A 144,179-nucleotide genomic window follows, 5' to 3' on the forward strand; every position below is an offset into this window, starting at 1 on the left:
GAAGAGCTGTGCTTTGGTTACAGCAGGAACGCAGGCCGACTTTCTCCTGTAAGGATGGGGTCTTATGGTGTGACTTTGTAGGAGGAATGCGAAGCAGTTTGGGTTTCTCAGTGCCGCTCAGCCTAGGGCAATGAGGCAGATTTGCATGCCATGTAGGACGTGAGAGAACACATTTCCTGGAGCTGTTGGAGTGCTGAGGAAATCTAGCTCTCCCAAGGAAGAGTGCAGTGTGTTGCCCTCCACTCAGCATACACAGAGTGACTGGGAAAGGTTTCCGGGCCTGGATGTTTCTTAGCAGCCCAGTGGAGCCTGCCGGTACTCGGTGTTCTTGCAGGGAATAGGGTGCCCACGCGAGGTCCTCGCTGTCTTGAAAAGCTTACTAACCTTAAAAGAAAACAGACCTGAAACTAAGGCCTCAAGGCAACTGCTCCAAGCTTCGCTTCGGCAGGGCTAGTCAAGGCTTTACCTTGAGGAAAGGCCTCACGTCAAGTTTCCTTTTAGCTCTAGAGCGTCTCAGGAGAAGCTCCCACCCAGGCTATGAAAGCACGCTGTTGATGTAGAGAACACTCGTTACCTTCCCAGAGCCCTGCCTACAGTGACTAAAAGCACGTCCTAAAACTGTTTTTTAGGTAGCTTCAGGGCAGCATGAATGGAGCTTTCAAAATGGGAAAGCAAGGCTTGTGCCATAAGGTCCCCGTTTCCAGCGAACACGCAGCCTACCTCCGTGTGATTCCTACCAAGGAAATATACACTCTAGCTACACACTGGTCCCTTCCTTGAATAAAGTTTATTTGGCACGGAGTTCGGCGTGTAGCCAACCGCCTCCCCCAAGGAGCGCTGTAGGTAGGCTATCGGGCTTAGCTTCTTCTAAAACCCTGCAGTGTAAGAGGAAGAGCTGTGCTTTGGTTACAGCAGGAACGCAGGCCGACTTTCTCCTGTAAGGATGGGGTCTTATGGTGTGACTTTGTAGGAGGAATGCGAAGCAGTTTGGCTTTCTCAGTGCCGCTCAGCCTAGGGCAATGAGGCAGATTTGCATGCCATGTAGGACGTGAGAGAACACATTTCCTGGAGCTGTTGGAGTGCTGAGGAAATCTAGCTCTCCCAAGGAAGAGTGCAGTGTGTTGCCCTCCACTCAGCATACACAGAGTGACTGGGAAAGGTTTCCGGGCCTGGATGTTTCTTAGCAGCCCAGTGGAGCCTGCCGGTACTCGGTGTTCTTGCAGGGAATAGGGTGCCCACGCGAGGTCCTCGCTGTCTTGAAAAGCTTACTAACCTTAAAAGAAAACAGACCTGAAACTAAGGCCTCAAGGCAACTGCTCCAAGCTTCGCTTCGGCAGGGCTAGTCAAGGCTTTACCTTGAGGAAAGGCCTCACGTCAAGTTTCCTTTTAGCTCTAGAGCGTCTCAGGAGAAGCTCCCACCCAGGCTATGAAAGCACGCTGTTGATGTAGAGAACACTCGTTCCCTTCCCAGAGCCCTGCCTACAGTGACTAAAAGCACGTCCTAAAACTGTTTTTTAGGTAGCTTCAGGGCAGCATGAATGGAGCTTTCAAAATGGGAAAGCAAGGCTTGTGCCATAAGGTCCCCGTTTCCAGCGAACACGCAGCCTACCTCCGTGTGATTCCTACCAAGGAAATATACACTCTAGCTACACACTGATCCCTTCCTTGAATAAAGTTTATTTGGCACGGAGTTCGGCGTGTAGCCAACCGCCTCCCCCAAGGAGCGCTCTAGGTAGGCTATCGGGCTTAGCTTCTTCTAAAACCCTGCAGTGTAAGAGGAAGAGCTGTGCTTTGGTTACAGCAGGAACGCAGGCCGACTTTCTCCTGTAAGGATGGGGTCTTATGGTGTGACTTTGTAGGAGGAATGCGAAGCAGTTTGGCTTTCTCAGTGCCGCTCAGCCTAGGGCAATGAGGCAGATTTGCATGCCATGTAGGACGTGAGAGAACACATTTCCTGGAGCTGTTGGAGTGCTGAGGAAATCTAGCTCTCCCAAGGAAGAGTGCAGTGTGTTGCCCTCCACTCAGCATACACAGAGTGACTGGGAAAGGTTTCCGGGCCTGGATGTTTCTTAGCAGCCCAGTGGAGCCTGCCGGTACTCGGTGTTCTTGCAGGGAATAGGGTGCCCACGCGAGGTCCTCGCTGTCTTGAAAAGCTTACTAACCTTAAAAGAAAACAGACCTGAAACTAAGGCCTCAAGGCAACTGCTCCAAGCTTCGCTTCGGCAGGGCTAGTCAAGGCTTTACCTTGAGGAAAGGCCTCACGTCAAGTTTCCTTTTAGCTCTAGAGCGTCTCAGGAGAAGCTCCCACCCTGGCTATGAAAGCACGCTGTTGATGTAAGAACACTCGTTCCCTTCCGAGAGCCCTGCCTACAGTGACTAAAAGCACGTCCTAAAACTGTTTTTTAGGTAGCTTCAGGGCAGCATGAATGGAGCTTTCAAAAGGGGAAAGCAAGGCTTGTGCCATAAGGTCCCCGTTTCCAGCGAACACGCAGCCTACCTCCGTGTGATTCCTACCAAGGAAATATACACTCTAGCTACACACTGGTCCCTTCCTTGAATAAAGTTTATTTGGCACGGAGTTCGGCGTGTAGCCAACCGCCTCCCCCAAGGAGCGCTCTAGGTAGGCTATCGGGCTTAGCTTCTTCTAAAACCCTACAGTGTAAGAGGAAGAGCTGTGCTTTGGTTACAGCAGGAACGCAGGCCGACTTTCTCCTGTAAGGATGGGGTCTTATGGTGTGACTTTGTAGGAGGAATGCGAAGCAGTTTGGGTTTCTCAGTGCCGCTCAGCCTAGGGCAATGAGGCAGATTTGCATGCCATGTAGGACGTGAGAGAACACATTTCCTGGAACTGTTGGAGTGCTGAGGAAATCTAGCTCTCCCAAGGAAGAGTGCAGTGTGTTGCCCTCCACTCAGCATACACAGAGTGACTGGGAAAGGTTTCCGGGCCTGGATGTTTCTTAGCAGCCCAGTGGAGCCTGCCGGTACTCGGTGTTCTTGCAGGGAATAGGGTGCCCACGCGAGGTCCTCGCTGTCTTGAAAAGCTTACTAACCTTAAAAGAAAACAGACCTGAAACTAAGGCCTCAAGGCAACTGCTCCAAGCTTCGCTTCAGCAGGGCTAGTCAAGGCTTTACCTTGAGGAAAGGACTCACGTCAAGTTTCCTTTTAGCTCTAGAGCGTCTCAGGAGAAGCTCCCACCCTGGCTATGAAAGCACGCTGTTGATGTAAGAACACTCGTTCCCTTCCCAGAGCCTTGCCTACAGTGACTAAAAGCACGTCCTAAAACTGTCTTTTAGGTAGCTTCAGGGCAGCATGAATGGAACTTTCAAAATGGGAAAGCAAGGCTTGTGCCATAAGGTCCCCGTTTCCAGCGAACACGCAGCCTACCTCCGTGTGATTCCTACCAAGTAAATATACACTCTAGCTACACACTGGTCCCTTCCTTGAATAAAGTTTATTTGGCACGGAGTTCTGCGTGTAGCCAACCGCCTCCCCCAAGGAGCGCTCTAGGTAGGCTATCGGGCTTAGCTTCTTCTAAAACCCTGCAGTGTAAGAGGAAGAGCTGTGCTTTGGTTACAGCAGGAACGCAGGCCGACTTTCTCCTGTAAGGATGGGGTCTTATGGTGTGACTTTGTAGGAGGAATGCGAAGCAGTTTGGCTTTCTCAGTGCCGCTCAGCCTAGGGCAATGAGGCAGATTTGCATGCCATGTAGGACGTGAGAGAACACATTTCCTGGAGCTGTTGGAGTGCTGAGGAAATCTAGCTCTCCCAAGGAAGAGTGCAGTGTGTTGCCCTCCACTCAGCATACACAGAGTGACTGGGAAAGGTTTCCGGGCCTGGATGTTTCTTAGCAGCCCAGTGGAGCCTGCCGGTACTCGGTGTTCTTGCAGGGAATAGGGTGCCCACGCGAGGTCCTCGCTGTCTTGAAAAGCTTACTAACCTTAAAAGAAAACAGACCTGAAACTAAGGCCTCAAGGCAACTGCTCCAAGCTTCGCTTCGGCAGGGCTAGTCAAGGCTTTACCTTGATGAAAGGACTCACGTCATGTTTCCTTTTAGCTCTAGAGCGTCTCAGGAGAAGCTCCCACCCAGGCTATGAAAGCACGCTGTTGATGTAGAGAACACTCGTTCCCTTCCCAGAGCCCTGCCTACAGTGACTAAAAGCACGTCCTAAAACTGTTTTTTAGGTAGCTTCAGGGCAGCATGAATGGAGCTTTCAAAATGGGAAAGCAAGGCTTGTGCCATAAGGTCCCCGTTTCCAGCGAACACGCAGCCTACCTCCGTGTGATTCCTACCAAGGAAATATACACTCTAGCTACACACTGGTCCCTTCCTTGAATAAAGTTTATTTGGCACGGAGTTCTGCGTGTAGCCAACCGCCTCCCCCAAGGAGCGCTCTAGGTAGGCTATCGGGCTTAGCTTCTTCTAAAACCCTGCAGTGTAAGAGGAAGAGCTGTGCTTTGGTTACAGCAGGAACGCAGGCCGACTTTCTCCTGTAAGGATGGGGTCTTATGGTGTGACTTTGTAGGAGGAATGCGAAGCAGTTTGGCTTTCTCAGTGCCGCTCAGCCTAGGGCAATGAGGCAGATTTGCATGCCATGTAGGACGTGAGAGAACACATTTCCTGGAGCTGTTGGAGTGCTGAGGAAATCTAGCTCTCCCAAGGAAGAGTGCAGTGTGTTGCCCTCCACTCAGCATACACAGAGTGACTGGGAAAGGTTTCCGGGCCTGGATGTTTCTTAGCAGCCCAGTGGAGCCTGCCGGTACTCGGTGTTCTTGCAGGGAATAGGGTGCCCACGCGAGGTCCTCGCTGTCTTGAAAAGCTTACTAACCTTAAAAGAAAACAGACCTGAAACTAAGGCCTCAAGGCAACTGCTCCAAGCTTCGTTTCAGCAGGGCTAGTCAAGGCTTTACCTTGAGGAAAGGCCTCACGTCAAGTTTCCTTTTAGCTCTAGAGCGTCTCAGGAGAAGCTCCCACCCTGGCTATGAAAGCACGCTGTTGATGTAAGAACACTCGTTCCCTTCCCAGAGCCTTGCCTACAGTGACTAAAAGCACGTCCTAAAACTGTTTTTTAGGTAGCTTCAGGGCAGCCTGAATGGAACTTTCAAAATGGGAAAGCAAGGCTTGTGCCATAAGGTCCCCGTTTCCAGCGAACACGCAGCGTACCTCCGTGTGATTCCTACCAAGGAAATATACACTCTAGCTACACACTGGTCCCTTCCTTGAATAAAGTTTATTTGGCACGGAGTTCTGCGTGTAGCCAACCGCCTCCCCCAAGGAGCGCTCTAGGTAGGCTATCGGGCTTAGCTTCTTCTAAAACCCTGCAGTGTAAGAGGAAGAGCTGTGCTTTGGTTACAGCAGGAACGCAGGCCGACTTTCTCCTGTAAGGATGGGGTCTTATGGTGTGACTTTGTAGGAGGAATGCGAAGCAGTTTGGGTTTCTCAGTGCCGCTCAGCCTAGGGCAATGAGGCAGATTTGCATGCCATGTAGGACGTGAGAGAACACATTTCCTGGAACTGTTGGAGTGCTGAGGAAATCTAGCTCTCCCAAGGAAGAGTGCAGTGTGTTGCCCTCCACTCAGCATACACAGAGTGACTGGGAAAGGTTTCCGGGCCTGGATGTTTCTTAGCAGCCCAGTGGAGCCTGCCGGTACTCGGTGTTCTTGCAGGGAATAGGGTGCCCACGCGAGGTCCTCGCTGTCTTGAAAAGCTTACTAACCTTAAAAGAAAACAGACCTGAAACTAAGGCCTCAAGGCAACTGCTCCAAGCTTCGCTTCGGCAGGGCTAGTCAAGGCTTTACCTTGAGGAAAGGCCTCACGTCAAGTTTCCTTTTAGCTCTAGAGCGTCTCAGGAGAAGCTCCCACCCAGGCTATGAAAGCACGCTGTTGATGTAGAGAACACTCGTTCCCTTCCGAGAGCCCTGCCTACAGTGACTAAAAGCACGTCCTAAAACTGTTTTTTAGGTAGCTTCAGGGCAGCATGAATGGAGCTTTCAAAATGGGAAAGCAAGGCTTGTGCCATAAGGTCCCCGTTTCCAGCGAACACGCAGCCTACCTCCGTGTGATTCCTACCAAGGAAATATACACTCTAGCTACACACTGGTCCCTTCCTTGAATAAAGTTTATTTGGCACGGAGTTCGGCGTGTAGCCAACCGCCTCTCCCAAGGAGCGCTCTAGGTAGGCTATCGGGCTTAGCTTCTTCTAAAACCCTGCAGTGTAAGAGGAAGAGCTGTGCTTTGGTTACAGCAGGAACGCAGGCCGACTTTCTCCTGTAAGGATGGGGTCTTATGGTGTGACTTTGTAGGAGGAATGCGAAGCAGTTTGGGTTTCTCAGTGCCGCTCAGCCTAGGGCAATGAGGCAGATTTGCATGCCATGTAGGACGTGAGAGAACACATTTCCTGGAGCTGTTGGAGTGCTGAGGAAATCTAGCTCTCCCAAGGAAGAGTGCAGTGTGTTGCCCTCCACTCAGCATACACAGAGTGACTGGGAAAGGTTTCCGGGCCTGGATGTTTCTTAGCAGCCCAGTGGAGCCTGCCGGTACTCGGTGTTCTTGCAGGGAATAGGGTGCCCACGCGAGGTCCTCGCTGTCTTGAAAAGCTTACTAACCTTAAAAGAAAACAGACCTGAAACTAAGGCCTCAAGGCAACTGCTCCAAGCTTAGCTTCGGCAGGGCTAGTCAAGGCTTTACCTTGAGGAAAGGCCTCACGTCAAGTTTCCTTTTAGCTCTAGAGCGTCTCAGGAGAAGCTCCCACCCAGGCTATGAAAGCACGCTGTTGATGTAGAGAACACTCGTTCCCTTCCGAGAGCCCTGCCTACAGTGACTAAAAGCACGTCCTAAAACTGTTTTTTAGGTAGCTTCAGGGCAATATGAATGGAGCTTTCAAAATGGGAAAGCAAGGCTTGTGCCATAAGGTCCCCGTTTCCAGCGAACACGCAGCCTACCTCCGTGTGATTCCTACCAAGGAAATATACACTCTAGCTACACACTGATCCCTTCCTTGAATAAAGTTTATTTGGCACGGAGTTCGGCGTGTAGCCAACCGCCTCCCCCAAGGAGCGCTCTAGGTAGGCTATCGGGCTTAGCTTCTTCTAAAACCCTGCAGTGTAAGAGGAAGAGCTGTGCTTTGGTTACAGCAGGAACGCAGGCCGACTTTCTCCTGTAAGGATGGGGTCTTATGGTGTGACTTTGTAGGAGGAATGCGAAGCAGTTTGGGTTTCTCAGTGCCGCTCAGCCTAGGGCAATGAGGCAGATTTGCATGCCATGTAGGACGTGAGAGAACACATTTCCTGGAGCTGTTGGAGTGCTGAGGAAATCTAGCTCTCCCAAGGAAGAGTGCAGTGTGTTGCCCTCCACTCAGCATACACAGAGTGACTGGGAAAGGTTTCCGGGCCTGGATGTTTCTTAGCAGCCCAGTGGAGCCTGCCGGTACTCGGTGTTCTTGCAGGGAATAGGGTGCCCACGCGAGGTCCTCGCTGTCTTGAAAAGCTTACTAACCTTAAAAGAAAACAGACCTGAAACTAAGGCCTCAAGGCAACTGCTCCAAGCTTCGCTTCGGCAGGGCTAGTCAAGGCTTTACCTTGAGGAAAGGCCTCACGTCAAGTTTCCTTTTAGCTCTAGAGCGTCTCAGGAGAAGCTCCCACCCAGGCTATGAAAGCACGCTGTTGATGTAGAGAACACTCGTTACCTTCCCAGAGCCCTGCCTACAGTGACTAAAAGCACGTCCTAAAACTGTTTTTTAGGTAGCTTCAGGGCAGCATGAATGGAGCTTTCAAAATGGGAAAGCAAGGCTTGTGCCATAAGGTCCCCGTTTCCAGCGAACACGCAGCCTACCTCCGTGTGATTCCTACCAAGGAAATATACACTCTAGCTACACACTGGTCCCTTCCTTGAATAAAGTTTATTTGGCACGGAGTTCGGCGTGTAGCCAACCGCCTCCCCCAAGGAGCGCTGTAGGTAGGCTATCGGGCTTAGCTTCTTCTAAAACCCTGCAGTGTAAGAGGAAGAGCTGTGCTTTGGTTACAGCAGGAACGCAGGCCGACTTTCTCCTGTAAGGATGGGGTCTTATGGTGTGACTTTGTAGGAGGAATGCGAAGCAGTTTGGCTTTCTCAGTGCCGCTCAGCCTAGGGCAATGAGGCAGATTTGCATGCCATGTAGGACGTGAGAGAACACATTTCCTGGAGCTGTTGGAGTGCTGAGGAAATCTAGCTCTCCCAAGGAAGAGTGCAGTGTGTTGCCCTCCACTCAGCATACACAGAGTGACTGGGAAAGGTTTCCGGGCCTGGATGTTTCTTAGCAGCCCAGTGGAGCCTGCCGGTACTCGGTGTTCTTGCAGGGAATAGGGTGCCCACGCGAGGTCCTCGCTGTCTTGAAAAGCTTACTAACCTTAAAAGAAAACAGACCTGAAACTAAGGCCTCAAGGCAACTGCTCCAAGCTTCGCTTCGGCAGGGCTAGTCAAGGCTTTACCTTGAGGAAAGGCCTCACGTCAAGTTTCCTTTTAGCTCTAGAGCGTCTCAGGAGAAGCTCCCACCCAGGCTATGAAAGCACGCTGTTGATGTAGAGAACACTCGTTCCCTTCCCAGAGCCCTGCCTACAGTGACTAAAAGCACGTCCTAAAACTGTTTTTTAGGTAGCTTCAGGGCAGCATGAATGGAGCTTTCAAAATGGGAAAGCAAGGCTTGTGCCATAAGGTCCCCGTTTCCAGCGAACACGCAGCCTACCTCCGTGTGATTCCTACCAAGGAAATATACACTCTAGCTACACACTGATCCCTTCCTTGAATAAAGTTTATTTGGCACGGAGTTCGGCGTGTAGCCAACCGCCTCCCCCAAGGAGCGCTCTAGGTAGGCTATCGGGCTTAGCTTCTTCTAAAACCCTGCAGTGTAAGAGGAAGAGCTGTGCTTTGGTTACAGCAGGAACGCAGGCCGACTTTCTCCTGTAAGGATGGGGTCTTATGGTGTGACTTTGTAGGAGGAATGCGAAGCAGTTTGGGTTTCTCAGTGCCGCTCAGCCTAGGGCAATGAGGCAGATTTGCATGCCATGTAGGACGTGAGAGAACACATTTCCTGGAGCTGTTGGAGTGCTGAGGAAATCTAGCTCTCCCAAGGAAGAGTGCAGTTTGTTGCCCTCCACTCAGCATACACAGAGTGACTGGGAAAGGTTTCCGGGCCTGGATGTTTCTTAGCAGCCCAGTGGAGCCTGCCGGTACTCGGTGTTCTTGCAGGGAATAGGGTGCCCACGCGAGGTCCTCGCTGTCTTGAAAAGCTTACTAACCTTAAAAGAAAACAGACCTGAAACTAAGGCCTCAAGGCAACTGCTCCAAGCTTCGCTTCGGCAGGGCTAGTCAAGGCTTTACCTTGAGGAAAGGCCTCACGTCAAGTTTCCTTTTAGCTCTAGAGCGTCTCAGGAGAAGCTCCCACCCAGGCTATGAAAGCACGCTGTTGATGTAGAGAACACTCGTTACCTTCCCAGAGCCCTGCCTACAGTGACTAAAAGCACGTCCTAAAACTGTTTTTTAGGTAGCTTCAGGGCAGCATGAATGGAGCTTTCAAAATGGGAAAGCAAGGCTTGTGCCATAAGGTCCCCGTTTCCAGCGAACACGCAGCCTACCTCCGTGTGATTCCTACCAAGGAAATATACACTCTAGCTACACACTGGTCCCTTCCTTGAATAAAGTTTATTTGGCACGGAGTTCGGCGTGTAGCCAACCGCCTCCCCCAAGGAGCGCTCTAGGTAGGCTATCGGGCTTAGCTTCTTCTAAAACCCTGCAGTGTAAGAGGAAGAGCTGTGCTTTGGTTACAGCAGGAACGCAGGCCGACTTTCTCCTGTAAGGATGGTGTCTTATGGTGTGACTTTGTAGGAGGAATGCGAAGCAGTTTGGCTTTCTCAGTGCCGCTCAGCCTAGGGCAATGAGGCAGATTTGCATGCCATGTAGGACGTGAGAGAACACATTTCCTGGAGCTGTTGGAGTGCTGAGGAAATCTAGCTCTCCCAAGGAAGAGTGCAGTGTGTTGCCCTCCACTCAGCATACACAGAGTGACTGGGAAAGGTTTCCGGGCCTGGATGTTTCTTAGCAGCCCAGTGGAGCCTGCCGGTACTCGGTGTTCTTGCAGGGAATAGGGTGCCCACGCGAGGTCCTCGCTGTCTTGAAAAGCTTACTAACCTTAAAAGAAAACAGACCTGAAACTAAGGCCTCAAGGCAACTGCTCCAAGCTTCGCTTCGGCAGGGCTAGTCAAGGCTTTACCTTAGGAAAGGACTCACGTCAAGTTTCCTTTTAGCTCTAGAGCGTCGCAGGAGAATCTCCCACCCAGGCTATGAAAGCACGCTGTTGATGTAAGAACACTCGTTCCCTTCCCAGAGCCTTGCCTACAGTGACTAAAAGCACGTCCTAAAACTGTTTTTTAGGTAGCTTCAGGGCAGCATGAATGGAGCTTTCAAAATGGGAAAGCAAGGCTTGTGCCATAAGGTCCCCGTTACCAGCGAACACGCAGCCTACCTCCGTGTGATTCCTACCAAGGAAATATACACTCTAGCTACACACTGGTCCCTTCCTTGAATAAAGTTTATTTGGCACGGAGTTCTGCGTGTAGCCAACCGCCTCCCCCAAGGAGCGCTCTAGGTAGGCTATCGGGCTTAGCTTCTTCTAAAACCCTGCAGTGTAAGAGGAAGAGCTGTGCTTTGGTTACAGCAGGAAGGCAGGCCGACTTTCTCCTGTAAGGATGGGGTCTTATGGTGTGACTTTGTAGGAGGAATGCGAAGCAGTTTGGGTTTCTCAGTGCCACTCAGCCTAGGGCAATGAGGCAGATTTGCATGCCATGTAGGACGTGAGAGAACACATTTCCTGGAACTGTTGGAGTGCTGAGGAAATCTAGCTCTCCCAAGGAAGAGTGCAGTGTGTTGCCCTCCACTCAGCATACACAGAGTGACTGGGAAAGGTTTCCGGGCCTGGATGTTTCTTAGCAGCCCAGTGGAGCCTGCCGGTACTCGGTGTTCTTGCAGGGAATAGGGTGCCCACGCGAGGTCCTCGCTGTCTTGAAAAGCTTACTAACCTTAAAAGAAAACAGACCTGAAACTAAGGCCTCAAGGCAACTGCTCCAAGCTTCGCTTCGGCAGGGCTAGTCAAGGCTTTACCTTGAGGAAAGGCCTCACGTCAAGTTTCCTTTTAGCTCTAGAGCGTCTCAGGAGAAGCTCCCACCCAGGCTATGAAAGCACGCTGTTGATGTAGAGAACACTCGTTCCCTTCCCAGAGCCCTGCCTACAGTGACTAAAAGCACGTCCTAAAACTGTTTTTTAGGTAGCTTCAGGGCAGCATGAATGGAGCTTTCAAAATGGGAAAGCAAGGCTTGTGCCATAAGGTCCCCGTTTCCAGCGAACACGCAGCCTACCTCCGTGTGATTCCTACCAAGGAAATATACACTCTAGCTACACACTGGTCCCTTCCTTGAATAAAGTTTATTTGGCACGGAGTTCGGCGTGTAGCCAACCGCCTCCCCAAAAGAGCGCTCTAGGTAGGCTATCGGGCTTAGCTTCTTCTAAAACCCTGCAGTGTAAGAGGAAGAGCTGTGCTTTGGTTACAGCAGGAACGCAGGCCGACTTTCTCCTGTAAGTATGGGGTCTTATGGTGTGACTTTGTAGGAGGAATGCGAAGCAGTTTGGGTTTCTCAGTGCCGCTCAGCCTAGGGCAATGAGGCAGATTTGCATGCCATGTAGGACGTGAGAGAACACATTTCCTGGAGCTGTTGGAGTGCTGAGGAAATCTAGCTCTCCCAAGGAAGAGTGCAGTTTGTTGCCCTCCACTCAGCATACACAGAGTGACTGGGAAAGGTTTCCGGGCCTGGATGTTTCTTAGCAGCCCAGTGGAGCCTGCCGGTACTCGGTGTTCTTGCAGGGAATAGGGTGCCCACGCGAGGTCCTCGCTGTCTTGAAAAGCTTACTAACCTTAAAAGAAAACAGACCTGAAACTAAGGCCTCAAGGCAACTGCTCCAAGCTTCGCTTCGGCAGGGCTAGTCAAGGCTTTACCTTGAGGAAAGGCCTCACGTCAAGTTTCCTTTTAGCTCTAGAGCGTCTCAGGAGAAGCTCCCACCCAGGCTATGAAAGCACGCTGTTGATGTAGAGAACACTCGTTCCCTTCCGAGAGCCCTGCCTACAGTGACTAAAAGCACGTCCTAAAACTGTTTTTTAGGTAGCTTCAGGGCAATATGAATGGAGCTTTCAAAATGGGAAAGCAAGGCTTGTGCCATAAGGTCCCCATTTCCAGCGAACACGCAGCCTACCTCCGTGTGATTCCTACCAAGGAAATATACACTCTAGCTACACACTGATCCCTTCCTTGAATAAAGTTTATTTGGCACGGAGTTCTGCGTGTAGCCAACCGCCTCCCCCAAGGAGCGCTCTAGGTAGGCTATCGGGCTTAGCTTCTTCTAAAACCCTGCAGTGTAAGAGGAAGAGCTGTGCTTTGGTTACAGCAGGAACGCAGGCCGACTTTCTCCTGTAAGGATGGGGTCTTATGGTGTGACTTTGTAGGAGGAATGCGAAGCAGTTTGGCTTTCTCAGTGCCGCTCAGCCTAGGGCAATGAGGCAGATTTGCATGCCATGTAGGACGTGAGAGAACACATTTCCTGGAGCTGTTGGAGTGCTGAGGAAATCTAGCTCTCCCAAGGAAGAGTGCAGTGTGTTGCCCTCCACTCAGCATACACAGAGTGACTGGGAAAGGTTTCCGGGCCTGGATGTTTCTTAGCAGCCCAGTGGAGCCTGCCGGTACTCGGTGTTCTTGCAGGGAATAGGGTGCCCACGCGAGGTCCTCGCTGTCTTGAAAAGCTTACTAACCTTAAAAGAAAACAGACCTGAAACTAAGGCCTCAAGGCAACTGCTCCAAGCTTCGCTTCGGCAGGGCTAGTCAAGGCTTTACCTTGAGGAAAGGACTCACGTCAAGTTTCCTTTTAGCTCTAGAGCGTCTCAGGAGAAGCTCCCACCCAGGCTATGAAAGCACGCTGTTGATGTAGAGAACACTCTTTGCCTTCCCAGAGCCCTGCCTACAGTGACTAAAAGCACGTCCTAAAACTGTTTTTTAGGTAGCTTCAGGGCAGCATGAATGGAGCTTTCAAAATGGGAAAGCAAGGCTTGTGCCATAAGGTCCCCGTTTCCAGCGAACACGCAGCCTACCTCCGTGTGATTCCTACCAAGGAAATATACACTCTAGCTACACACTGGTCCCTTCCTTGAATAAAGTTTATTTGGCACGGAGTTCTGCGTGTAGCCAACCGCCTCCCCCAAGGAGCGCTCTAGGTAGGCTATCGGGCTTAGCTTCTTCTAAAACCCTGCAGTGTAAGAGGAAGAGCTGTGCTTTGGTTACAGCAGGAAGGCAGGCCGACTTTCTCCTGTAAGGATGGGGTCTTATGGTGTGACTTTGTAGGAGGAATGCGAAGCAGTTTGGGTTTCTCAGTGCCACTCAGCCTAGGGCAATGAGGCAGATTTGCATGCCATGTAGGACGTGAGAGAACACATTTCCTGGAACTGTTGGAGTGCTGAGGAAATCTAGCTCTCCCAAGGAAGAGTGCAGTGTGTTGCCCTCCACTCAGCATACACAGAGTGACTGGGAAAGGTTTCCGGGCCTGGATGTTTCTTAGCAGCCCAGTGGAGCCTGCCGGTACTCGGTGTTCTTGCAGGGAATAGGGTGCCCACGCGAGGTCCTCGCTGTCTTGAAAAGCTTACTAACCTTAAAAGAAAACAGACCTGAAACTAAGGCCTCAAGGCAACTGCTCCAAGCTTCGCTTCGGCAGGGCTAGTCAAGGCTTTACCTTGAGGAAAGGCCTCACGTCAAGTTTCCTTTTAGCTCTAGAGCGTCTCAGGAGAAGCTCCCACCCAGGCTATGAAAGCACGCTGTTGATGTAGAGAACACTCGTTCCCTTCCCAGAGCCCTGCCTACAGTGACTAAAAGCACGTCCTAAAACTGTTTTTTAGGTAGCTTCAGGGCAGCATGAATGGAGCTTTCAAAATGGGAAAGCAAGGCTTGTGCCATAAGGTCCCCGTTTCCAGCGAACACGCAGCCTACCTCCGTGTGATTCCTACCAAGGAAATATACACTCTAGCTACACACTGGTCCCTTCCTTGAATAAAGTTTATTTGGCACGGAGTTCGGCGTGTAGCCAACCGCCTCCCCAAAAGAGCGCTCTAGGTAGGCTATCGGGCTTAGCTTCTTCTAAAACCCTGCAGTGTAAGAGGAAGAGCTGTGCTTTGGTTACAGCAGGAACGCAGGCCGACTTTCTCCTGTAAGGATGGGGTCTTATGGTGTGACTTTGTAGGAGGAATGCGAAGCAGTTTGGGTTTCTCAGTGCCGCTCAGCCTAGGGCAATGAGGCAGATTTGCATGCCATGTAGGACGTGAGAGAACACATTTCCTGGAGCTGTTGGAGTGCTGAGGAAATCTAGCTCTCCCAAGGAAGAGTGCAGTTTGTTGCCCTCCACTCAGCATACACAGAGTGACTGGGAAAGGTTTCCGGGCCTGGATGTTTCTTAGCAGCCCAGTGGAGCCTGCCGGTACTCGGTGTTCTTGCAGGGAATAGGGTGCCCACGCGAGGTCCTCGCTGTCTTGAAAAGCTTACTAACCTTAAAAGAAAACAGACCTGAAACTAAGGCCTCAAGGCAACTGCTCCAAGCTTCGCTTCGGCAGGGCTAGTCAAGGCTTTACCTTGAGGAAAGGCCTCACGTCAAGTTTCCTTTTAGCTCTAGAGCGTCTCAGGAGAAGCTCCCACCCAGGCTATGAAAGCACGCTGTTGATGTAGAGAACACTCGTTCCCTTCCGAGAGCCCTGCCTACAGTGACTAAAAGCACGTCCTAAAACTGTTTTTTAGGTAGCTTCAGGGCAATATGAATGGAGCTTTCAAAATGGGAAAGCAAGGCTTGTGCCATAAGGTCCCCATTTCCAGCGAACACGCAGCCTACCTCCGTGTGATTCCTACCAAGGAAATATACACTCTAGCTACACACTGATCCCTTCCTTGAATAAAGTTTATTTGGCACGGAGTTCTGCGTGTAGCCAACCGCCTCCCCCAAGGAGCGCTCTAGGTAGGCTATCGGGCTTAGCTTCTTCTAAAACCCTGCAGTGTAAGAGGAAGAGCTGTGCTTTGGTTACAGCAGGAACGCAGGCCGACTTTCTCCTGTAAGGATGGGGTCTTATGGTGTGACTTTGTAGGAGGAATGCGAAGCAGTTTGGCTTTCTCAGTGCCGCTCAGCCTAGGGCAATGAGGCAGATTTGCATGCCATGTAGGACGTGAGAGAACACATTTCCTGGAGCTGTTGGAGTGCTGAGGAAATCTAGCTCTCCCAAGGAAGAGTGCAGTGTGTTGCCCTCCACTCAGCATACACAGAGTGACTGGGAAAGGTTTCCGGGCCTGGATGTTTCTTAGCAGCCCAGTGGAGCCTGCCGGTACTCGGTGTTCTTGCAGGGAATAGGGTGCCCACGCGAGGTCCTCGCTGTCTTGAAAAGCTTACTAACCTTAAAAGAAAACAGACCTGAAACTAAGGCCTCAAGGCAACTGCTCCAAGCTTCGCTTCGGCAGGGCTAGTCAAGGCTTTACCTTGAGGAAAGGACTCACGTCAAGTTTCCTTTTAGCTCTAGAGCGTCTCAGGAGAAGCTCCCACCCAGGCTATGAAAGCACGCTGTTGATGTAGAGAACACTCGTTCCCTTCCCAGAGCCCTGCCTACAGTGACTAAAAGCACGTCCTAAAACTGTTTTTTAGGTAGCTTCAGGGCAGCATGAATGGAGCTTTCAAAATGGGAAAGCAAGGCTTGTGCCATAAGGTCCCCGTTTCCAGCGAACACGCAGCCTACCTCCGTGTGATTCCTACCAAGGAAATATACACTCTAGCTACACACTGGTCCCTTCCTTGAATAAAGTTTATTTGGCACGGAGTTCTGCGTGTAGCCAACCGCCTCCCCCAAGGAGCGCTCTAGGTAGGCTATCGGGCTTAGCTTCTTCTAAAACCCTGCAGTGTAAGAGGAAGAGCTGTGCTTTGGTTACAGCAGGAACGCAGGCCGACTTTCTCCTGTAAGGATGGGGTCTTATGGTGTGACTTTGTAGGAGGAATGCGAAGCAGTTTGGGTTTCTCAGTGCCGCTCAGCCTAGGGCAATGAGGCAGATTTGCATGCCATGTAGGACGTGAGAGAACACATTTCCTGGAGCTGTTGGAGTGCTGAGGAAATCTAGCTCGCCCAAGGAAGAGTGCAGTGTGTTGCCCTCCACTCAGCATACACAGAGTGACTGGGAAAGGTTTCCGGGCTTGGATGTTTCTTAGCAGCCCAGTGGAGCCTGCCGGTACTCGGTGTTCTTGCAGGGAATAGGGTGCCCACGCGAGGTCCTCGCTGTCTTGAAAAGCTTACTAACCTTAAAAGAAAACAGACCTGAAACTAAGGCCTCAAGGCAAGTGCTCCAAGCTTAGCTTCGGCAGGGCTAGTCAAGGCTTTACCTTGAGGAAAGGACTCACGTCAAGTTTCATTTTAGCATACCCTTTTGCAGGAATCCGAGAGGGGCTGGATTTCCCATTTAGCAGAGGAAGACAGATCCTGGAAATACTGTTTTATAACAAAATTGTGACCCCATTTTTAACTCTAGGCTGAGGTTCTCTGGGAAAATCTTCGTTGGGCTGATGAAAAAAAATCTGGGTTGATATTTGATCCCATTTTTTTCAGCAAGTACACCTCTCTCTCCCATCTCTTTAACAAAACCCCTCCTCTCCTTGACCCCATTCATCCTGAATGACACCCAAAAAAAATCCAAAAGGAAGCTTAGCTCTTATATAAACTTTAAAGAATGTGCTTAACATCTTGCTTTAGCTTGATAAGCTCCAGCAGAAATAAGAATATCTGAGGTAAAGGGTTCAATTAAAATCATTTGCTTTAGCACTCGAAGTCTTTTTCTCCTTGATTCTTAATTCTCTCTCTCAGAGACTTCTGAAGATTATCCTTCCTTTTCTCTAAGCAATGGTATTATTCGGTGTCCTTCTGGCTTTTCCGATCTCTTGTCCTTAAAACTTTCCATCCGTTCTCTGTGCCTTGTGATTAGTGAAGATTAAAGAGGAGAGTTTCAACAAATATGAACAGCCTGGTGCATTTGGATTTGGGGCCCAGAATCCTGGGAAGAGTTTTCTACTGATTACCATCAGGGATAATGTAGACAAGCACAAATATTTGTGGCTTCTGCCAGTCCCAGAAGATCACAAATATCATCTTTGTAATTTACTATGATAATAAGAAAGGGAGAACACCCAGTACACACAATGGAAGAACAGATGACTGTATTGCAAAGATACACAGATCTCTTCCATATCATATATGAGAATATCTGTAGCATCAGTGCAGTAAATGTGTCAACTTCTCAGATGCTATTATTCCAGGGAAGTCAAGGAGATTAAAAAGTACAGGCCCCCTCTCCACATGAACAACTCATTCCTTCCTTGCAATTTGCTCAGTTCTTTAGGATATGTGTTGTTTTGTGTCTGCCATACACTTAGACGTTTGAGCCTAGAAAAAGGAAGTCGTTTGTCCAAGGTGACACAGCCCTCCAGCACAGAGCCTGGAGGAAAACACACCTTCTGCCAAATGCTCCTGCACCCCCAGCACTGCCCTGAATTGCAAACTTCTTAAGGATGTGTGAGCACCTGCCCTGGGCCAGACACTCGGGGATTCCAGGAACACGGGAAGGAGCGGCACAGACAGAGCCCTGCTCTCACAGAGATGACTTTATAATGGAGGATTTGGACTCCCAAAAATGTATAAAGAATTACTAAGCATGGTGTTATGATGGAAATAATCTAGGTGGTTAGAAGAGAGGAGCAGAGGTGAAAATTAAGCTGAGACTTGCACTCTAAGGAACAACCCATTTGAAGTATTGATGAAAGAGCCTCCCAGAAGGGGGAGAGCATGAGAAAATCTGAGCCGGGAAAGGATTCAAGTATTGTGGTCCCAAGCTGGGAACACAGCCAATGTGGCCAGAGCATAAGAGGCAGCGGCACGGATAACAGGGAGAGTCAGATTAGCATCAGCCCTTGCAGGCTGTGCTCAGGGATTTGAATTTTATCATCATTACAGTGGGAAGCCATTGGAAATTTTTAGCAGAAGAGTGACATGATCATATATACATACTTAAAACTATGTCATTGCTGTGTTAAATATGGACTGTAAGAGAGTAGGAGTGGAAACAAGCTGAGTGGTGGCTTTGCAGGTTCCTCCAAAGAAGTTTTTCCTGGACTAAGGTAGTGGGAGTTGGAAATGGGGCAAAACGAGTGGAATTGAGCCATGTGACAAACTTGGAGGATGGACTGTAATAGGGGAAAAGAGGAATCACAGCACCCCACATGTTTGTGACTCCAATTACTGGGTGGTTGGTAGTGCCATTTTCAGAATTAGGGCATGGGGGCAGGCTTTAAAGAAACCAAGATATAGACATATAAAGTTTGAGATATGAGATATATGAGCGAAAATTCAGATTGTTTGGGATGTGAGTCTGGAGCTCAGAGGAAAGATCTGGCTGGAGATATACTTTTGGGAATCTTCATCTGAAAGATGATATTTAAGTCTAAAAAAAAGATGATGCCACCTAAGAAAAGATTGAAGGGGGAAAGAACAGGAGACCCGGGCCTAACCTCAAATTCCCAAACTCTAGAGGTCGGGTAGAAAAGAGTAAGGGAGATGGAGGAGAAGCAGGCCATGAGGTAGGAAGAAACCAAAATAGTCCAAAGCCAGAACAAAATGTTTCAAAGAGAGTGGGTGGTGAGCCGTGCAGGATGCTGAGGGAGGCCACCCACCATGGGGACGTGGGGATGACTGGAGACTCGGACAGAAGTTTTTTTGGGGAGGTGATGGGTGAAGGCAGAAACCAGAGTGGAGCCGTTGAGGAGCGAAGGCAGGTGAGTAGAGGAGCTTTTCAGGAAGTCTGGTTATGCTGGGAGCAGAGAAATGGGGCACAACTGGAGGAGATGGCATCCAGGGAGGCTATTTTATGCTGGGGAATCCTCAAGCCCATGTGCATATTGGTGAGAAAGATTGTGCAGAGAGAGGTTGATGATGATGGAGGAGAGGAAGGGGCCAACAGAAGAGTGAGGTCCTTGAGAAGGAGAGAGGGGTGGAGACCCAGAGCCCTAGTGGGGGGACTGTCTTTTTGGTAAAAGGAGAGATGCTTCCTTATTGTAACCACCTGCAAGAGCAAAAGGGTTGGTACAAATACGGGTGGGTACCTAGGTGGGCAGTGGACAGAGAGGGCAGTTCACATCTGAGTCTCTGTGTCCTCAGGGACGTACAAGGTAGGCACACGGGGGGAGAATGACAGTGAAGAAGGGAGTGGACAGTCCAAGAAGAGAGTTTACATTCTTCTCGGGACATAGGACAGGCTGTAGAGAGGCCATTTTAAGATTCTGATTGAAGTAAATCCAGGCAATGCTGTCGTGTGACTTCCTCTGGCTGTGCTCAGAAGCTCAGCATGGGGACTCTAAAGGTTACTTTTATATATCAAGCTGGCTGGGGCCCGGTGTCCAGATATTTGGTCAAACATTATTCTGGATGTTTCTGGGAGGGTGTTTTGGGGGATGAGATTAACATTTTTTTTAACATCTCTACTGGAGTATAATTGCTTTACAATGTTGTGTTAGTTTCTGCTGTATCACAAAGTGAATCAGCTATATGTATAAATATATCCCCATATCTCCTCCCTCTTGCGTCTCCCTCCCTCACTCCCTATCCCAACCCTCTAGGTGGTCACAAAGCACCAAGCTGATCTCCCTGTACTATGCGGCTGCTTCCCACTAGCTATCAGTTTTACATTTGGTAGTGTGTATATGTCAGTGCTTCTCTCACTTCATCCCAGCTTACCCAGCTTTTTCTGCATCTATTGAGATTATCATGTGTTTTTTATCTTTCAGTTTGTTAATATGGTTTATCACATTGATTGATTTGCGTATATTGAAGAATCCTTGCATTCCTGGGATAAACCCCACTTGATCATGGTGTATGATCCTTTTAATGTGCCGTTGGATTCTATTTGCTAGTATTTTATTGAGGATTATTGCCTCTATGTTCATCAGTGATATTGGTCTGTATTCTTTTTTTGTGACATCTTTGCCTGGTTTTGGTATCATTGTGATGGTGGCATAATATGATTTTAGGCAGCCTCTCTGCTAATGGATGGGGTTGTGTTCCTGTCTAGCTAGTTGTTTGGCATAGGGTGTCCAGCACTGTAGCTTGCTGGTCGTTGAGTGAAGCTGGGTCTTGATGTTGAGATGGAGATCTCTGGGAGATTTTTGCCGTTTGGTATTACGTGGAGCTGGGAGGTCTCTTGTGGACCAGTGTTCTGAAGTTGGCTCTCCCACCTCAGAGGCACGGCCCTGATGCCTGGCTGGAGCACCAAGAGCCTTTCATCCACACGGCTCAGAGTAAAAGGGAGAAAAAATAGAAAGAAAGAAAGAAAGAGGCTATAATATAGTGAAGTAAAATAAAGCTATTGTAAAGCAAAGCTATACAGACAAAATCTCACCCAGAAGCATATACATATACACTCACAAAAAAAAGGAAAAGGGGAAAAATTAATATCTCCTGCTCCCAGAGTCCACCTCCTGAATTTGGGATGATTCATTGTCTATTCAGGTATTCAACAGTTGCAGGCACTTCAAGTTGTTTGTGGAGTTTTAATCCGCTGCTTCTGAGGCTGCTGGGAGAGATTTCCCCTTCTCTTCCCTGTTCGCACAGCTCCTGGGGTTCAGCTTTGGATTTGGACCCGCCTCTGCGTGTCGGTCGCCTGAGGGCGTCTGTTCCCCGCCCAGACAGGACGGGGTTAAAGGAGCAGCTGCTTCGGGGGCTCTGGCTCACTCAGGCCGCGGGGAGGGAGGGGTACAGAGGAGGCGGGGCGAGCCTGCGGCGGCCGAGGCCGGCGTGACGTTGCACCAGCTCGAGGCGTGCAGTGCGTTCTCCCGGGGATGTTGTCCCCGGATCCCGGGACCCTGGCAGTGGCGGGCTGCACAGGCTCCCGGGAGGGGAGGTGTGGAGAGTGACCTGTGCTCACACACAGGCTTTTTGGAGGCGGCAGCAGCAGCCCCAGCGTCTCACGCCCGTCTCTGGGGTCCGCGCTGATCGCCGTGGCTTGCGCCCTTCTCTGGAGTTCGTTTAGGCGGCGCTCTGAATCCCCTCTCCTTGCGCGCAGCGAAACAAAGAGGCAAGAAAAAGTCTCTTGCCTCTTCGGCAGCTGCAGACTTTTTCCCGGACTCCCTCCGGGCTAGCTGTAGTGCGCTAACCCCTTCAGGCTGTGTTCACGCCGCCAACCCCAGTCCTCTCCCTGCGATCCGACTGAAGCCGAGCCTCAGCTCCCAGCCCCGCCCGCCCCGGCGGGTGAGCAGACAAGCCTCTCGGGCTGCTGAGTGCTACTCTGCGCCGAGCCTCTGTGCGGGAGTCTCTCCGATTTTCCCTCTGCGCCCCTGTTGCTGTGGGATCCGCGCTGATAGCTGCGGCTCGCGCCAGTCTCTGAAGTTCGTTTAGGCGGCGCTCTGAATCCCCTCTCCTTGCGCACCAGGAAACACAGAGGGAAGAAAAAGTCTCTTGCCTCTTCAGCAGCTGCAGACTTTTTCCCCGGACTCCCTCCCAGCTAGCTGTGGTGCGCTAACCCCTTCAGGCTGTGTTCACGCCGCCAGCCCCAGTCCTCTCCCTGCGATCCAACCGAAGCCCGAGCCTCAGCTCCCAGCCCCGCCCGCCCCGGCGGCTAAGCAGACAAGCCTCTCGGGCTGGTGAGTGCTGCTCGGCGCCGAGCCTCTGTGCGGGAACCTCTCCGCTTTGCCCTCCGCACCTCTGTGGCTGCGCTCTCCTCCGTGGCTCTGAAGCTTCCCCCCTCCGCCCCCCGCAGTCTCCGCCCGCGAAGGGGCTTCCTAGTGCGTGGAAACCTTTCCTCCTTCACGGCTCCCTCCCACTGGTGCAGGTGCCGTCCTATTCTTTTGTCTCTGTTATTTCTTTTTTCTTTTGCCCTACCCAAGTACGGGGGGAGTTTCTTGCCTTTTTGGAGGTCAGACATTTTCTGCCAGCGTTCAGTGGGTGTTCTGTAGGAGCAGTTCCACGTGTAGATGTATTTCTACTGTATCTGTGGGAAGGAAGGTGATCTCCGCGTCTTACTCTTCCGCCATCTTCTCCAATCCCCCCCGATGGTGGCATAATAGAAGGAGTTTGGGAGTGTTCCTCCTCTGCTACATTTTGGAAGAGTTTGAGAAGGATAGGTGTTAGCTTTTCTCTAAATGTTTGATAGAATTTGTGTGTGAAGCCATCTGGTCATGGGCTTTTGTTTGTTGGAAGATTTTCAATCACAGTTTCAATTTCAGTGCTTATGATTTGTCTGTTTATATTTTCTATTTCTTCCTGGTTCAGTCTCAGAAGATGGTGCCTTTCTAAGAATTTTTCCATTTCTTCCAGGTTGTCCGTTTTTTTGGCATATAGTTGCTTGTAGTAATCCCTCATGATTCTTTGTATTTCTGCAGTGTCAGTTGTTACTTCTCCTTTTTCATTTCTAAGTCTGTTGATTTGGGTCTTCTCCCTTTTTTCCTTGGTGAGTCTGGGTAGTACTTTATCAATTTTGTTTATCTTCTCAGAGAACAAGCTTTTACTTTTATTCATCTTTGCTATTATTTCCTTCATTTTTTTCCATTTATTTCTGATCTGATCTTTATGATTTCTTTCCTTCTGTTAACTTTGGGGTTTTTTGTTCTTCTTTCTCTAATTGCTTTAGGTGTAAGGTTAGGTTGTTTATTTGAGATATTTCTTGTTTCTTGAGTTAGGATTGTATTACTATAAACTTTCCTCTTAGAACTGCTTTTGCTGCATCCCATAGGTTTTGGGTTGTGTTTTCATTGCCGTTTCCTTCTAGGTATTTTTTGATTTCCTCTTTGATTTCTTCAGTGATCGCTTGCTTATTTAGTAGTGTATTGTTTAGCCTCCATGTGTTTCTATTTTTTACAGTTTTTTTCCCTGTAATTGATATCTAGGTTCATAGCATTGTGGTCAGAAAAGATACTTGATACAATTTCAATTTTCTTAAATTTACCAAGGCTTAATTTGTGACCCAAGATATGATCTATCCTGGAGAATGTTCCATGAACACTTGAGAAGAAAGTGTAATCTGTTTTTTTTTCAATGCAATGTCCTATAAATATCAATTAAGTCCATCTTGTTTAATGTGTCATTTAAAGCTTGTGTTTCCTTATTTATTTTCAGTTTGGATGATCTGTCCATTGGTGAAAGTGGGGTGTTAAAGTCCCCTAGTATGACTGTGTTACTGTCAATTTCCCCTTTTATGGCTGTTAGCATTTGTCTTATGTTTTGAGGTGCTCCTATGTTGTGTGCATAAATATTTACAATTGTTATATCTTCTTCTTGGATTGATCCCTTGATCATTATGTAGAGTTCTTCTTTGTCTCTTGTAATAGTCTTTATTTTAAAGTCTATTTTGTCTTATATGAGAATTGCTACTCCAACTTTCTTTTGATTTCCTTTTCATGAAATATCTTTTTCCATCCCCTCAGTTTCACTCTGTATGTGTCCCTAGGTCTGAAGTGGGTCTCCTGTAGACAGCATATATACGGGTCTTGTTTTTGTATCCATTCAGCCAGTCTATGTCTTTTGGTTGGAGCATTTAATCAAGTTACATTTAAGGTAATTATTGATACGTATGTTCCAATTACCATTTTCTTAATTGTTTTGGGTTTGTTATTGTAGGTCTTTTCCTTCTCTTGTGTTTCTTGCCTAGAGAAGTTCCTTTAGCATTTGTTGTAAAGCTGGTCTGGTGGTGCTGAATTCTCTTAGGTTTGTTTGTCTGTAAAGGTTTTAATTTCTCCGTCGAATCTGAATGACATCCTTGCTGGGTAGAGTAGTCTAGCTTGTAGGTTTTTCCCTTTCATCACTTTAAGTATGTCCTGCCACTCCCTTCTGGTTTGCAGAGTTTCTGCTGAAAGATCAGCTGTTAACCTTATAGGGGTTCCCTTGTATGTTATTTGTTGCTTTTCCCTTGCTGCTTTTAATATTTTTTCTTTGTATTTAATTTTTGATAGTTTGATTAGTATGTGTCTTGGTGTGTTTCTCCTTGGATTTATCCTGTGTGGGACTCTGCACTTCCTGGACTTGATTGACTATTTCCTTTCCCATGTTCGGGAAGTTTTCAACTATAATCTCTTCAAATATTTTCTCAGACCCTTTCTTTTTCTCTTCTTCTTCTGGGACCTCTATAATTCGAATGTTTTTGCATATAATGTTGTCCCAGAGGTCTCTGAGACTGTCCTCAATTCTTCTCATTGTTATTTCTTTATTCTGCTCTGCGATAGTTATTTCCACTATTTTATTCCCCAGGTCACTTGTCTGTTCTTCTGCCTCAGTTATTCTGCTATTGATTCCTTCCAGAGAATTTTTAATTTCAGTTATTGTGCTGTTCATCATTGTCTGTTTGTTCTTTAGTTCTTCTAGGTCCTTGTTAAACATTTCTTGTATTTTCTCCATTCTATTTCCAAAATTTTGGATCATCTTTACTATCATTATTCTGAATTCTTTTTCATGTAGACTGCCTATTTCCTCTTCATTTGTTTGGTCTGGTGGGTTTTTACCTTGCTCCTTCATCTGCAGCATATTTCTCTGTCTTCCCATTTTGCTTAACTTACTGTGTTTGGTGTCTCCTTTTCACAGGCTGCAGGTTCATAGTTCCCATTGTTTTTGGTGTCTGCCCCCAGTGTGTAAGGTTGGTTCAGTGGCTTGTGTAGGCTTCCTGGTGGAGGGGACTGGTGCTTGTGTTCTGGTGGGTGGGGATGGATCTTGTCTTTCTGGTGGGCAGGGCTGCATCCAATGGTGTGTTTTGGGGTGTCTGTGGACTTAGTATGATTTTAGGCAGCCTCTCTGCTAATGGGTGGGGTTGTGTTCCTATCTTGCTAGTTGTTTGGCATAGGGTGTCCAGCACTGGAGCTTGCTGGCCATTGGGTGGAGCTGGGTCTTAGCATTGAGACGGAGTTCTCTGGGAGAGCTCTCGCCAATTGATATTACATGGGGCCAGGTGGTCTCTGGTGGTCCAATATCCTGAACTCCTCTCTCCCACCTCAGAGGCTTAGGCCAGACACCAGGCCAGAGCACCAAGGCCCTGTGCACCACACAGCTCAAAAGAAAAGGGAGGAAAAAAAGAAAGAAAAAAATGAATAAATAAAAATAAAATAAAATAATTAAAATTAAAAAAATAAAAATTATTAAAATAAAAATATTTTTAAGTAATTTTAAAAAAAGAAGAGAGCAACCAAACTAATAAACAAATCCACCAATGATAACAAGAGCTAAAAAGTATACTAAGATAAACATAAAAATCAGAAATAAGTCAGTCGCAGACAGCCAACCCCAAGTCTACAGTTGCTCTGCTGCAGACAGTCTTTGGACTTGAACTGCAACATCAGTCTTCCATGGGTTTCCAGCCTGATGCTCTGCAAATTTTGGACTTGACAGCTTCCCTAATCATGTCAACGAATTCCTTAAAACCAGTCTGTCCATCTGTGTCTCTCCCTCCTTATATGTATATATGTAAGTACCTCCTGTGGATTCTATTTCTCTGGAGAACACTGAATAACTCAGGCACCAGGAGGCTTGTGGAGGCCAATCCAGAGTTGGGAGTGAAGAACAAGGAGTTGAGGAGAGTTTCAAGCAGATGTTTAGAGCAGACACGCCTTTGTTCATGAGGTATACTCTCTAGATTCAGACTTGCTGTAAGGAGATCCGTGGACTGGAAAAAGTAAAGCCAGTTTAGAATCATATCCTGTTATTGAGTAGAGAATGGACCATTTTCTCTCCATTAATGTTGTTCCTTTCACCATGAAGGCCTTTCTTATTTCTCCTCAGGAGAAATCTTCCCAACTTCTGACTAATCCTGGTCTAGAGGTTTCTTGGATCTCTGGAAAGGGCAGGGATACAAAATAAAGACAACCCCTTCTCAGAATCATGTGCATGAGTTCCTATTCATAAGACCACACATTAAGCCTTTTAACCTTATCTGCAAGTGGGGCCCAGCGCAGCCTCACTGAACCATAGTAAAGGATTGAAGAAAGATGCCCAGTGAGGATGTTAACCTTCAAATCCTGTTACCAAACCACAAAATCTACTATGTGCTTGTTTTGATCACCTCCCATTCACCTCATTGGTGAAGGAGGGATCCCCAGTCCTAAATAAATATATTGATTTGGTCAAAAAGTTTGTTCGGGTTTTCCATAAGTTGTTACTAAACGAACTTTTTGGCCAACCCAGTACAACGTCCTACACTGGACCAATGAGATTGGCAGAAGTTTATTAATTACATATACTCACAGCCCAGGGGGCAGAGGACACTGCACCTTGCAGGGCCACATGGGGACGGCACTCAGGAACAGAGTGAACAACCAGGAGCTGTGAGAGGCAGGCTTTGTAGTGACAAGATAGTGATGTGAATGTTGGTTCCAGTGGGAGGATGTGTTGGTTTGTTGAATAACTCCTTGGGTTGGTAGGGAAGTAAGGACCCTGTGGGGCAAAGCTGATGCCGCTGGTAGGGGAATTAGCTGGGTGAGGAACCTTTTCCCGCTGTGTGAGGGGCACATCTGGTGAGGTATTTGGGGCCCTGTGAGGCTCAGAGATGTCAAGGCAATGGCAGCACTTGAAATTTTATGTCTTACAGATTCAGAGCTCTGAATTCATAATGTTTAATCTTGTGATGATCTTATGAACAGTATATTTATAATCAAATGTTTTGGTATGTGTTAAAGGAATTAATATGAGAAACGTAAATATTTGAAATATTCCATAATTTCTTTTTAAAAAAATTCTATCCATATGTCTTTGTCAGCTCGGGCTCCCATAACTAAATTCATAGACTGTGTGGCTTAAAAGATGGAAATTTATTTTCTCACAGTTCAGGAGGCTAGGAGTTTGAGAGCAGGGTGTCAGCATGGTTGGGTCCTGGTGAGAGCTTTCTTCCTGCTTGGCAGATGGCCACCTTCTCACCATGTCCACATGTAGCTGAGACATGGAGAGAGCGAGCTCTCTGGTGTCTCTCCTTATAAGGGCACTAATCCCATCATGAGAGCTCTACCCCCATGGCCTCATGTAAACCTAATCATCTCCCAGTGACTCCATCTCCACCTACTATCATACTGTGGGGCTTAGAGCGTCAACATACGAATTTAGGGAGGACACAGTTCAGTTTCTAGCACCATACAATGCCATATCATTCAGTAATAAAAAGAACAGACTACCCGTACACACAAGCATGTGGGTGAATCTCAAAATCATGATGCTAAATAAAAGAAGCCAGACAGAAGACTATACACCATGTGATTCCATTTATATAACATTCTACAAAAGACAAAAGTGCAGGGACAGAAAGCCGCTCAGTAGTTGCCAAGGGTTGGGTATTGGGGAAGGGGATTTACTGCAAAGGAGCAGGAGGGAATTTTTTTGGAGTGATGGAATGGTTCTATACCTTGACAATGGTCATGGCTACCCCACTGAAGGCATTTATCATAACTTATCTAACTGTACAGTTTAAAAGCATGGATTTTATTGCATGTGAATTATTCCTCAATAAACCCCCCAAAAAGTCACCTTCCACTTGGATAATGCTTTACAGTTAACCATGCCTTTCTCATCCATTACTTTGTTGATTTTCACAACTTGGTAAGGTAGGCAAAGCGATATTATTATCTCCACAGGGTTTGGGGAGGTTGGGGACTTCTGAGCTTGTTCAGCCTGCAGAAGAACTGAATGTTCTGAGTCCTAAACAAGAGTTCTTCCCCCTCTACCCCGAAAATCTGATCAGTCAGTAATGTCAATGACAGGCTCCATCACCTCCTCTGGGTTGTGCTCTGTGATACATGCTTTCCATTCATTCATTTTATTTTCTTCTCACAAATAAGCTCTAAGGAAGTGTCATGATCCCACTTTACAGGTTAGAAGAGAGAAGAGTAAATTAATTGTTCTGAGGCAAGACAGTAACGACGTCATGATTTGAACCCACGTCTGAATGGGTGGGTAAACCTGTGCTTTTCACCACTAAGTCCCACACTTCTCAAAACAAATTTAGTTCCAAATAAGAGCCCAAAACACAAAAATCTAGAACAATCCAGGGAAATAATTATGAGCACCTTCAAATGGGGAAGGCTAGCAAGACAGTGCTAAGCAGTCTTTTAGGTATCTATTTTAGTCCATCAGTCTAAAATTTTTCAAACTCTCCAGACACTTCCTGAAAGACTCTGCATCCAGCAAATTAACCATCTTTCTTAATGCCCCATCCACCTCGCCTAGACTTTCTCTTCTGCTCAGAGCACATTCCTGAGTTGACTGCAAGTTGATCAGCAAAAGGCGAGAATGCAGGGCAGGACCAAGAGGTGCTTAGCATCGGCAGAGTGCCCTGAAAGTGGATGTTGGTGGTCCTTCTGCAACTGCTGCGAATAACCCCAGAGCCCAGGATGCAGCCTCTCACTGCCCCTCCCAACAGGGGCCATCTGTAAGCATCTTTCCAATGGAAGAAGCAGGTCATGATTTGAGAAGAGACCAGATCTTTTCTTTGCTTTTGTCATCTGGGTGACTGTAAACTTTACAGACATCTCCATGGCACCCCAAGACCTGAACATGAAGCAAGAAGATTCTGTTTTGCAGATGGAGGATCTGGGGCAGAAGAGGGAGAACATTCTGCCTGGTTCCTTGCAGCAGGAGGAAAGAAAAACTTTTCCAAGTGCCTTTTGTGTGCCAGGAACTGTGCTATGAATTTCATGCACTATACTATTAATAGTTCACAACTGTGGAACACTTCCTATATGTCAGGAACACTTTCTGTATATCCATATGTCTATGGGACACTTTGTATGTGTCACTTTTATATACATCATCTTATTTAATCCACTCAACAACCTTATTTGATAAGTACCATTACCGCCTCCACAATTGAAGTTTATAACATTTGAGTGACTTGCTGAAGGTCACACAGCTACCACAGGACAGAGAGGGATTTCAAACCCAGGGATGCCAGCCCCAAAGTCCCAATTCTTTGCATCACACCACCTCACCTACCATGCTTGACCCACAGTCCAGTGTTTCTATTTCCTGAGCCCCATCTAACACGAGAGCAGAAGCTGGTATTTTAAAGGAATTCGTATTTTTCACTACTCTTTTCCCTAGAAACAACCCTGTATATCAACTAATATTCCACATTTTCTGAGCTTCAACTTCATCCCAGGCACTGTGCTAGATGCCGCCACATTATGTTACATGAGAGATGATATAGAATTTTGGGAACAGCCAACACATGACCCCACACTTAGCAGACATGCCTAATTAATCAGGACACTCGTTCTGGGTGAGTCTAAATGCAGCCTCAGAGTCTTTCCCAACACAGAGGTGCAAGGAACTGCTGAAATCAACCAGCATCAGCGCACACTAGATGAAGCCTATTGGCCCTTCCTGCTGCAGAATTCCACCGGCAGAAATGACAGTGACATGGCCACAAGGAATAATGGGATGGAATCTTTTGAGCAGAAGTTCTGAGATCAAAGCCTTGTTCTACTCAAAGTCTTGTTCACTAGCTGGGCACCAGCAAGTAAATTAAACTCTCTGAGCCTGATTGTCTTCTTCATCCAAAATGGTGATGATAATCAGATCTCACCTATGTCACAGGATGGTTGGATGCAGAATTGTTGGTGACAGTGAGAAGCAAGAGACCATAAGACCAAAAGCCTGGAGTAAGGGTACTGGCAAGAGACAAGAAAATGAGACAACACAGAATATAGATTTTTGCCTGGGAAATAGCCTAAGATTTTCTACAAAGGGGTTGTGTTGTGGGTGGGTGACTTCAAGGTCTTAATGCCCTGTGTTACACCACAGGGTTTATTATGAGTAATGGTGTTGGCTTCATGAGTAAGTGATGGGGCTAAGCCATGGCCCTAGAGCTACCCAAGCAGGACAGCATGGCGGAAACAGGCAGGCTGGGGAGCTCCTGGCATGATCACACACCAGTTGTGTGATCTTGGGCAAGTCCTTTAACCTCCCTGAGGATCGGTTCCATCCCCTGAGAAATGAAGACAATGATCTGCTTCATGGTAAAGATGAAACAAGATAGTTCCAGACACATAGTGGGCAATTTCCCATCATGGTACAAGGAGGAGCTGACGGCAGGCTCTGCACGTATCTTTTGCACTGAGATCACGAAACATGGCAGCTGGCACAAAGTAGGTGCTCATCAGCATTTATGGGTTAGTTGTTTGGTTGATTGGGTACCACTTAGGAAGTCACTGAAAGGCTTTAAGCAGAGGAAGAACATGATGGGATTTAAAATTTTGAGGACATCACTCTATCTTTGCTTTGGGGAGAAGTGGGTAGGGGGACAGGCATGGGAGCAGGAAGTCCACTTTGTTGCCCTCCTCCATGACAGAGACCATGTGGACAGGAGGTCTGGATTCAGTGGAAGAACAGGGTCCTGAGCAAGTGGAAGGGCTGGAGACTGGGACGTTCAGAACTAAGATTTCTGATGAGGTGCTTTTTCTGGTGGTGACAAGATGCAGGGCGTCAGCAAGGCGGGGGTGGCTAAGATGCCATGTGATAAAAGGCTGGTGATGATTGGAAGCTGGAGAAATTGAGAAGCCGGAATGTGGATGTGTCACTCTTCATGGACAGTGTCTTATTTCCTTCTCGAAGCAAAGCTGCTGTGTCGGCACGATTGCCCTCCTTTAACAGATGATGAAGGAGAGACTTGAAACATTCACAAGCATATACTAAACTGGGGGGATGTGGGAATTCAGGCACTTGTTTATAGACTCAATAACTGCAAAGGATTTATGGTTTGTGAAAAACTTGCACTGTGGAAAAGATAATAAATTGAAGACATTATTGTGTGGGACTGTGCTGATTTTTGTTGATAACACTCCACTAAGAACACTGTATGTTTTCTGGAGAGCTGTGGAAGCTGTCTTCTTGCTTAACTGCAATATAAGAAATAGTGATGTTTTGGAAATAAGTTGTCAACAAATTTCTTTCTATTTTATGTTGTTTGTCATATTTTTATGTAGTTTGAAATGTTTAAATGTTCTAATATCAAGATTAACAAATATAAATTGTTAAGGTTAAGTGACAGGCCAAGGACAGGAAAGTCACAGAGCCGGGCTTCTACCCAGAGAGGTCTGACTTTACAATGACCATGGTCTTTCTCCTGTTTGTCATTGACGTAGCTGTGATCTGCGCCCCGTCAAGCCTCACCACGCCCGGATAACGTCTGTCTTCCTCCGATTTTCTGCTTCAGTGCCTGCGCTAAGGATGCCTCATGGGCTGGAAGGAAAGGAAGGGAAGCTGCAAAAATACCAAGATGCAAATTCACAAGAAAAACAAGTGAGGGCTACAGCCCAGGAGGCTTTTGCCCTTGGCCACCCAGAGAAGAAGGCTATCCTGCCCCTCCCAAATACAAGGGTGTGCCCTCTCTACGTGTCACCAGCTGCTGCAAAGCAAAGCATTGGGTGTCGCTAAAGCATCAATCATTCTCCAAATACAGCATTAAATGGTGTATCTGGGCCATAAATACTGTACAAGCACTTTGCAAAAGGGTCCATTTTTGTCACCGTTTCATTCCTTTTATACATCATTATTTATTCTGACCATTTAGAGCCAACTGTTTGAGAAACAGAAGCACAGCCCACAGCTAGCAGCAGCCCCTCTTGCGTGGTATGTTTCTCAGAAGATTTCACAGGGTGACAGTGGGATGATGGGGGCAGATGTTTATCATCCTCAGATCCGCTCACACTCCTGCCTGGTCAACTTGTGCCCAAGTGGACTTAACAGGCTTCATGTGAGCATCTCTGTGGCCATTGGGCACCTGGCTCTGAACCAGGGATGTAAAGCTTCATGATAGAAGGGAAAGCAATTACTCTCTTAGATGGCCAGCTTTGCCTGGAGACGGCATTGTAACACTCACCCAACTTTGCTGGCTAGAGGCCCCAACACCAGAGAAATTGTGTCCATTGTCTTTCATGTAAACAGAATGCTGGCTGTCCCGAGCTCCACCACGGAACTGCCAGTGTAACCTAGCTGAAAGGTAGAGAGGTTTCAGAGGTACAGCCTAGTTCAGGGAGGAGTCGCTGGGAGGAGGCCAATTTCTCAAATGACTCAATTAGCATCGAAATTCCAGGTTTGGTTTCTCCACATCTTAATGTAGGGGAGTTCTGGTAAAAGTGGATTAGCATGTGGCAGAATGATCTTCCTACTAAAACAACTGGAGGAATAAAAGATATTTAAAATACCTGTTTGAAGGCATCAGAGAGCTGCCAAGGAAGCAGGGACTTGAGGGACCAAGAGCCCACAGTGAAGAGAAGTGCAGGGTGAGCCATCATTTGAGAGCCCTTCTCCCACTGCAGCATTTGCCAACTCCAGGGCAGTGACTGGTAGGGGAAAGGCTGAACAAAATGTAGGCACCTTAAGGGCTTCAAAGGAGTAAAGTTGGAGTTCAGAGCCCACCAAGCAGCACGGGCTTGGAAGAGCAGCCTTTCAGTTGAGAATTCCAAATGGTTCCCTGCAAGGAGTGGGGTGAACAGGATACAGACCAGGGTCCCAGAGACTAAAGGCCACATTCAAATCAGCCCAGCCCCCAAGCACTCCATGCAGCCACTACCAGCCAACTGGAGCTGGCACACGAGGTGGAGGCCTGTGTGCCCTGTGAAGCACTCAGGCTTTGGAATTAGAAAGACCTGGAAGCTCTGTCACAGACCATTGTATTTCTAGGTTCCTTAACCATTCTGCCCTTCAGTACCCTCCTCTTAACACAGAGGCTGATTCATTAAAAAGAATGAAATAATGCCATGTGCAGCAACATGCATGGACCTGGAGATTATCATACTAAGTGAAGTAAGTCAGACGGAGAAAGACAAATATCATATGATATCGCTTATATGTGGAATCTAAAAAAGAATGATACAAATGAATTTATTTACAAACCAGAAACAGACTCACAGACTTAGAGCACCAACTTATGGTTACCAGGGGGGAAGAGTGGGGGGAAGGGAGAGATTGGGAGTGTAAGATTGACATGCACACGCTGCTATATTTAAAATAGATAACCAACAAGGACCTACTGTATAGCACAGGGAACTCTGCTCAGTATTCTGTAATAAGTGAAATGGGAAAAGAATTTGAAAAAGAATAGATACATATAGATGTATAACTGAATCTCTTTGTCGTACACCTGAAACTAACACAACATTGTAGATCAACTATACTCCAATATAAAATTTTTAAAATTTATAAAAATAAAATAACAGAGTCTGGCTGAGGCAACACTGGAGAAGTGCCTAGTACCTCGCCAAGAACATACTCAGAGCTTGGGAAACAGAAGCAGCTGGCGAGGGGGGAGGAGCAGTGCGCTGGGAGGAGACAGGACACCTGGACCAGTCCCAGCCCCGCTAGTGCCTGGCTGTGTGATGTTGGGTAAGTCAATTAGCATCTCTGAGTCTCAGTTTTCTCACTCATTCATAAGAGGTTGGATTACAACTTCAAGGACCACCCGTGACTTTAAATTCTCTGTTTCATCTTGCAAATGGGGGGGCAGTGGAGGGAGAGAGAAAGAAGATAGCTATACAGATAGATATAGAGATAGTTATATGAATGTATATACACACATAAATATATATATGTACACATAGACATGTATACAAATAAATATAAATCTTTATATGAAGGCAGATGTTTACACATTTTTGTGTATACACTATATATATGCATTATTTTAGATTTTTATGTATTCTCAAAAACACTTTCATTAAGGACTTCTCTTATCCGAAGACCTCCAGCAGACGTCACATGGCATGGGGGGTGGGGGCGTGCAGGGAGACATATCTGCCTGCACCTGAGTACCAGGTACAGAGCTCAGGACCCCCCAGATCATCCCACTCCAGGTACAAAATCATCCCTCTACATCAGAGCTGTCTCCTGCCTCAGGCTACTGAGGGCTCAGAGTCAGTGCAAGAGGAGATAAAGTTGATAGAAAAATGCTACGAGTCTCCCCTGACTTTAGCACCAAAAAGCATTACACTTGAACCCGTAGCTTCTCTGTTAGGAAGCTAGAATTCCCAGGGGCTCTTACTGAGACTGGACTTGTGTAGGTGCAGGGGCCACAAGGAAGTGTCTGGAGATTGTGCTGAGTTCCGCAGGCCCCTGAGGTTAGAGTTGGCCGGGGGCCAAGAGGAGGGATGACATCGTCCCCAGCGCAGCCCTTTAGGGAAACATGCTGAGAGAAGGTGGGAGGTGTTGCCTAGCGAAGGGCGAGTCGGGGACTCGGGGAGTAGAGGGCAGCCAGGATGAGCTCACCCAGGATCCCAGCTTCCTTCATGGAGTTCTGGCAGAGAAACTGAACATTTTCCTCCAACAGAACTATGTAATGGCTTCATTGCTACTGGCAGATTCAGCATCAGCGTATTGATTAAAAGTGTAGACTCTTGAGCTAGACTGCCTGGATTTGAATCCCAGCTCTGCCACTTTTACCTGTGTGACCTTGGGCAAGTCACTTGACCTCTCTGTGCTTCAGTTTCTTCATCTGTAAAGTAAAGATGCAAATAGTATAGGCTTCATAGAGTTATTGAGGACTAAACTAGTGATAAGAACACTCGGCCCTTAGTAAGATCTATACAAGTATGAATTATTATTATAAGGGTCCTGTTTAGAGTTGCTACAGTGCCCTTGATGTAGACAAATGTATCTCTTCTGGCTGATGACTTACAGTTTCTCCCTTGACTCCTGGGCATACCATGGTAAAACTTCAGCCTTTTTCTTCTCACTCCTCTGGGTGACTGCCCCTTATCAGTTTTTTCTCTCTCTCCCTGATCCACACAGGAAATGATTCGTATTTGCCCTCAGTCAGTGGGGGTAGAATCACTTCCCAAAGGCAGCCCTCTGTTCACTGAGCCACCTGCTGACAGCTCCAGCCACAGCCTTTCACTCTGTAGATTCCCAAATTTGAGATAGATGTCAGTCCACTGCGGTTTTCAAGAACCAGGGGATGCACGCTGAGATCTTTGAGAATTCCCACTAGCATCCCTCTCAATAGATTTAGGATCAGAAAGTATCCCCTGCTCCTCCACCATCAAGGGTAAAAATCACTGCCCAGCTCTTTCCAAAGAAATGCTCCAATTTCCAATCACCCACCTCTCCACCTTTCCAACTTCTCATGTCCTGACTTTATGCCCCTTTTGATGCTCTCCAGTGGGTATGGGTTTAAGGCTCCAAAACCAGTTTCCAATCACATCCTTTGTCAGTCCACTACCATCTCACTTTGCAATATGGAAATAGTTGGCCTTTATTTTCTTAACTGAACTTCAGCTGAAAAGGAGTCGAGTCCCATTTTAAGATCCTTTTGAGAGAAAGAGTGTTCATGAGCAAAAAGCACTCACTTAGTGTAAATACTTAAAGGAAAATGGCCTGGGAACCTCGCTGGGTGGCCAGAATGACTCCCAGGGTTTAGGGTGGAAGGAAGGCGGATATTTCCTCCTTAGTGTGAGGCCATTTCCTTGCCAGCAGAAGCAGGCTGCAAGGGGCATTGAAGCTAAGGCTAAATCTGCACAGGAATGTTTTCCACCAGCTGCCTGCCTGCTCACTTCCCTTAGAGGCTGAGTTCATTATCCTCTTAAAAGCCTGTTTTCTCATGCAGAGGAGCTTAGCTGACCGGAGAGTCTGGTTCTTTAGTCACGGCCTGTTGCTTTCATAAGAACTTACTTGAACAGACCACTGCTCAAGCCCAAGGCAGCTCCCACCCCTGTGCGCCTGTGCGGGGATGGGGGGTGGGGGGATGGGGGGGCGTGGCCACGTGGCTGTTCGCTGTTCTCAGTTCTTCTGGGTCCAGCTGCCTTTCCAGAGGGGCCTGAGTATCAGGCATCCTAGGTTCAAATTCTGGCCTTCCTACCTGCCAGCACTGAGACCTCCAGCAAGTTATGCAGCTTCCATAGACCTCAGTTTCCCGCCCTGCGCCTTCCTTAGAGGCTCTGGTGTGTATGTGATATGATACTGTACACAAAGCATAGAGCAGAGTGCCTGAGACACAGTCGGGTCTGAGACACTGTGTTCCCTTTCCTCTGCGGTATGCTGTAATCCAAGAGTTCTTATATCGCTGTTCATGCCACAGGTCTTAACACCATGCTTATGCCAGTAACAACAACAAGTAAAAATATTGTCCTACAGCAGAATAATACTCACCAATAACCGTTCTCATCTGCATTTGTAAGGACATGAATTAGGTACTGACAGGGTTACAGAGAGGACTAGACCAACAACCTTTTCATTTCACAAATGAAGACACTCAGGGGACGGAGAGAAAATGCACAGTTTAGTCCACAGAGGCACTTTTTTTTTAAGATTTTTTTTTTTTTTTTTGATGTGAACCATTTTTAAAGTCTTCATTGAATTTGTTACAATAGTGCTCCTGCTTTATGTTTTGGTTTTTTTGGCCGTGAGGCATGTGGGATCTTAGCTCCCCGACCAGGGATCGAACCCTCACCCCCTGCATTGGAAGGCGAAGTCTTAATCACTGAACCACCGGGGAAGTCCCCATAAAGGCACTTAATTGAAGATCTGGCCCAGAAGTTAGGCTTCCTGCCTAACTTGGGACTGGGCATCTGATCACCTTATTTCTGGGAATAGCCAGGCGTAGCCTGATCAACTCCAGCTAGAAGGAAGGGGCAGTGTGGAAGGAACCAGAACCAGATTAACAAGGTAGAAAAGGGCAGCCATGGAAGAGACAGACAGAGCCAGATATGACAATAACAGAAGACTTCTCATCATTACCAAGCATTTCCTTTCTGCCCACTCTAAGCTACGTGTATCATGTATATGATCATTTTTAATGCTAAACAATTCTATAAGATTACTATCGCCATTCTCATCTCAACATGGGAAATTGGAGATTCTTGGAGATGAAGTAACTTGATCTACAACCTACAACGGGAAAATAGTGGAGCCAGGATTTGAACGCAGGTCTATCTCTTTCCCAGTTGTAGGCATCCAGAGTTCAACCTGGCAGCAGCATATCCGAAGCACCCAGAAACCATCTGTCCAGACAAGTTCATGATATTGAGTGTCCAGGATGAAGTCACAAGGATATCTCCATAGGATGGTACACCGCAGAATGTGTTCATTCATTCTTTCACTCTTTGTCTTTCTTCCATTATTGAATAAGCACTAACCCATGTTCCAGCTAATACTGAGAAACTCCATCCAGGATCTTTGCTCTCCTGTCCTTGAGAACATCCCATCCCCACTTCATCCCCTGAAAGTCATGGAAATGTCCAAAACACCCAGGTGAAAGCTTGTGGGGTTTGTTATGGGTTAAATTGTTTCCTCTTTAAAAAATGATGTATCAAAATTATAACCCCCAGTAACTCAGAATATGACCTTATTTGGAAATATGGTCTTTGCAGATTTAACCAAGTTAAGATGAGGTCATTAGGGTGGATCCTAATCCAACATGACCTATGATAAACCATAATGGAAAAGAATATTTTAAAAAAAGAATGTATATATATGTATAACTCAATCACTTTGCTGTACAGCAGAAATTAACACAACATTGTAAATCAACTATACTCCAATTTAAAAAGTTTAAAAAAATAAAAAAAAATTTTTAAAGGGGGAAATTTGGACACAGACACATACAGAGGGAAGATGAAGTGAAGAGACACAAGGAGAATGTCCTGTGAATACGGAGGATTGGAATGATGCATTTACAAGCCAGAGGGCGACAAAACTTGCCAGAAAACCACCAGAAATTAGGAAGAGACAAGGAAGTATTTCCCCACAGGTGTCAGAATGGCCATGACCCTGAGACACCTTGATTTCAGACCTCTACCCTCCAGAACCGTGAAACAATCCATTTCTTTTCCATAAGCCACCCAATTTGTGGTACTTTGTTACAGCAGCCCTAGCAAAATACAGGGATACCCACATACCACATGCTCAGCCCTCAAATCCTCCCCGTCAAGCTCAGAAGCATCTATGCCTATTGCCCTAAGAGCTCCCAAATGCTCTTTGGCAATAAAGCTGGCCTGACCCTCCATGTCTCATTCATTCATTCATTCCTTTACATTTTCCAAGTACCAATTTTATGCCAGGTATTATTCTGGTTGATGGGGTCACAAACACACAATCACAAAAAACCTACCTCTGCCATCAAGGAGTTCATATCTGAGGGAGAGAAACATACTCAGAAATTCAGGCAGGCAGCTCAAAGCATCCTTCACAAAGAGGGTGTCCAGGTGGAGGCTATAGAGAGGGAGGGCTTAGTAGCCAGACTGGCCTGCCTTCTTAGAAAGCTGGGATGTTAGGCACAGTACCCAATTCAAACAGAGGCCCAGCTGGCAGAACAGGAGTGGGTCTAGAACCCAAATGAGAGCCAGTGCTTCAGGAAGACGGGGCTGCTAAAAATCCTCCTACTTAAAGATTGTTCTAGAGGCCAGAGCAGGGCTGACCCTACAGTGGGGAGGCACACGGCATCACCATTACTGTGAGAACCAGACAAAGTGCAACTGACCCCTCGTCCCTTAACACCCCAGGCTGCCTGGAACCCTCACCTGCAGTGGGTACATGGCACTGTCCTCCTGGCTAAAGAAAGGCACAGATTTGGAAGAAACTTGGCAAAGGTATCTCAAATTTGTCAACCATCCTAAAAATTTACCATGTTACCAATAAACAGTTGCAAAGCCGAGAGGAACGTTTCTAAGCTTTCAGTTATAAAAAGCCAACTTGATCAACCACGCTAGAAGGAAGACTGCATCATCTTTACATTTGATTTTTAAAGGCTCTCTATAAATATATTACAAAATCTTTGTCATGTGAAAAGGAAATCAAAGAATCCACAGCCCAAAACCTGTAGGGAAAAAAAGTATGATAAAGAGTGGGCAGGTAATTGAATTAAAAAATATATCATGTTCCCTTTCTAGATTGTGTGATGTCTGAACTATTTGGCAGCTTTTGTTTTTTTAATTAATAGACCTTTTTTTGGGGGGGGGGGGTTTAGGTCCACAGAAAAATTGAACAGAAAGCACAGAGAGCTCCCCCTCACACACTCCCACCTCCAGTTTATCTGGCAGCTTTTTAAAATTTGTAATCTGTTGTGATTTCTCATCCTAAAGAAAAATCTACTCTGTGTCTAATTTCATGTCTGTTGTTTTTGTTCTTTTTCTTTAAGAGTGCCTTCACAGTCTCGCAAGCTTCAAGCCCCACAAAACCCAGACCCCTTCCTGTCCCCTCTTAAGTCTGTTTTATTCTCACTGCAATGCCACAAGGTGGGCATATCAGAGCAAAACTGGGAACTGAGCTACAGGGAGGGTGAACAATGAGCCCTGGAGGCACAGAATGAATCACTGGGACCCAGAACTAGCACCCAGATTCTTCTAGACAGAGCCCTGCCATCAGTCCTCTCCTGCTGAGTGCCGAGCCCAGCTCACCTCTGCAGGCAGGTGGGCAACTTCACCTTCTCATCTGGGAACAGGGACCATAATAGCAACAGGCTTGTGATCCCTTAGCCACACACCTGAAATTCAAGAATCTCAAAAAACCAAAAGTTTTTCCAAACTCAACAGCAGCAGAATCTGACTTGAATGGATCAGAGGTTATGGCTTATCCTCATTGACCCAGTTTTGTGTGAATATTTATACGTTTTGCTGTTTGATTTCAAATGCTGCCCCTGAACCCACAGGGCTGTTATGTCATACACAAGACAAGCACTGTAGTTGCTTTTCTCAAGTCTGCAGAGCTCTGAATTCTGAAATACGTCTGGCCCCAGGGGCTTTGATAAGGGCTTCTAAACCTGAATCTGCTTCACGGGGTGGTGGTAAGGATGGAAATTGGTAAATCATAGAACAGTCTTGCAGAAGTATATGACGTTCATCAGATGTAGGTGGTAGTGGAAATTGTAACTGTGACCATCAGTACCATTACTGCCCTCGGAGCAGACAAGAAAGAAGGGAGAATCCTCAGTTCAATCTGAGTAACGTGTCCTCTTAAAACGTTACTTGAGAGCTGAGCTTGACACCTGGATACTGACACCAACTCTATGCCCGTTTGGAGTACACTCACTCCAGGCCCTCGGAGCTCTTTCACACACCTGGATTCTGATGAAGCCTGGTACCTGCAAGGGTAGCGGAACCTGAGGTCCATTCCCAGGGCCCCACTGGTTAACCAGGCTACCCCAAAGATCTCTGGGGCCCCACTCCCCTTCTCTAAAAGATGGGGGATGATAGCTAATTGTGGTCTGTGTTATAGGCTGAATTGTGTCCCCCCCCAAAAAAATTCATATGTTGACATTATCTCAGAATATGACCCTATTGGGACATAAGATCTTTATGGAGGCCATCTTGTTAAAATGAGGTCATGATGGTTGAAATAAACCTAATATGACTGGTGTCCTTATAACAAGAGGAAATTTGGACACAAAGACACAATGTGAAGAGACACAGGGAGGCCACCTACAGGCCAAGGAGAGACCTGGGACAGATCCCTCCCTCCCAGCTTCCAAAGGAACCAATCCTGAAGACACCTTGGTTTGGACTTCTGGCCTCTAGAACTGTGAGAAATGGGGGAAGGGCAAAGGACAAACATCAGAAAGAGCAGATAAAGTCTAAATCACAGAGAAAAATAGAATGAAGGACACACGCAGATAGGGAACTCATACTGGATCCACGGTCATAGGCTCTTCAGCCAAAGCCCTCTGCTGGGGTGGGCTCACAAAACACATTTTGAAAATACATCCCATATCAGGATCTCCAGGGCTGGCAGGATAAGGCAAATACACTCAGGTGCATCTCTCTGAGCACATCCCACTGTGTTCCTTTTTGAGCATAATTCCACAGGTCTTAAAAACACCATGCCAAACACCCAAGTCCTAACCTCCTTGCTCACCAGGGAAAGGAAAGGTCAATTTATCACACACACACACACACACACACACACACTTTTTTAGAGTAGATCTGACTTACTGGATCTTGGGGGATTGGAATGTCTTTTGTTGGTGGAGAGACAGGCTTGCTCAGAAGCAGCAAAGGGTCTACAAGGCCAGGAGCTGTAAAACCCTTAAGCCAGGTCATCTTTGACTTCACAAGAGCTGTCTGGAATGAACTAGAAGAGCATCTCCACCCAAGGTCCCCAAAAAGAACTCATTCTCTACAGTGTCCCCACTGGTGATCAATGCAAACTCTCGGTGCTCAGGGCCGCAACTGATTAGTTCAGAGGTAATGCATAGAATAACTAAATCCTCTCAGAAGAGGAAATTGCCTTTTTTTTAAAAGATGACACCTTTGCCTCCCAAGAGCCCCATCTGCGTCTGGAGCTCCCTCTTCCCGGACACCAAGATTCAGCCTATTTGTCAGCAGCTGAAGCACACGTCTGAACTTCTAAGAATGCCCCCCTACCTTTCTCTGTGACAGGGACAGAGAGTGAGACATTAGATACCATTATCTAGATTTATTTATGTAAAATCATCACCCACCCTGGGCCAATCAATAAAGCCTGCCAGCAAAGTAGAATGTACTAATTTGCAGCCCCGGACCAGTTCAGCGCTGCTTTCAGGTTTGCCTGCCTGAGCTCCACTTCCCAGCCTGGAACGCCAGACCCTCCAGTGAGCACGCAAAGCTTTCTTTTCCATTAAACAAAGATCAAAGAACAAAGATTACAAATGGCAAGAAATTCCCAGGGAACATACCCATGTCAGCACTCCGAGCGCCAGGCGTGTTGGCAGGAGCTGTAATCCTGCCCCAGGTGCTCAGAGCCACCTTGGCCCCCAAGGCCCAGCTCACCGATGTGCTTCCTGGGCCGTGTAATAGGCTCTGCGATTCAAGCGTCCATGCACGCATCTTCAGGGGCCTTCTGGACGCCCGCCAGGCCGTTTAGTCTCTGTTCTTGATTTCAAAGGTGGCTCCAGGTTGCCTATCCCAGCAAAGATGGACAGGGAATGTCAGCAACTGCCCACTCACGTACTTTCACACCAGTTGAGACAGAGTTCCTTCCCCTCACCCTGCAAGGTGCATGGTGACAGATTCCCACAGAGCACATCGCCTGAGCACCAAGTTGGATGTGAGCTGGGCTGGCGCTGTTATGTTCTTTACCTGAGACCACATTTGCTCAGGAAGACATTTCCCACAGCCAAGTGTCTGCTTGGCTGAGGGAAGACACCATGACAGGGCAGGTGCCCATCTAGTAGAGGCAAACAGTCTGCCAGGCACGGGCCTGCTGGGGTAGGGAGTCGGTGACAATTAGCTGCTTACAGCTGGGACACCAAAAGATTCAGCTGTTCCTCCATGTAAACTTGGATGGTCCCCTGAGAAGCAGAAGGAACAGAGCAAAACCACCAGAGCCAACAAATAGTTGCTGGATGAATGAAAGACCCTTTAGTGTAAGTAGGCCAGGACTCCATGCTTCCCTGCTAACTATTCAAGTGTAGGACACGCTGCCCCATTTCACGCAAAATTTAGCAGAATACATCAGGAAAGCGGGTCCTACGACACGAAGCTCCTGTTGCAGTAGTGGAAGGTTTAACGTGGTCACTAAGGTTTAGTTTACCTTAACTTACCTCTGAGTGCTACAGAGCAACCCCTCCTACTGCAGGTCAACCCCTGCTCCCTGCCTCGAACACTGAACTACCCCACCTTGTGCACATCTTAGAACAGGTGTGCCGGCTCTATGCCTGCTCAGCTAGGCTGAACTACATTTCCCAGAATTCCCTTTTCTTGTGTGTTTCCTGTTAGCATGGGCTCCAAGAAAGAGTCTCTCGGGAGAGTTGCAAGACAGAAGGGAAGTGGCAGCTATTTTGTAGCACAGAGGTTGTTGCTGACCAGCTGACTCACCTCTTTGATGTGAAGCAGCAGCTGGTCTTGTCATTGCTCTCTTCTCCCCCTGAATTTTCCTTCCCTGTCTCTGACTCCTGGGCCGGGGATATGTGTGTCCAGCTCCATGAGGAAGGGCTCTGGCTCCTGCAGGATATCCTTATCACCAAGGTCAGAGGCAATAAGAACAGATGTGGAGTTCAGTTCATCCTTATGGGATTCTAGCTTATGCACATGGGGTTCCAGCCTGCTTGTGATCTCCCCTTCCTGACCACTTCCCTGGGGGCTTCAAGTTCTAGCACTGGACTGAGACAGCCTTGCAGAGATGGCCTATCCAGTGTCTTTAATAACATAAGCCAAGTCCCTGTAGAACATGAATTATCTGTTTATTCTGATTCTTGAGATGAACCCCACCCAATACAACAAGTAAGGGACTTTAGAGGCAAAATCCCTTTTAAAAAAGGGGTAGGTGGAGAGGCTCACGCAAGATATAAAAATCAGCCAGCACAGATTATGGCATATAGTCAAAACTCAGTAAATATCAGCCAATTTTAAATGGACAGGGTTTTTGTGAAGATGAGAGAAATCATGTTTGTGAAAATGTTTTGAGAACTACGAAATACTATTCAAATGCCAGTTTTTTTTTTCTTTGCTACTTTAGAACTATTATCTAGTTTTGTTATTTTTTTTTAACATCTTTATTGGAGTATAATTGCTTTACAATGCTGTGTTAGTTTCTGCTTTATAAAAAAGTGAATCAGCTATAACATATACATATATCCCTATATCCCCTCCCTCTTGCATCTCCCTCCCACCCTCCCTATCCCACCCCTCTAGGTGGTCACAAAGCACCGAGATGATCTCCCTGTGCTATGCGGCTGCTTCCCACTAGCTTTCTATTTTACATTTGATAGTGTATATATGTCCATGCCACTCTCTCACTTCGTCCCAGCTTACCCTTCCCCCTCCCCGTGTCCTCAAGTCCATTCTCTACGTCTGCATCCTTATTCCTGTCCTGCCCCTAGGTTCTTCAGAATTTTTTTTTTTTTTTTTTTTTTTTTAGATTCCAGATATATGTGTTAGCATACGGTATTTGTTTTTCTCTTTCTGACTTACTCACTCTGTATCCGGTTTTCATTATTTCTACACTTAGTGATGTTACTTATATTATCAGTAATATGGACAAAGTCTCTTGATGTATCTGAGGAGACAAGTTCTAATTCTTTCAGATTAGTGACATGTCATTTGGAAAACGTATTTCTGTACCAAATGCCACCTTCTGTGAACTCCACCTATGTGCTCTGTTCTGCTTGTGCTGAAGGCTCACACATGTTCCCAGACCAATCTCAGCATGGGCAGGGTATGCACAGCTGCCCGCTGTCTACTTCTCCTTCCCCCAGTGGGACATGAAATGAAGTCCTGTTTCCCGGACTGGCATCCAATGGCCAGATCCCACTGTTGGGCTCCTACTCTATGAACCAAATAGTCTTGTTTCCAAACACACTTGATAGCTAGTGTCCTGGGAGACCTGTGGAACCAGCCACACTCTTTCTTCTCTCCAACACGGGATAAACCCACCTTCTCCAACCCAGTCCCTTCCGTTTCATTCTTGGCCTGTTATTCTACTTCCAACAAATACTCCTAATTGGGCTGGGGTCCTGGGGCCATCCTCCCCAACCCACGAGGCCTGACATTTTGTTGTCTTCTTACGGTGACTCTCCTGGAATGACTGCTATTTCCCACTAGGCTCTAGAGGATTCCACTGCTGTCTTTGCAGCCACAGGATGGAATGACCTGGCACAGTCCAATTCTAGAATTAGGAATGAGACCACTCTGCCCCTTGGGGATTGTGACCGGTCCATTCAGGTGCCTTCTCCAACGCAGCCCAAGAGGCCAGGTTAGTCCTCTCTAGTTAACCTCCCTCCACTCGGCCGCAACTAGCAGATGGAGCCATAATGCCTTAGACCCCAAGTTTACCTCCGTTACCTTAGTTTTAGTCTCCCAACCTAGAAAGACACCGGAGGTAGCCCCAGGGAGGTGTCTGTGCTGCAGGAAAAACATTCAGTGATTGGATCCTGATTCAAACCAACCAACCACAAAGGACATATTTAAAACAATCAGGGAAATGTTAATATGGGTAGTGTATTAGGTGGTATGAAGGGAACCATTGTTAATTGTTTTGGGTGTGATAATTACAAGGCAGTTTTTTAAAAGTCCTTAACAGTGAGAGATTTATGTTGAACTACTTACAGGTGAAATGATATGGGATTTGTTTTAAAATAATGCAGAAGAAAATAAATGGGGGAAAGAGATTAAAACAAGATGGGCAAAATGGTGATAATTGTTAAATCTGGGTAAGGGTGTGTGGAGTTCAAAAAACTATCCCCTCTATAGCAGAAATTAACACAACATTGTAAATCAACTATACTTCAACTTAAAAAATTTTTTTAACTATCCTCTCTATATTTTGTACCGATCGAAATTTTCCATGTTAATTTTTGTTGTTGTTGTTGTTGAAAACATACAGAGACTTTCTACCTACAGCTGAGTTTCTACCCTATCAGTGCTCGTGAGGACCCCAACTCCAGTCAGGGAATAGGAATCCAAAATGGACAGAGAAAATCTGGGTTTTCTCCCAGAAAAATGGCACCAGGAATGAATGAACACAGAATTCTGGAGTTCTATTTTAAGCTTACTCTCCCTGGATTCTAAAAGCTGCAATTTATTGACCAACTTTTAGTGGCTACGTCCAAGACTATCAGACTCTAAGCGGAAGTAAAAGCTAGAAATAAGAATGCACAAAGCAGTTCAGATTTTTTTTAACAAATTTACTTTTAGTATGTCTTGAAATATATGTGTAATATCATAAATGTATTTACAATGAAAGAGTAATTACTGTTTGAGGAAGCAATGAAACATACTATCAAGTTCAAGTTGCCCTCAAATGTTAATAAACATATAGGCAACAAAAACTCTCCATATTAGATTTGACCGTTAATATGAAATAGAACCCCAACCTGCACTGTCAAACAGAAAATTTTTCACTCTTTCAGCTTATATTGTTACCCAATAAAAATACTAGTACATTTTGAGTCCTGATGGAGTTTTCAAGGGGTTCTAAGCCAGAGTTAGGATTTCCAAAATTATCCTGAAAAATTTCACCTCGTCTTTCTTAATAGATATCTAACTTCAACTTTCTTACACAGTGTTGGAAACTCACCCTGCACAGTGGATAGTATATGTGTGTGGAAATCCTCATCTCTTTTCCTGTGAGATGACAATCCAATTATGATACCATCAGCCCCTTTTGCCCAATAGTCAATGAGTCATTCAATCAGCAAATAGGTATTGAATTGCTATAATGTTTCAGGCACTTCCAGAGGCAGAGGCTTTAAGGAAATGGGCATATTCCGTGACACAGTAATGAAAGCTAACATTGGAAGCGTATTTTTGCAGCTTACAAAGTACCAAGAATACTATCTGAGCGAGTCTCTGAATTGCAGTTTTCTCATTTGAAAAAGAAGGACAATATTATCACCCAGCTGAACAGTTTTGGGGAGTTTTTAGGTTTTTTAGGTTTTGTTGGGCTTTTTTTTTTTTTTGCTTTTATTCAAAAAATAAAATTGTTGAGCAACCATTTTGCGCCAGGGGCTTTATTTCTATTGCTATCACAGACAGTTGCCGTAATGATCCTATGAACTGCGATAGTACCTAGCATCCAGCTTGGCTGAGCGCAAGCCATTCACTACCCATTCACTAATTTCATTGGATTCTTTCCCGAGACCCCCTCCTGGCCCACGTTCCCAGCCTGCCTCTTTGGCAGTTATTCAGTCTCCTTTCTGCCACTCTACCTCAGGCTTCAAAGTCCAGTCCACCATGGGAAGCATCCAATGTCAGCACAGCACCCTGATGGGCCGGGCTCCCCCCAGCACTGCCAACGTGACCCAGACGGGGAGGTAGGCTGTGGAACTGGAGACAGGGGGAACCAGTCAGTTCTGCTGTAGTGAATTAGACTAAAACGTTTAACTGCTTCTGATGCTGCTGAATTCTTGGGAACCACTTGAACAAGTAGTGCTTTGTGCTTTCTCATTCTTGGCAAGGCTGACCCACAAAGAGGGCTCCCTCAGAGCCTACAAGGGGGATGGGGGTGGGGAGAGGCCCTGAATGGCTAGGCAGGCTTTCCCATTGGAAACCAGGAGTCCCACTCCTCAGCCATTAGTCACACCAATCCCCATTTTCCCTGTCACATTGTCTTAGTTCTCACTTCTGACCAAGGAACCCCATTAATTTTCCGTGATGTACATTCCAAATGCCATCACCTCGGTTCTTTGAAATTCAAAGAGCTGGATTAATGAACCACAAACTTCAAGCAAATTGGCTACGTAATCCATCACATCTGACCACAGCTTTGCCACTGCCTCGAATTCCAAAGAATGGCAGAAATTTCCCAGACTGCTTTTGAAAATGAACACAGAAGCCTGAAACAGCAGCCTACGCTGCGTTCATCCTTTCTAGAAACGTTATGTGTCTTCTGTGTACTGGAAATTAAATGGTCTCATTCTCCCCCTGGTATTTTATTGTTACAAATTTAACCTGTTCAAATGTTATATTAAATTCCAGTCTTTTCCAGAATAATCTACATTTAATTCCTCATTCCGCCAACTATTCAAAATATCCCTCTTGGCAGAAAAGCTATGTGAATTGCAAACTCTTTTAGATTTTGTTGAGGTCTTAAGAACACTACTTGCCCATGTATTCAACTGAGGCCCTTTTCTTCCATTACATTTCCCCAAACTCCTTTCATATAATGTCAGAGTCACAAAAACCAGGAGCAGTGATTGGCCACAGTCATTCACCTTTCCTTCAGTGGCGAAATGGCGTTAATGTCTGCAAATGAAAAAATATATATCAAACTAATTACCGTCTTTTCCTCCAAAGCAAAAGATAATCTAACACCGTTCTTTTGGACATAATGCCATTTATTTCACATAAGGGGGTTTTTGTGTGCTGAAAAACGATGGTGTTTAATAGGTGTGAATCAAAACCCAAATTAGCTAATTAACTGATGTGTCTGAGAATGAAATGAAGAATCCATATGCTGTGAAAATTGTCAAAAGCACAGAAGAAATGTCATGTCAGGTGAGACTAGTTCAGAATTTCTCTGCTGGTGAAACAAAAGATGCTTTTTTTAAAAAGAACCATAGCATAGAACTTTGGTTAGCTGGGATGGTCAGGAAATGAATCATTGCTGGATTGTTTAGTTGTCCAGAGAGCTGAAGGGAAGGTTTTTTGTTTTGTTTTGTTTTGTTTTGTTTGTCCACACCACGAGGCATGTGGGATCTTAGTTCCCCCACCAGGGATCAAACCCACACCCTCTGCATTGGAAGGGCAGAGTCTTAACCACTGGACCACCAGGGAAGTCCCTGAAGGTAAGTTCTTTAAGTAACCAAAGTTTTTTGTTTATCTTAACCATTTCCCTATTAACATGGCTTGCTCATTCAGAATCATCACTATGAACACCAAAAATTATTTACTGAAGGCCTAGGGACTATGAATTGGGAGGGTTTTGTCCCTTCATTAAGTTGCCCCAAAGGGTGCTGGATGTGCCCAAGGATGACCTCAAAACTGAATTCTCTGTGTCCTGACTTTCAGGTTGGGCTCTAGAAGACTGAGTCTCAGACAGTTGACATGATGCTGGCGTGACGTCCAAGGTGTCATTTCTGATGATGAAGTATTTACCTTCCCCAAATTCCTGACCTTCAGTAAGAATTGGTTAAGAAGTACATCATGTAGAATGTATACAAACTAAAGGCTCCCATCATGTTTTTTTTTTGCAAGAAGAAACCCCTGCCGAGATCGTTTCTTTAATAGTCACCATCATCTACAGGGTATGATGGGGAATCCCAGTCCTAACTAATCCAATCTTGAGTTATAGAGGAGAAAAGACAAAATTAGATTCTCAAGTAGAGCTTACTGGCTCTGGCAGTCAAATGCCTCACTGAAAATTCCAGAAAACCACAGGAAAAATCCAGGCTGACAGAGAAAACTGACAACATCAATATCACTGAAATGTTACCAGGTAACACTTCAAGATAAACTGATCCATGAATTTAACTACTGGTATAACATCTCTGTGTTTCTGATTTGTAAAAATTTTTGGAGTGCCAAGTTCTAAACATTTACATCTGGACTTCAGTGTGTATAAATTTTCCAGAAACCTGAAGCTGTTTAAAGTGATTACAAACATTTTATTTTTCCCATTTTGTGGGGAGGTCAGTACATTTCAAAACACATCATGTGGTTTCTTGCCTGCTTAACCAAGAGATGCAGGGCCTCAATTTTTCTTCTCTCAGGGTCACGAGCATACCTATGCACACCTTGTACTTGATCACAGAGCAATGAGACAGTGTTCCTTGGGATTTTCTTCCCAGTTGGGTAGCTTTAGGAATATTTCTGAATATGTTTTTATCTGTGAAATACAGAACATAATAGTACCTACCTCAGAAGGTTAGTGTGACAGTTAAAATAGACAATGCAAGTAAACAGACAAGCATGATGTACCCACTAAAAGGAAGACGAACTTTCTTGGCCTCCATATCAATTTATCCTGGATTCTGTGCCTTCTCTAGTTCTTCTGTTTTCTCCTTGATCATGTAGCTGTCATCCAGCTCTTTTCATGTTTCTGGACTACCTGCTCCTTTTAATTTTCCATTTCATATTTACTGTGGGTTGCCAAAATAAAATGCAACTTCTTAGAACTGTGTGTAAAGCAAGAGAAAATAGGCCCTGAATTAGGGCCTCTCCTTGCCCTAAAATCCTTCCTGAGAGACTTTATGACAGTTATGTCTGGTGGATACTGGATAGTAGTCTACTTCCCTTTCCCAGCAGCCGTGTCCTGGATGGCTGTGATTTCCACGAGTCTGACCCATCAGGTATGATAAAAGACCATGTCTCCATGTCATCTTCCCAAAACATTCCTCACATGATCAATCTTGCCCAAAAATTAGGACCTGGAATCAATGCATCCTAATGAAACATAGAATTTTTTCAAAATGTTGTAGGTTAAAGAAAGTGCAAACTTTTACCTATGCGGTATTTTTTATATCAATTTATTTATTTTATTTATTTATTTTTGGCTGTGTTGGGTCTTTGTTGCTATGCGCAGGCTTTCTCTAGTTGTGGAGAGCAGGGACTACTCTTCGTTGCGGTGCATGGGCTTCTCATTGTGGTGGCTTCTCTTGTTGTGGAGCACAGGCTCTAGGCACGTGGGCTTCAGTAGTTGTGGCACGCGGGCTCAGGAGTTGTGGCTCATGGGCTCTAGAGCACATAGGCTTAGTTGCTCCACAGCATGTGGTATCTTCCCGGACCAGGGACTGGACGCGTGTCCCCTGCATTGGCAGGTGGATTCTTAACCACTGCACCACCAGGGAAGTCCGCAGTATTTTTTTTAAAGTACCTGAATCTAGTCAAGCCTCTAGACCTAACTCTTTTTTCTTAGAAGGGAGGAGAAACTATTATAAATTGAAAGAGATATAAGAGCGGGACCAACGAAATGCAGTGTGAAGACATTGTTTGAAATCTAATTGGAAGAATCGAACCAAAAGAATTGAAGCATTTTGGGACTTCCCTGGTGGCACAGTGGTTGGGAGTCTGCCTGCCAATGCAGGGGACACGGGTTCGAGCTCTAGTCCGGGAAGAGCCCACATGCCGCGGAGCAGCTAAGCCCGTGCGCCACAATTACTGATCCCGTGTGCCACAACTACTGAAGCCATGGCAAAGAGAAGCCCGCGCACAGCAATGAAGACCCAACACAGCCAAAAATAAATAAATAAAATAAATAAATTTATAAAAAGAAAAGAATCGAAGCATTTTGATACAATCATGGAGCATTAAACACGAAAGAGGTATTCTATGATATTAAGGAATGATTGTTATTTTTGTTGTGATGATGATATATTGTGGTTATTTTTTTTAATCTTTGTCTATTGAAGATACATACATATATATTCACAGGTGAGTGATATGACAATTGTTATTTTTGGTGAAGATGATACTGTAGTTATATATATATATATTTTTAAGTATTTTTCTATTGAAGATACATACACATAAATTCACAGGTGAGTGTTACGATGTTTAGAATTTCCTGTATAGCTCTCCAGCCAAAAAAGAATGTGTATGTGTGTGTGTGTTTGTGTTAAAGGGGTAGAAAATGAAAATAACAGGATACTGATAAGTCTCAAAGCTGAGGAAGGATACGTAGGGATTTATTATACTCTTCTCTTAACCTTTTGTAAGTTTGAAATTTTTCCAAATGAGCTTTTAAATTTATAGGCTGATGCATTTTTAGAATTTCATCTTAGCTCACACATTAAAGCACCATGCTCCCTGGGATGGAAGGCCAACCGAGCCTTCCATCATCACTCATTTAGCACCTACTGTGCCCCCAGCCAGGCAGCTCTGAGACATCGAGCTCATTAGCAACCATTTCTAATGTAGCCTTTGACACTTGGAGGCATTTCTTTTTTCTAATCAATTTTGCAAAATCATGGTCACCATGAGCCTCTTATTTGAGGTTAGCACAATTTGAGAGACAATTCAATGTGTCATTTTTGACCTTGTATCAAATTGCAAGTATTTTTAATTAATATATAGACACATATAAAGGCAGCATCAATTGTTATTAACCAAGTTAATGAAAATTTATACAATGAAACAGCTCACCTCTCTCAATCTTCTTTGGCTTCAGTTCCTTTGGTCTTTCCAATCTGTTAAGCACCGCTAAGGCTATTTTTGGAATCCCTCATTACTTCCAAATAAAGAGTCTCAGTTCTTTAATACTTTGAGTCTAGTAAAAACAGCATGTACCTGAGAATCAGGAAATAGAAACTCATGCCCAAGACTCTGCCAGCATGAAGTTTGTGACTTGAGAAAGTCACTTTTCTGCTCTGAGTCTTGGTCTCCGAATGTAGGAAGTAAGGCTAATTGTACCTGTCACACATTTTATAAGGATTATAGAAAATTATACCGACCCCTATATTATGAAGATTATGCAAAAATATACAAGACGTGAAAAGTAATGTTTAATCACTTGAGAGGCAGGAACTGACACCTCAAGACACCTGAGACCTCGGTTCAAGCCTTCCTACTCTCACAGCAAAAATATCCATGCCCTGGGTCACCTTTGTGTTCATTTGGATACCGGAGTTCTTGTGCCTCTGAGAACACCGTAAGGGATAGATACAGTGGCAGCATATCCTAGAGGCATCTGGGGTGATGCATGGCTGGCCTTACACCCAGTTAACCCCAGAGATGGTTAAACAACATTCCCCCACCATGTTCTTCACCTCGGCGACCAGTGACGGTGCCTCACTGCAGCACTGCAACTCAGTGAGGACATATCAGAATTCCAGGTGTGTCTTTGTATAAGCTCCCCTTGATAGCACTTCTCTAAGACTTCCTTTGTTGTATAACGCCAGTACCACTGATGCAAAGTATCAAAGGAAATAAATCTGCCCCTCACATCCCGCACCAAGTCTATGACAGTAGTGCATTCAAGCAACAGACACAAACATTCACCCCAAGACCATTCTCTATGGGCAAGGAAATCCAATGATCCAAATAAGAGGGGGTCAGGAAAGGAAATGAATGTCTTATCTAACAGAATCATGAAAACCTTGAAAGTGGCACCCAGGAGGACTGGAGGGGTGTTAAGGGTGAATAGAACATTGTATAAAGATGAATAGTGGCCGTCCCTGCAGTGTTGAGTTAAACCAGTGGCCAAGAGTCACCTCTGATAACTTCCCTGGAAACTCAGCCTCATGAGCTGAGCCCTAAAGGACATGGGTAGGCAGGTGGTCTCGGACCTCCCAGTGAATGAGTCTAGAATAAGTGTCAGTGTCTCAGAGCCCACATCTGTTCATAACACCAGCCTTGAGTCAGCCCTGGTTTGCTCACCCCCAGGCCACCCCACTGTCCCAGCACCCCCAGGCCTTACACAGCCTCCCAGCGCCCCCTTCCCCTGCCTGATGGGGCGAGACCACGTGATCTGAGAACAATTCCTTCCACATACATGATACTGAATTTCGGTTCTTTCTAATAAACAGGAGCAGATCTCTACCGGGTCAGCCTGTCCCTTCCCATTCTCACTCTGAATTAGACTTAGAACCTTACAAAGTTGGAGGGGTCTCTAAGAGACCAAATCCCTTGTATCCCTTGGTTCTGTTCTGCTCAGACCCTGAGCAAATGTCTCGCCATCCCCACCTCAAACATAAATAATTCCATGTGCATTCTGGTTGCTCTCCAAAGCTTTCTGTGCAGTCCCTCCCTGGATTTTTGGTACGCACAGAGCAGTGTTGAAAATACCCAGCCACAGCTGCGATCTGGGCATTTGGAGAGCTCTGGGTTCCACATAGCAAGGTGGGGCGATGGATGGGCCCCCAAACTAGAGCGCATCTGATGAGCTGGAATGAATGCACGGCTCCCTCCAACCTCCCGAGTGGAGCCGAACTGTGCAGTCGGAGAACCAGATCGGAGTCGGAGGCAGCTCCAGTTCTGATGAGCCCAGGGTCAACTTCACCCGGACCCCCAAATGAAGGGCACAGGGAAGAGAAAATCTCCATGGGGAGATTCTGATCCTTAGGCAGACAGCCAATGAGGAGGCTTCTCTGATGCAAAGAAAATGTGGAGCACGGGCTGCTGCTGCAGAACGCAGGTCCAGAGCCTCCCCTCCCATTCCTGACACCTGAACCCTCACCTTGCCCACACCCTCCCTTTAGGGTAAGAACCTCAGCTGGCAGAGTTAATTACAGACCGAGCTGCTCCTGTTGCAGCCTCTGCCCTGTCCATTCTACACACTGGGAGGGGGTAGAGGATGCTTTCCTCCAGTATCAGTCCCCAAATAGATACTCTCTATACAAACATTAGTTAGAATTTTTATCATAGCAGGTATGATAAATAACACTTTTCCACCTTACATGTGATGTTGAGGTTTTTCTCCAAAGTTAAAACCCATGGGGACAGATCTCCCCACAGTGTGCTGAGGGCAGTGAAAATGCCCATCATACCCTCACGTGGCCATGACGAACAATGGACAGCGAATAAACTCACAGACAACACTGCAAAATCACCTCTCCCCAGCTTCTCTGAGGGCAACATCTCCATTCCTGAGCCTCTGGATGGCCACTCCCAAACTCACCATGAGCTGGAAGGATGCAGACATCTTCTGGCCCCAAGGGAGAGAGCCTGGGGTAACTCTGACATTTCAGGTAGCCAATTCAAGAGTCACCAAATCCCAAGTCTCAGGGCTCCTTGGGTGTCAGAGGATGTCTATCAAGATAAAGTATCTGCAGAGTAGCGGGCAAAGAGGTAAAGCCTGGGAAGAACAATTTCACCACGATTTTAGTTATGGCTGGGAGAATGCCATAGCATCGTCTAATTGGTGTTAACATTTCATTGCTCCAAAAATATTATTGGGCGAGCATTTTGTCTGGTTTCCTTAAGGAGACAAAAGAAATAGAAGCAGGGTTCACCACTGAAGAAGTTTGCATTTGGCTGGCCAGGAAAAAAGACCCAGGATTAGGTAAAAACCAAAGGTCAAACAGCGTAGTAATCCCTGTAAGGTCATTGGGAGGTCTGTGAACCAGACTAGAAAAAGATGCATACAGAGAAAGCTTGAGCTTATTCAGAGCTAACACTTATTTAGCTATTACTATGTTCCATGCCATATGGTAAATTCCTCACCAGGCTTTGAGAAAGATACTATTATTATCTCCATTTTACAAAGGAGTAAAAGACACTTAGAAACATTGTCACCAAGGGTCAGCTAGGCCATGATGAAATTAGGCATGACCCAGACCTCTCTGATTCGAAAGCCTTTTTCTCTAACCACCATATTATTATTACTCAGTCTCCCATAATGTTACCATCCTCCAAGAGGCCAAAGGGGAGAGAGGAAGGGCTAAAATGGAGTTGAAGGTAGAAGAGGGGAAGAGATGTGCACAAAGAGATGGTGTCCTGTCTTAGTTTAAAAGCAAGCATTTCCTTTCTAACTACAATGACCTTCATTTTTTTCCCTGTGCTCATCTACGTTTCCAAAATTTCTCTGATGAACACATAAAGGTGTATAAAAAATTGCAGGCAATATTGTATTAAAATTGTCAGTGCGGCAGATTCGGAGAGCTTTTAAGCAGAGGAATCAAGGTTCCTAACATTCTGCTAATGGCATCACTTCGTATCGTGGAGAACACTGGGGTACCAAAACAGGAGATGCCTTGCTCAGCGACACAGCAAGATGAGGGCAAAGGGGTGAGAAACCAGGGATGTACCTGGTGGGGGCTTTTTCCATCTCACCGTGTTTTGCTGAATTTTTCCAACAGGGAAGCATCAGGAAGCCAGGGACAGTTCAGGAAGATAAGCAGGGTGGCAGAGTGGAGGGTGGAATGGAATTGGGAGCAGCTGCCAGGAGAGAAACTACTGTAAGAAAGGGATGGCCAGGCTCCAGACTTGGCCTCAAGCAGGAGGCTTAGTGACAAGGAGCAGCAAAGAGAAAATGTCAGACCACAGTGAAGGAAGGCATGACAGAACCCAGAAACCAGGTGTGTCTAGAGCATGAAAGAGTGACAAGGGTGAGAGATGTATGTTCTGGAATAGAAGGCAGTGGTGCAGCAGTTGACCTTCCTGACTGGTCTATGACCCAGATATCAACCAATGTTGAACTCCAAAATCCTGAAAGCCAAGAGCAGAAGAATCTGCTCCCCACCCCCTCCCAGTCTGCCTCCACTGCCACAGTTCAGGACACTAAATTGGCAGTTCTCAACATTTTCCCTTCAGCTACACACCCAACATTTGTTATTTCCATATACAACATGCCCCTCAAATTTTGATGAAATCATAAAAAATAATTTGTGGAAGTAAAAAGTAAAATGCTACCCAATATTTTATTGTTGCAGCTATTAGAAGAAATTTCATTGTGGGAAGTGGCTGATGTAAGATAGTCCCTGTGGCACCTGGTGTGTTGTCTGAACCCCTGACCATTTTTCTCCAGTTCAAGAATGTACATCAGAACATAAGTCAGTGAGTTTTCATAGAGACATAATCTTGAATCTAGTTCAATTTATTGAAAAATTGCTAAGCATTGATTCTTTCACTATTGTTACAATGAATGACTTGTGAGCCCCACTCTACTGCATCAAGACTGTGTCTCTGGATTGCCCACTTGGAGATCCTTAACCTCTTAGCTATCCCCTGACCTCCTGACCACTAGGGGGCAGATGCTTAGGCATTTTCCTCATCTGGACACTACCCTGACCTCAGTCATTTTCTGACTTCCCATCTCCTGATAGATGCCTGACACTGTCCATCCCACCGACCCCCAACATTCTGGCTCCATGGATCCACCCTCCTGATCAGAATCATTGACTTTCTTCCATCAACTCATTTGCCCTGACCCTCAACCTCTCCACCCATTCCACCTTGGGCAGGGACAGTATGATGTCATATGGATTATTCAATATTCTGCATGACATAGTCATTAGTGAGATGGTAAGGGGAGATATTGGTTAATGAAAGAAAGATACGATAACAGGCAACAGAGAAGCTAGAGCTACAAAATGGTTAAAGGGAATGAAGACAAGAGAGCTTGCAAAACAGTAAACACATAGACTGCAGGCTCCCACCCCCACCTACCTTCTCAAGGGTCATCCCCACATATGACACTCATGTTCTTTCCATAAGAGTTTCTCATGCGGCCCGTGGTCTGCCGTGTTACCCTGTTCCAAACAGCTGTGCTCTCACTTTACTTCCCCGGCAGAAATAATTAGGTGAACAATGCATAGCTCAATTCCCTTTGTCCAAACCCACTTTAACAATTTTTATATGGTTTCACCCTAACCAACACCCAGTACTCCCCCAGTGCTACTCACTGCTCAGATGGCCCAGTCTCACTTAAATGCAACACAGAAAGAAATGGGATCCCAAATAAGAGGATTCTGTTTTCCAGGAAAATTATGCCTTTGGAGCTTGGAATAATTGATGGCCTTCAAGCAGAGATTTTTCCATTAGGAAACTGGAAATATGCTTATAGGAGGAATTTAAGAAGTCCCAGCCATTATTACTAATATTATACTTATTTTATTCTTGTAAGCAAGAGAAACCTGGTATGAATTTATCAAAACTTTCCAAGACCTTTTCATGCAATGACCATTTTATCCCAACTGAACTGACCATTAAATATACTTCTGGGAGCAAGAGGACAGAATATTTGAATTCAGGGTCTTAGGCATAAAAAGTTAAAGTATATAACTTTTATATCTGTGATCTGAGCACATTTTCCCAACCATATACAAGGAGAAATTTCCTGGCATAATCATTATTGTCATTTCCTTCAACTGTTGAATTAACACTTCAGGTTTCCACCTTCCACAGTCTTTAAAGGAGGAAGCCATGTGTACTCACCACCTGAATTATGTAATTTGTAGCTTGAAATCAGTCTTTCTTCCTTTTCTTTGATTGATTTTTATGTCTAAGCAGATTTTTCAGACACTCTTTAACTAAAATCTGAATCATGGAGCCTGAGAAGACCCAGCCAGGTGATGAAAGGGAGAGAGAGTCACACACCAGATTAGAAAGCTTTTCCCTTGTATTCTGCCCCATCAACAATAGCCCATGTCCACTTCACAAGAGACCTAAGGAACAAGCTGAAATGAGAAGGAAAACATTCTTTCATAGGGAAGGGTGATCTCTTGCAAAGTACCCCTCAGATCACTCTAACTTAAGGTGTTTGTTTGCTTAACTGTGAGACAGACGTAAATGAATCGGGGGAAAATTGGATCCATGGTTGGACCTCAGAAATAAGATCATCACTGTCATTTTACAGATGAGTAAAATGGGGTCCGGGAGGGAAGGCAGGATGTTTGTGCGAGTCAAGGACCCATGATCATGTAGCATTCTCCCATCCGAGCTGGTTGGCACCCCCCTCCCCAATCCCAATAACTACATCACTTATTCATCCTTCATTCACTCAGTGTTTATTAAGCATCTAATAGGCACCAGGCCTTCATAACCACGATTGCTACTGGTTGCTACTGAGTAGTGGTTGCTACTGAGGAAGCTGCTGGACTAACGGGGGAGAGAAACACACAACTGCCAGCCCTATGAGGACAGTGGATTTGAGCCCAGCAGGTCACAGCAGGGAACCCAGGTGGAAAGCCGTTGCAGTGACCTCTGGGAGCAGTGACGAGGGCCTAAGCTCTGATCATCACAACAGAGAGGAAGGGAGGAGCTCAAGAAACATTTCGCAGGTAAAATAGCAGACTTGCTGATTGACGGGATGAGGGAGGTAATGCCAAGGGGGCTTTTGAACGCAAACCCCCAACCCAGAATTTCCTTGTCTTGAGTGTCTGGTCACCTAAATAAGAATTGGGATGTAGTGAGGAAAATTGGCAGGTTATCCAGAATGAAAGTTAAAATGGGAAAAGTAAGAGAGAGCCACACACAAATACTGTGAAAGGGGACAGGAAGGAGAGATTCGCTCCAACTGGGAAGGCTTCCTGAAAGAAGTGACCTCTGAACAGAGTCCTGAAAACAGAGTGGGATTTGAAGAGGTGAGAATGGGAGGGCAAGGCATTCTGGGTAACGGCCCGAATGAGCAAGAGGAGGAGTGTTTGGGGGATGAAGTGGGGCTCAGTGTGGCCCAAACAGAGGATGGGAGGGATGCACCACGGGAGGCATACCTGGCTAGGGGGCCCACTTCCCATATGGGGGGTTTCAAAAGCCAATAGGATCGTTTGGATTGTCCCGTGGGCAGTGGGGAGAGCAGGAAGGTGACAAGATCAAAGCAGAGCTTTGGAAGATACTTCCGCAATTTTTTCAGAGTTAGTGAGACTTATATCATCCTTCTGAGCCTAACCCAAAAGCAGAGGAGTCAATTCTACTGCTTTGGAGGCTTGAAAATGAATAGAAATGAAATTAAATAAAATTCTTTCCACATTCCTCGGGTTGGCGTCTCTCCAAAAAGAGCAGATAGAAAGAGGGAGCAAGGATAATGTTTGCCCTTTTACACTGCACAGTGACCAAGCTGCCCCACGGAGCTTCCTAGGTGGGTCTCGGATAAACTGATGGACATAAAGGAGTACCTAGTGACCAGAGACAATGTCCACCCTCCGAGGAAAGGGAGAGCTTTTTGGAGAAGGTGGCATGAGGAGGTGGCCTTCTGGAGTCCTCTGACAAAGACTTGCAGGTGGAGAGAGGGGGTGGGGTGGAGGAAGGCATTACCTCGCTCCTGGCAGTCCTGGCTCCACCCAGGGAAGGAGCTGGCCAGCAGACAGGGGCCTCATGGCACTGAATTGGACCCGGCCAGTTGGCACTGGATTTGTGCAAGTGAGATGCAGGATTACAAAGGAAGGGAATGAAGTATCTGGGATGAGAAAAGTCCTAGGAATCCTGCAGAATGGAATGCAGTAAGTGCCTCAGTGCCTGGTGTCCTAGCACAGGTTGCACCCCAAATCCAAAGTCTGGTGTCCTCGTGGTCACCAGCCAAGTGGAACTGACCCACTTCCCTGTCAGTCTCTCTTCCTCAATTTGAGACTCCCTGGCAACAAGGACCACCAAGACTGGTACCTGGTCTCCATCTTGGTGTTAGAACCTCACACAGCACCTGGTAGAAGCCAGACAGACTGGCTGACTCAGATGGCGAGAGAGAGGGAGCTGGGCAGGAAGGTGAGAGCGGCGAACAAATTATGCCAACAAATTAGTGTCTGTTAGTAATGGGTAACTTTAACGAATCATGTCAATACAAAATATTCTACTGTAATCCTAGTTACATGTGTATGTATATATCTATAATTACATACATACATATATATATATACATACATATGTGTGTGTGTGCATATATATATATATATATATATATATATATATGTATATATATATATGACAAAGTGATTAACTTATGCTATTTCTTAGTCTATTTTTTTGCCCAAATCTTAACTGCTGTTTTGGAGTAGTTTCTTTATTAGGCTTTATAATTTTTATGGGAGTAAATGCTGCAAACCCTGTGGTGGAGATTTGGAATTTTTGCACACCCACTGCATCATCGACTGTTTGTACTCCTAGCAACTGCGACCCAGTTTCCTTTTATGAACATCAATTTGCCCTAATTTGCTTGTTGGAACCATCAACCAGAATGACATCCTCTCCCCTGGCTGAAGGGTTGGGGCTATCATCAAGGCCAGACAAACTAACTCTCTCTCTTTGGGAACTTGGTGTCAGGCAGAGTGATACAAGGAAAGAAATAAATTATTAGACTTTTGTTAAAAAGAATATCAACTTTATACTTCTCACACAAAATAATTCATAATATTTAAAAAAAAGAGTGACACCACATCACTCCTGAGCCTGCAGGGGAATTGTTAGGACTGTGAGAGCCAAAATCACAGACAGGGAATGAGGGTGCCAGTGACTCAAGTGCTGTGACTCAGCTCTGTACCGTGGAGAGATCGAGGGGCCGGGAACATGGCCACCCTCCCTTTCTTTCACCTTCCTCCTGCCGAAAACTTTGTGATATAAGCCAACAAAGGCTTAGTCACTGATTATTACATGGAGATAGAGAAAGTCATAGAAGGACTTGTCTATATCTAGACAAGTTATAATCCTTGTCTTTTGTATTCTTTCCTACCACATCAGGCGTGATGAATATACGTATTATACAATTTAATACAACAAACCCACCATGTAGGGTCTATTATGCACATTTCAGAATATAATTGGGGAAATAAGTCACAGGAAGGCCACAATTCCCTAGCCAAATTCTGACATGAGTGTAGCACACCACAGAAATAATTCTGTCGGTGGATGAAGTTGTTTGGCCATTGGGGTTATCTTATAGCCCATAGGGGGTCTTTGTAGATACAATGAGCTAAGTAAGCATTTATCCATAAAACCCAAACATATTAGGCACAAAACAACAAAACAAAAACACCAGGTTTTATTAACTATTGGGTAGTTAATAGGAAATTAACTAACCAGTACCCAGAGATTAATACTGAAGGCAACACCACACATTGGGCTGCATACTGAACTTATGATTCACAAGAATGAATGTCCTCATGTCTGTTATATCTCATAAGGAACAGGAGGATAGAGTAACTGCTGGGCATGGGGGTAATATATGGGCTGGCCCTCTGATGTGCCACTGTCCCCTTGTCAGCTGCTCATATCAGAGTCCTGGTGGGGGGATCATATTTGAAGGCTGGGCCTGAGGGAGCGGCACCTTCAGAAATACCAGGCCTATTTCCTTAAGTGATAAGAAATATTCAGGGACTTCCCTGGTGGCACAGTGGTTAAGAATCCACCTGCCAATGCAGGGGACACAGGTTTGATCCCTGATCCGGGAAGATCTCACATGTCGCAGAGCAACTAAGCCCACATGCCACAACTACTGAAGCCCATGCGCTCTAGGGCCCATGAGCCACAACAAGAGAAGCCACTGCAATGAGAAGCCCGCACACCGCAACGAAGAGTAGCCCCTGCTCGCCACAACTAGAGAAAGCCTGCGCAGCAATGAAGATCCAATGCCGCCAAACAATAAATTAAAAAAAAAAAAAAAGAAATATTCAGAACCTTTGGTCCATTCATCCTTATGGAAGTGCCTGTCAGGTAAGTCCTGGGTTCCTATTGTTTACTAATCCAGACTCTCCAGCCTTCCCTGTGCACCTGTAAACTCCAGATAGCCACATACATTAGCCAGACTCAGTTTCTGTTGCTTGCAACCAAACACCTGCTTCCTAGGGGCCCCAAATTAGAACTAAATAAACAAACCATCTGGCTACCAATGGAGGCAACAGTCACCTTCAGCATATACTGTAATCTTGAATAGGTGGAACATTTAAGTCTCTAGAACACCCTTCTTTCAATCAAGAACCATCGAATGAGCACCCACTATGTTCAGCAATCCATGACAACCATTTTCAGAGAAACAGACAATAAAAAACCATTTTGTCCTGTACTACCTGCCCTGTTCTTAAACATTTCCTTCTGGTTACAGGGCCCACAGGAGCTGTTGGCACAGATTATGTTTCAGTCAGTTTTCCTGCAATTTAGTATTAAATAATTCCCTAAAACATGCTAAGTAGGGCAACATGCTGCTTTGATTGTTGTTACCCTCTTGTTGCAAGATTTTGGAACATATTTTCTTTTTTCTTTTTTTTTTTTTTTAATTTTATTTATTTATTTATTTATTTATTTATTTATTTATTTTTGGCTGTGCTGGGTCTTCGGTTCGTGCGAGGGCTTTCTCTAGTTGCGGCAAGTGGGGGCCACTCTTCATCGCGGTGCGGGGACCGCTCTTCATCGCGGTGCGCGGGCCTTTCACTATCGCGGCCCCTCCCGTTGCGGGGCACAGGCTCCAGACGCGCAGGCTCAGCAGCTGTGGCTCACGGGCCCAGCCGCTCCGCGGCATGTGGGATCTTCCCAGACCAGGGCTCGAACCCGTGTCTCCCGCATTAGCAGGCAGACTCTCAACCACTGCGCCACCAGGGAAGCCCGGAACATATTTTCTTGGAGGCTGAGTTGAGCAAACACAGACTACCTAAGGGGTTAGTGTGGGAAGCACAGAATTGAAGTGTTTCTAGAGGGGAAAAAAGTAATACACGTTTGAGCATTTCAGTCTAACAAAATGGAGCACAGTGGAAAGGTACAGGTTTTTCACGTTTTTAGTGACTATCATAATATTAGCGTCTTTTTCTTGAGTGCTCACTCACTATATACCTGCAGCTATTTTAGGTTCTTTTTATTTGTTATTTCATTTAATCCTCGCTGGTAAAGAAGCAACTCAGAGTGACTGAGATGTGTCCAGTGGCGCTGAGACGCTGAGTAGGACAAGCAGGGATTTAAATTCAGGTCTTTCTCCATAAGAGAACAGACTGATGGTTGCCAAGGAGGAGTGGTTTAGGGGAGGGATGGAATGGGAGGCTGGGGGTGAGCAGATGTGAGCTTTCATATATAGAATGGGTAAACAACATAGTCCTACTGTATAGCACAGAGAACTATAGTCAATATCCTATGATAAACCATAATGGAAAAGAATCTTAAAAAAAAAGGATGTACATGTATATATAACTGAATCGCCTTGCTGTATCGCAGAAATTAACACAACACTGTAAATCAACTATATTTCAATTTAAAAATTGAAAATAAAGTAAATAAATAAATAAATAAATTCAGGTCTTTCTGATTCCAAAGCCTAGGGCTTTCCCAGCCTCCCTAGATAATCCTTATAATAAGTGACTTTTTGAGATATGCGGTACCTCCAATTTGGTTTCATACAACCCTCTCTTTTTATAAATGAGAACAGTGAGGCCAGGGGGTTCTTGACCAGCATCAGAATAAAGACTAGAACTTGGTGCCGTGAACCCCAAACCATTTCCCTTCCCATGACCTCTCCCTACAAGAAACCCTCCCTAAATCCATCACGGTGTTTATTAGCTTATTAGTCCTTGTTATTCCAATCTTACAAATAACAAAACTCATATGAGGCACACGTGAACTCCCGTTCCTCTTTCCTTCTCCCCTATGTTTCTATCTTTTCAGCGTCTCCTTATTTGAATCACCTCCCAGTTCCTCCTGCCCTTTCACCAGAGCAGCTGTAGCAGGCCCGTTTTGGAGACTGGAGTCATTCGGGAGTGACCAGGGCAGTGGGAAAGCCAGAGAGAAGCCGAGCAGGATTGGTTTCAAGGACAAAGGAACAGCTATTTCCTGGTACTTGAGGTGGCCACTGCCAGACTGGCGAGGGCAGAGCAGGCCCTGGGGAGCGAGAGGGCGCAGACGTCTGGCTGCAACTCTGCAGCAGCCAGCAAGACTGGAGCCTGACAAGGCTTAACTGTCCCTCTAGCGCTGTGGATGGGATGAACAGGTGTTCTGACAGCTGATTGGGCAGCTAGGCTCCTAACAGGGACATGGGGTGGAGTCAACTGGGCAGGGAGTGGAGGTATTTATTCCTAGATGGATAGGAACACTTGACCTGCAGCCAGAGGCTGGCAGCATGACGAGGGGCAATGCTACTCAAAGAGTGGTCCTTACTTGAAGAGTATCAGCATCTCCTGGGAGTCTGTCAATATGCAAATTACCAGGACCCACCACAGACCTGCTTTTTAACAAGATCTCCAGAGGATCCCCATGCACATTAAAGTTTGAGAAATGCTGGTTGAGAACAGCAGTTCTCCAAGCGTGTTTCACAAATCAGCAGCGGCAGCAGCTGAGAATTTGTGAGAGGCACATTGTCATGCCCCATTCCCAGACTCTGAGGATGGGACTCAGCAAACCATCTGAGTGAGCCATCCAGGTAGCTCTGAGAGGCACATTAAATTTTGAGCAGCACTGATTCAGGGTATAGCTTATGCATTCTGGAACAAGGCAGTTTGGACGGATCTCCAGAAAGCTGTCCTGATTGCCGCTGGAAGAAAGTCCCAGGACACTGGCTCTAGACAGTTGTATCTCCTGCTGTTCCAGTCTCCTGACACACACTTACCCACAAAGATCAGATCCAAAATTTGTGCTTCCCTAGCTGACTCCGAGATTCCCAAATTTCACACCTGAGCTGGTTGGAGGTCACTGAATCAAGTAATTGGTCAATCCAAACTAGTGTAACCTATTCAGGCAAGCTAGACCCTAAAAGAAAACAGATAAGCCAAGATAGGTAATCCAGCTGGGGTCTCCCTGTCCTTAAGAAGTAGATATGACCAGTTAGAACTTCAGTCCTTGACCCGTAGAAATCCAGGTTCCTCTCCCAAGATTTCTGAGTGTTCCTGAAAAGTCTATAATCACAGCATCCCCCCCAGGTTCAAGTTTCTGTAGCTGAATCAGGTCAGCAGATGGATAACCTCACTCACCCTTGCATGCAGCCCCCTGAACCCCACAGCATGAACCTGGACGAGGGATCCAGTGCATTGGTGGTGTCTGTGGATTAAAAAAAAAAAAAACTCCCATTGGAAGTAGCAGACTTTCCAAAGGTCCTGGGAAAGGGGGTGTAGGTCTCAGAAATGCAAATCATTTCTGAGTAACATCATCCCCATTCTTAAAAGCCTCAGAACATACCATGATGCCCTGACACTCTCTCCTACCTCTTTTCACTCCCCTCCTATCTTCTCTCTGCTCCTCTCTTCTCCCCCACTGCCCCCACCCCATCACCAAATTGCTACTTATTTATAATGCAGAGAAATTTGTCTCTTGACTCTCATTGAAGTATGCCCTCATTATCTCATCTTCTATACCGAGCATATTAATTAAATATTAATTAAATAAATTTAATTATTTATTTATTAAATAAAATAAATTTTATTTATTTCCTAAATAAAATATTTTCTTTCCTAAGAGTAATTCCAGTGTCAACTAAACCAGACAGACAGACAGATGAATAGCACGAGTTTTTGCTCCACTAAAGCACACAGTCCTTCTGCCTTCCCGTTCTCTCCTTTGAAGAGTCTTGATCGTCTCTTTTTGTCCCATTTTCTTAATCTAACTCTGAGATCACTTCTCTCATTTATAATAATTCTGGTTATTTTCTCTCCTTCCTTTGTCTGAGACCTCTTTCTTAGCTCTTCTATTTCATTACCCACATCACAGCCCAGAGTTATACAACTTTCATCTGTGAATCCTTTCCATGGCAGCTAGCAGCTTTATACAAAAGCCAAAATCTGGATATTCTTAGTGTAAAGGCTGGGGTTCCCTTCTAACATCGGGGGGCTTAGGAATCCCAAGTGGAAGGGAACTCTGTCCGCAATTCCCACCCTCCTTTTCATTCCCCACACCAGCCTCCTAGCTTAGGACCCTCACTATCCTTTCCTCGACTATTACAACAGCATCGTTAATGATGTCCCCGATTTGGTCCCTACCCCACCCTCCACCTCCAGGTCCCCATTGACAGTCAGCCTCGTGGTCTCAAATCTTCAGTGGCTCCCAGTGGCTTATAGAACAACACTAACCTTCCCCCAGCTCAAGTCTCCTACTGAAATAAGAACGGAGTAGCAGAAGGAAGATGGGAAAAACAGAAAGCTGGACAGAGGAAGGGACAGCACTGATGTCTCAGCATGGAGGGAGGAAGAGGCAGAGCTGGTATCCACAGAGGACAGTAGAACTCAGGGTGCCAGCCATAAAGGTGACCCACAGGAGAAGGGTTTGAGATACCTGGGGCCACCTTGGCAGTCACTGAGTCAGCTCAGGAATCAGACCTCTGGGTATTCTTATTATAAAAAAATCTGGAATAAGAGAATAAGTGGGGATAGATGTTGGACATGGGGTATGTAGAAAAATGGGCCAGGTCAAAGGCCAGTTTGCCAAGGGAATTTAATCTGCACTCTCTAATGCAATGACTCCATTTTGTCTTGTTATACTCCCTTGAGACAAAGAGCTATATGAATGGCCAGCTTTGGGACCTTATTTCCAGAATAAACTCCACTTGGTTCACTCCTTCACCTGAACATAGTGTAAAGGTTTTATTTAGCAACCATATTTGTGCCTCTTTCTTTTGGTTATCTACCTGTGGCCTGTGCTTCAGGACCCATGCTGCCCCAGACAGAAAGCTCTCCAAGGTCAGGTGCTCTGCCTTATGGGTTAAATTGCTGTGTGTGGCCCTGTTTCAGCCCATGAACTGTACAGCATCATTTAGATTTTACTAACGAAGGGCTGGGAGCAGCCAAAGGAACCATCTGAGGGGCTGCGAAGATGCTAGTTAAGAAGAGCCTTTGGCCATCTACAGTGAGAAATCATTATTTTTCGTGTGTTTAAGGCCAAATCTAAGTCCAGGGAAAATCTGGTGAGTGGAATATTGAAAAGCACGGATGAGATGGAGAGAAAGTCACAGCTATTTGTCCGGGAGGTGATGGGGCGAAACTGTGGTTATTTCAATGATGGAAGGAAGGAAAACATTGCCCAGGGAGACTGGTAAGGAGGACAGGTGTTCTGCAGGTGGGAGCAAGCATGGACCAGGTTTGGATTCAGAGAGACTTGGATTTGAATCCCAACTCTTGTTATTTTCCCGAGTTTTGTCTAGCTCCATTTATGTAATCTTAGTTTCCTCATCTGTGAAATGGGAATCCAAGCCCCTGTCCCAAAGATTTGTGGGAAGATTAAAATGGGACAACAGGCATGAAAGTAACAAGTGTCTGGTCCACATCAAAAAGTGCTGTTTCCTTTCTTCCCTCCCTCCTTCCTTCCTCCTTCCCTGCCCCCATTCCATTAAACCAGCTCCTAGAAGGCAGTGCACTGGCAATGAAATAAGACCACATTCGTCCTCCCCCAGAAGCATGTCACCAACAAACTGATAAAGATTTGAGGACTTCTAAATAATCCTATAGGAGCTATCCAGGGTGAAAAGAGAAATCGCTGAGAAACCAATTTCATCCTCAGCTTCTGAGGGATTATTCCAAGCAGTGGTGAGGAATAAGTATATAAAGATGACTGGCATTACAATAGCCCCATTCATCCACCAACATTTTCAAAGTCACTCAGAAATTTTTCCAAAATCACATTTCATCCCTCTCCCAAGAAACAAGCATTTTGCTCATCTGTGAAATGATATCTCCACCATTCCCCCTGTAAGAAACATGGCATCCACTGTGCTGCCTCAGAGATGCCACAGGGAACAACATTCACAGGGATGTGGAGAGGGTCAGAAGAGGTAGGACACGATGACTTGCCTGGGATCTAGCCAGGATGTCAGAAGTAACCATTCAAAACTTTGGCAATGGCTGTAGTGTTACATGCAACAAGTCCCCAAACAGACAGGGCACCCTGTGTGGTACTTCCATCCCCTGACTTCCAGATGCTTCTCCCCCACAGAGCTGAGCTGAGATGTGAGCCTTAAGAGCTGTCTTGTGGACCATTTGCTTCACTTCACTTTTCTGTGGGCATCTAGGTTGAGAGCAGCCTGCTGATGACCCCGTGTAGGCAGAGAAACAACTTTGCTGGCAGGAAAAACACAATGTCTGCATTTGGCAAAACACAGACTCCCAGCGGGTACTTCAAGGAGTTCCTCTGTGACTCAGAGAGGAGAATGTCACCTCCTGAGTCACCAATGCTGCCCCAGCCAGCTGGCTCTGCCTCTCTCCAAAATCTCCTCCTCCAACCCTGACAAGCCCTTCAGTGAGACCACCACCAGAGGCCACCAGGAGATGCTGAGCTGGTGTTGACAGACGCAGAGGAGTACTTCTGACTATCCTAGTTCAGTGAAATGATTGGGACTAACCTAGAAGGATACATTCCTTTTTGTTGGCATAATCCATTTTGATTAAGAGATCCATCCAAGTTAGAGTCTGTCATACAGAGTGAAGTAAGTCAGAAAGAGAAAAACAAATACAGTATGCTAACACATATATATGGAATTTAAGGGGAAAAAAAAATGGTCATGAAGAACCTGGTGGCAAGACGGGAATAAAGACACAGACCTACTAGAGAATGGACTTGAGGATATGGGGAGGGGGAAGGGTAAGATGTGACAGGGTGAGAGAGTGGCATGGACTTATATACACTACTAAACGTAAAATAGATAGCTAGTGGGAAGCAGTCACATAGCACAGGGAGATCAGCTCAGTGCTTTGTGACCACCTAGAGGGGTGGGATAGGGAGGGTGGGAGGGAGGGAGATGCAAGAGGGAAGAGATATGGGAACATATGTATATGTATAACTGATTCACTTTGTTATAAAGCAGAAACTAACACATCATTGTAAAGCAATTATACTCCAATAAAGATGTTAAAAAAAAAAAAAAAAGAGATCCATCCAGAGCAGGCTTGAAATTGTCCTCTAGCAAACAGGGTCATTTTGGCAAAAAAGAAAAGTGGACAAAGGACCCCTTCTGCAGTGGGAGCCCTGGTCTGTGTGCGTTCTGGTCTGACTGCTCCAGACAGAGCAGGGCATGACCAAACATCTAAGACAGCCCAGCCGGTTAAACGCTGAACAGTACCACCATGTGGGAATGACAGAGACCCAGAATAAGTGCATGAGGGAAACCGCAGACAAACTGGAACTTAGTGCAGGAAAAGAGGCTCTTGGTTAAACTATTTTAACTTTCAGCTGGACTTGTGGCTTTTGATTTATTAACCCGTATGCAGCGTGTGTTTATGGAGTGCCAGGAAACACCAGGCAGAGAGAACACCGTATGGCAGAAAGAGAACAAGCTTTGAAACCTCAGTCTGGCCTCCCTCTCCTTCAGTCTTCTCATCAGTAAAATGGGGATAATACCATATCTAGCATGTAGGGTTGATGTCAGGATTAAACATTATTGTGGACTACATTACTGGCCTCATTCTTCATTTCTCCCTCATGCTTTGCCATGTGAGTTTGAAACACCCCCTCCCTACCTACCACCCCCTCCCCTTGACTCCCCACCCCTTGACTTTGGGTTTGGCCATGTCACTTGCTTTGACAGATTGAATGAGGTGAACATGACAGTGTACCAACTCCTATCATAGGTCATGGAGGCCCTGCGTGTTTCCACTTGGCCTCTTGTCCCTCTGTCATAGCCAAGAGAGGAGCATGCCTTGGCTGGACTCCTGGTCCCAGGAGGATGAGAGACACATGGAGCAGAGCCACCCCAATGACCAGAGCCTGGAAAAGAGCCATCCTGGTTAACTCACAGACCTTCAACAAGAAAAACCACTTAACCAAGCCCAGCCCCGCTCAACTTAGATCAGCAAAACCCTAGACAATATGAACAAGAATAAATGATTGACTTTGGGTTTTGTTTGTTCTTCTTTCTCTAGTTGTTTTAGGTGTAAGTTTAGGTTGTTTATTTGAGATTTTTCTTGTTTCCTGAGGTAAGATTGTATTGCTGTAAACTTCCTCAGAAGCAACCTAAATGTCCATTGATAGAAGAATGGATAAAGAGCATGTGGTACATATATACAATGGAATATTACTCAGCCATAAAAAAGAATGAAATAATGCCATTTGCAGCAACATGTATGGACCTAGAGATTATCATACTAAGTGAAGTCAGTCAGACAAAGACAAATATCATATGATATCACTCATAATCTAATCTTAAAAATGATATAAACAAACTTATTTACAAAGCAAAAACAAACTCACAGACTTCAAAAACAAACTTATGGTTACCAAAGGGAAAAGGTGAGGGGGAGGGGTAAATTAGGAGTTTGGGAGTAACATTACACACTACTATATATAAACTAGATAATCAATAAGGACTACTGAGTATCACAGGGAACTCTACTCAATATTCTGTAATGAGCTACATGGGAAAAGAATCTGAAAAAGAATGGATATATGTATATGTATAAATGAATCACTTTGCTGTACACCTGAAACTAACACAACACAATAAATCAAGTATACTCCAATATAAAATAAAAGTTAAAGTAAATAAATAAATAACATCCCTGAACCAGGAAAAAAAAAAGAAAGAATAAATGATTGAGGCTTTCTTAAGCTATTGAGCCTTGGGATGGTTTGTTATACAGCATTACTATTGCAATAGCTAACCGATACACTTGTATCTATAAACACACACTCATAAAGCATCTCCCATAGAACCAACTGTATAGTGGATGCTCAATAAATAGTAATTTCCTTCCCTTTCCCTACTACGTTTCAAACACTGTGCTGTACAGTGGGAATACAGAGAAAAATAAACCTCAGAGGAACTTCCGGGTTGGTGGAAAAAGAACTATAAGACATCAGTTCAAGTCCTAGGTCCCTCGTAAAAAATTAACAGAGGCCATGGAAAAGAAAAGCAATGAGCAAATTTCTTCTCTTCCTCAATTTTTCCCTAAAATATGATAAAATTGATGTTCTCCCAAAACAGATTTCTATTTCCTGAGACCACGTCTATCAGATATTTTTATGACTTTAGAAAGAAAGACTCCTTCAAGACAAAGAGAGTTTTTGGGTTGTGCCTATTCTTTGCCTTATATTAAGTTTCTGATGGAGACTCCTCGAGAAGCAGCCTGGTTTTGGTGGGGTCAGAGAATGTTGCAAATCCAGCTGACTTGAGCTTGAAGCAGAAAAGGCCTTCAAGGGAGATAAAAGGGCTTTTTTCTTTATCAATGTTGAAGAAAGTAGTTCAAAACTGGACCTATTTTTCTGAAGACAAAAGCATACTCTCTGCAGCTGCTTACCCTCATGAAAGGAAACAGTTCTTGATAGGGACTTTGTCTGCTGTGAAAGAATCAAATCCACTAGCAGGTAAAGCACGAAGATATTAGGGATTTTATCTCTAACCATGTAATACCTGTCATTGAACGTTCATCCAGTAATGGGACAGCCCAAGAATACCCTTCCGTGCCCTTAAATCTCTCCTGTCAGGGAAGATTTAAGGATTGTTCCTATGCTTTACCCCTTTGAAAGGACCATTCAATGGTTTGCTGTGAGAATAGCCTCGGCCTGACAGAGAATTATTGGCTTTTTACTTGTCAGCTCCGAGGAAATGGCTATGTGATAACTGGCAGCCGAGGCAGCTGGCAGACAAAAGGGCACTGAGATGTGAAGCTTAGAGTCCACAGGGAACGCTGTTGTCCAGAATACACTCCTGCCTCTGCTCCAGTGACGGCTGGCCACCTCCAGGAGAGGGACTTGGCTTCGGAGAAAGGACTCAAAGATGTGTTTGCATGACCAGACTCAGTTCAGGAAAAGTCAGAGCCGTGGACAACATTTCCCTGTCACTCTGACGAACAGAGAATTCCCTTCCAGCCATATGGCTCTGCCCGTGTCATCCTTCTTATACTATGGACTACATAACACTCTCCCCTATGTCAGTTACCTGAAGCTTTGCTATTTATATCACCCCCATGTGATTTATCATGTTACATATTAGACCACATGAAACTGCAGCTATTTGATTAGTTTGATCGACCAAAACTTCAATTTCAAGAAAAGTGTTAATTTCTTGTTAGGTTTTTTTTTAATATATATATATATTTATTTATTTATTTTTGGTTGTTTTGGGTTTTCGTTGCTCCGTGCAGGCTTTCTCTAGTTGCAGCAAGCGGGGGATATTCTTCGTTGTGGTACTCAGGTTTCTCATTGCGGTGGCTTCTCTTGTGGCGGAGCACGGGCTCTAGATGCGTGGGCTTCAGTAGTTGCAGCACGTGGGCTCAGTAGTTGTGGCTCACGGGCTCTAGAGCGCAGGCTCAGTAGTTGTGGCGCACGGGCTTAGTTGCTCCTCACAGGCTTAGTTGCTCCGCAGCATGTGGGATCTTCCCAGACCAGGGCTCGAACCTGTGTCCCCTGCGTTGGCAGGCGGATTCTCAACCACTGCACCACCAGGGAAGCCCTTGTCAGGTTTTTTACACACAGGAAAATTCAAACTTCTTTATACACAGCTCTATAAGTTTTGGCAAATGCACATAGTCAATAACCACACCCACGATCAAGATATAAGACATTGCCGGAACCCCAAAAATTCCCTGATGCCCCTTTGTAGTCAGTCCCCTCCCCCCACACCCAGCCCCTCGCAACCACTGATCAGTTTGCCATCCCTATAGATCTGCCTTCTTTAGCCATAGGGATGGAATCATAGCGTAGGCAGCCTTCTTTGACTTAGCATCATACACTTGAGATGCACCCATGTCATTGCAGATATCAGCAGTTTGTTCCTATTTATTGATGAGCAGAATTCCAATGTATGGATTCACCACATTTTTTATTCCTTCACCAGTGAACAGGCAATTGGGTTGTTTCCAGTTTGGGGTGGTTATTAATAAAGCCACTATAAACATTTGCAAACAGGTTTTTGCGTGGGTGAATATTTTCATTCCTCTTGGGTAAATACCTAGCAGGGGCCACTGGGTGGTAAAATAAGTGTACTTAACTTTCTAAGAAATTGCTGAACTATTTTCCAAAGTGATTGTTCCACTTTGCATTCCCAGCAGAAGCTTCTGAGGGTGCCAGTCCCACATCGTCGCCAACCTTGGTCAGACGGGCGGGGACTGGGGATGGTCAGCCATTCTAACGGGTATTGGAGTGGCAGCTGATTGTGACTTCAATTTACATTTCCCTAATAACTACTAATGCTGAACATCTTTTCATGTGCTCATTTTCTACCCATATGTTTTCCTTGGTGAAGTATCTGCTCAGGTCTTTTGCCCATTTTTTTTTTAAAAACTGGGTTATTTGCTTTCTTATTTTAAATTGTTACAGTCCTTTATTCAAGGTCTTTATTCATAAAGTTAATACCAGAATACTAGTCCCTTATCAGATATTAGTTTTGCAAATATTTTCTCCAAGATTGTCTTGTCTTTTCACTTCCTTAAAAACAGTGTCTTTGGGGAATTCCCTGGCGGTCCAGTTGCTAGAACTCCACACTTTCACTGCTGAGGGCCTGGGTTCGATCCCTGATTGGAGAACTAAGATCACACAAGCCCCACAAGCCACATGGCATGGCCAAAAACAAAAACAAACAAACAAACAAAAAAGAGTGTCTTTTGAAGAGCGTAAGTTTTTGATTCTGATGAAGTCCAATGTATCATTTCTTTTCTTCTATGGTTCATGCTTTTTGTGTCCTATATAAATCTTTGCCTAACCCTGGGTCACAAAGGTTTTCTCCTATGTCTTCATCTAGAAGTTTTATAGTTTTAGGTTTTACAATTACTATGATTCATCTTAGTTAATTTTTGCATAGGGTGCAATGTATGGTTCAAAGTTCATTTTTTGGCATATAGATATCCAGTTTTTCCAGCATCATTTGTTGAAGAGGTCAGCCTTTCTCCATCTCACTTCCTTGACATCTTTGTCGAAACCAATTGACCATATATGTGTGGTCTATTTCTGGACTCTATTCTATTCCATTGATCTATGTGTCTATCCATTTTCCAATACCCCATGGTCTTGATTACTGTGGTTTTATAGTATGTCTCAAAATCAGGTGGTGGTAGTCCTCCAAATTTGTTTTCTGAGTGTTTTTTTTTTTTCAGAATTGTTTTGGTATTCCAGTTCCTTTGCTTTTCCTTATGCATTTTAGAATCAGCTTGTCTATTTCTATGAATAAGCCTGATGAGAGAGTGACTTACCCAAGCTCACACCATTCATATGCATTAAAGTCAGCTCAGTCTCAAATCATTGTTATGGATCCAAGTTCATGATTTGACAGTGGGCTCCACACAGAAGACTGAGGGAGAGCCTCATTATGGCAAGATCCTGCAGCGCTCACCAAAGGTCAAGAATTCTGGCTCTCAGTACATTCGGAAGAAAACTAACCCTTGTCTTCAGTCTCTTAGCCCCTGCCTGGCCTTATCAGAGCAGGGAGGATAATTGGATATTGTCTGGAACAAATCATACAGTCATAGACCCATTGTCTGGGGAGCCAAGGTGAAGCCCTGGCACCTCGTGGAGCCAGGATTCCCAGCTTTAATAAGCCCTGTGCTGTTGACAAGTCTACTGAAGCAAGTTTCTGTCATGCTTTCCTGGTTAGCACTCTCAGTCCCCACTGGTAAGGAATCCCAGCTCTGCACTCTCTTAGCTGGTGCTCAGACACCCTTCCCACCTGTTCCACTCCTCTCCACCATCTCTGCCACCCTGTCATTGGCTGGGGCTCTGAAGCAAAGAGTGCTAGGACAGAGCCCTGCTCCCTGTGCCTGGGTCTATCCCTATGGCTGGCAGCACCCACAGGGCTGTTCCTCTTACCTCTACCCACTTCGCAAATCAAGCCCAGCTTTATTCTTCCCCACTGGACAGCTTCTAAAAAACATCCCTTTGAACAACCCACTACCCCACAGCCAGGAGGCAGACTACAATAGCTGTTCATTTCAGAGCTGGGATTTGGAACCAGGTAAAACTGTGTTTGAATCTCAGGTCTGTATTTTGGGGCAAGATACTTAATTTTCTGAGTCTGTTTCCTCCTTTGTAAGACGTCTCACAGGGCTGCCAGGAGAACTCAAACGAAAGAAGGCATTTGAAGTGTCTGACACAATTGCAGGCACGTACCTGGTGGTAATCAGCACTATGGTGGCCCCTCTACCCCAGACCACCATCCAGGTCTGCCCCCTTTCCCCACCAGCCCATTCTACTAAGAAGGCGGCCCTCCTACAGAACCCCACATTGTATCACCAGCTGCAATGTCTTCTCCAGCCAACCATGTGGAAACAAACTTGGAAATATTTGGCTGCAGAAAATTCAGCAAATCCTCCGTCACAAGAACAGCAATTCTCTCCCCCGTAGATCCCTCATGCTGACTTGACTGAAGAAAAACGGGCATTTATTTTTCATGATCCAGAAAAAAAAAAAACCCTTTGGTACTTAGAGAAAGGGACTCAAGGCTAGTATCTGGCTCTAGGGATAGCGTATTCACTTTTATGAATGGCCAGTGAGAGAGCTTGTCTCCATCCCTGGAGGACCTTAATGAGTGTTTAGTTCTCATTTTCTGACTTACAGCAGAGCCAGACAAGAAGCTCGCCTTCATTCCCAACAACGGTACCATTGACTTGTGAACAGAAAAGCTTAAGACTGTTTTCTGATGGTGGTGATGGCCATTGCCGGTCCACCCACTCTTTGGGCTCCCCATGACCAGAGATAGGCACTGATGAGGAGGTGGCCTGGGTCACAGATGGAAGCTGAGGCCAGGGATGTAGCACTGCACACCACACACACAGGGACCATGCCTGCCCTCTTGGTGTGTTCCCACTGAGCTCTGACCACGTGACGACAAGTGTGCGTCCCACTTGCTGAAGCAACCAGGGTGGGTCGTTCTGCAGGGGAGGGGTCACTGGAAGACCTCAGGTGCCAGAAACAAAACTGAACCCAGAAGTCACAGCAGGGACAAAGCCGAAGCCTCAAAACTGCAAACACAGCCTGAAGGAGAGCACAGCCCCAGTCCCACAGGCATGCCCAGTGGCAGGTGGAACACATCTGCAGACATAGGTCTGGACTCTTCCCTCTCCATACACCTGCTTCTGGTCCTCCATTCACGCCTGCCTGCTCTCCTCCTGCATGCCTCCCGCTGCCATGCTGTCTACCCTATTCACCCCCTTCTTAGAGTTCCCGATTCATTTCCCAAATGTTGATCAGCCTCCTCCCCACTTACAGCAAGTCTCACTTGCCACATCTAAGGGGCCACTACATGTCAGCCTTAGCTGAGGACACGCTGACCTCACATGCCCCACATCTTTACCCCCAGCACAGCCTGAGAATGGCTAATTCCACCACTGGGAGGGTGCAGGTGGGATTACAAACCCCGGTCCAGGGCTGGCAAATATCTCCTAGATATGCCTCAACTCTCCCAAACTTTACATGCGACAGACATGATATTCTTTCCCGCTGGGCCAGAGTTAGTGGAGTTCAGCCTGAGTCCCAGATCAGGGTGAGAGCGTCAGTTTCAAAGCTGAAAGTCCCAAATCCCAGGAGACCCCCTCAGTCCCAGGTGACCACCAGGACAGTTGGTCATCTTAGCAGACAACATCACATCCAACGAGGCCTGTGCAAAAACCACCACCATGGAGTGAGCTGGGGGCTAAGGTAGGAAGCAGGACCAGAAGCTCTGCGGACAATTCTAGAAACTGAACAGTCACTTCTTACATGAAGAACCCGTACTAGGCAGGATAGACTCCCTGGGGTAACAAACAGTCCCCAAGTCTCAGTGGCTTAAGGTGATAAAGGCTTATTCCTTGTTCACATCACAAAGAAGTGGAGGCTGGCAGGAGGGCCCCTGGTCCACATTCAGGGATGTGGGCCCCCCTCTGAGGAGAGGCTTGGCACCTTTTAGGGCAGAATCCCCCTGGGTCCTCTGTGCTCAGTCACAGACACAGAAGGGGAGAGGAGAAGAGAACTGTGCCAGGCCTGACAGTGGGCTTCGTGATGAAGCCTGGCTGGATCAAAGTCACATGGCGAAATCTAACCTTGGGGAGGCAGGAAAATACAGCTGATATAGCTGTGAGCCAAAGCAGAATGGGAAACGGGTCATTGGCTGGCTGTGCAGCTCTCCTCTGCCTACAGAACTCATTAGTCATAAAAGTAGGACCCTCATGGAGAACAGTCTTGAGGTTCCTTTAAAAAATGAAAATAGAGCTACCATATGATCCAGCAATCCCACTTCTGGGCATATATCCAGAGAAAAACATGATTTGAAAGCATGCGTGCACCCCAATGTTCATTGCAGCACTATTTACAGTAGCCAGGACATGGAAGCAACCTAAATGTCCATCAACAGAGGAATGGATAAAGAAGATATGGTACATATATACAATGGAATATTACTCAGCCATGAAAAGGAACAAAATAATCCCATTTGCTGCAACCTAGAGATTCTCATACTGAGTGAAGTAAGTCAGACAGAGAAAGACAAATATATGATATCACTTATATGTGGAATCTTAAAAAAGGCTACAAATGAACTTATCTACAAAGCTGAAATATTGTTACAGATGTAGAAAATAAACTTATAGTTACCGGGGGGTAAGGGTGGGGCGGGATAAATTGGAATATTGGGATTGACACATACACACTATTATATATAAAATAGATAACTAATAAGGACCTACTGTATAGCACAGGGAACTCTATTCAATATTCTGTAATGGCCTATGTGGGAAAAGAATGGATATATGTATTTGTATAACAGATTCACTTTGCTGTACACCTGAAACTAACACAGCATTGTAAATCAGTTATACCCCAATAAAAAAAATTTTTTTTAAGTAGGACCCTCAGTGGTCAGAGGGTCCAAATGCCCCCCTTATCCTCCTTATCCTTTATGTACCTGGGCTAAAACATGAGACTATTGTGGGGTGGCAGGAAAAAAAGGAAGAGAACCCAACAACTCCACTCCTGGATGTATAGCCAAGAAAAATTAAAACATGTTCACACACAAACTTGAACACAAGTGTTCAACGCAGTATTATTCACAAGAGCCAAAAAGTAGAAACAACCCAAATGGTCATCAATGGACAAATGGATAAACAAAGTGTGGTATATTCATACAATGGAATATTATTCAACCATTAAAAAAGGAATGAGGTACTGATACATGCTGCAATAGGGATGAAATCTAGAAACATTTCGCTAAGTGAGAGAGGCCAGGCACAAAAGGGCAAATATTACATGATTCCACATATATGAAATGCCCTGGGTAGGGAAATCCGTGGAGGGGTACATGGGAATGGAGAGTGACTGCTAATAGGTACAGGGTTTCTATTTGGGGTGACGAAAATGTTCTGGAATTAGGTAGTGGTGATGGTTTCATCACTTTTGAATATACTAAAAACCATTGAATTTTATTGGATGGATTTTATACTATGTGAATTATGTCTCAATAAAAAATAGAAAGAGAGAGAGAGAGAAAGAGAAGGAAAAGTTGCCGTTCTGCTCCCCACCCAGACCTTCCCACACCTGCCCTAGAGCTCCCTGCCATCCCCATTGGCCCCCTCCATAGGCCCCTGGCACTGCCCTTGCTCCACAGCTGGTTGGTGGGTAGCGAGGGAACACATACACAGCAGTTGCCATGGTGACATGTGACAGGTCCAAGCCTCGTTTCTGCTCTTTGTCTCCAAAGCAGGTGGGCAGCTGTGTCCAGGACAGGCACAGATGCACTGATGGCACGTGGCATCATTGATCTTCATTTCTGCAGGGCACTGCCAGGGCACCGGTGTTTCTAACTGAACCATGGAACTTCTGGAAACAGTAGCCTAAAAGGTTTCTCTGCCATCTGGTCTTTTAATGACCCTGCAGCTCAAAATGCCAAGGCTTCCAGAGAAGCAGTCTGGACTAAAATGGTAGTTTTTCTTCCTGGGGCAGCTGCAGAAAGAAAGTTCTGAAGACACAGGCAATCTGAGATTCTTTCATTTCAGAAGAACTGCCCCTGAATAAGAACAACCCCTTCTTTTTGTGTGTGTGGTTTGCATATTTACTTATTTTTTTAATTTTTAAAATTAATTTTTATTGGAGTATAGTTGATTTACAATGTTGTGTCATTTTCTGCTGTACAGCCAAGTGAATCAGTTATACATATACATATATCCACTCTTTTTTAGATTCTTTCCCCATATAGGTCATTACAGAGTATTGAGTAGGGTTCCCTGTGCTATACAGTAGGTTCTTATTAGTTATCTATTTCATATATAGTAGTTTGTATATGTCAGTCCCAATCTCCCAATTTATCCCTCCCTCCCTTTTCCCCTTGGTAACCAGAAGTTTGTTTTCTACATCTGTGACTCTATTTCTGTTTTGTAAATAAGTTCCTTTGTACTATTTTTTTAGATTTCACATATAAGCGATATCATTTGTCTTTCTCTGTCTGACTTCACTTATTATGACAATCTCTAGGTCCATCTGTGTCATTGCAAATGACATTATTTCTTTCTTTTTTATGGCTGAGTAATATTCCATTGTATATATGTACCACATCTTCTTTATCCATTCCTCCGTCGATGGACATTTAGGTTGCTTCCATGACCTGGCTATGGTAAATAGTGCTGCAGTGAACATTGGGGTGTATGTATCTTTTTGAATTATGGTTTCCTCTGGATGTATGCCCAAGAGTGGGATTGCTGGATCATATGGTAGCTCTATTTTTAGTTTTTTGAGGAACCTCCATACTGTTCTCCATAACAACCCCTTATTTTTGATTCACCATCACATGACTCCTCACAGCAATTGTGTGGGGTAGGTGTTATTAGACCCATTTTACAGCCAAGGTGAGTGAGACACAAAGGGAAGAAGTCTGTTTAGGGTAAGCTGCTCACAAACAGTAGAGCTTGGTCTCAGATAACATTGGAGTCAAATGAATCTACACATTCTCAAGTACAAGCCCGTTATGTTACAAAGGAGAGAACTCACGTTTAGGAGGTTAAGCATCTGGTCTGCAGTCACACAGCTGGACCCGTACTTTGGGTCTTGTGCCTCCCAGCACACTGCTCCAGTGGGGCCACCACAGCACTCTTGAGGAAAATCTGTGCCACAAACATGCCAATGAGCTCTGCAGTCATCATACTTGGAAAGCTTCCCTTGCTCAGAGGATAATCAGCCACCCTCTCCTCCGTACACCCAGGGCACATGGCACTTAGCAGATAGGACTCCAGCGGTCTCTCTATGTGTAAGCTGTCTTCACTAAACCAGGAGCCACCTGTGGGCAGGAACCATATCTTCTTTATTTTTCCATCTCCAAATCTAAAACAATGCCCCTATATGGTGTCATGTTGACTTCATTCATTCATTCACCCATCCATCCATTCACAAGTGTTAACTGAGCACTTACTATGTGCTGAGCTTTATTCAGGGCTGGCGAGGCTGTGGTGAACAAAACAACCCAGGTATTGGCCTTCGTGGGGCTTGTGGACCTGTGGGATGGGGCAAACAATAAACTAGTCAGTGAATGAATAGGTAAATAGATAATATCAAATGGTGATCAGTGCTTCATAGACAAAAAGAAGGAGAAAAAATAAGATAGGGATGGAAACATGATATCTGAACTGAAACCTGAGTGATAAGAAGGATCCAGCCCTGCCAGAGCTTCTCGGGCAGAAGGAACCAAGGGTGCAGAGGGGGTGGTGTCTCCAAAAATGCAGAAAGATGACCAGGCAGCTGGAACACAGTAAACAAGGAGGAGAGTGATGCAAAACAAGGTCAGAAGGTAGGCAGGGGCAGATCGTGCTGAACTATGAAGGTCAAGGCAAGGAATCTGGAATTTCCTGGGAGTGATGAGAAGCCATGGGACAGGGGGTAAGCAAAGGAAGGTCCTGACGTGATTGACACCGTCAGAATATCCCCCTGACCACTGTGGGGAGAGAAGAGACTGTAGGAAGCGTACAGCTCATAGCTGCAGGAGCCACTGGAAGGGTTCCCTGCCCAAGGCGTGGTCCCTCAGCCAGGAGTTCCAGCTCAGCATCTCCAGGAACAGGACCACATGACAACACGTGCCAGCTGCAGTGATGCAACAGGAAGGACACCAAATCACCCAGGTTGCATTCTTGCCAAAATGTTGAACTTGAATCTAATCGTACGGAAACAACGAAACTGATCCAGGGTGATGGGCATTCTACAAAACAGACGAACTGGACTGTTTTTAAAAAAACCCTCAAAATCCTGGAGGACAGCTCTAGAAAAAAGTGTGACTAAAAAGACATGACCGGGCTTCCCTGGTGGCGCAGTGGTTGAGAGTCTGCCTGCTAATGCAGGGGACACGGGTTCGAGCCCTGGTCTGGGAAGATCCCACATGCTGCGGAGCAACTACGCCCGTGAGCCACAATTACTGAGCCTGCGCGTCTGGAGCCTGTGCTCCGCAACAAGAGAGGCCGCTACAGTGAGAGGCCCGCGCACCGTGATGAAGAGTGGCCCCCACTTGCCACAGCTGGGGAAAGCCCTCGCACAGAAACGAAGACCCAACACAGCCATAAATGAATGAATAAATAAATAAATGAATAAATAAAAATTAAAAAAAAAAAAAAAAAAAAAAAGACATGACCACTAAATGCAATGCATAGTTCTTGAATGGAGTCTGGAGGCGGTTTGAAGATCCCTGCAAAGAACATACCTGGGATTACAGGGGCTATTTAAATAAGGACTGTATATTACAAAATATTAATGTATCCATGATAAACTTGTTGAGGGTGACAACGATGTCGTGCTCATGTGGGAAAATGTCTTCATTTTTAGGAGATGCATGTTGAATTGCTGGGAGGTGAAACAGCAGGATGTCTCCAACTGACTTTAAAATGTTTCAGCCAAAAACAGGGAGTGAGAGAGAGACAGAGAATGAGAGACAGAGAGAGACAGAGGCACAGACAGAGACAGAGATAAGATAAATGTAGTTAAATGTTAATAATCAACCAATCGAAGTGAAGAGCAAACAGGTGTTAATCTTCCTGCTTGTCTATAGTTTGAATTTTTTAGAATAAAAAATTGGGAGGATGGGAAATAAGTAAACGAATCAGTTGAGTGAACAAGAGAGATCTGAGGAGTTTCTTTCCTTAACAGCTCTATGACCAGGGTGTTCACATTGATTCTGATGTGGACAGTTCTGGAAGGATGGGGGCAGGACCAGAATGAAGGATCTTTCTTGGTCTTCTCCAGATTGCGGATATTTTTTTAATTTGGAAATTCCCAGAGCAGCAGGGACAAGGTGTGTAATGTTTTAGTGGCTGCTGCCATCTTGTGGATCTCAGAGTCGCAGAGGATGGAAGCCAAACCTTCAGGGTCACCTTATGCTAATGAGCTGCCCTCCTCCTCCTGGTGGCCAACTCGCTGGAGGTTAAAGGTTTAAGCACTTCTGTTAACTTCCTTCCAGAATGAGCACCAGTGAAACACAACCTCCATCCTTCAACCCCGGAGGCCCAGCATCTTTTGCCCTTAAAATTACCAGCCCTAACAGAACTGTCATTGATTTGTGTGTGTGTGTGTGAGTGAAGCCATCTTTATTTTATTTTTTTTAACATCTTTATTAGAGTATAATTGCTTTACAATGGTGTGTTAGTTTCTGCTTTATAACAAAGTGAATCATTTATACATATACATATGTCCCCATATCTCTTCCCTCTTGCATCTCCCTCCCTCCCACCTGCCCTATCCCACCCCTCTAGGTGGTCACAAGGCACCTAGCTGATCTCCCTTTGCTATGCAGCTGCTTCCCACTAGCTATCTGTTTTACGTTTGGAAGTGTATATATGTCCATGCCACTCTCTCACTTTGTCCCAGCTTACCCTTCCCCCTCCCCGTATCCTCAAGTCCATTCTCTAGTAGTTCTGCATCTTTATTCTCATCTTGTCCCTAGGTTCTTCTGACCATTTTTTTCTTTTATTTTCTATTTTTTTTTAGTTTACATAAATATGTGTTAACATACGGTATTTGTTTTTCTCTTTCTGACTTACTTCACTCTGTATGACAGTCTCTAGGTCCATCCACCTCACTACTAATAACTCAGTTTTGTTCCTTTTTAAGGCTGAGTAACATTCCATTGTATATATGTGCCACATCTTCTTTATCCATTCATCTGTTGATGGACACTTAAGTTGTTTCCATGTCCTGGCTATTGTAAATAGAGCTGCAATGAACATTGTGGTACATGACTCTTTTTGAATTATGGTTTTCTCAGGGTATATGCCCAGTAGTGGGATTGCTGCGTCATATAGTAGTTCTATTTTTAGTTTTTTAAGGAACCTCCATACTGTTCTCCATAGTGGCTGTATCAATTTACATTCCCACCAACTGTGCAAGAGGGTTCCCTTTTCTCCACACCTTCTCCAGCATTTATTGTTTGTAGATTTTTTGATGATGGCCATTCTGACCAGTGTAAGATGATATCTCATTGTGGTTTTGATTTCCATTTCTCTACTGATTAATGATGTTGAGCATTCTTTCATGTGTTTGTTGGCAATCTGTATATCTTCTTTGGAGAAATGTCTATTTAGGTCTTCTGCCCATATTTGGATTGGGTTATTTGTTTTTTGATATTGAGCTGCATGAGATGCTTATATGTTTTAGAGATTAATCCTTTGTCAGGTGCTTCATTTGCAAATATTTTCTCCCATTCTGAGGGTTGTCTTTTCATCTTGTTTATGGTTTCCTTTGCTGTGCAAAAGCTGTTAAGTTTCATTAGGTCCCATTTGTTTATTTTTGTTTTTATTTCCATTTCTCTAGGAGGTGGGTCAAAAAGGATCTTGCTGTGATTTATGTCATAGAGTGTTCTGCCTATGTTTTCCTCTAAGAGTCTGATGGTGTCTGACCTTACATTTAGGTCTTTAATCCATTTTGAGTTTATTTTTGTGTATGGTGTTAGGGAGTGTTCTAATTTCATTCTTTTACATGTAGCTGTCCAGTTTTCCCAGTACCACTTATTGAAGAGGCTGTCTTTTCTCCACTGTATATTCTTGCCTCCTTTATCAAAGATATGGTGACCATATGTGCGTGGGTTTATCTCTGGGCTTTCTATCCTGTTCCATTGATCTATATTTCTGTTTTTGTGCCAGTACTATACTGTCTTGATTACTGTAGCTTTGTACTATAGTCTGAAGTCAGGAAGCCTGATTCCTCCAGCTCCGTTTTTCTTTCTCAAGATTGCTTTGGCTATTCGGGGTCTTTTATGTTTCCACACAAATTGTGAAATTTTTTGTTCTAGTTCTGTGAAAAATGCCAGTAGTAGTTTGATAGGGATTGCATTAAATCTGTAGACTGCTTTGGGTAGTAGAGTCATTTTCACAATGTTGATTCCTCCAATCCAAGAACATGGTATATCTCTCCATCTATTTGTATCATCTTTAATTTCTTTCATCAGTGTCTTATAATTTTCTGCATACAGGTCTTTTGTCTCCTTAGGTAAGTTTATTCCTAGATATTTTATTCTTTTTGTTGCAATGGTAATTGGGAGTGTTTTCTTAATTTCACTTTCAGATTTTTCATCATTAGTGTAGAGGAATGCAAGAGATTTCTGTGCATTAATTTTGTATCCTGCTACTTTACCAAATTCATTGATTAGCTCTAGTAGTTTTCTGATAGTATCTTTAGGATTCTCTGGTATAGTATCATGTCATCTGCAAACAGTGACAGCTTTACTTCTGCTTTTCCAATTTGGATTCCTTTTATTTCTTTTTCTTCTCTGAGTGCCGTGGCTAAAACTTCCAAAACTATGCTGAATAATAGTGGTGAGAGTGGGCAACCTTGTCTTGTTCCTGATCTTAGTGGAAAGAGTTTCAGTTTTTCACCATTGAGGACGATGTTGGCTGTGGGTTTGTCATATATGGCCTTTATTACGTTGAGGAAAGTTCCCTCTATGCCTACTTTCTGGAGGGTTTTTATCATAAATGGTGTTGAATTTTGTCAAAAGCTTTCTCTGCATCTATTGAGATGATCATATGGTTTTTCTCCTTCAGTTTGTTAATATAGTGTATCACGTTGATTGATTTGCATATATTGAAGAATCCTCACATTCCTGGGATAAACCCCACTTGATCATAGTGTATGATCCTTTTAATGTGCTGTTGGATTCTGTTTGCTAGTATTTTGTTGAGGATTTTTGCATCTATGTTCATCAGTGATATTGGCTTGTAGTTTTCTTTCTTTGTGACATCTTTGTCTGGTTTTGGTATCAGAGTGATGGTGGCCTCGTAGAATGAGTTTGGGAGTGTTCCTCCCTCTGCTATATTTTGGAAGAGTTTGAGAAGCATAGGTGTTAGTTCTTCTCTAAATGTTTGATAGAATTTGCCTGTGAAGCCATCTGGTCCTGGGCTTTTGTTTGTTGGAAGATTTTTAATCACAGTTTCAATTTCAGTGCTTGTGATTGGTCTGTTCATATTTTCTATTTCTTCCTGGTTCAGTCTCAGAAGGTTGTGCATTTCTAAGAATTTGTCCATTTCTTCCAGGTTGTCCATTTTATTGGCATATAGTTGCTTGTAGTAATCTCTCATGATCCTTTGTATTTCTGCAGTGTCAGTGGTTACTTCTCCTTTTTCATTTCTAATTCTATTGATTTGAGTCTTCTCCCTTTTTTTTCTTGATAAGTCTGGCTAATGGTTTATCAATTTTGTTTATCTTCTCAAAGAACCAGCTTTTAGTTTTATTGATCTTTGCTACCATTTTCTTCATTTCTTTTTCATTTATTTCTGATCTGATCTTTATTATTTCTTTCCTTCTGCTAACTTTGGGGTTTTTTGTTCTTCTTTCTCTAATTCTTTAGGTGTAAGTTTAGGTTGTTTATTTGAGATGTTTCTTGTTTATTAAGGTAGGATTGTATTGCTATAAACTTCCCTCTTAGAACCTCTTTTGCTGCGTCCCATAGGTTTTGGGTCATTGTGTTTTCATTGTCATTTGTTTCTAGGTATTTTTTGATTTCCTCTTTGATATCTTCAGTGATCTCTTGGTTATTACATGGTGTGTTGTTTAGCCTCCATGTGTTTGTATTTCTGACAGATTTTTTCCTGTAATTGATATCTAGTCTCATAGCGTTGTGGTCGGAAAAGATACTTGATACGATTTCAATTTTCTTAAATTTACCAAGGCTTGATTTGTGACCCAAGATATGATCTATCTTGGAGAATGTTCCATGAGCACTTGAGAAGAATGTGTATTCTGTTGTTTTTGGATGGAATGTCTTATAAATATCAATTAAGTCCATCTTGTTTAATGTATCATTTAAAGCTTGTCTATCCTTACTTATTTTCATTTTGGATGATCTGCCCATTGGTGAAAGTGGGGTGTTAAAGTCCCCTACTATGATTGTGTTACTGGCGATTTCCCCTTTTACGGCTGTTAGTATTTGCCTTATGTATTAAGGTGCTCCTATGTTGGGTGCATAAATATTTACAATTGTTATGTCTTCTTCTTGGATTGCTCCCTTGATCATTATGTAGTGTCCTTCCTTGTCTCTTGTAATAGTCTTTGTTTTAAAGTCTATTTTGTCTGATATGAGAATTGCTACTCCAGCTTTCTTTTGATTTCTATTTGCATGGAATAGCTTTTTCCATCCCCTCACTTTCAGTCTGTATGTGTCCCTAGGTCTGAAGTGGGTCTCTTGTAGACAGCATATATATGGCTCTTGTTTTTGTATCCATTCAGCCATTCTATGTCTTTTGGTGGGAGCATTTAATCCATTTACATTTAAGGTAATTATCGATATGTATGTTCCTACTCCCATTTTCTTAATTGTTTTGGGTTTATTATTGTAGGTCTTTTCCTTCTCTTGTGTTTCCTGCCTAGAGGAGTTCCTTTAGCATTTGTTGTAGAGCTGGTTTGGTAGTGCTGAATTCTCTTAGCTTTTGCTTGTCTGTAAAGGTTTTAATTTCTCCATCAAATATGAATGAGATCCTTGCTGGGTAGAGTAATCTTGGTTGTAGGTTTTTCTCCTTCATCACTTTAAATATGTCCTGCCACTCCCTTCTGGCTTGCAGAGTTTCTGCTGAAAGATCAGCTGTTAACCTTATGGGGATTCCCTTATGTGTTATTTGTTGTTTTTCCCTTGCTGCTTTTAATATTTGTTCTTTGTATTTAATTTTTGAGAGTTTGATTAATATGTATCTTGGAGTGTTTCTCCTTGGATTTATCCTGTATGGGACTCTCTGTGCTTCCTGGACTTGACTAACTATTTCCTTTCCCATATTAGGGAAGTTTTCAACTATAATCTCTTCAAATATTTTCTCAGTCCCTTTCTTTTTCTCTTCTTCTTCTGGGACCCCTATAATTCGAATGTTGGTGCCTTTAATGTTGTCCCAGAGGTCTCTGAGACTGTCCTCAATTCTTTTCATTCTTTTTTCTTTATTCTGCTCTCCAGTAGTTATTTCCACTATTTTATCTTCCAGGTTACTAATCCGTTCTTCTGCCTCAGTTACTCTGCTATTGATCCCTTCTAGAGAGTTTTTAATTTCATTTATTGTGTTGTTCATCATTGTTTGTTTCCTCTTTAGTTCTTCTAGGTCCTTGTTAAACATTTCTTGTACTTTCTCCATTCTATTTCCAAGATTTTGGATCACCTTTACTATCATTATTCTGAGTTCTTTTTCAGGTATATTGCCTATTTCCTCTTCATTTGTTAGGTCTGGTGGGTTTTTGCCTTGCTCCTTCATCTGTTGTGTGTTTCTCTGTCTTCTCATTTTGCTTAACTTACTGTGTTTAGGGTCTCCTTTTCGCAGGCTGCAGGTTCGTAGTTTCCGTTGTTTTTGGTGTGTGTCCCCAGTGGCTAAGGTTGGTTCAGTGTGTTGTGTAGGCTTCCTGGTGGAGGGGACTAATGCCTGTGTTCTGGTGGATGAGGCTTGATCTTGTCTTTCTGGTGGGCAGGTCCACATCTGGTGGTGTGTTTTGGGGTGTCTGTGGCCTTATTATGATTTTAGGCAGCCTCTGTGCTTATGGATGGGGTTGTGTTCCTGTCTTGCTAGTTGTTTGGCTTGGGTGTCCAGCACTGTAGCTTGCTGGTCGTTGAGTGGAGCTGAGTCTTGACGTTGAGATGGAGACCTCTGGGAGATTTTCGTTGTTTGGTATTACGTGGAGCTGGGAGGTCTCTTGTGGACCAGTGTCCTGAAGTTGGCTCTCCCACCTCAGTGGCACAGCCCTGACACCTGGCTGGAACACCAAGAGTCTGTCCTCCACACAGCTCAGAATAAAAGGGAGAAAAAAAAAAAGAAAGAAAGAAAGAAAGAGGAAGATAAAATAAAATAAAGTTATTAAAATAAAAAATAATTATTAAGAAAAAAAAATTTTTAAGTAATTAAAAAAAAAAAAGGACAGACAGAACCCTAGGACAAAAGGTGAAAACAAAGCTGTACAGACAAAATCACACACAGAAGCATACACATACACACTCACAAAAAGAGAAAAAGGGAAAAAAATATGTATATCGTTGCTCCCAAAGTCCACCTCCTCAATTTGGGATGATTCGTTGTCTATTCAGGTATTCCACAGATGCAGGGTACATCAAGTTGTTTGTGGAGCTTTAATCCGCTGCTTCTGAGGCTGCTGGGAGAGATTTCCCTTTCTCTTCTTTGTTCGTACAGCTCCCAGGGTTCAGCTTTGGATTTGGACCCGCCTCTGCGTGTAGGTCGCCTGAGGGCGTTTGTTCTTCGCTCAGACAGGATGGGGTTAAAGGAGCAGCTGCTTCGGGGGCTCTGGCTCACTCAGGCCGGTGGGAGGGAGGCGTACGGAGGAGGCGGGGCGAGCCTGCGGCGGCAGAGGCCGGCGTGACGTTGAAGCAGCCTGAGGCGTTCAGTGCGTTCTCCCGGGGAAGTTGTCCCTGGAACACGGGACCCTGGCAGTGGCAGGCTGCACAGGCTCCCGGGAGGGGCGGTGTGGAGAGTGAGCTGTGCTCGTACACAGGCTTCTTGGTGGCGGCAGCAGCAGCCTTAGCGTCTCCTGCCCGTCTCTGTGGTCCGTGCTGAGAGCCGCGGCTCGCGCCTGTCTCTGAAGCTCCTTTAAGTGGCGCTCTTAATCCCCTTTCCTCGCGCACCGCAAAACAAAGAGGCAAGAAAAAGTCTCTTGCCTGTTCAGCAGCTCCAGACCTTTTCCCAGACTCCCTCCCGGCTAGCTGCGGAGCACTAGCCCCTTCAGGCTGTGTTCACGCCGCCAACCCCAGTCCTCTCCCTGGGATCCAACTGAAGCCCGCGCCTCAGCTCCCAGCCCCGCCCGCCCCGGCGGGTGAGCAGACAAGCCTCTCGGGCTGGTGAGTGCTGGTCGGCACCGAGCCTCTGTGCGGGAATCTCTCCGCTTTGCCCTCCGCACCCCTGTTGCTGCGCTCTCCTCCGCGGCTCCAAAGCTTTCCCCCTCCGCCCCCGGCAGTCTCCGCCCGTGAAGGGGCTTCCTAGTGTGTGGAAACCTTTCCTCCTTCACAGCTCCCTCCCACTGGTGCAGGTGCCGTCCCTATTCTTTTGTCTGTTTTTTCTTTTTTTTTTTGCCCTACCCAGGTACGTGGGGAGTTTCTTGCCTTTTGGGAGGTCTGAAGTCTTCTGCCAGCATTCAGTAGGTGTTCTGTAGGAGTTGTTCCACATGTAGCTGTATTTCTGATGTATTTGTGGAGAGGAAGGTGATCTCCGCGTCTTACTCTTCCGCCATCTTGAAGCTCCTCTGTCATTGATTTTATTGTATGAAGCTTGAGCCAGGGAGCCAGTTAGTGGGATTTTACTGCCCTTTGCACACTAGATTGACTTGTTGGCATTGTTTTCTTATTTGCGAAGGCTACTCAAAATGATACTGGGCACTTTTGATACTGCCTCTTCAAACATTAACTAGTTCACAGACAAAACTCAGAAAACAGGAATGGAAAGGTTCCCCTTGATTGAGAGATGACCACGAGAGGGAGAAGGGGTGGACTGCCTTGGAAAAAAAGAGTGTTAGGTGGAGCTGGAAATAAAAGTAGATTCTGGATTTTCTTTACAGGCAGGATGAACGTGGTGCAAGCTCTGAGGACTTCGGGGCTGGGATGACTTGGGTGTGTATTTCAGCTTTGCAAGGCCACGTCCTGTTTGGGTCAGTTTGAACATGTTACCTTCCTAAGGGTTCGTTATCCACATGGTGATGATAACACATAGGATTGTTTAAAGGATCAAGGATGTTTAAGGCAGTGTTTCTCAAACTTGAAGACCTGGAGGGTTAAAACATGGACTTTTGGGCCCACCCCCATAGCTTCTGATTCACCAGATCCCAGGTGGCCTAAGAATGTGCATTTCTTTCTTTTTTGGCTTAAACAACAAAAATTTATTTTTTCACAGTTCTGGAGGCTAGAAGTCCAAGATCAAGGTGTAAAAAGGAGTGGTTTCTTCTTCTTTTTAATGTATTTTCTTCAACTATAGTTGATTTACAATGTTGTGTTCATTGCTACTGTACAGCAAAGTGCTTCAGTTATACATATATACATTCTTTTTCATATTCTTTTCCATTTTGGTTTATCACAAGATATTGAATATAGTTGCCTGTGCTATACAGTAGGACCTTGTTGTTTATCCATCCTATATATAAGAGTTTGCATCTGCTAACCCCAAACTCCCAATCGATCCCTCTCCCATACCCCTCCCCTTGGCAACCACAGGTCTGTCCTCTATGTCTGTAGTCTGCCTCATAGATAAGCTCGTTTGTGTCATATTTTAGATTCCACATATAAATGATATCATATGGTATTTGTCTTTCTCTGTCTTATGTCACTTAGTGTGATAATCTCTAGGCCCCCCCCATGTTGCTGCAAATGGCATTATTTCATTCTTTTTTATGGCTGAGTAGTAGAATGTGCATTTCTATCTGGTTCCCAGGTGATGCTGATGCTGCTGATCTTGGTGCCATGTTTTGGGAACCATTGTTTTAAGGATTAATCGCCACAAATATCAGGTGAGCACCTAGCAGGTAACTGACAGGCAATAAAATGTCTGCCTGACATCTCACCCCACTCCACCCTACACACCCTTGTTCCAACCTTGGAGTTGATACAAGCATTTCTGAGACCAAGGCCATCTCTAAGAGCATGCAGCAAAGTTCTTCCTAAAGGTACTTCACAGCATGTAGTGGGTGGATTACTGCCCCCCAAAAATACATATCCACATGGAATCTTGGAACGTGACCTTATTTGGAAGTAGGGTCTTTGCCGATGTAATTCAGGTAAGGACCAAGATGAGATAATACTGGGTTGAGCAACTCCTAGATCCAATGAGAGTGTCCTTAGGAGAGAAAAGAACACACAGAGGGAAGACAGCCATGTGGAGACAAAGGCAAAGATCGGAGTGATGCTTCCACAAAACAAGGAACCCCAAGAACCACCAGAAGTGGGAAGAGACAAGGAAGAACTCTCTTCCAGAGCGTTCAGAGAAAGCATGTCCCTGCCAATACCTTGAGCTCTGACTTCTGGCCTCCAAGACTGTGAGACAATCAATTTCTACTGTTTTAAGCCACTATGTTTGTGGTCATTTGTTACGGCAGCTGAAGGAAACTCATACACAGCTTCTTAGAAGAAACACTTAGTATTGACTGGTTCAGCTCTGGCACCTTCCCCAAGGAGCCCGAAACAGGAGTGTAACCCAGACCTACTCATGCAGATGACTTGTCTCCATGCCTTTAACCTTCACTAGTATTTTCACCTCCATCCCAAGTGGACCACCCCTCTCGGCAGGTCACTCTGTGCTTGCGCAGAAACAGACAGGTGGCAGGTCCTCACCTTCCAGGAGCTGGCAAATCTGGAGAAACCAGAGTCAGTTTATCGGGTACGGAGAAAGGACGGCCACCGAGACAACTTGGGTGCAGGACTCCTCCATAATGATGATGGTGGCCAGGGTGGGGTGGGGGGAGCATCCAAAAAATGTTAGGTTTTATGTGCAGAACTATGTCAGAGGGGGCATGATTTGGCCTCTCTAAGTAACAACCATGGTGATGACATCAGTTATCTTGCACCAGGTAATTGATCTACTCTTAAAACTTCTGTAAATCCAGCCTCACTTCCAACATGCTAGGAGGGTTCCACCCGTAAATGATAACCGCCCCATTGCCTCAATGTTCTGTACATTTTCCTCTCTGTCATTTATCCCTGAAATCCTTACCGACCATCAGCCTCCAGGTTCCATCCGTGGGCCCATAGTCAGATCCATTTTAATTGGTTGAGGAGGGAGAGGCTTCCTGTCAAAGCCAGGTTCATGTCAAACCTCCCCCTACAGTTTTCTTCTGATGCTTGTCTTACTTAAGGTAACTTTGGCAGGTCCATCTCCTTGGTGGAAGCATATCTTCAAGACAAAGTAAGACAGCCCTTCTGGATCCCTGTTTTTTGAACTTTTTCCAGTTTCCTACACCTGAGGCCCAAAGGAGAAAAGTGGTTTTGACTTCAGTCTTAGCTGAAAACGAATGTAGGAAAACATGGTTCACGATGAGAGACCCTTCTGTCCATCCTTATGATGCAGCATCCAGCTGTATCTTCCCCCAACAGAAAATCCAGAGCTGCCAGCCAAGGGGGATGAATATCAAGGGCTTAAATTCTTGTAAATGCTGATTTCACTAAGGAGTGAGGCTGGAGAGTTGAGAAAGGAAAGAAACTTTTGGCCAACTCTATGGTCCTTTGGGGTCCAATAAATCAGCAAGAATCCAGGGAAACTGTAGGTTTCTGGCAGGATCAGTTGCCAAGGCTCCTTCCAGGAGGTTTTATAAATAGGAAGATGGCAGCCTGCCTCGAATTAGCCAAGAACTTACCCACCATCTGCATGATTCCTCATTTCTACCTTGACCTCCTGTTCAAGATAGCCTTTCCTTGGGTTCTTCCTGGATGGACATCTTTTGGATCCATGTGTTGGTTGTGCCAAAGCCCTTCCCTCACATGTATAGTACCTGGATCCCGAGTCCAAATGGAGGCCACCCATCATGTAAACAAGTATCTAAAAGCCAATGGACTTCCCTGGTGGCACAGTGGTTAAGAATCCGCCTGCCAGTGCAGGCGACATGGGTTAGAGCCCTGGTCCAGGAAGATCCCACATGCCGCGGAGCAACTAAGCCTATACACCACAACTACTGAGCCTGCACTCTAGATCCCACGAGCCACAACTACTGAAGCCTGCACGCCTAGAGCCCATGCTCAGCAACAAGAGAAGCCATTGCAGTGAGAGGCCCGCACACCGCAACGAAGAGTAGCCCCTGCTCACCACAACTAGAGAAAGCCCACGCACAGCAACAAAGACCCAACTCAGCTGAAATAAATTAATTAATTAATAAACTAAAAAAAAAGGTATACTAAAGGATCCATATTTTTTTAAAAAAGAAATCAAGCCAACAAACCACCAAATGACATGTTCTAGCCTCCTGCCTTAACAAATACACATTCATATTGACTGGAAAGCCAGATTTGACTTCCAAATCTCAGGAAGACATTTGTCCACAGGCCTAGGGTATACACACTAGAGGTGCGGTCTGCCCTCAGGAGCTGGCCCCAGGGAAGAGACATACATGGGCGCTGAAAGTGGGCTTGGGCCACCAGGCAGGTGACATCAGGCACAGTGTGGTATGGCACAGGTGTATAAGGTGCAGTCCCTTGGCCCCCACCCTGTGGGACCCCACCCTGAAGCAGGACCTAAGAAGGGCCTGCTAAAGCACAGGGACCAGGCTGTGGGCCCCGCTTGCTCAGGTCTAAGACAGCACTGTTTTGCCTACCCAGCACCCATGTCCCCATCTCTGGGGAACAGCATCTCAATTTCTCTTTAGGGAACCCCTCTTTCCCCACCACCCCAGTCCCTGTGGTTCCTGTGGACCTCACTCCTGCCACGGGAGGTTGATCAGTTCATGCCCCACACGGAGGTGTGTGGTCCAGGGAGTGAGTGGAGCTGAAATCCAGCTGGGCTCTGCTGACCAAGCATGGGTGGCTTAAGCCCAACGGAACAGGCACAGTTGTTTTATTGACCTGCCCTAAAGGGCCACCCCATCAGCTCTCCAGGACCCAGGCCCACTGCATCCCTGGTCACAACCATCAAGAAGATCACCAGCAAAAACACCTGGTAGAGGAGACCATTTCAAGAGCAGTGTGTGCAGAAAAGACCTGAGGGTTCATTTCTTCCATAAGCCCAATGAATCAACCAATGATGGGTGAAGCTGCCCAAAAAAACCTTTTTAAAGCAAGAGCCATCTTCAACCACCTTTATGGAAGTCTAGCCTTCAGGTCAAAGGGAGATGCAGACCCAAAGTGGTTTACACGCATCAGGCTAGATTGAAAAACTCACATCCTGAATAACAAATTAGCTCTATGAGAGACTAAAAAGAGACAATAATCAAAAGCAGCCTCCAAACGCAGGTGATGAGTAAATTCTATGTGTTCTTTAAACGTTTAACACAGAAGCTCTTAACCCTAGCTGCACATTAGATTCAACAGGGAAGCTTTTAAAAATATTAGTGCTGGAGCCCCCCCACCCCAGGGACTCTGATTTCATTGGTCTGGGGTGGGGCCCAGGTAAAGTATTTTTTTAAAAGCTCCCCCGGTGATTGTAATGTGCAGTCAGGAATAAAATCCACTGTTTTAATATGAGACAGACACTTCAGGAAATGTGCACATTAGCTAAATAGTGCAAATATCACCTAACCCAGGAGCTCGCAACCCAGAATGATCATTAAAACACCTGAGGCCGGGGCTTCCCTGGTAGCACAGTGGTTAAGAATCTGCCTGCCAATGCAGGGGACACGGGTTCGAGCCCTGGTCGGGGAAGATCACACATGCAGCGGAGCAACTAAGCCCATGCACCACAACTACTGAGCCCATGTGCTGCAACTACTAAAGACCCTGTGCCTAGAGCCCGTGCTCCTCAACAAGAGAAGCCACAGCAATGAGAAGCCCACGCACTACAATGAAGAGTGGCCCCCGCTAGCCACAACTAGAGAAAGCCTGCATGCAACAACGAAGACCTAACACAGCCAAAAATATAAATAAATAAATAAATAAATAAATAAAATTTTAAAAAAAGAACAACTGAGGCCATTTTTTTCAGCTTCAGGTCACTGGTCTGACTCTTAGTCTACTGAATCAGAATATTCTCCAATGAGGCCCAGAACTCAGCATTTTTTCAAAGTTCCTTGCTTCATTTCAGTAGTCAGCCCGTGACCTATAATAACATTTTTTCTGCTGGGGATGCATGTTAACCTCCTCTGGGGCTCAAGCCAAGTGTGCTAAATAAGTATGGGGGCTGAGAATCAGTATTCTAGAAATTCCCCTTCCCTGTGATTTATTTATGCACCCCTTTGATATCGTTAACTGGGGTTAGGACAATTATAATAATAAACATACTGTAATGGCTACTGTGTCAGTTAGCTACTGCTGCATAGCAAATTATCCCAAACTTACTGTCTCAAAAACAACACTTGTTGTCTCACAGTTTCTGTGGGTCAGGAATCCAAGTGTGGCTTAGCTGGACCCTCTGGGTCTGGGTCTCTCCCAGGCGGCATTGAAGGTATGGCTGGGGCTGCAGTCATCTGTAGCTGGACCAAGGGGTGGACCTGATTCCAAGCTCACTCAAGTGATTGGTGTCAGGATTCTGTTCCTCTCAAGCTGTTGGACTGAGGGCCTTAGTCCCTCACTGGCTGTTGCCTGGAGACCTTCCCCTGGTCCTTGCCACATGGACCTCTCTGGAGGGCAGCTGGTGAACAGAGAGCCAGAGAGAGAGAGAGCTAACAAGATGGGAGTCACGGTCTCTCGTAACCTAATCACAGAAGGGGCACCCTGTCACCTTTGTGGTGTTCTATGTATTAAGTCGAATCACTAAAACAACACAAGGGACCACTACACACCTATTAGAAAGCCCAGAATCCAGAACACTGACAACACCAAATGCTGGGGAGGATGTGGAGTAACAGGAACTCTCCCTCATTGCTGGTAAGAATGGAAAATGGTACAGCCACTTTGGAAGACAGTTTGGTGATTTCTTACAAAACTAAACGTACTCTTACCATATGATCCAGCAATCACACTCCTTGGCATTCATCCAAAGGAGGTGAAAACATATGTTCAGACAAAAACCTGCACACAGATTTCCAGCAGCTTTGCTCATAATTGTCAAAACTGGGAAGCAACTAAGACGTCCCTCAGTAGGTGAATGGATAAAAAAAAAAAAAAACTGTGATATATCCAGACAATGAAATATTATTCAATGCCAAAAAGAAATGAGCCATCAAGATATGAAAAGACATGGAGGCACCTTAAATTCATAGTACGAAGTGAAAGAAGCCAATCTGAAAAGGCTACATACAGTATTATTCCAACTATATGTCATTCTGGAAAAAGGCAAAACTATGGAGACAGTAAAAAGATCCTTTCAGTGGTTGTGAGGGGTTAGGAGGGAGGGAGAGATGAATAGGTGAAGCACAGAGGATTTTTAGGGCAGGGAAAATACCATGTGTGCTACTATAATGATGGATACATGTCATTACACTTTTGTCCAAACCCACAGAACGTACGACACCAAGAGTGAACTGTATTGTAAACTCTGGACTTTGGGTGATAATGACATGTCAGTGTAGGATCATCAGTTGTAACAAATACACCACTCTAGTGCAGGATATTGATAGGCAGGGAGACTATGAATGTGGTGGGGGGTGGGAGTGTCTCTGGAATTTTCTGCACCTTCCTCTCAGTTTTGCTGAGATCTTAAAACTAATCTTAAAAAAAGTCTAAAAGAACGTTTTAAAGCAAGTGACTAGCCTAGGCCACCATCAAGAAAGGGGATCAGTGGGGATCATCATGGGAGTTGACGTGACACAGCTACCACATCCTGAGCCCTCACCAGACCCCTTCTAAGAACTCTGAACTCCTAACTCATGTCATCCTTAGAACATTGTGATGGATGAGGAAACTAAAATCAACAAGGGAAAAATGTCCTTGAAGCCACATGGCTGGTAGGTACAGAGCTGGGATGCCAGCCCCCAGCCCACTGCCATGGACACCTGCCCCTGATCCTCATCAAGACAGCGTCTCCATACAGATCCTGGTTCTGCCCACATGTGAGCAGCTGTAGGAAGGAGCACAGGGGGCAGACTGACTAGTGCATGTCCCAGAGGTCTGAGATCCGATTGTCCAGACGGGACGAGGACACAACAGGAGGTGGACTGCACAGAAGCCTGCCACTCTTCTGCTTCCAAAGGGGATTTTGAACCCTCTGCCCCCTCCTGCCTCTGCCCAACAGAGGCCTGAAGCACAGTTCCAATTAGCATGGAGAATATTCATGGGCTGCTCCTGCCGCCTGAGTGTTTCTTAGGAACCTTGAATAAGCTGGATTAATAAACTGTCTTTCATTTGCCATCCTTTGGCATGAATTTTGCATTAGGCTGAATTCAGTTTAGGTTCCAGCCGACACCATTTTCTCTAAGACAATGCTTTCCACTCCTGGGCATGTGTGTGTTTACAGGAGAATGTCCCCAATGGTAGAGGGACTCCTGGCACCTCTTGAGAGCATTTTTAAGAACACTTGGGCCCTCCGTGCTTAGGCGTTAAGCCTGAAGATGAACGCCCTCAGGAATTTATGCTATTAATAAAGCGGGTTCCTTTCTCTTTGCATTAGGGGAAATGACCAGGCTTTCAGCTGAGTGTCTGGCTTGGATCAGCTCTGTGGAAGACTGCCCACCTGGAGGACAGGGTCAGCAGGAGAATGAAGGGTCAAAGGTGGTCTTGTGAATGGGGAGAGGCCACAGACACGGTGTCCTCAGGGCAGTGGGCCCCACTGGGTTTCAGTGCCTGCCATGTGGGCCTAAAGTCAGTCCATGGGTCTTAAGGAGGCCCTTGGCGGGGGGCGGTTATCATGCAGTGACTCTGACCCCTGCACTCAGAGCACAGGACTGTCCACCTGGGGGTCCCCCCTTCAATCACTGAGTGCCTGAGAAGGGGGCCCCTTGGACCACTGACACACATACCTTGACTGATGACCGTTCGCTCAACAGGCAGCTCTGACGACACAGGTCTCGTGCCAGCGCGGCAATCCCTGGGAAAATCAGGCATAGTGAGCGCAGGAGGGCTAGGATCTGGCGCAGACCTGGGATGGGGTCAGGACCCTGCAGCTCTAACACACTCCAGCTGACATCTCTGCTGCTGGTGCATGGACTGCACTTTGAGTTACTGAAGCCAGCTCAGCAGGCATCAAATGATGAAGCGACCGGCCACTCATGTGGGTGACAGGGACACAGGCACGGCACTGTTACAGTGCCCAAGGCACTGCCCCACTGTGCCCTCCTGCCCTGAGGACAGCGTCCATTTCTGATCGGGAGTGAAACAGAGAAGAAAGAGCACGGAAGGTATCCAGAGGCTCCCATTCCCATCCTGATTCCTCCACTGTCAGCTCAGTGACTCCGGGCGGGTCTCCCTGACAAACGTCCCAGCTGCCACGACAGGCTGGATACCAGCTAACAGAAAAAGAGATCTGAGGGAGTGTCGAAAAATCACAAAACAGAGACACACTGCAAGCCCAAAGAACCATGACCCAGCTCGGAGGTTTAGGGCAACGTGCTGCCCACAGCATCCTTGCTGGGCCCTGCTCTCATGAGCAGCTGCACAGGCCCCTTGGGCGTCAGTCACCATCAGTGATCCAGAGAAGCCCCCAGCACTTGCCGAGGATCCGTGCTGTGTGCGCAGCTCATGACCCCATCGACGTGGTCATACCGGAGGCAAGAGGCTTTCGAAAGGGATGCCTGGTCGTCTCCTGGGCCCTCAACTGCTAACTGCTATGTTTGACTGTTCTTTTCATCCTACAGCCCCTGAAGAGGTTATGGGGAAAGCACGTCCTTTTCAAATTGTGGGCAATGAGGCAAATATGACTTAGCACTGTCTCCATTCAATAGATGAGGAAACAGAAGGGTGGAGGAATAAAGGTGAGGTGTGAGTCAGGACAGAAGGGCCATGGATTTAGGAATACCTGGGTGTACCCAGAAACACCAGGCAGAGCGCAGGCCCTGGCCCTCACGCTTTCTGCATCCCGCTGCTGCCACCATCACCCCATCACTACACGTATGCATCGAGACCCTGTTTGGACCTAGTGCCAAGCTAACTGCTGCTCGGCCGGTGGGGGACTGTTGGCTGGCAGAGACGGGGATGAATCAAAGAAAAATGAAAATGCATTCCTTCCCTCCGGAGACATAAAACTAAATGTAGAGATAAGTTATACTAAAAACAAAAACCGCAATAAATGCCAGAATATGCCAAATGTCAAGCAAGATTTCCAGATGCTCAGCGCTATGGAGTCCCAATGAAGGAGAGGTTCCCAGGCTCAGAGGCAGGAAGGCGTTTCTGACCTGTGATTGCAATGGATCAGGGAGAAGAAGGAAATAGTAACTATAGCAGTTGTGGCCACTGTGATCACAGCTGTCGTCCTGTGGCTCTGAGCTGCAATACCCAGTGCGTTCAGCCGTGAGGGCCTGGGCCAAGGGGGACAAGGCGGCAGGAGGAGTCGGGCCACACTGCCCCCTAGAGGTCAACTGAGGACTGTCACTGAATCCTGGAGACGAAACCCAGGGGCCGCCACTACCCTGATGTGCTTGGAGTTTTGGGCATCCTGTGGGAAAGGATTTGAGCCTGTCTCACATTTGGGGTTCAGACCCCTACAGATCTCCTTCTGTAGGTGCACCAAATGTCTGGCTGAGAGCAAGGCCAGGATGCTAAGAGTGGGCAGGCCAGGTGCAGAGAGGCTGGCCAGATGGTCACTGTCTCCACCTGCACCTGCAGTGTCTGCAAGTCTGGGGAGAAGAGGACTGGGTTCTGAGGAAAGGACTCAGCCACTAGATACACACATGCACACACACACACCTTGCATGCACGCATCCTGCGGGGAACTCTGTGAAAGGGCTGGCCTAAGAAACATAAGCTCTTTCTCCTGCTGCCAGTGAGTCCACTTCAGCAGGAGGGAAGGCCGGACACAGCCCGGGGTGGGGACCAGAGGTCTGCGGGCAAAGGACAGGTGATGGGCCCTTGGGGTCTCTGCTCAAGCCCAGGACACACCTGACACACATGCATCAACTCACTTACCTGAAGTGATATTGAAGGGTACAGTCACCTTCCTTCTTACAAATGAGAAAACTTGATGATCAGAAAGACCGTCTGGTTCCCAGGGCCACTAATTTAATGAGTGGCAAAGCCAAAACCCACACTGTCAAGTGACTCCATCTTCCCAGGGTGGAGAAAGAAGCATCCGAACCAGCATTCAGGAGTGAACACTAAGGGAGAAAATAAATTACACTGTTAGAATCCTGATGAGAAAAAAAAAAAGTATAGCTTAAACACGCCTGAGGTTTGAATGGGTAGCAAACTAGAGTCAAACTACCTTCCTGCAGATCAACTCAGGGCATCCTAAAAATTGCAAACTCAGGGTGTTCAGGGAAGTTCTAATGCAAATCAGCTCCCAACCCGCTGCCCTGCTTCCACATTTATTTCTGTTAGCACTGCCTTGGCTGTGTTGGAAGTTAAATGGCCGTAGGAGAAGTAGTTAAATTCTTATCCCAGAGCAGAGAAGGTCAGAAGCCTTTCCCTGACAGCCAAATGCAAAGTGATCTCCCATTTTCCTAATGAGAATATGTTAATAAAAAAAAAGTTTGGGGTCAACTTGAATATGCAAACTTTCTAGGGATGTGGAAGGAAGAGTCACATGTGCATTTACAAGTAGTTCACTTATTCACTTAGGTGCTAAATGTCCTGCAGTGGCATAACTGGAGTTTTTACATCATGTATTATCATGTAAGTCTGCAATCGGAGCCATAACTCCTTCATGGCCACTCATCCGTCCGCCAATCACAGCTTCCTTTAGAGCTACTTATACTTGGAGTTGATGGTGTCTTTCTTAGGTCCTGTAGCTGAAGGAAGTGCAAGGTCTAAGCACCAAAAATGCAAAACCTAAGAAAGATTCATGGAACTTGCCAAACAATTCTCCCTGGGTTTGTTTTTCTTAATTTTACAGAATCAGCAATTTTGAGAAAAATCATGATGTCCCAACGTTACATATTGTTAGAGGTGACACTCCAGAACGATATCTCAGCAATTGTTGGGAAATTTTCATATTTCAACAATCTTGTTTCTTGAGAATTGTTTTTATTTTTAATTCTCTCACTATTGGGAAATAATAAACATCTTAGAATTTCTGATTTCAAATTTTGAAAAGTTTTTCCAAAATTTATTTTTCTCAAGTATTGTACTTTTGGTGGAAATACACACCAGTCTGACTACTTTCTGGCCTGAAGAAGTCTGTGTGCCTTAATGTGTGACCAACTTAATGAAACTCAAGTCAATTAAGCTCTACAGAGGAAGCTGTAGAGCGTGGTACACCATGCAATACTACCCAGCAATAAACAAGCAACAACTGTTTCTCTATGCAACACGAAGCTCCAGAGAATTATGCTGAGTGCAAAAAGCCAATCCCCAAAAATCACATACTGTGTGATTCCATGTATATAAGATTTTTGAAATAATGTTATAGAAATGGAGAATAGATTCATGGCTGACCAGGGTGAAGGAGGGGATGGAGGAGGGAAGGAAGCAGGTGTAGCTATAAAAGCACAACAGGAGGAATGCTTGCAGTGATGGGTATGCTCTGCCTCTCAGCTGCATCAATGCCAGTATCCTGGCTGCGATGTTGTACTAGCATTTTGCAAGATGTTCCCAATGCGGGAACATGGGTAAAACATACATGAGCTCTCTCTGTATTATGTCTTATAACTGTACGTGAATCTACAGTTGTCTCAAAATAAAAACTTTAATTTAAAAAATGTGTCACTATGGAGATTCCTTTAAAAACTAAAAACAGAGTTACCATATAATCCAGCGATCCCACTCCTGGGCATATATCTGGAGAAAACTCTAATTTGAAAAGATACATGCACCCTAATGTTCATTGAAGCACAATTTACAACAGCCAAGACATGGAAGCAACCTAAATGTCCATCAACAGATGAATGAATAAAAAAGAAATGGTATACACACACACACACACACACACACACACACACACACACACACACACACAGAGTGGAATATTACTCAGCCATAAAAAGGAATGAAATAATGCCATTTGCAGCAACATGGATAGACTTAGAGATTATCATACTAAGTGAAGTAAGCCAGACAAAGACAAATAGCATATGATATCACTTATATGTGGCATCTAAAAAAATGATACAAATGAACTTATTTACAAAACAGAAAAGACTCACAGACTAAGAAGACAAACTTATGGTTATCAAAGGGGAAAGGAAGGAGGGATTAACATATACCAAAAAAAAAAAAAGTTAGAGATCTTTTGGATGTTTACAATGGTTGAAAAAGTTGAGGTAATGAACAGTCTTTAAAAGTTTACTTAAACTACTTTGTGGTTTAAATCTAAGAAAATGAAAACACATCTTCAAGTATTTTGAATATTCTTGAATATTTTTAATACAAAAGAATTTCCTCTGGGAATAGGGGAAATTGCATATAGAGCTTCCTTCACCAGGACCTGTGGTGAATAAGTCTTTATCGGACATTATCTATCTCACTTATCCTTATACTGACTTTCCAAGACTCAGATTATTATCTACATTTTATAAAGGAACTTGCTGCTCAGAGAAGTGAAGAAAGTTTCCCCAGGTAGCCCAGCTAGGAACTGGCTGGTTTGAGATTTGAATCCAGGTTTGTGTGGATTTATGTATTTTCCATCTGCCAGCCACTTAAGAAACAGTCATGATTCCCCGAAGTAGACAACTTTCAACTGCAAGCCACTGACTCACAATAGCAAGAGAAGGAAAAAAACAAAGGCCACTCTCAAGTAAAAAGCAACTTTAATCATTTTTTTTAACTTTAATCATTTTTAAAGATACATATATACATGACAACTAAATGTATGTGCCATCCTGGATTGGCTCCTGAACTGTGAAAAATGTTCCCATATGACATGAAAAACACTAGTGGAACAATTGATGAAATTTGAATAAAGTCCATTGATTAAATAACAGTATTGTATTGATGCTAATTTCTGGCTTTTGATAGTTGTACTGTGGTGATGTGAGAGGATGTCCTTGTTTGTTTTTTGTTTTTTTGTTTTTTTTTAATTAATTAATTAATTTATTTATTTATTTTGGCTGTGTTGGTTCTTCGTTTCTGTGCGAGGGCTTTCTCCAGTTGTGGTGAGCGGGGGCCACTCTTCATCGCGGTGCACGGGCCTCTTACTGTCGCGGCCTCTCGTTGCAGAGCACGGCTCCAGACGTGCAGGCTCAGTAGTTGTGGCGCACGGGCTTAGTTGCTCCGCGGCATGTGGGATCTTCCCGGACCAGGGCTCAAACCCGTGTCCCCTGCATCAGCAGGCAGACTCTCAACCACTGCGCCACCAGGGAAGCCCCCGATGTCCTTGTTTTTAAGGAAACTCTGAGGTAAAAAGACATCATGTTTGTAACGTACCCTTAAAAGTATTCAAAAAATGCATTAGATATCTATTTCATGATGGTAGACAAATTTGGGGAACTATGGATGAAGGATATATGGCAATTCTTTGTACTGTTATAACTTTTCTCTAACTCTGAAATTACTTCAAAATATTCGCAATTTTAAAAATATTCTAGGAATATCCAGAACAGCTCTCCAGACAAAACTCCAATGATGAGCATAGTCTTGCAAAAGTCTGCAAAAGTATTGCTCAGGTCCTGTGTTGTCATTCTTTTCTCTTTCCCTTCTCTCCATGAAAACTAAAATTAAAGAATAATTTGGCTCCACCGAATAGGCTGTTATGGCTGAAAACCAACACAAATTCTACACTGAGGCAAGCCCTCTGCAGATGTACCCTGGTCACCTGTGGGGCACCAGTTAGGGTCCACACAGGAGGCACCTCCAAAAATCTTCCTCGCTGCTAAGAAACTGGATTTGGGGGGGGGGGTTTCCTCCAGAGCAGCATTTACCCACTGTCAGCATGTAAAGCATCTCTGCATCCCTGCAGGTGTAAGAGCCGCCCTCCATCTTGGTCCACAATCCAAGTCCTGACAGCACATAGTGAATAGGGAGCGCCTGGCACTCTGCGGTGAGAAAGTACAGTACCAGGGAGAGAAGGATCAGGGAGCTGGGCTTTTGATCAAGCAAGAGGGTTCTCGAGGGCTAGCAGAGCCGCCTTCTGGAAACACATTTTATACAGAGAGTGTGGGATACCCACATTCGACAGAGAGCAATCATAAAAGCCTAGACATAAAATAACACGTAGAACTGGATGTCTGGGCTTATGTGATACTTTATGTGATAGAACACCCTGGAACACCCACAGTTCAAGCAACCCCAGCTCTCCCCAGGCTGAGCTCCTGCAGTGCTGTCTTGCACAAAAGCAAATCCAGCCTGCAGCCCACCCCCAGGCTCCCAGCATGCCTCAGATCCCTGCTCCCTAGCCGCGTGCATTAAAGGGCATCAGAGTCAGGGAAGGTAGTAAGAAAGTAGACTGTAAGTGTGTTAGAAGGAGCGACTTCTCTGCTCTCACGTTCCTTATTGCCTTGCACAGAGTGATTCTGTCTCTATCTCTTTGACAGCTACATATCAACAGTCGCTGCTGCACAGAGCTGACTTTTCTGAACACTCAAAACTGGTTCTTACACACAGGCACACACCCAGAGGGCAAGGCCAATTCTCCCCATAAATTTGTAAACTTGTTACCATAGAGACAGGCTCTGGGGTGCTTCAAGTGTGGATCAGCAGTGCCGCCTAGTGGGTTACCGGTTATCCTGCAGTCCCCCAACCACAATGTTGGATGAGAGATGATTTTTTTTTTCCTTTTTCCTTTTTCTTTTTTCACTTGTTCATTTTTAGCTATCTGGGGTTCCCCTTCAAGATGTCTAGAGATCTCTTAAACCAGTATCTATTTAAACCAAGGGTTTTTTCCTTCCAGTTTCATCTGAGATATAATTGACATATATACAGCACTGTATAAATTCAAGGTGTTGACTTACATACATCATGAAATGATTACTACAATAAGTGTAGTGATCATCCATCATCTCATATAGGAACAAAATTAAAGAAAAAAGTATTTTTCCTTGTGATGAGAACTCTTAGGATTTACTCTCTTAACAACTTTTATGTAACATACATGAGTATTAATTATATTTATCATGTTGTACATTACATCCCTTGTACTTATTTATCCTATAATTGGAAGTTTGTACCTTTTGATCACCTTCATCTAATTCCCCCTCCCTCTACCCCCCATCTCTGGTAACCACAGAGCTGATCTCTTTTTCTGTGAGTTTGTTTGTTCAACCAAGTTTTTTGAAGCTGTTTGCTTCCCACATGCAGAAATAGACTCCAACGTCAGAGTTGGCACTAGCGTTCCATCTCATTTCCTGGACGCTCTGCCCCACTATCGCATACCTAGCTCTAAATAAGTCAGGACCAGCTGTGGAGGTCCCTTGGATGTCACATACAATGACAAATATAAACCAATGCCTGACATGTAGGAGAACAAAACTCACTGGGGATTTAAAATAAATGATGAAGTCCTCCTTTATCATTTTATTCATTTGTTCAGCCAGTGTGGCTTCTACTCCACAAATGTAGATGTGCAAGAAGGAGGTTTTCTCTGTTTTTCTATAAATGAACTTACTCATTCCATCGTGGAGCAGAGAGTTGGTATCAGTAAATTCAGGGTCTCCTGCCCCCACTTTATCCTGAGTCTAGGGTCAGGGTAGGGGTGGGTCCTCAGGGTCCAAACCTCAATCTTCCTCCTCATCTCAGGCTGTGACCCCCCCACCCCCACCCCAGGCAGAGCGTGCTACATCTGCCTGGTCCAGCCGTGCAACATCTCATGGCCAAAGCCACCCCGTACAGCTCTGCCTTGTCATCCTTCCTGGTGGTACTGTAAAAGAAGGACACCCTCAGTGAATATCTCCAATTAATAATCTGTCAACCAATATTTATCATGCTTATGGGCATGACCCATCTGGGGGTCCTGGTATATAAAGAAGAAACTAGGCTCTTTTCTTAAGCTCATGGGCTCCTGGGGAGAAAGATTTTCCAACAAAGTACAGGAATGCTCGGGGCAGTTACTGCAAGGACGACCCAGGTCCACAAACCCTTAATCAAAATGCTTGGGCCAGATAGGTTTGGAATTCTGAATTTGTTGGCTATTAGGAAAGTAAACAGTCTATAGGTTGTATATTTCCTACTATCTCCATCAGGGTCTGGGATATCACCTGCGGTCAACCACACCCAGATTTTTGCAGCAAAACTCAGGAGGAGTAAAAGTGAAATAAAGACGATCAACAGCTTTAAAGACCTCATGGCAGCTCAGGAAGGATTTGCCACCAAATGAGGTTTAGTATCAAAATGGAAAATTTTTTGTCTGAGGTGAGATCAGGAAGTGAGAGCTGGCCAGGTAGCCAGGTGGCAGTCTTGCAGATGGAGGGAGGCCAGGTACAGGCACCCAGGTGAGGGCAGCCCAGTGTGTCAGGGCAGTCAGTGTGCCACGACCTCCAAGCCAGATCCTCAACTTTTGGACACCCCAGCCCTGCCTCAAAATTCCACCTTTGAAGGAAGCCTTCCCTGACTGCCCACCCTCCCCCCAATGTGAGCTGCATTGACATTCCAAAAAAAGTTCCATCTGTTCCCTCTCTGATCCATAGACCTGAAATTCCTTAAGCCCAAGCAACATCTTCTCTCCTTGGTACTATCTGCTAACACCTATTCAAGGTTTTTCAATTACAGCCACTCACACCCCTACAAGTACAACCACATCTGCAACTAGTGACAATAACAGCAGCACATGCATCAAGAATTTTGGGGGGAGGGTTGAGGTTGTGATATTAGTCCTGTACGTGAAAAGAAAGGGAGAGGAGACAAAACCCCTCAGGGTGGCCTATGCTTGTACCTTTCTCTCCTTATCCTCAACTCACAGGATAAAAAGTTGTCTCCTACTCTGGCCGGGAGACAGAATCTGTTTCTGTACGTTCATTCTCGAATTGCTGAAACTTCCAAAGCAGCAGTGTAAATATTCATGCAGTAAACAGGGGGAGCCAGATGGAAGGGTCTCCACAGTTATTTTTGCTTCTCTGTCAAAATATTTAGCTGATCCATAAATCTTTTAACACACATTCATTTGGCACTGCATGCAAACACTTCCACGAACACTCATCGCCCCTCCGTCGCTCAATGCGGCTTCCATTTCGGCATTTCTTCCACACTTACCCAGAAAGACCGGATCCAAAATCCAGAATGTAAGACCCAAAAGGACTTGCCTGGACTAAGGGGCAGGCCACGCTCTCCTCAGGCTCCTGCCTCGCAGCCTGCTCAGAAATTGGCAGACCAAACCACCCCCTGCATTGTAAACAGATGCTGAGGCAATGCGGAGAGCCGGGGGAGGGCTAGCAGAATGGGGATATTTCTGGAACAGGTCTGTTCTCTGAGGTTGGATAAATCACCCTGAACTGCTGGGAACTCTATTTCCTACAAACCGTGGGAAAGTAAAACCATATTACTGGTTCAACATGGGTTTTTTTTCTCAGGTTTTGAAGACACGCACAGCATAAAACCAAATATATATTTAACACACTGGAAACGTGCGGTGGATTTTAATGAGAGTGATTAGACCCAGGAAAAGAAACCGAGGTAAAATGGAGGAAGATGGTCAATCTGGGACGCTTCCCTCCCCGCCACCCCAACTGGGAAGGATTCTATGACGGCATCTACTCAAGTTCAGAGGGACTGGGCTGTGGCCTGCAGAGAACTCCCAGGGCTGCCCCCGGGCGCTAATAGCAAAGCTTCCAGGAAGGAAGGCTCCAGCTTTGTGAATTCCCTTCAATGCAGCAAGACCACGTGAAGGACCAACTTCGTGTTCAGCCTTGTGCTAAGCAGGGAGGGTGAAACCATGACTGCAATTCTGGCGTGGCCAGCATGGCAGGATGGATAGTTCAGGGAGGCAAAACAGGGCCCCCAAAGACGCTCACCTGCTAATCCCCTGAACCTGTGACCACGTGATCTTACATGGCAAAGGCAACTTTGCAGAGGGGACGAAGCCTAGCATCCTGAGATGGGAAATGGTCCTGGATTATCAGGATGAGCCCAGTGTCATCCCAAAGGTGGCAGGAGGAGGCAGGAGGGTCTGAGTCAGTAGCAGGAGATGTGATGACAGCAGCAGAGGTTAGAGGGATGCAGGGAGGGGTCCGTGAGCCAAGGAATGCAGGTGGCTTCTAGAAGCTGGAAAAGGCAAGGAAATGGATTCCCCTCTGAAGCCTCCAGAAGGAATGTAGCCTTGCTGACACCTCGATCTTAGATTTCTGACCTCCAGACTGTAAGGAGAGAATAAATTTGGGTTGCTGTAAGGCCCTAAGTTTGTGGTAACCTATCAACACTCCCTCGCCCATGTCAGCATTGCTGGAACAGAAGTATGTGGGTGACTCAGGGAGTACGAACAGGGCAAGGGTCTCTCTTTCTGGGGAGGCCACAGAAGGCCTCACAGAGGAGGTGACTGAGCTGTTTGCAAAGGCCAAGGAGAAGTCTCGAAGCCGGGGGATTTCCAAACAGCATTCCAGGCAGCAGGTAAGGATGAGCACAGACACAGAGGCAGGGAAGCACAGGGCGTGCCCATGCACTAGGATGACCGTGGCATGACCAGGCCCGGGGGCAGAGGAGGCTGGAAGAGGAGTCTGGAAAGACGAATGGCAGCCCAGCTCTAAAGCAGGGATGGCTACATGGACCAGGCGATGCAAGGAAAATTTAACCGTTTTCTCAGGAATTTGACCAAACCTCAAAGCCCGGGGCAGTGTGCTAGGTGCCCTGGACAGAGAACAGAGGCTAGGATGCAGCAAGCAAGGCACTGGCTCTGGGCAAAACTGAAGGGGGTGCCAAAAACTCAGTAATCAAGATAAGTAAGTAATCAAAATAGGGTAGTAATTCAAAATTCAAAATTAGGACCCAAAATATCAAAATTTTAACTAAAGACAGGATCAGTTACGGTGCCCTGCTGAGCCACCTTGGAGCCTGAGGCAAATGGGAAAATCAGCCATTCTGATCCTGTTTTTAAATTTTTGTTATTTTGTTCATCATGGAATTTTTTGCATTAATTTTGATTTTTTTTAACTGCATTAAAGTATTACCTACCTGAAACTATTATATACAGAATGGATAAACAACAGGTCCTCCTGTATAGCATAGGGAACTACATTCAATACGCTATGATAAAGCATAATGGAAAAGAAAATTTTAAAAAAAAGAATATATATATATATATGTTTGTATAACTGAATCACTTTGCTGTACAGCAGAAATTAACACAATGGTGTAAATCAACTATACTTCAATTTAAATATATAAATAAATAAAAATATATCACTTACCTGGATCACCGAGTTTTTGGTGCTGTCTTAAATTTTACACCCACACAGTGCCTCACTCACCTCACCCTAGCCCCAGCCCTGCCTCTACCTTCTAAAGCAGGGGTTCCCCAACCCCCAGCCCATGGACCGATACCATCCACGGCCTGTTAGGAGCCATGCTGCACAGCAGGAGGTGATGGCGGGCCAGTAAGCGAAGCTTCATCTGCCGCTCCCCATCGCTCGCGTTACCGCCTGAACCATCCCCCCTACCCTGATCCATGGAAAAACTGTCTTCCATGAAACCGGTACTTGGTGCCAAAAAGGCTGGGGACTGCTGTTCTAGAGAGTACATGCCAGCCAGCTGATATCACCCTCAACAGCCTGTGTGAGACTGTGCTGAGATTCAAAGAGGATTTCCTTATGGTGAGAGAGAATTTTTTTTTAATTTGAGGAAGTAGAAGGGAGAGTTTGACATATATGCCCCAGTATTTGGGGGTAAAGAGACTGAAGACTCCTGCAGGCCTGGCTACAGCAGCCCACCAAGGAACAGTTGAAAGGGGGCAGCAGAAGGGCCCATTCTCCACCACCATTTGGGAAACAGGGGTACATGGGTTCCCCCAGGCCAGGTGTAGGCTGGACAGAGGAGCTGGGTCAGAGAAGTGCTGAAGGGACCCTGCTCTGATTAACTACCAGCTGCAGAGAGGAAACCCCAACAGAGGAGGCTGTGGGGTGTACCACTTGGGGGACAGGAGCTGGGGAGAGTCAGAAGAGATTCAGAGGGTGAATTGTCTACATCAGGAAATGGTAGATCCAGGGCCACCATGCAGTGTCTCAGAGGAAGCTAATACATGCCTCATACAAGCTATGTGACTCACAGAGGGCATTCAACAGCCAAGGGAGAAGTAGGAACAAAAGCTCAGCTAAATCAAAAGACCTTTGACCAGAGTCCCTCTCGTCTTCCCTCTGGAATCCACCCTGGGAAAGCCAGCTATGAGGCAGAGGGTGTGACACGGAACAGGAGAGAGAAAGGACAGGCATGAGCCCGCTTCCGCCTGGTGGCTGATGAAGCTGAGTCAGGAGGGGAAGGAAGAATATTTGAATAGCCTGAGAAATCAATGTCTTGTTTAAGATTGGACTGGATTTTTAATACCTGAAAATGAGGCTAATTGGACCCCAAAGTGGCTAAAAAAGAATAGGTTTTGCCCAAGATCAGTTGGAGCATAACTGAAAATAGTGATGAGGAAAAGAGAAACCAGTCTACAGAGTTCAATCCATTTAGTAAAACAGTTATGCTGGTTCTTCTCCACTCGGATCCAGCCTGTGTCTTTTCCTGCCCTGCTCAGGGCTCCCGGAGACTAATTCCTACAGAGAGCAGCATATTGTCTCCCAAGATGGCCACTGGGATGATTTAATTTTATCAACTTGATTGGACCAGGAGGTGCCCAGATCTTTGGTCAAACATTATTCTGGGTGTGTATGTGAAGGCATTTTTGGATGAAATTAACACTTGAATGAATAGACTGAGTAAAGCAGATTGCCCTCCCCAATATGGTGGGCCTCATCCAAGTTGAAGGCCTGAATAGAACCAGAAGGCTGAATAAGAGGGAACTTCTCCAGCCTGACTGCTTGAGCTGGGACAGCAGTCCTCTCCTACACTCAGACTAAAGCTTTCACCATCAGCTTTCCTGGGTCTCCAGCTTGCCAACTACAGATCTCAGGACTTCTCAGCCTCCATGGTTGTGTGATCCAATTCCTTATAGTAGATAAATAACTGTTCTGTTCCTCTGACTAATACAGCTACCTTTCAGTTGGGTTCTGCCAATGTCAGCCAAGACCTGCCTCTTCCCCATCCCTCTGGCAGCACCCCGTCCCTCCGTGACCATGGCCCCTCCCAGAACTCCAGATCTCAGAAACTCTAGTAACAAAATTTCCTCCCATGGTGTCTTCAACCCTAGGGCGGTGATGACTTCCATTTTTGCTAGCTCTGGGTGTTTCAACATCTTTTGTTTGTTCCTTTAAACCCTGTCCGCAAATGCGCTCTATAATTAGACCCTTCCTTAAAAGTCTCCTCGTTTAAACCATCTGAATGAATTCCACTTCCTGTCTGGACCCTACTGATACATCCAGGAGGAGGGATACCTCTTTCACTTTGACTAGAGAGAAAGAAGCAAGAATGAGTGGAGATGCAGATGTGTCTTGAGTAGAAATGAAGTGGGCAGGAAGTCGGGGGAAATCACACTGTTGGCTTGCAATTTCTTTATGCAGAAAGATGGAAGATTAAATGCTAAAATGGAATCAAGGCAGTGAAGCTTTGAAGCAGGTGGCAAAAGGAGTGGAAGGACCACCGTTCATTTTTAGAGGCACAGCTCTGCACCTTTGGATGATTCTCTTGGTCGACTGAGCAGCTGAGTCAGATCACACGCATCTTCAGGGATTTGCACTGTTCTGCTTAAGAAACCCCAACTACAGATAACAATCAAAATGATGTTCAGGGCAGCATGAGTTCATACACTGAATAGGATTCATTGTATTCGTCACAAAGGGGTTAACAGTGCTGGGCACATCAGTGAAGATCAAATGCACAAATACTGCAGAGTCAGGGCCGTACCAACTCGTATCTTATCTTGGAACATTTCATGACTTGAATTGCCAGATGAGAGTTCATGACTCATAATTCATCAAGGGCCACATCAACTGACTTGTGTAATCAAAAAACTTACCAACTCCCACTTTAACGCTTTGAGACAGCATGGTGTGGTGGAAAAAGCAAGGAGTCTGGATAACTTGATAACTTACTAGGTGAATTTTGGCAAATCACTTAAACTCCCTGCCTTTCCATTTTCTCATCTGTAAAATGAGGATAATGCCACCTTAACAATCTGAGCTTAAGAAGCTGGCCCTGAACTCAAAAGAAGAGAGCTATTTTTTTAAACATAATGAGAGAAGTTTATTTCATTTAATAGTCTAATTTGTACCATTTGCCACATACTTCATTTACATAATGAAAATTTGCCCTGTGTTCATTTGATATATTCTAATAAGTAAGAAATTTGCCTAGGTAGACAATAGGTTTGGGCGATTATTGTGATAACAGGCGAGTTTCCTACCTACTACTGGAGCCTCCAAAAGGGAGCTATTCTTGAAGTCTGGGTTAACATGGCAATAATGGTAGAGTCTACACGATCCTGAAGGGTGTGGGTGGAAAAGGAATAACTGAGGTAACCTGGTCATTCTTTGGCCACCATGATATCAATTATGCACGTTTGGAAATAGTCCATAGATCATGTTATAGCTACTGCAAATGACTTTGAATAAGACTCAGAAAGGTCATGGAAGAGACAAGTACCTCTCAGACACCAGTGCCACGGATGATAAAGAATCAAACACAAGGCATCTGTGGAGTCACTTTACAGGGAAAGCATCTTTAAGAGAAGAGATCCAAGGCTGAACAGCTGAGCTAATATTCTGAGGTTATCCTGCACCCACCACAGGGAAATTCCAAAGCTTTTTGCAAAAAAAAAATATTAGACACTCAGACTCTCCTTTTGTTTCCCACCTTTTTAAACTCCCCAGTACTAGACAGCTTGACCCCCAGGTGGGAGATTATCTTTGAACTTCTACTTTTCCCTGCTATCACTTTCCCACATTATCACAGTGACTGAGAAGTCTGCATCTGGTGGGGGTAGGAAGGGCATAGATGGAGAAAGAGAAACTTGGAGAAAAAGAAGACAGAATATGATGCTCAAGTGTCAGAATAAAATTGTTCTTTACAGTTACTCCAACGAGCTGGTCCTATGAATTTCCAGTAACCTTAACAATTAGTTTCCATGGCCTCAATCACCCTGAGCTGTTTTATTACTAAAACAACCAAAGCACTTTTCACAGTCACACTGATGATGATATTAAAGCACAGAAAGATAAGGAAATGGGTGGGAATTGGGGCAGGAAAGTCCCACTCTGGAAGAAAGAGAGGCAGTTATCAACCATCACTAACCTTCGCAGGCTTACCATGACTAGAAGTTATAAGACATCAGGTCTGCATATAGAGAGATCTGGAATGGCACATTTTATAACCCAGTGTGCCCCTTCAATAAAACATATATTATTTAATATTGTGTGTCAATGTGACTGATTCCATTATGAATAATTTGTATTCTTCACAGGCACTGGGAAAACAAAACCCCGAAAAGTCTAGAGCTGGAAATTTGAGGTTCAGGCCAGTTTAAGCTCCCTTTGTTCCTAAATCAGTGATAAGTAAATTATCAAATATTCTCAGGGACTGAAACAGGCAGACTGGACAATATGAGGGATTTATTTCAAATCCAGTTTCTATGTCCACTCATCTCTTAGGCAAAATGCTGCCTGAATCAACTCATGACTTGCAAACGTCCCTTTCCAATTACACATCTCTCCCACATTTGCTTTGAGGTCATGACTCAGTGAGTTGTTTGAGTATCAGCCCAGCAACCTGCGCTGCTGAGCTTTTATTTTGTTCTAGTCTTTTGAATTTTATTGAAATTTTCCAGATACATTTGAAAAGAATGTGTATTCTGCTCTTGTTGAATGTGGTGTCTTTACATATCAGTTAGGTCAAGGCAATTAATAGTGTTCAAATCTTCTGTATCATTACTGATATTTTTGTCTAGTTGTTCTATCAGTTACTGAGAAAAGAGTGTTAAAAATCTTCAACTGTCACTGTGGACTTGCCTAGTTCTCCCTTCAATTTTACTGGTTTGTGTTCCATACATTTGGATGCTCTGTCATTAGGCACATACACGTACAGAATGGGTATGTTTTCCTGATGAATTGGTCCTTTAATCATTATGAAATGATCCTTGTTATCTTTTGTAATACTCCTTGCCTTGACATCTATTTTGGCTAATATTATTATAGGCACTCCAGCTTTCTTATACTTACTACTGTTTTCATAAGGTATTGTTTTCCATTCTTCTACTTTCAGCCTGTTTCTTTAAATTAAAAGTGTGAGAAAAGATACATGCACCCTTATGTTCATAGCGGCACTCTTTACAATACCCAAGACATGGAAACAACCTAAATGTTCATCAACAGATGAACAGGTAATGAAGATGTGGTATATATATACAATGGAATACTACTCAACCATAAAGAAGAATGAAATAACGCCATTTGCAGCAACATGGATGGACCTAGAGACTATCATACTAAGTGAAGTAAGTCAAAAAGAGAAAGACAAATATCATATGATATCACTTATATGTGGAATCTAAAATATGACACAATTGAACTTATCTATGAAACAGAAACAGACTCACAGATATAGAGAACAGACTTGTGGTAGCCAAGGGGGAGAGGGGTCATGGAGGGATGAACTGGGAGTTTGAGATTAGCAGATGCAAACTATTATATATAGAATGAATAAACAACAAGGCCCGACTGTATGGCATAGGGAACTATATTTAATATCCTGTAATAAACCATTTAAAAAGTGTCTCTCATAAACAGCATAAAGAGGAATTTTTCCTCTGCTATCCAAAAGTAGGGCATTTCTGTGAAACCTTTTGTAAGCTGAAATGGCATAAAGCAAAGAAACAATTACCTCAGGACACATCTTGCTAACGGATACACAAGATAAATTGATATAAAACACAGATACTCACAAACACAGTTCAAAGCTGTGGCAGCTTGATGCTGAGGTGCTGAGTGTACTTTCCAGGGAAGGAGCTTGGCAGTGCCTCTCTCACTGCTCAGGGTGCATGCTAACTCTATAACTTCTCACTGCAGAACAAATGCTGAACACTATTTTCACTTTTTGCCTTTTTTCATAAAAGTGAAAATCCTCTTCAGATTTCTTTCAGTTAGCAGAAACATGTACTAATACAGGGCTTTCATAAAAGCAAAGTGGGGTAACTTTCCAAAAGTGGGAATACCTATATTGCTTTTCCATCAGTCTGACAATCTCTGCCTTTTAATTGGTCTGCTTTGTCCACTTACATTTATTTATTTATTTTTAATTAATTTATTTATTTTTGGCTGTGTTGGGTCTTCGTTTCTGTGCGAGGGCTTTCTCCAGCTGTGGCGAGCGGGGGCCACTCTTCATCGCGGTGCGAGGACCTTTCACTGTCGCGGCCTCTCTTGTTGCGGAGCACAGGCTCCAGACGCGCAGGCTCAGCAGTTGTGGCTCACGGGCTTAGTTGCTCCACGGCATGTGGGATCTTCCCAGACCAGGGCTCGAACCCGTGTCCCCTGCATTGGCAGGCAGATTCCCAACCACTGCGCCACCAGGGAAGCCCAGTCCACTTACATTTAATACAAATATTGTTATGTTGGGTTTAGGTCTACCATTTTAATATTTGTTTTCTATTTGTCCCATCTCTTTTTTGATCTTCTATTCCTCCTTTCCTACTGTCTTTTGGGTTAATCAATTATTTTTTAGTATTCCATTTTAATTCCCCTATTGGCTTTTAAAAGCCACATTTTTAGTGGTTTCACATAAAATGTGGGAAACTTGCAATATTATGGTTCCATTAACCACCTCCAGTTCTTTGTACATTATTGTCATATATTACATGTATATATATTTTAAATCCCACTGACTTGAGGATTTTTTGTTAAAGAAATTAACATTTCCTGACTAATAGAGTGGCCAAGTTACTCAATCATAGGCCTGGATTTCTGGCAAAATCATTTCACAGATGACAAGAACGACAGTTATATTTAGTTTTCACCTTTCTAATGACCCATTTAAGCATCCACCTGATCCTATTGGAATTCCAACAACTCCTTTTGAGGCTTACCCCCATTCTCCCCTTACCCCAGCTTAAACTGCCCAAGGACTTAAGGGTTTACTTGATCCAAAGGGATATTCTACTTCTAATACCAGGGAGAGAGAGAGGGGGGAAGAGAAAGAGGTGATTGTGGAGGAGGAATAAGAGGAGGACAAGGAGAAGAGGAAAGGAGAGGAGAGAATGCAGAGTCTGACTGGTCCACTGGCACAATGGCTTCTGGACCGACACCTGCTGTCCCTGTTGGACACTGACCCAGTGCAAACTTGCAAGGCACACTTGCCTGTTTCCAGCTAAGAGTCTTGCTAGCCCAGATCTGTCCAAGCAAGAGTGGGGTTCCATGGTGGGAATGTAAATTGATACAGCAACTATGGAGAACAGTATGGAGGTTCCTTAAAAAACTAAAAATAGAATTACCATATGACCCAGCAATCCCACTACTAGGCATATACCCAGAGAAAACCATAATTCAAAAAGACACATGCACCCTAATGTTCATTGCAGCACGATTTACAATAGCTGGGACATGGAAGCAACCTAAATGCCCATCGACAGAGGAATGGATAAAGAAGATGTGGTACATACATACAATGGAATATTACTCAGTCATAAAAAGGAATGAAATTGGGTCATTTGTAGAGATGTGGATGGATCTAGAGACTGTCATACAGAGTGAAGTAAGTCAGAAAGAGAAAAACAAATATCGTATATTAATACATATATGTGGAACTTAGAAAAATGGTACAGATGAACCAGTTTTCAGGGCAGAAATAGAGACACAGATGTAGAGGACAAATGTATGGACACCAAGGGGGAAAGTGGCAGGGGTGGTGGTGGTGGGATGAATTGGGAGATTGGGGTTGACATATATACACTAATATGTATAAAATGGATAACTAATAAGAACCTGCTGAATAAAAAATAAATAAAATAAAATAAAAAAGAGTGGGGTTCCACACTTGAACTTCAAGGTCATACTGTCCTAGTTCACACTCACAAGCTCTACCACTGTTCCCCCAAAGCACAAGGACACACTGGGGAGGTTGGATCACAGTCACCATCAATTCAGGGACAGCTTGAGCCTGCTCACAAATGCTGAGGGCCCAGGGCAGGACTAGGCACTGTGTCTCCTCCCCTCATTGTGAGCTCCCACTCTGACACCCTTGGTGTCCTTCCTTTCACAGGCCTTGGTCGGGACCCCCTGTTAGACCCTCCTCCTCAACTTCCCTGTCCTTGAACTCCAGAGAGGGTTGTAATGTCAGTCCTTCTTTTTCTGCAAGGCTTCCAGCCTTCTAAGGCAAGTTGGTGCATTTCCCAACTCCTGCCCCTGCCCCAGCTGCATCCCCCACAGACCTGTGCTTGGAGGTGGAGGCAACCTGGGGGTGGGGGTCAGACGAATGTCCTGTCCCTTCTTCCCCCAGGATGTGAGTATCTCCACTGTCCTTCCCCTTGCATATCGATAGGAACTATGCCCGTGGCTCTTCCCTGATCAGAAGAACCCATCTTGAGGTGATTTTTTATATCTGCCTAGACATTGAAGATGCTGGCACAGCTTCTAAATCCAAACTCACCTGGTACCTCAATACACAAACATCTACTTCTCCCTTCCTTGGTGATGAGCACATTGGAGCTGGATTGATATTTGAATCCCCAGTGGCTAGAACAATGCTTGGCACAGAGGAAATGCTCCACAAACGTGAAAGAAAGGAAAGAAAGAAGAAAGAAAGAAAGAAAGAAAGAAAGAAAGAAAGAAAGAAAGAAAGAAAGGAAGGAAGGAAGGAAGGGAAAGAGAAAGAAAGAGAGAAAGAGAGAGAAAGAGAGAAAGAAAGAGAGAGGGTGGGGGAGGGAGGGAGGGAGGGAGGGAGGAAGGAAGGAAGGAAGGAAGGAAGGAAGGAAGGAAGGAAGGAAGGAAGGAAGGAAGGAAGGAATGCTGAGTTAAATCCAGGCTGGGTTGATGAGAGAAACAGTCTGTAGGGAACAGAGGAAATGCCTGCACATCTCTTGCTTCCCTGAGTGCTCCTCACAAAGGGGTAATCGTATTGAGTCCGATTCCAGGGCATTGACTGAGTCGTGTGTGCTAGTGCACAGGGTGACGTGTGTCCACACGCTGTGCACACCCCTGCGGCCTCCTCTTCTGCCCTTCCTTCCAACAGGCTAGGTGGAGGGGGTGGGGGCCAGCATCTCCCCAGGGTGGCCAGCTTCCCCCGCAGGCTATCCCTAGTGGAAAGACAAAACCCTGGTACAGGAAGCTCTGCCCACCAGGTCTCCTCTCTCAGAAGATGTTGCTGAAACATCCTTAGGGTCCTAGTGCCTCTCATGGCCAAATCAGATCTGGATATGTCATCTTCTCCTCCAACCATTGTGAGCTGTAGTTATTGTGGTTAATCTGATGAAATAACTGTGACTTTCCTTCAAGTGATCTGAGCCTTTGAGCCCTGATAACTGGAACTGAGCTTTGAGAAGCAGGAAGAGAAGGGAAACGGCATTCATCCATCCTGGAGCAGCACTGACCGCAGTGCCTGCTGCAGGGCTAGTGCTGAGTGAGAGGCGCTGCTTTCCTAATCATCTGACACGCACAGATTGAGAGGAAGAGTATCAGCCTACAAAATGGACCCAAACCTGAGGCTCAGAAAAGTTAAGTAATTTACCCAAGATCACCCAGCCAGAAAGCGTTCTTCCTCAGTGTTATGAAGGCTTGGCGTATCCTACTCCAATTTTCTTTATTTGACCTGGGATCTACTTAAGACTGTATGTGAAAAATCTGATTTTCTAAGATGAGAGACAGTGCCCTCCAGTACACTATATCCAGGTGGTTCAGACAGTGAGCTAATTCAGCCTGCCCCGTATTCCCTCACTAAAACCCACACTGAGACAATAATAAAAAGATGAAGAGCCCAGTTAAAAACTGGGCAAAGCATCTGAAAAGACATTTCTCCAATGAAGATATGCAAATGTCCATTAAGCACATGAAAAGATGCTCAACATCATTAGCCATCAGGGAAATGCAAATCAAAGCCACAACAAGATACCACTTCACAGCCACTAGGAGGGCTGTCATAAAAAGTCAGATAGCAAGGAATTCCCTGGTGGCCTAGTGGTTAGGATTCTGCACTTTCACTGCCATGGCCTGGATTCAGTCCCTGGTTGAGGAACTGAGATCCTGCCAGCAGCACGGCACAGCCAAAAAAAAAAAAAAAAAAAAAACCCCAAAAAGTCAGATAGTAACAAACGTTGGTGAGGATGTGGAGAAATTGGAACCCTGAGACACTGCTTGTGAGAACATACAATGGTGAAGCCACTTTGGAAAACCATCTGGAAGTTCCCCAGATGATTAAATATAGATTTATCATATGATCCAACAATTTCACTCCTAGGTATGTACCCAAGAGAAATGAAAACATATGTCCATACAAAAACTTGGGCATGAATGTTCATAGCAACATTATTCATAATAGCCAAAAAAGTGGAAACACACGAAATGCCCACTAACCAATGAATGAATAGATAAGATGTGATATACCCATACAATAGAATATTATTCAGCTATGAAAAGGAATGAAGTACGGATACAAGCTACACATGGATGAACTTGAAATCCTTATGCTATGTGAAGGATGCCAGTCACAAAGGACCACGTGGTGTGTGACCCCATTTATGTGAAATGTCCAGAGCAGGCAACTCTCTAGAGACAGAAGGCAGATTAGTGGTTGCCAGGGGCCAGGGGGAGGGAAGACTGGGCTAAGGGGTACAAGGTTTATTTTTGGAGTGATGAAATTCTAAAATTCTAAAATTCACTATGGTGGTGGTTGCACAACTCTGTGTATATACCGAAAGTCACTGAATTGTACCCTTGGAATGAGTAAGCTGCATGGTGTGTGAATTATATCTCAATAAGCCTTTTTTTAAAAACCCATACTGTGTTCGCTTCAGCCACACATATACTAAAATTGGAACAATACAAGGAACATTATCACGGCCCCTGTGCAAGAGTGACACGCACATCTATGACACATTCCATATTTTGTCTATTGTCGAAGCCAAAAAAAAAATTAAATACTGAAAACATTTCGGTAGGCTTTGCCTGAGGAAAGAATCCAGCAACGCAGCTCAATTTTAAATGTTTATATTTTGGTTTTATTTCATTCTATTCAAACGTGTCATTTAAAGTCAAAACTAAATATTGTTTTCAAAAGTTGGTATGAGCTTTTGAAAGACACAGTTTGATGCCCAGCTCTGCCTGTGGCTAAACCCTGTGACGTTGGGCAAGTCACTTCCGCTCTGACCCTGGGTCTCCTCACTGCAAAACGGGAGCAATGGCGCCTATGCTACCTCGTGATGGGGTTCAGACTGCGCCTTCACCAGGGACATCCTGGGCAGAGGTGAGTGGGACCCACGGCTACATCTGCTCAGAGGGGGGTCTCTGCTACTAATTGTCACAAGGGCACCCTTGGGGCTGATGCCAGCCTCAAATGTTACAAAGCCTAGAAATACTATTTCTAAAATGCTAAGCAAAGTGAGGGTACATGGTAAGTGGTCAGCTAACAGCAAAGGATGACTTCAGCTGCAAATAACTGAAAATACTCTCACAAAACTGCAAGTCCTGAAGGACAGTGGAGACCAGGAGGTCCAGTCAGACCTCCTGCTCGGGTCTACCCTTCCCTGGGCTAGCTCTTTCTTCAGACCAGAAGCAAGATGGCAGCAGTGCTTGTAGGCCTGACACCCTAATGTCCCAAGATCTCATATCTTAGAGACTTAGCAACTAAGTGAGCTGAGCAGAATTCTGAATTCATCCACTTAATGAATATATTCCTTCAGCACTGACTCATTCTGGGCCCAGTTCTAGGTACTGGAGATCCTTACATTCCTCGGAGAATCAGATAATGAGCAAACAAATGTAAAAACAAGGTAATTCCTAATTGTGAAACGTGTTAAGAAAGAAATAAAATATGGTGAGAATAAAGCATCCCTGGGAGAGGTAACTTCAGACAGAGTGGTCTGAGAATGCATCTCCAAGCAGACTGGACTGCTTTGGTGAGGGAGGAAGGGGACAGACAGTGCAGGGTCCTGGATGGCCGTGTGCATGAGAAGTTCTGCTTTTATTCCAAGTAAAATGTGAAGCCATCAAAGTTAGGGAGGGGAGGACGTCTGCTGTGAAAGACATAGATTGAATCACAGCTCCATCAAATTACTCACCCATCTTGACCCTCAGTTTCCACACCTGTAAAATGGGATTAAAAATTCCTACCTCATTGTATATTTGAAAGTTGCTACCAGAATAGATCTCAAAAGTTCTCATCACAAGAAAAAAAAAAGTTGTCACTGTGTGTGGTAATGGATGTTAACTAGACTTAGGGTGGTGATTATTCCACAATATATACAAATACACAAATACCAAAGCATTATGTTGTGCACCTGAAACTAAAATAATGTTATATGTCAATTATATCTCAGTTTAATGAATAAATAACTCATTCACAGGGTTATAAGAACAAAACATGAAAATAGAAATGTACTGTGCAGGAAAATAAATATTAGCAACCTCTTCCATGTGTTTCTTTAAAAACTGAGGGCTGAGATGTTTAGAGGGAAGTGTCTTTGAAATGCATCAGAAAAATAAGCTGTTTTGATGGGTGGAGAGAGAGGGTGGGTGATGGGTAGATATGCACTGAAACAAGTAGAATAAAATGTTAATGGACGAATCTGGGTGATAGATATATGTCTGTTCACTGTAAAATTCTTTGAACTTTTAGGTATCTTTAAAACTTTTCGTAATAACATCTTGAGGAATAGGGGAGAGGTACCACTTGAATTTTAAGGAATTTGCAAATGCTTCTCCCCTCCCTCTCCAGCTTCACGTGCTCTCCTTTCTTGTCTGATGGCGTTAGCAAGTCATCTTGCAGTCCTGCCGAGTAATTCGGTCCAAAGCGGGACGTGTGTCCACTGCGGTGACAGTGACCAGGCGTCAGGAACGAAGTTTTGCAGTGAAGCCCCGGTGGGGCGGAGCCTTGGCCGCTTGAGAACATGCGGGGCAGTCGCCGCCAGAGGGCGGGCTCGTGGCGTCCAGAGCTCGAAAGGCGGCGTGGACAGCGCGGCCGGAAGCCAGGTTCCTTCCCTCGAGCAGAATCAGCCCAGGGACCCGCCGCCTCTGTAATTACCTGCAGAAAACAGCCCTTCAGACAGGACAGTCTGAGAGTCAGCGCCTACAGTCTGGCCCCGCAGATTCTGATGAAGAAGAGAAGGAGGGAGGGAAGAAGGTAACGCGCGTTGAGCAAGTGTCAGACAGTGCTCCATGCCTTCCATCACTTATTTCATGTTTTAGTTATGAATCAGTCTGAAAATAGAACAGGAGTTGAAGTGCAAAGGATCTACATTTCACTCCTGGTAGAGACTGCCCAGGGAATTCCTGGTTCTCCGAGGGGAGAGCAGCTTTTCGGGGGACAACTTTCCTCCCTACCCCACCCCTTTCCAGCAAAGGGACTCAGAGTAGCTGTGTCCCCTGGGCTGAGATAGCACCTTGTGGTGGCTTCCGGCGACCTCACCCAGCAACTGCAAGGAGACTGCCCACCCCGCCCAGGTCTGCCCACCAGCTTCTTCCTGTGGGACTGGGGAAGGGGGTGGGGAGTGTTAACCTTGAACCCTTCCTCAGCTCAAACCATCCACAGCTCCCTCTAATGAAAGCACTTTCTGAGACTATCTGGTACCCTAGCCACCGGAGATTTAGGCATAAATTATCAATCCCTTGGTATTTTTCAATCATAATCATTCAAAGCCACTCTATACAAACCAGTAGTTGCCTCAGATTTTCTTTTTTGCGTAGTCACAGCCTAAAAGTCTCAAATATTATCTTCAGAAGCCTCTACCCCGTGTCCCCACCCAACAGACCAACCCAGAGCCTCTGGGCGTGTAGCCCCGAAGGGAGCCCCAGCCCTAAATGTTCCTTGGGGCTTCTTAAATGTCAGCCACCTTATCCTCCCCTAGAAGGGAAGCAGGGTTATGCCAGAAAAGTTACCTCCTGACTTTAGACTTGCCAGATTGGGAGAAGGGGAGATCTGAATCCCAAGGGAATTTGGTTAGAAAGGCTGGTATGTCCCAGATTTTGATTAATGCTTCTTTGGTGTTTAAATACTTTTATTCACAATAATACATGTTAGGCCTAAGAAATAAGATGAGCATGAAGACAAATTCATCCATGAACCCATCCTGAGATAAACACTCCTACATTTTGGTGTGTACTGCACTGAACTTTTTATTTCTGTGCATCGATTTAAAACATGCCATTTTTCTTTGAACGATATAAGATACACTATTTGTAACTTGTTTTTATTATTTAATAATGATCACAAGTACCTTTCAATGGTTAAAGGATAATTTTTTAAAGAAGAAATTATGACTCTCCTACATATATAAAATGAACACGTTAAAATTTTTATTTAATTCATTATTAAGGAGGGAACAATTAAGAGGTTACAAAAGAGGAGTCAAGAAAGCAGAGACATTTATAGATGAGGAATACTGAAATGGATTTACAAATGAACACAAAAGTGGCTTCTTCCACTGGGGAGGAGCTAGTCAAATGAACCTCCGCCAGACAGAATTTAGTTGCATGTCTATAAAGAATTATTTGCATTGCTATCAGTTGTGGAGATACAAAATAGCCCAAAGGCCATGAAAGGTGAAGAACCCCATAGAATCAGAATCAGCTAACCCAGGTGGCTGTGCTCCACACATTGCCTAGTTTTCAACTGAGGAACAAATAAACACCACACTGCATAGACAAATATACGTCCATGCTCTCTTTTTAATGGTCACATATTTTTATTATGTTGATGTTTCTATAATTTATTTAGCAAACTGTTATTGGACTTCTAATTCTTCATTAGTATAAACAATGCTGGTGTAGTTCCCTCACTACGAGCATCTTTGAACATTATCTGATTAATTCTTTCAGATAAATTCCTAGAAATGAAAGTGTGGAAGGATGTGCAAATATCCAAGGTGTCTGATGCCTGTTGACAAATGGCCTTTATAAGCTTCTTTCTAACCCATTTTGAATCCTCCCTCAAGTCCAAACTCTCTCAAGTCTGATTTAAGATTCAGAGATTTTATGCCCCATTGACGTAAAACAAATAGGCTGCCAGTTATTTCTCCAGCAAAAATGGGTTTATTTAGGATCATCAAAGAATTGCAGTTCAGGGTCTGCAACCACGGTGAGCCACATGCAAGTCCCCAGCAAAAACAGAGAGGAGCACTCTTTTATAGAGGGAAAAGGAAGTGGGAGGGCTGTAAACAGAGTCTATGGCTTTTCATTGACTGAGTTATGACTGTCTCTCATTGGCTGTGCTCCTGCAGGCAAGAAGAGTGAGTTCTTTCTTCTTCGCAGAGCCTGAGAGCTCCCCTCTCTGGTCTCCGGACTCTATTTTAATTGAGGTTTCTGTTTATTAATTTTTTACAGCTCCTTTGGCAAGAAATGATTTCTTGCACTGAAATTTCATTCCATTTCTCGGTAAAATTACTTGCTAATGAAGGAAAAGACTACAGAGCGTGAAGTCAATGGAGAATTCAAACAAATGTGCAGGTAAGTCAACCTAAGCCATCATTTCTGCAAATTCCCTCTTTCATAGTCTGCTCCTAATAACACCCTCCCCTCCCCATCTCCAACACCACACGGAACTTTCTCCCCAGCACCCTCTCCTCAGAAGCAGAGAGAAAAGAGTCCCTCAGACCACTGGTCTCTTGAGACCTAAGTTCTCCCACCCCTACTTCTTCCCAGTTAGATTGATTTCCCAGCACTTCTGAGAAGAGACCTAGGGGGTCTTATTCAATCCTACCAAGCCTGTTATAAAATTAGTCTGATAACACCCTTCAGGCAAGGTCACTGGGAGAATTTGACAATTTGAACTTTACCCAAGCCCTGTTCTTCCAACAAACAAAGATGGTGAAGAAACCCCCCCAAACCCATGTGTTCCAAAGTCTGCCTATCCTTTTGCATTCTGGGAAACAGCTTACCACAAAGGACCACCTTCCCCATGTGACTTAGATAAGACTTGCGGTCCACTCTCTCTCATGACTCCTCATAAGACTCGCAGACACCCCCCTAATTACCTGTGATGAGTCCAGACACAGTCCCTCCAACCTCCTGTTCTTTGTCTCAGAAGTGATTGCCCAAACTATTGGTCCCCCTGAAACTAGCTAGACACAGAGGTGAACATTTCCTGTCTGGTTGACTGAAACTCCCCAATTACAAAACAACACTGACTGTACAATTATCCCGTGGATAAATTGTCTGCTCCTTCCTAGATAAGTTTAAGGGACTTTTCTACTCTCTTTGGATCTGGGGTACTCTACCTATTGCAATGGCTTGAACAAAATCAATTTCCTTATTGGTTTGTTTTTTGATTGGTTTTGGGGAGGAGGGTGGGAGTGATGGGGGAACTTTAACACACTTCTATTAACTCAGAGTGCAATTCTCCTCTCTCCCTCTCTCCCCCCCCGGCTCCCCCCAACCCCCGACCCCCAACCCAAGGCTAGCAGCTGGGGGTAGTTCCTAGTAACTCCCAGTCACAGCTGAGGTGCATCTGTTCCTAGCTAGGATCCCACCCCAAGACGTCTCTGCCTATTTCCTTTCTTTAAGGGGTGGCTCCCACTCCCACAAGTTTCTGCCCACCCTTTGAAGGAACAAGGGACTGTATAGGCTCTATCTAGCTCACCTGCTCCAAACTGACTACTCTAGGAGGTGGGAAGGGTGGGTGGAGCAGTAGGAGGGAGTGCTCCTAGAGGAGGGCGGGTCAGCTTGGGGAAAGCGTGCACCTGAGGGTCACGAAGAGGCCAGAGGAGCCCCTGGGCATGGCCACGTTCATTCACCTCAGACTCTGCCTGCCCGCCCACACCTGAGGCCAGCTCCATGGGAGGGGTCTAATCCTGGAGACTGACTGGAAGAGCAGATAGGATTGGGGAGGCGGGACACGGGAAGAACACGAGCTCCAGAGGGAACATTTCACTCACACGTTCATTAAACAAACTTGAATTGAATTAACACAATTGAGTTTCAAGAATATGTATGGAGTGAGTGAGCGAATGAATGACAAAGTATAGTAAGTCCCCTACATGCGAACGAGTTCCATTCCAAGAGCGTGTTTGTAAGTTCAATTTGTTCTTAAATCCCAGTTAGCCTAAGTACCCAACTAACAAAATTGGCTCTATAGTACTGTACTGTAATAGGTTTATAATACTTTTCACACAAATAATACATAAAAAATAAACACACACAAAAAATAAACACTTTCAATCTTACAGTGCAGTACCTTGAAAAGTAGAGTAGTACAGTACAACAGCTGGCATCCAAGGGCTGGCATCGAGTGAACAGGCAAGAAGAGTTACTGACTGGAGGAGGGAGAGGAGGTGGGAGATGGTAGAGCTGAAGGATCGTCAGCAATAGGAGACGGAGGGCAAGCTGCAATGTCACTCACGTCTGACGTTGATGGAACGCATGTTCGCATCTTTGAAAGTTCGCAGCTTGAAGGTTTGTATTTAGGGGACTTCCTGTACTAGACACAGGGAAAAGACTTACCGTACTGACACAGATAAGACAAATAGAATCCCTGCATGCTCAGAACTCACCCAGGCAGGAAGATGATTCAAGTGCAAAACACCTGATACAGCTGTGTATAAGAGGTGCCATAAAATTCTATGGAAATGAAAAAAGAGAGAGAAAAATCATTTCTTGCAAGGTTTCAGGGCCCTCCTAGCCCACAAGAGTCTTGGTGCACATTGGAAGAAGTCCACCTTGACAGGCCCAGCACCCTGGGTCTGTGATAGGGAAGAACCTTTGTACTCTATTACAAGGATGTTGCCTACAAGCTTGAATTATACATAATAGCCCATCTCTGGGAACCGCTGCCTCCCAGGTAATGCATGTTAAGCGAAAATACCTTTGTTTGACTCCCAGGAAACCTCCTGACCAGGCCCACCTGTGATTGGCTGTAGGTGGGAAGAAATGAACACAAACCCTCCTTCCCATCCGGAGTCTGATTGGAACCAGGACTTTTCCCCTCCTCCCCTTTTAGTATAAAAGAAGCCTGAATTCTAACTTAGGGAAGATGGCTCTTTGGGACACTAGTGTGTCATCTTCTCAGTCGGTTGGCTTTCCAAATAAAGTCGCCATTCCTTGCCCCAGCAACTCATTTCTTAATTTATCGGCCTGTCGTACAGCAAGCCACACAGGAGGATGGACTGGGTAACAGGCCCGGGGTTTGGCAAACAAGGAGCAAGCTGGCTTTTAACACCATTCTTCTCCTCATCCTCTCAGCTGGGCAAACCGGTGCAGGACTCAGCCTGCTTGTCTGTGGGTGGCTTCATGGAGGAGAAGCACTTGAGTCTGCTGGAAGGACAGATAGGACACTGATAGGTGGAGATGGGGGAGGTGGGGTGGAAGGGGGCTGTTGAGAACAGAGGGAAGGGCATCCCAGGCAGAAGAATTGGTGGAGCAGCACCCTGAAAGTGGGCATGAAGGAGCTCCCACTGGGAGCATGGAGATGCTGCTGGAGCTGCCCCCTGGGGGGTCAGAGCAAGCATACCCTCTGGGTGAGTGCTCCCAGGTCACACACCCAGACCAGTCAAGCAGGGCAGCCTAATGACTCAGAGAACGCAGGCTTAGGAATTGTTGTGGACTGAATTGGCCCCTAGATTCATACATCGAAGCCCTGATCCCCAGTACCTTAGAATGTGACTGTATTTGGAGACAGGGTCTTTAAAGAGGTAATAAGGTTAAATGAGGTAATAATGGTGGGGCCCTAATCCAATATTACTGGTGTCCTTATAAGAGGGAGAGACACCTGGGATGCACAGGCACAGAGAAAAGCCCATGTGAAGACACAGTGGGATGGCAGGTGTCTACAAGCCAAGGAGAAAAGCCTCAGCAGAAACCAGCCCTGCTGGCACCTTGATCTTGGACTTGCAGCCTCCAGAAGTATGGAAAATAAATGTCTGTTCTTTAAGCCACCCGGTCTAAGGTATTTTGTTAGAGCAACCTGAGCAGGAGTCAACCTCAGGCTCCAGACTTCCTCACTGGGTCCCAGAGGACTCAGCCTCTTGGAGCCTGACTTCTGATCTGATGCATAAAACAGAGAGAAGCAGCAGCTTGAGTGAATCGTGCGTGTGAAATGGGCGTCTAGTAAGCGTGCAGATGTGGACAGAGTGTAATCTCTAAAATGAGGTGCATGCACCTGGGGTGCAGAGGGGAACAGATGCATGGGGGGTGGGGGGGAAGAAAAGATAAGAACTTTTTATATTTATTCTACATCTTCCCTTTACATTTCTATTTTTACATATGGTTTTCATGGACATAGCGCAGAAATACATAAATGTTTCTAATTTATGAAGAAACACCATCCTTGTACGTTTCTACTTTGTGCACGGTTTTAATGCACGTTATATATAAATGCAGTGCTATGTGTATGTGACACATGAATAAACAGATCGGCATCTTGTAGGGGTACATGATTCTTAGATGTACTGATAGGAATGTGCAATTTTAAAAAACTCTGGAGACCTGTGTAGACCATAACAATGTGTCCCCTAAGATTTCTTTGTATCCACTGATCAGCCATGGGAGGGGGTGTGATTATAGCTAGATGCCATCAGGAGGTTGGAGGTTAATGGGAGAATGGCAGAGCACCTGTGCCCACCTAGCCCTCTGGACAAGACCTTTGAGGTGGGAGCTCCAAGTATCCCCGTGAGAGTCACTGTGAGATTCTGCCAATGAACGAGGACCTTCCGGGCAGTGGATGAGCCCCAATGGCACAGACATTGGCACAAACATCAGTGTTCAGGTGGTGCGCTTTCATGATTAATAATGACATGGTTATAACCATAACATGGTTAACAATTCACAGCAGGAAAGCTGCAAGGAGTGGGCAAGTGGAAACCAGAATAGGAAAGGGAAAAGGGGTGGACGCTGAGTGGCGGCACCCCTGACAGCCTGGGCACCAGTGAAGCTCCCTTTGAGTCTCCCCAAAATGACCGGAGGCACTTGGACGGGGCGGGCCGAGGAGAGCAGATAACATTCTTGTTTGGGGAGATAAGCGGCCTGAGGTCTCTGTCATTTGGGCATCAGCATAAATGTGGCCCCATTTCACAATCACGGACAGGTGGACAGGTGACTCCCTGTGGCCCATGAGTTCTGTATTTCTCCGAATCTCTGCTGTCTGGGGCCAGGGAGCTCAATGCCTAGAATCCACATGATGCGGCAGTCCAGGGAGCCCCAGAGCAGACCATGAGGATGGAGGAAGTGGGTTTGCCTTCACTCTATGAGTGGTTTTTATCCATGAAGGGAGAGCCTGATAAACAGAATACAAACCTGTGGGTCTGAGAGCGGGCAATGCTGTGTTGTGTCCAGAAAACAAATGCCCAGACTTTGGTTTCATCCAGACTTGGTTGAAATTCCTAGCTGTGTGACCTAGACAAGTCACTTAACGTCTCTGAGCTTTGGTTGTTTCATCGGTAAGACAGAAGTATTCTGTTCCTCAGGGCAAACAAGGGGAGGAGAGGCCTATGTATCCAATCCACCCTGACCGCCAACATCCCCACAACCTTCCTCTGGGGAATGACATTCTTTTTTTTTTTTAATTAATTAATTAATTTCTTTATTTTTGGCTGCGTTGTGTCTTCGTTGCTGCACATGGGCTTTCTCTAGTTGCGGTGATCGGGGGCTACTCTTCCTTGCAGTGCACGGGCTTCTCATTGAGGTGGTTTCTCTTGTTGCAGAGCATGGGCTCTAGGCACGCGGGCTCAGTAGTTGTGGCTCGCCGGCTCTAGAGCACAGGCTCAGTAGTTGTGGCACATGGGCTTAGTTGCTCCGTGGCATGTGGGATCTTCCCGGACCAGGGCTCGAACCCATGTCTCCTGCATTGGCAGGTGGATTCCCAACCACTGCGCCACCAGGGAAGTCCCTGGGGAATGACATTCTGAGTACAGAGTCTTCAAAGCTCCAGGAAAACCCCTGAGTAGCATCACGAGCAGTAACCTCAATGCCATGATTTCTTCTCCTGCAAACTGTGGCCAGTGGGATGAAGCTGGGGAGGTGGGGAGCAGCTGGTACAAAGTCCCTTCTTTTAGCACGATCGCATTTTGCACCAGCCAGGGACATCTGCCCGTTCTCCTGAGAGCCAGCTGGAGGTTCTTTTCCCATTTACCCGCTCTGAGCACACTGACCCTTTCCTCTCACTTCCTGCCCCACCTGCCACTCCCTCTGGCTTCCTTGCCACAGCCAGGGTCTACTTTTCCTGAAAGACTTGGTTTCCTCTCCTCAGCCAGGCAACATACCCAAGGTGGGAGGGTAGGGGGTAGAGAAGAACCCAGGACAGTGGAGCAATCGAGGGTCTCACGCCCACTTTCCAGAGCATCTGCACAGAGACTCTGAACATGCATGAGACACTTTCCTGGAGGGTGTCTCTCTTATAGGGGTCACGAGTCCTGGAACCCAGGAGTTCTTGTGCATTTCATAGAAAAGGAAAATGAGGTTGCATCCAATTCGGCATGGATTAATTGAGCATCTACTTCATGCCAGACATCTTCTAGGCACTGAAGATGTGCTATGTCTTAGTGTGCTAGGGCTGTCACAGAAAAAATACCACAGACTGGGTGGCTGAAACAACAGACATTCATTTCTCACAGTTCTGGAGGCTGCAAGTCCAAGATCAAGGTATTGGCAGTTTGGTTTCCTCTGAGTTCTCCCTCCTTGGCTTGCAGACAGCCTCCTTCTTGTTGCTTCTTCACATAGTCACTCTCGTGCACAATCGTCCCTGGTGTCTCTTCCAGGACACCAGTCCTACTGGATTGGGGTGCACCCTAATAGCTTCATTTTAACTTAATCACCTCTTTTAAAACCTCATCTTCAAATACGGTCACATTCTGAGATGCTGGGGGTTAAAGCTTCAACATATGAATTTGGAGGGGATACAATTCAGTCCGTAACACTGCCTAAGTAAGAAAAATTCCCTACGGTTTCTGGGAGCTCAAAGAGGTTATATGACTCCTATAATCCAAGGTAGTTTTCAAATATCTTGTAGGCAGCCTATCTTGCTGTGTATAAAAGATAAAAGCTCTAGTGTCTCTGGTTGCAGAAGCAAAAGCAGTAACCACACCACACCCCAGGACCTCCAGGGAGTTTTCAAACCCTGAGCAGGGCTAACTGTAAGATCTTGAAAAGTAATAACAGCTAGTGTTTATTAAGCACTTACTGTGGGCCAGATGCTCTTCTAAAAACATGAGCTCATTAACTCTGGCAGCAAACCCCTGAGAGAGGAACTATCATCCCATTTTACAGATGAGCTGACTCCGGAGCCAGGACTTGTGCTGAGCTGCCGTATGAGCTCCTTGGAGCCTGTGAAGTACAAGGTTTAGTATTCTTGACTCCAGCGCCGTCAAATCTAATGATGGTGATGATAATGCAGAAATTCTTATCCCTCATCTTCCTGCAGGGAATGGCTGCTTTCTCTTAACCCTTTTCTGTTTCATTTTGCCTGTCCTATTGTACGTGCTCTTTGTGTAAGACATCCCTAACGTTTTGGGAAGGAAATGAGGTGTTCATTATGAAGGAATACTGCTTGCCTCTGCAGACCCCCTTTATTCAGCCATTCACAGGAAAGTGAGAAGGGAGAGAGACAGACAGAATAAGAGAATGTTTGCTAAAGACATGACCTAGGCACTCAATAAATATTAGAGCACACTGTGGGGCTTTTCACACCGTCAGTCCTGCCTGTGCTTCTGTCCCACCACATAGTATATGACGTCAGGCAAACGACATACATTTTCTGAGCTTTGGATTCCTTGTCTCTAAAGCAGCAGATCCTACAGGGGGGGTTGCCCACATTAAATGAAATGATAACGTCTTGCCCAGAACCTGAAACGTGGTAGGAACCCAGCAGGCATTGGTCCCCTTCTGTACCCTGAGTATTTGGATGGACCATCAACAGAGGGCGCTGCCTGGTCCAATGTGGTTTGTGCTGCCTCAGTCTAGTGGGTACGGAGCTGATGACCTTGAAGGGTCGTCAGATTACCCTGCCTGTGGGCAGCGTGCTGGGGGCGGAACACATCCCTCTGAAGGAGCAATTAAGCGTCATTTGCATTTCTTATAGAGAACAGATGCTCATTTCCATCAAGAAATGTTCCCATACGGTCTTGGCCTCGTTGCAATTTCCATCAAGGGGTGGTCTTGAAATTTGCAATTAAAGGTGTCCCTTGGCCATGCCAGAAAAGGAACTGAGTTTCCATCTGGCCCAGAGGTTCTTTGTTTCGCTTCAAACATAAGGGAAGCCAGCCTTCTTAGGCCCAAAGACCCCACCAGCTCTCCCTAGAGTTCCCACGTGGGGGAAGGGATGGGGTCAGCACAGGCTCACGTCTGTACATATGTGGAATCTCCACGTGGGGGAGCCCCTGGGATCCTGCCCTATTGCCCACCCCAACCCCCCAGAGTTGGCTATAAAATGGAGAATTGGATCCCCAGATCATGAGACCTCTTCAAATTAAACATGCAAAGGGGACCCTCCTCTGTGAGCTGCTCAGGGTACTGAGGGGGTTTCAAGCAGCCTCCACGACCCCCGTGACGAGCCTTCACCTCTTGGCTGGCCCAACTCTTCCTCAACTGGGCCTCCAATTCACTGTTCCTTTTCCCAGTCCGTCCTTGCCTCACTCCTTAAATCTGATGCATGCTTTTATCTTCCTGACCATGCCTGGCTTCCTCCCGGCCATGACTCCCCTCCCCCTCCCAGTACTGCATCCCCCATCCGCAGGTAACTGCAACCCAGACTCCGCCCACTTCCCAGCATCCCCTAGTGCTTTCCTGCTTCCCGAGAACCGTTCCCCACCTGTCTGCCATCCCAGCCAGCTGGCTCTGCTGCTCTGGTGAGAGAGCTCACCCTTGGTGGTGCCATGTTTTCCCAGAAACGAACATCGGAGGGCGCCATTTACCTCCTTGCCCCTCTGTCCTCCCAGTGCAATGCCGCCTGCTAACTCTTGTGCCCCCAGGCTATCCTCTCCTTCGGGGACCACTCAGCCTGCCCTCCCAAGTAGGGATCCAGGTCTCCCTTGACCTTCCTCTTTCATCACATGATTGTCTCTCCTGTCCCGTTCCCTCAGGACTCGCATGGGCTCTGAATTCATTCGCTGGCAGTGTGAAGTGGGTATACCTCTCATCCTGTCTGAACCTCAGGCTCCTTAAATGCAAACTGGTGGGGCGGGGTTAAGGGCGGTACGGCCATATCATTGGCAGTTAGGATGATTCCATGAGATCAATAGAAAAGTCTCTCTCTTTTCCTGAGTGGCAGGAAATGTCTAGGATGGAGTGTGAGGCAGGAAGGGGTCATCTCTCCTTTACATCTTTATAACTGTCCCAGGAGTCCCCAGCAGATGTTCTCTCAAGTCTTTTTGGCCCAAAATATGCCATATGCCCGTACCTACACACATCACCAACAAAGGGTTTGGAAACCCATGACTGACTTGGACCTATCAGGATTTTCCCCTTGGGCTGGGGCTGAGATGAACACCCCTTGAAACCCAAAGCTGAGTGAAGGAGGACAGATGCGTGTTCTGAATCCAAAGAGGGAGGGGGGTGGGCGAGAAATGCATGTCGAGTGGGCAGCCAGCAGTATCAGCTACACCTGGCAAGCTTATGGTCCCCAAGTACCGTATGGCCGCAGGGCTCTTTCCACCAGATTTTTTAGATCACACCTAAACACCCATCCATGTGTCATAGGCAAAGTTTGGCAGGAAGTGCCAGAATGTAGCATCCCACCGGTGTTCTGATCTGTGCCTCTGATGTCAGTAGCATAAAGGATGAAAAACAGCTCAGTCAGCTTTCCTGATGGCTGCATAACTTTGGAGGTGGCTTTGTGAAAGATGGTTTTAGGAGACCTATGAAAGAAAAGGCACACTTTCCTGCTGTAAGTCCATGGACCAGGACCCAGACGATGCACCCCTCAACCTCCTGAAGGACTCAACAGCTGCTTTCCTTGGCCAGATCCTCTCAGATGCCCTCCATGTAGGCCCCTCAGCAGAAAATCCCATTCACTGCCTGTTTTTAAAATTAATTAATTCATTTATTTATTTATTTTTGGCTGTGTTGTGTCTTCATTGCTGCGTGCGGGCTTTCTCTAGTTGCGGCAAGCGGGGGATACTCTTTGTTGTGGTGCGCAGGCTTCTCACTGCAGTGGCTTCTCTTGTTGTGGAGCATGGGCTCTAGGGAGCACGGGCTCAGTAGTTGTGGCTCACAGGCTCTAGAGCGCAGGCTCAGTAGTTGTGGCGCAGGGGCTTAGTTGCTCCGCAGCATGTGGGATCCTCCCGGACCAGGGCTTGAACCCGTGTCTCCTGCATTGGCAGGCAGATTCTTAACCACTGCGCCACCAGGGAAGCCCCATTCACTGCCTTTTCAGCTGGGCAAAAGGGCCTGAAAGGATGATTCCAATCAGGCCAGTTGGTTTAACACCATAAAATCAGGTGGTAAGCAGCTGTTACATGCAAAGGTCCACCAAACCTGTCTGTTCTTTGTGGTCAGTCTCCATCTAAGTGAGGCTCTAAATGAGCCACCACAATGATACCCCAGGCCTTGTTATGTCAATTTGTGGGAAGCCATTGAGTCCCAGCAGCAGGAAGAGAATCTCCTTTGGACCCAGTCCTTACAGGGGGAGCCTCAGCCCAGTTTTCCTGTGATCTGCAGGGCTGGGTCAGGGGCCTCTTGACTGGGGTGGGGGAAGTCACTTGGGGGAGGGGTGGGCCAGGGGTGGAAAACTTGTCCCTGCTGGGGACTCCTGGGACAGTTCTCCTTGGCCTTATAAAGAGACCTAAGGGAGAGATGGCCACTTCCTGCCTCAGAACTTTGTACCTGAATATGATGCCTGGACCTGCTTCAGCCACCCTGTGACCACATAGGGACTCCAGCCCAGGAATGGTTCAGACACATGGAGAGGTGCAAAGCCAAGAGACTCACAGAGAAGCAGAACGGGAGCCCGGTGTCACCCTGGGTTTGTCCTGCCTATGACCCTCCTATTACACTGGTTGAGTTGAGGTTGGCCGTGCAGGCATCTGTGTGATACACTATGTGTGCTTGGTCAAGTTGATTAATATGGCGCCCACCCCTACTGGGGCCCATAGAAAAAGATCTTATTACTTTATTTATAGTGGCAGCTAATAGAATTGTAACAATGGGGGTCTGTATTATTTTATGCTTATTAAAAATTCTTTTGGTTGCATGTAACAGTCACCCAAAGTGAACAAGGTTTAAACACAAATGAGAATTTATTGTCAGAATATGGGCCTGTCTGACAACACCCAAAGCATGGAGTGTGGTTTTGATCTTGTGAACACATTGGAATCAAGGTTCCAGATGCCCTCAGGACACCCACTCTGTACTGGGTTGAGTAGTGTCCCCAAAAGCTCATGTCTACCTGGAAACTCAGAATGTGATCTTATTTGGAAATAGGATCTTTGAGATGTGATTAATTAAAATTAAGGTGAGGTCACACTGGGTTAGGGTGAACCTTAATCCAATAACTGGTGTCCTTATAAGAAGACATGGAGAACAGACACAGAAAGAAGACGTTGTGAAGACACACAGTGGAGAATGCCATGTGAAGACAGAGATTGAAATACTGGAGTGATGTGTCTACAAGCCAAGACACACCAAGGATTGACAACAGAAGCTAGAAGAGAGGAAGGGAAAGGTCCTCTTCTAGAAACTTTGGATGAAGTATGGCCCTGTCAACGTCTCAATTTTGGACTTCTAACCTCCAACTGTGAAAAAATAAATTTCAATTGTTTTAAGCTCCACAGTTTGTAGTAATTTGTTACAGCAGCCCTTGGAGACAAATATACCCTCTACTCTTCTTGCTTATGTTGGCTTCTCTTTTCCCTCTGGCCACTATAGATCAGCCCCTCTACCCCTTAATCCACCAAGCTGCCAATAGCTTGCAGATTGGACACTTGTCAATCAAGCCTCAAAAAAGAGAGTCAGGGGCTTCCCTGGTGGTCCAGTGGTTGAGACTTCACCTTCCAATGCAGGGGGTGTGGGTTCAATCCCCCTTCCAATGTGGGCGGGGGTGTAGGTCGGGGAGCTAAGATCCCACATGCCTCAGGGCCAAAAAACCAAAACATAAAACAGAAGCAATACTGTAACAAGTTCAATAAAGACTTTAAAAATGGCCCACATGAAAAAAAAAAGAGAGACAGAGAGAGAGCGTCAGTCCTTTCTGCCTCTCCAATGAAATTCTCTGGGAAAGAACTCAAACTGGCCCAGCTTAACTTGGGAGATAAATCTAGACCAATCCACTGTGGCCACAGGGAAAGTGACATTGCACCAGGATGGCAGCTCCCAAAGTAGCCATGGGAAAGAGGGTTAAAGGAGAATTTCTAGAGTATCAAGTGTCCACTGCAGATACCCTTAAATCATTATTCCAGAAATACTGGCTTCTCTGGACCATGTTCATCTGTCCTTTAGTATTTTCATGCATATCTGTCAACGAAAAATGGGGGGGAAATGGAGAAAGAACACTGAATCTTAAAAAGCCAGAAATCTAGGCTGACCAATGGAAAACTTTGACAATGTGCAATGTCAAAGACAAGGTGGACCCCAGTGTTCCTGGAAGGAATAATGGCACATCTTATAAAGTAAATAATTTGATGGTCCTTACCCCATGCTGTCTGCCTGGAATGATGAATTGATGGCATTCAGCCCTGTGGAAAAGCGATCTCGAGAAGTGGCCAAATAAAACTGTGCTTGCTTCAATCTTTGCCTCTGCAGATTTTTCTCTTCTCTGTTGCAGTGTGGAAACTGGGGCAGTCACAAAAAGACAAATACTGTATGATGCCACTTACAGGAGGTAACCAGAGTAGTTAAATTCACAGAGACAGAATGTAGAATGGTGGTTGCCAGGGGCTGGGAGGAAGGGAGAAATGGGCATTTATTGTTTAATGGATATAGAGTTTCAGTTTTGCAAGATAAAAAGAGTTTTGAAGACAGTTTGCACCACAGTGTGAATGCACTAAACACTACTGAACTGTACACTTAAAAGTGATTAAAATGGAAAATTTCATGTCACATGTATTTCACTACAATTTAAAATAATAAGTAAGTCTCCACTGAGAGCATCATTCAATTCCTGCCCCAGCTAGACTACTAAGGAATGGTTAAGAGCATATACTTTGAAATGAGATAGACCTGGGTTCACCTCTAAGTTTCCCATAGACCTGAGCATGGATGTGGGCAAGGTAGATGCTCAATCTTCAAAAATGTTTTTTAAACCAAAATATACATTTTATCTTTCAAGTGACTAAAGCATATTGAGTACCAGGTTCCCAACCATTCTTTGAGCCTCCATCCACAAATTTAGAGTGATCAGGATGTTTTAACATCCAACTGATTCCCCAGCCTAAGCTGGAGTTGGTAACCTGTCCTGGCCAATGAATATTGGGGAGTGTGCACTTTCTCTGCTCTGCGTGTATGGTCCAGACAGCCTTGCAGCTCTGGCTTCAGAAATGAAGAGCAGCATAACCCCACTGCCATTAAACTTGTCAAGTTTATCCTCCAGAAAGGTACTTTGTGTATCTAACACTGACACCTAACAAAGACCCTGGTGGGTCATTTGGATACATCTAGCCCAACTCTGCAATGCGATCAGTGATGTCCTCACCAGGCTATTGGGTTCACATCAGGGAAGAGTTGGAATTCATCCCTCGGGATGTTCAACATGGAAGGGCTTCAGTCATCATTTAACCTTCCTCCTTGTTTTTAAAAATGGGGAAACTGACACCCAGAAACGGTTAAGGGACTTGTTTAATAGAAACTAAAGGTAGAAATGGGGATCAAACCCAGACCTTTGGAGACTAAGTACAGACAAGTTTCCACCACAACAGGCTGCTTCACAAAAATATATGTGCCTCATGAGTTTCCAAGTCATCTGCGCTCAGGAACCTAGCCAATTTTCTCTGTACTTCTCCAGTTTTAATGTATGCACTGTCAAAGTGAGCATGTATAAAAATGTACATTGTTAACTATGATAATGAAATCCTGGACTCCTCTGTACATTCCACTATAATAGCATATATCACAACATTTTATAATTATCTCTTTGTGGCCTGTTTCCAGTTCCTCCCCCACCAGGCTGTAAATTCCCTGACAACAAGGACTGTCTTGTTCCCAGTACCTAGCACAGCAGCTGATACAATTATGACCCTGGATAGACAGTAGTTAGATCATTGGCTGTGCAAATGAGACGTGCATTGTCCATAATGACAAATATTCATTTCATATCTTAGTCTTAGAAGAAGCAAGTTGTCTGAGAAAATGTATGGCATACGCAGGGGTCCAAGCAAATTGTCAGAAGTGTAACAATTCTGCAGATGCCTTGTGGTTTTTTGTTTGGGGGATTGTTTTATTGCTTTATAATAAAATTCAAGCCTCCTCTGTATGTCAGGTAACAGGATGGCTGAATCAAACATTTCAGCAGGTCCCAAATTTTAAGCATACAATCTGCTCTATTTTCAGAATTAACTCAGTTGTTCATTAATCCTTTATGTGTTGAGAAGCCGGGTGGCCCAGCCAATGATACACCCAGCTGGCAACCAAAAGCAATTTCAAAATAAGTCAAATCCTTCACTTGTGTTTCTCAGAAACCATAAAGTACAGCTTAATGTATGGTCCAAAGAAGCCCTTATTAGAAAATCCTCTCTTTTCCTAATCCTATCCCTCATATCCTGCAAATGTTTCAGCATCACCCTCTACACATTTTTGGTGCACTTCTGGATCACAGTGGTGAAATAATACCACAACTGCATCTCCTTTCCATCCTCAAGCCAATAAGATGGTACTAAATTAATTTAGAAGATACAAACACTCAATAGAAAAGAGATTAAGAGGTGGGACACAAAGAGACAAGAGATTTCAGCAAAATCCTGCAAGATGGTGAGCCCACTGAGACACCAGGGTAACTACTGGATGAGTAGAAGTCCCAACCAAGAGCAACCTAGACAGCATTACACTCTGAGAGGATCTCAGCCTCTCTTGCAGACACTTAGAGAGGCTCGGGATTCAGAAATGCTTGGTGCAAGTGAAATGTTAGGCTGAAATAGAGTATTATCGAAGGTGTACATAAGAAGCCAGTGGACTCACTGCCACTATCCCCTGACCACCCCGCCTCACACACACCCATGTGGAAACACAGGCACCTGGAAGCAATACATATTCCCTCCATGCAAACAATCAGACAACTTCTCCTTAAAGAAATGGAATGTTCCAGGGGGAAAAAACTCTATGTTCTGGTATTTAGGGGCCCAGGATAATGGCCAACAGCTCTCTTGATCATCTTCCTCGAGAAGCCTCACCTACGAAATGCAAAAGGGTATAATCCTTATGAAGGGGAATTTAGCAACACCAAGCAAAATGACACATGCATTTGTTCTCTGACCAGCAAGTCCACTTCCATGAATCTATCCAAACAATATGAAGAAGACACATGCACAAGGATCTTCACTGCAACTGTATTGTAATAGCAAAAGACTGGACCCAAATATCATCCATAGGAACGGGTTGAATAAACACTGGTACATCAAAACAATGGGGAGCTTTACAACCATAAAGAGAAATGAGGAAACTGCCTATAAACTGCTATGAGGGACTTCCCTGGTGGAGCAGTGGTTAAGAATCCACCTGCCAATGCAGGGGACATGGGTTTGAGCCCTGGTCCAGGAAGATGCCACATGCCGTGAAGCAACTAAGCACGTGCGCCACAACTACTGAGCCTGCGCTCTAGAGCCTGGGAGCCACAACTACTGAGCCTGTGTGCCACAACTACTGAAGCCAGGCGCCTAGAGCCAGTGCTCCACAACAAGAGAAGCCACTGCAATGAGAAGCCCGAGCACCACAACGAAGATTAGCCCCTGCTCGCCGCAACTAGAGAAAGCCTGCACACAGCAACGAAGACCCAACGCAGCCAAAAATTAATTAATTAATTAATTAATTTTAAAAAAAACTGCTGTGAGTTTATCTCCATGATACACTGCTAACAGGAGGAAAAAGTAAAGTACAGAGCAAGGTTTAGAGTATGTTACCTTTTGTGTAAGAAGGGAGGAAATATGAATAATTTTCTTTTTCTGTGATGTCTTTTTCTGGTTTTGGTATCAGGGTAATGGGTGGCTTCGTAGAATGAATTTGGGAGTGTTTCCCCCTCTGCAAATTTTTGGAAGAGTTTGAGAAGGATCGGTGTTAGTTTTTCTCTAAATGTTTGATAGAATTTGCCTGTGAAGCCATCTGGTCCTGGACTTTGGTTTGTTGGAAGATTTTAAATTACAGTTTCAATTTCATTACTTGTGATAGGTCTGTTTATATTTTCTAATTCTTCCTGGTTCAGTCTTGGAAAATTGTACCTTTCCAAGAATTTGTCCATTCCTTGTGGTTGTCCATTTTATTGGTATATAGATGTTTGTAGTAGTCTCTTATAATCCTTTGTATTTCTGCAGTGTCAGTTGTGATTTCTCCTTTTTCATTTCTAATTTTATTGATTTGAGTCCTCTCCCTCTTTTCTTGATGAGTCTGACTAAAGGTTTATCAATTTTGTTTATCTTCTCAAAGAACCACCTTTTAGTTTTATTGATCTTTGCTATTGTTTTCTTCATTTCTACTTCATTTACTTCTGCTCTGATTTTTATGATTTCTTTCCTTCTACTGACTTTGGGTTTTCTTTGTTCTTCTTTCCCTAGTTGTTTTAAGTGTAGGGTTAGATTGTTTATTTGAGATTTTTCTTGTTTCTTGAGGTGAGATTGAATTGCTGTAAACTTCCCTCTTAGAACTGCTTTTGCTGCGTCCCATAGGTTTTGGGTCGTTGTGTTTTCATTGTCATTTGTTTCTATGTATTTTTTTTACATCTTCTTTGATTTCTTCAGTGATATCTTGGTTATTTAGTAGCACACAGTTTAGCCTCCATGTATTTGTGTTTTTTACAGTTTTTTTCCTGTAACTGATTTCCAATCTCATAGCGTTGTGGTCAGAAAAGATGTTTGATATGATGTCAATTTTCTTAAATTTTCCGAGGCTTGATTTGTGACCCAAAGTGTGATCTATCCTAGAGAATGTTCCATGTGCACTTGAGAAGAAAGTGTATTCTGCCACTTTTGGGTGGAGTGTTCTATAAATATCAATTAGATCCATCAAGTCTATTGTGTCATTTACAGCTTGTGTTTCCTTATTTATTTTCTCTTTGGATGATCTGTCCATTGGTGTAAGTGGGTGTTATTATTGTGTTACTGTCGATTTCTCCTTTCATGGTTGTTATCATTTGCCTTATGTATTGAGGTGTTCCTATGTTGGGTGCATAAACATTTAAAATTGTTATACATATCGATAATAACCTTGAATGTAAATGGATTAAATGACCAAACCAAAAGACACAGACTGGCTGAATGGATACAAAAACAAGACCCATATATATGCTGTCTACAAGAGACCCATTTCAGACCTAGGGACACATACAGACTGGAAGTGAGGGGATGGAAAAAGATATTCCATGCAAATGGAAATCAAAAGAAATCTGGAATAGCAATACTTGTATCAGGTAAAATAGACTTTAAAATAAAGACTGCTACAAGAGATAAGGAGGGACACTACATAATGATCAAAGGATAAATCCAAGATTACTCTACCCAGCAAGGATCTCATTCAGATTCGATGGAGAAATCAAAAGCTTTACAGACAAGCAAAAGCTAAGAGAATTCAGTACCACCAAACCAGCTCTACAACAAACGCTGAAGGAACTTCTCTACGTGGGAAACACAAGAGAAGAAAAGGACCTACAAAAACAAAACCATAACAATTAAGAAAATGGTAATAGGAACATACATATCGATAATTACCTTAAACGTGAATGGATTAAATGCTCCAACCAAAAGACACAGGCTCACTGAATGGATACAAAAACAAGACCCATATATATGCTGTCTACAAGAGATCCACTTCAGACCTAGGGACACATACAGACTGAAAGTGAGGGGATAGAAATAGATATTCCATGCAAATGGAAATCAAAAGAAAGTTGGAGTAGCAGTATTCATATCAGATAAGTTAGACTTTAAAATAAAGAATGTTACAAGAGACAAGGAAGGACACTACATAATGATCAATGGATCAATCCAAGAAGAAGATATAACAATTATAAATATGTATGCATCCAACATAGGAGCACCTCAATACATAAGGCAACCGCTAACAGCTATAAAAGAAGAAATCAACAGTAACACAATAATAGTGGGGGACGTTAACACCTCACTTACACCAATGGACAGATCATACAGACAGAAGATTATTAAGGAAACACAAGCTTTAAATGACACAATAGACCAGATAGATTTAATTGATATTTATAAGACATTCCATCCACAAACAGTAGATTACACTTTCTTCTCAAGTGCACATGGAACCTTCTCCAGGATAGATCACATCTTGGGCCACAAATCAAGCCTCGGTAAATTTAAGAAAATTGAAATCATATCAAGCATCTTTTCTGAACACAATGCTATGAGATTAGAAATGAATTACAGGGAAAAAAATGTAAAAAACACAAACACATGGAGGCTAAACAATACGTTACTAAATAACCAAGAGATCACTGAAGAAATCAAAGAGGAAATCAAAAAATACCTGGAGACAAATGACAATGAAAACACAACAATCCAAAACCTATGGGATGCAGCAAAAGCAGTTCTAAGAGGGAAGTTTATAGCAATATAAGCCTACCTTAAGAAACAAGAAAAATCTCAAATAAACAATCTAACTTTACACCTAAAGGAACTAGAGAAAGAAGAACAAACAGAACCCAAAGTTAGTAGAAGGAAAGAAATCATAAAGATCAGAGCAGAAATAAATGAAATAGAAACAAAGAAAACAATAGCAAAGATCAATAAAACTAAAAACTGGTTCTTTGAGAAGATAAACAAAATGGATAAACCATTAGCCAGACTCATCAAGAAAAAGAGGGAGAGGACTCAAATCAATAAAATTAGAAATGAAAAAGGAGAAGTTACAACAGACACCACAGAAATACAAAGCATCCTAAAAGACTACTACAAGCAACTCTATGCCAATAAAATGGACAACCTGGAAGAAATGGACAAATTCTTAGAAACGTATAACCTTCCAAGACTGAACCAGGAAGAAATAGAAAATATGAACAGACCAATCACACATAATGAAATTGAAACTGTGATTAAAACTCTTCCAACAAACCAAAGTCCAGGACCAGATGGCTTCACAGGTGAATTCTATCAAACATTTAGAGAAGAGCTAACCCCCATCCTTCTCAAACTCTTGCAAAAACTTGCAGAGGAAGGAACACTCTCAAACTCATTCTATGAGGCCACCATCACCCTGATACCAAAAGCAGACAAAGATACTACAAAAGAAGAAAATTACAGACCAATATCTCTGATGAATATAGATGCAAAAATCTTCAACAAAATACTAGAAAACAGAATCCAACAACACATTAAAAGGATCGTACACCATGAATAAGTGGGATTTATCCCAGGGACGCAAGGATTCTTCAATATATGCAAATCAAACAATGTGACACACCATATTAACAAATTGAACAATAAAAACCATATGATCATTTCAATAGATGCAGAAAAAGCTTTTGAGAAAATTCAACACCAATTTATGATAAAAACTCTCCAGAAAGTGGGCAAAGAGGGAACGTACTTCAACATAATAAAGGTCATATATGACAAACCCACAGCAAACCTCATTCTTAATGGTGAAAAACTAAAAGCAATTCCTCTAAGATCAGGAACAAGACAAGGATGTCCATGCTCATCACTACTATTCAACATAGCTTTGGAAGTCCTAGCCACAGCAATCAGAGAAGAAAAAGAAATAAAAGGAATCCAAATTGGAAAAGAAGAAGTAAAACTGTCACTGTTTGCAGATGACATGATACTACACATAGAGAATCCTAAAGATGCCACCAGAAAACTACTGGAGCTAATCAATGAATTTGGTAAAGTTGCAGGATACAAAATTAATGCACAGAAATCTCTTGCATTCCCATACACTAATGATGAAAAATCTGAAAGAGAAATTAAGGAAACACTCCCATTTACCACTGCAACAAAAAGAGTAAAATACCTAGGAATAAACCTACATAGAGAGACAAAATACCTGTATGCAGAAAACTATAAGACACTGATGAAATAAATTAAAGATGATACAAAGAGCTGGAGAGATATACCATGTTCTTGGATTGGAAGAATCAATATTGTGAAAACGACTGTACTACCCAAAGCAATCTACAGATCCAATGCAATTCCTATCAAATTACCAGTGGCATTTTTTACAGAACTAGAACAAAAAATCTTAAAATTTGTATGGAGACACAAAAGACCCCAAATAGCCAAAGCAATCTTGAGAAAGAAAAACGGA

At 45.0% G+C, this 144,179-nt stretch overlaps 3 long non-coding RNA genes and 1 other non-coding gene across 4 annotated transcripts; 1 reads left to right on the top strand and 3 right to left on the bottom strand.

The window, feature by feature from the left end:
- Window positions 1-41,565: 41,565 nt before the first annotated feature.
- LOC130707662 (uncharacterized) lies at window positions 41,566-46,809 on the bottom strand. Its single transcript, XR_009007666.1, has 3 exons — window positions 46,691-46,809; window positions 42,861-42,998; window positions 41,566-41,943 (listed from the first exon to the last, which is right to left on the bottom strand). It is a non-coding gene; the product is annotated as an uncharacterized LOC130707662 (long non-coding RNA).
- Window positions 46,810-47,599: 790 nt separating this feature from the next.
- LOC130707663 (uncharacterized) lies at window positions 47,600-89,274 on the bottom strand. The gene is made up of 4 exons (XR_009007667.1): window positions 89,146-89,274; window positions 80,032-80,113; window positions 79,614-79,726; window positions 47,600-47,726 (listed from the first exon to the last, which is right to left on the bottom strand). It is a non-coding gene; the product is annotated as an uncharacterized LOC130707663 (long non-coding RNA).
- A 13,250-nt stretch (window positions 89,275-102,524) lies between these two features.
- Window positions 102,525-106,924, bottom strand: LOC130707740 (uncharacterized). Its single transcript, XR_009007765.1, has 3 exons — window positions 106,837-106,924; window positions 103,575-103,688; window positions 102,525-103,047 (listed from the first exon to the last, which is right to left on the bottom strand). It is a non-coding gene; the product is annotated as an uncharacterized LOC130707740 (long non-coding RNA).
- Window positions 106,925-119,643: 12,719 nt separating this feature from the next.
- On the top strand, window positions 119,644-119,750 carry LOC114235560 (U6 spliceosomal RNA). The gene has a single exon (XR_003621712.1). It is a non-coding gene; the product is annotated as a U6 spliceosomal RNA (small nuclear RNA).
- The last annotated feature ends 24,429 nt before the right edge of the window (window positions 119,751-144,179 follow it).

Source organism: Balaenoptera acutorostrata, chromosome 3, assembly GCF_949987535.1.
Source record: "Balaenoptera acutorostrata chromosome 3, mBalAcu1.1, whole genome shotgun sequence".
Classification (NCBI taxonomy): Eukaryota; Metazoa; Chordata; class Mammalia; order Artiodactyla; family Balaenopteridae; genus Balaenoptera; species Balaenoptera acutorostrata.